The sequence below is a fragment of the Taurulus bubalis genome (genome assembly GCF_910589615.1).
Source record: "Taurulus bubalis genome assembly, chromosome: 17".
Lineage (NCBI taxonomy): Eukaryota > Metazoa > Chordata > Actinopteri > Perciformes > Cottidae > Taurulus > Taurulus bubalis.
In genome coordinates, this window is record NC_136605.1 from 2,633,191 (window position 1) to 2,777,369 (window position 144,179).

General features: G+C 41.2%; 3 protein-coding genes across 5 annotated transcripts; 1 reads left to right on the forward strand and 2 right to left on the reverse strand.

Annotated features, from left to right (window-relative positions):
- Positions 1 to 3,853: 3,853 nt before the first annotated feature.
- On the forward strand, positions 3,854 to 81,130 carry LOC306750043 (voltage-gated potassium channel KCNC1-like; the record flags this gene model as incomplete). 3 transcript variants are annotated; one of them, XM_079233425.1, is made up of 5 exons in its annotated part: positions 3,854 to 4,393; positions 45,755 to 45,886; positions 46,929 to 47,790; positions 51,218 to 51,427; positions 81,066 to 81,130. In XM_079233425.1, the coding sequence occupies 5 exons, from the start codon at positions 3,854 to 3,856 to the stop codon at positions 81,128 to 81,130; spliced, it is 1,809 nt and encodes a 602-aa protein (XP_079089551.1). The 3 variants fall into 3 exon arrangements, with proteins under 3 accessions (XP_079089551.1, XP_079089549.1, XP_079089550.1); XM_079233423.1 differs by lacking the exon at positions 81,066 to 81,130 and adding an exon at positions 76,886 to 77,037 and having other exon boundaries at positions 51,218 to 51,445; XM_079233424.1 differs by lacking the exon at positions 81,066 to 81,130 and adding an exon at positions 76,886 to 77,037.
- A 19,207-nt stretch (positions 81,131 to 100,337) lies between these two features.
- LOC306749332 (pyruvate dehydrogenase (acetyl-transferring) kinase isozyme 2, mitochondrial-like) lies at positions 100,338 to 108,183 on the reverse strand. The gene is made up of 11 exons (XM_079232610.1): positions 108,020 to 108,183; positions 107,066 to 107,207; positions 105,791 to 105,862; positions 105,457 to 105,644; positions 105,251 to 105,340; positions 104,346 to 104,423; positions 104,169 to 104,245; positions 103,578 to 103,676; positions 102,238 to 102,348; positions 102,051 to 102,164; positions 100,338 to 101,915 (listed from the first exon to the last, which is right to left on the reverse strand). Exons 1-11 carry the CDS (start codon positions 108,147 to 108,149, stop codon positions 101,772 to 101,774), a joined length of 1,245 nt encoding a protein of 414 aa, XP_079088736.1. The 5' UTR covers positions 108,150 to 108,183; the 3' UTR covers positions 100,338 to 101,771.
- A 12,296-nt stretch (positions 108,184 to 120,479) lies between these two features.
- prr15la (proline rich 15 like a) lies at positions 120,480 to 120,827 on the reverse strand (the record flags this gene model as incomplete). Its single annotated transcript, XM_079233495.1, has 1 exon — positions 120,480 to 120,827. Exon 1 carries the CDS (start codon positions 120,822 to 120,824, stop codon positions 120,480 to 120,482), a length of 345 nt encoding a protein of 114 aa, XP_079089621.1. The 5' UTR covers positions 120,825 to 120,827.
- Between the last annotated feature and the right edge of the window lie 23,352 nt (positions 120,828 to 144,179).

Sequence of the window (144,179 nt, forward strand, 5' to 3'; positions counted from 1 at the left end):
GTTATTTTTGATCAGGACCTGTCCTTTGGCTCCCATGTGAGAGATCACATTACTCCGGTGTTGGCTGCTTTCCACTGGCTTCCTGTGAGATCAAGAATCAAGTCCTTCTCCTCTCCTACGAAGCCTTAACTGGTGATGCACCATTATATCTTAAGGAGCTTATAGTGCCATATTACCCCACTAGAGAGCTGCGCTCACTAAATTCAGGGCTACTTGTTGTTCCTAGAGTCTTAAAAAGTAGGATGGAGCCAGAACCTTCAGTTATCAAGCTCCTCTTCTGTGGAACCAGCTTCCACTTTCAGTCCGGGGGGCAGACGGTCACCTCATTTAAGTAGACTTATAACTTTCCTCTTTGACAGCGCTTATAGTTTGGGCTGACTCCGTCAGGAGAGGGAGAATCAGTAAACTCCGCTCGCGATTCACAAAGGCAACTCACCCTGTGATTCCGTGCTGCTATAGGCTTAGACTGCCGGGGGACATTTTAGGATACACTGAGCTCCTCTCGCCTCTTCTCTCTCTCTCCTTCTGGATGAATTCATGTCTCTTCAATGCACATTACTAACTTTACTTCTTCCCGGGAGCCTCTGTGCTTCCTCGCCTCAAGTTTCCATGGATCGTGGCTGTCTGGAGCCGGTCCTGTCTCCTACCTCCTGCCATGGCGGCCCCTCCTCTCTATCTCCTTCTGCTGACATGGATCATGGTTATCTGGATCGTGGTCCATGCCTACACTACACATTATATGAATAATTTCTGTAATATACATGTAATGTGCTGTAACTCTGCTACGTTGGTCATTCTGGTCACATGGCATCTATTGCTTCTGTCCATCTGGAGAGAGGGATCCTCCTCTGTTGCTCTCCTGAAGGTTTCTTCCTTTTTTCCCTGTGAAAAGTTTTTTTTCTATTTTTTGGGGGAGTTTTTCCTGATTCAATGTGAGGTCCTGGGACAGGGATGTCGTATGTGTACAGATTGTAAAGCCCTCCGAGGCAAATTTTAATTTGTGATTTTGGGCTATACAAAATAAACTGAATTGAAAAATTTAATAAATTCATGTTTACAATGTTTAGAGTCATTTTCTCATAGACTTCTATACAAACAGAGGAATCGCCTCCTGATGGTCAGTAGCGAGCAGTGGCGGCTGGTGATTTTTTTTTGGGGGGGGGGGGCGCAGTTTGGCGGCGCGGTTTAAATAGCACTCCACAATGAGAAGAAAAGAAAAGTTTTGAGTAGAATATTCTAAAAAACAAAGCTTTATTTCAAGAAAACACAGTACTCAACACTGTCAACAAACTGTAACTTTGGGCATGAGAGGTTCAGAGCAGAATGGTTTAAGAAACATTGGGTTGGGTTTCAGAGGTTTACAGAATAAAAGAGGTGCATGAAAGAGGTTTAGAGCAGAATAGATTCAGAAAGAGAGACATCACATTTTACATTGGGTGTTTGACAGAGTAAGCCTCACTACTTGTAAAGACATTTAAACTGGGGGCCCTGCAGTAAGGTGGCACTGGTGAGGTGGTCTTTGAAGGCAAAGCGTTCCCTGCTGTGTCCAAGTATGGTGTCACAAACCTACAGATAAATAAATAGAGAGAGAAAGACAGATAAGATGTGGGGAAATATCTACTACAAACAGGCTTCATACTACAGACAAAAGCCAACAATCAGAGTTGACAAAAAACTATGTTTTGTGTGTCTTGATGGCTCATCAACAGACAAAAGGCCAGGAGCCACCTTGATGCGCTAGCCTGGAGCGCGCACGTGCACACACACACACACAGTTTTTGACACTCACCTCTGCAGCAATCCTTCCAAGCGCATCTGCCCGGCGCTTCCTCGGCTGCTCAGAGCCACTTCTTTGCTCCACACTTAGCATCCAGCTAACCAGCTCCGGTTAGCATATAGGCTTGAGGAGAAGCTCCGGGTGTACGTCCTGCTGAATTTTTAAATCCGGACGTTCGGGTCCCAACTCTTTCAGCCCCTTCTTGTCAACATCTGACCGTCGGTTGAAAGGTGTTTCGCGTAAAGATACCACAGAGTTTTCAGTCGCCATACTGACATAATCAAAGTCTGCTACACTCTGCTAGTGTTGCTCACGTAGATACGTGGGAGCTATATGGGCTGTGAGGGAATGATAAAGGTCTCTGATTCGACGAATAGTCCATTCACGTTGCAATAAGAAACGATGTCATTGGCTAGGGCGCACTTTTGTGCGCCCGAAGATTCTCGTTTCATCCGCCAATGAGAAGCTGTCCTTGCCGTAACGCCCCTGAAATGTTTGCTCGCTGCCATAGACTCACATTTGGCCGGCGCCCCGACAGGGGGAGGGGCTTTTCTCAGTAATGATGAACGGCGATATATTATATTTGGTCACATTTAACTGGTTTTAAGTGGTTGTTGGCAGGGGCTTACGGTCTCCCACACACATTTAGCGCGTCAACACGGTACATTTCGTATTTAAATTATTTGGTATATAATGTTTTTTGACAGTATATATTATTATTATTTTTTCTTCTTTTTTTTTTAATCGCAAAATTTTAAGAGGGGCAGCGCCCTAGCGCGCTCTATTGACGCACCGCCACTGGTAGCGAGAATACAGCTTTAAGACATTGATGAGTAACATCGACTTCACTCAGAACCCAAGGTTGCCCCCTGCCAACAACTACCTTGTTTTGGGCAGTAACATATTGTACTTTCCCTTAGTATCCCCTAGTAGTGTATCGGAATTTCCAAAACTAAAAAGTATTACAGTTTCAAGTGACGCTGCGATTTGTTGAGTTGAACTATGGAAAACTTTAACGCGAATATGCCCCAGGCTCTTGTGTGACCATGCCCCGAGGCAGAGGAAGAGACAGGCACAGCTCCACCAGGGTGTAAAAGCATGCACTGCAAACTCAGTTTCATAATTTGCCCCTTCAGTTGAAATCTGAAACCAAAATTGCTGCATTTTGTGACTATTTCACAAGCTGCAGTAAAACCGTGTTGGTCTGTTGCTCAAAACTGTGGCGTGCTGACCACCAACAACTGTAGTTACACTGACCCCCTTCAAATCAGCTGACCTTTCCCTTTTAAACCTCTGCCATACAAATATATGTGAGACGGACAATATTCTTCCAACTTAGTGTGAACCGTTTGTGTTTGGCCCTTTCCTGTTGCAACAATGACAATGTCCTGTAAAGATTTTTTTAGTATTCCCCTCAAGGTTGGTGTGGTGGAAGAACTGGACTGGTCTTGCACAGAGGGCGTTCCTCTGTCCCACATACAGATGAACATGTAGTTTTCTTCAACAATGCCATGCAGTTTCCCGTTAATTCTGTTTTTGAGCATTTACTGTGAAAAAACCTCTCTCTCTCTTTGCTTCTCAGTCCACTGACTCTTATTTCTTTTCATTTCAATCCACGGATGCAGCAGATTCATCTGTAGCTACCAGAGAGCCACGACGTGCGGAATGTGAATAGATTTGTTTGGCTGCAACAGCAGTTTTGATCTTATAATAACATCAAATGATCCGGTAATATGAATTCAATCAGTCAGTCAATCGGGCAGTCAGTGATTCAGCGGGCACATCTATTGATTCATAAAATCCGCATCTCACAACACGCGCGCACACACACACACACACACACACACACACACACACACACACACACACACACACACACACACACACAGACTCCTCCTTCCTCTCCTCTCCTCTCCTCTCCTCCTCCTCCTCCTCCCAGTTGGCCCTGTGACTCCTTGCCGGGACGGTATAACAGTAGCATTCCGAGCGAAGGACCAGGCGGTGGATGGGGAAGGGCAGCCGCAGCAGCAGCAGCAGCAGTCGGGCGCGCCGACCGAAGCATGCTCCAGCGCAGTCATGACTTGCTCGGCGTCAGATAGCGAGAAGATCGTGATCAACTGCGGCGGGATCCGACACGAGACCTACCGGAGCACCCTGAAGACGCTGCCGGGCACGCGCTTGTCTTGGCTGACCGAGCCCGACGCCTACAGCAACTTCGACTACGACCCCAAGTCCGACGAGTTCTTCTTCGACCGCCACCCGGCCACATTCGCCTTCATCCTCAACTACTACCGCACTGGCAAGCTCCACTGCCCCAACGATGTGTGCGGGCCGCTCTTCGAGGAGGAGCTCGCCTTCTGGGGCATCGACGAGACGGACGTGGAGGCGTGCTGCTGGATGAACTACCGGCAGCACCGCGACGCCGAGGAAGCCCTGGACAGCTTCGAGACCCCCGAGCCGGACGAGGAGGACGACCCAGCGCTCACCGGCGGGGCGGACGGCGACCAGAAGCGGCTGTGCATGCAGGAGGACGGCCGCAGGAGGACGAGGTGGGAAGTGTGGCGACCCTACATGTGGGCGCTCTTCGAGGACCCGTACTCCTCCAAATACGCGCGGGTGAGTGGCCGGACAAGTGTCCGTTTCCCCCCCCCCCCCCCCCTCACACACACACACACACACACACACACACACACACACACACACACACACACACACACACACACACACACACACACACACACACTTTCCCGTTTCTCTGCATCTTTAATATTAATGGACTTCGCTCCTTCATTCCATGCGCAGCACTCGCATGCGCCGTTTGGCACAGTTTTTGGCCACTGCGCATTGTTGCGCGTAAAGTTACCCTCTCTAAGTGTTTTTGGAGGAGTGGAAGGATGTCAAATTCACTGCAATGTTTTCTCCCTTCCTTTCTCATGTCCCCCTCCACCCCCTACTCTCCTCCGCTGCTCTTTTCTTTTTAATCTCTCCCATTGATGTCATCGTGTTAAGACTTGACCACCGCTGATGCGTCAGTGCGCATCAGTCCAGCCTTCTCTCCGTCTCCCTCTATGTCTCTCTATCCAGTGTCTACGCGTGTGTGTGCCAAATTATTTCTCCTGCAAAATGCTGGCACAGTTTTAACACGATTTAAATAGGCACAACCCTGATTTAGAGTTCAGGTGTGGTCCAGTTATGTACTTAACCACTGAGTAACTGAAGGGGGAAACCCAAAGGTTGGTGGTTAGTGCCGCTCCATACTCTCTTTCACATGCTATAGACCAAACCAAAGCGTGCACCTCACACTGCATCCAATAACATGCTGTGTGTGTGTGCGTGTGTGTGTGTGTGTGTGTGTGTGTGTGTGTGTGTTACTTTTTATTCATGAGTGTGCATATGGTTCTGTGTGCTGGCAGGTTACCTGTGTCTGGATGTGATGCTGCGAACACTGTTGCGCCACGAAACACTGCTCTTCCTCTCTGCATTCGTCAGTTTGCTGCTTCCCTTTGCTGATCGGTGTAGACTGGAGAACGACATGAGTGTCTTCAATCTCATCATCGACTCCATTAGAGTTAACATATGTAGAGCTGGTATCTGGCAGGAACAACACTGCTTTACAGCACAGATGGGCAATCCTTTGGGGCTTAAAAAGAGTGGAAATGCAGGACATAGTGTACCCTTCATGTAGTAAAGCGGAAGGGTAAGAGTCGGGAGATGGGGGGATGGATTGCCGTGTATAGCGAAGACCACTTTACTGCGATAGACCGGTTTAAGGGTGGCCGATGTACACCCTTGGTTTCTGCCAGATTATTTAAAATGTGTGACGCGGAGGGTGAGGGTTGGTGCAGAGTGGGTGAAGTCGCAGTGTGTGATGACGCATGGGGTCAGGGGTCGAACACGGGTGACGGAGGGGTTAGATCCATCATAAGAGGAAGAGTTGTGAAGATCCCGGAACGTTACCAGTTTGAACTTTTGGCCACAATTCCATGTAGTGATGGACTGATTCTATTTCAGTCCCGATACCGATACCTGGGCAGCGTTTAATTAAGTGACTGCTATCATTCCTTACATTCAGCCTTGACTAAAACATTGTTTTCGTAACTTTTAAAAGCTAAAACAAAAAAAAAAACACATACAGTATAAATACTGTATAACTTATTGGTTAAAACTTGTATATACAGGAATGGAGTTGAACTGAGCGACTCCATGGTCACAGATACCCGACCAAGCTATTCGAGTCAGTATCGTCGCGATATTGGTGTCGGTGCATCCCTACTCCCACGATTTTGTGTTGATGATATTAATTGCTTTAGCACCAATATTAATTGGTGCTAAAATAATTAACACCATCAGTCCAGGCAAAATTAAGTCTTGTGCTGAGATTTTATTTCTACACTTATTTTTCCACTCAGTTTCGCCTTCACCCGCAGTCATGGTTTCTCTTAAAAAACTGCTTTTGTTCACGGTTCTGTGGACATAAGCAGACAGCACACCAAAGACATTATTAGCCGACGAACACATATGATTTTGTCACTTAATTGATTAAATCGTCAGATCTGTCACACACACACACACACACACACACGTCTAAGAACTTGCGGATATGGTGAAGCGGGTATGGTTTCAGCCCATTTTCCCCGAGAGATGATGTCCAAATTAGTTGATTTTGCGCCTCACAATTTGTGGCCAATGCCAACGTTAAGTGCAGGAAGTAGTTTGCTTAAGTACCAAGGGAGCTGGATGGTTCCAACAAATAGTGATCTTTCAGCCAGGAGGCCACTGTTCGCTCCCCATGTGAAACGTTTACTTTTTTGTGGCTTAACTTTAGTACTTCACCAACGACACTGCCGTGGTTAAGTTGTCCCAAGCGATGATCTATTCCTAAATGTAAACCTTTTTTATTTTTAAAAGACTGCTATGCATTTAACTAGCCAAAATTCTCGAAAAAATCTCATTGTGTAGGTTACTAGTGAAGGCGCCAAAATCAACCCTACAATAAGGCCGCAATAACGACATGGGGATGTTTGGTCAAACATATTGCGGTACTTGGTGTTCTTCACCAGGGGTAGTAGTCGGTAGTTGTCGCTAGGTCTGTGAGGATTGAGAACCACTGGTTTATAGCACACACCTAAAAGAGGAGAGGGGCTGTCTCACAAGGAGTTTAGATGGAGTGTGAACCTGCAGCATTGATCTGCTTCCCCAAGCAGAATCTTGCTCTGTGCAGCTTTTTCCTTAAATTCGTTGGAAAATTGAAATGGCAGCCAAACAAGCCAACGAAGAACCCCCCCCCCCAAAAAGACAAATTGAAGGCTGGGGTGGTGTCATGGGAGGGGTGGGGATCAGTATGACAGCTGAGGTGACTTTGAAAGTGTTGCAGTCAATAGTTTTTGGTGCCAGCGCGGGTGACATAAAGATAGGTTGGAAAAGGGGGGGCAACCAGCGCAGCAGCAGCGGCGCTCAGGTAGGCTGAGGTCAGGCAGTCGGCTCGGTTTTAGCTGATTAGCTCGTTGGAGAACGACGAGGGCGAACCTTGTGAGCGGTCTCTCGGCTGGGGAGGAAATTAATCGCAGGTTAAATTCCGTGCGTCCGTCCGTCACACACATATGCAACATCCCCGCAATTGCAGCACGGTTTTTCCATCTCTTCTCTTTTCCCCCTCCTGTCCTCTGCTCTTCTGCAGCTCTACCCCTCCTGTCTCTCCCGCCTCCATCGTTACTCTTCTCACCGTCGTCACCATGGACGGCTCGTGCATGCTTTATTACCGCGATTTTAGAGCTGAGTGCTGGATTGCTTATTATCGCTATTGAGGCCCCTCCCCCCTTCCTCCCTCTTCTCTGGTTCTCTCCAGCTCTCCGCTTGTGCTATAGCGTAACACTGCAGTCCCCGTAGTAGCTGACTGCGCTCTAGTCTGCTGCAGAGAAGGAGGGAGAGATAGAGAGGGGAGGGGAGGGGGTGACAGGATGAGAGGTGTTTTTGGTTGTGGTGTGTGTGTGAGTGTGTTGAGATGCATTCAGAGTAGAAAGCGGTCGGGGAAGAAGAGGAAGAAGAAGAACAGTATGGGGGTCACTTTCTGCACCACAACACAGTTTTCGTTCCTGCTGCCCCTATTTTAATACCCCCCCCCCCTCCCCTTTTTTCTGCTGAGCTGGGCACGCTGGGATGCTCGTATCCACTTATCGATCGGGGCCAAGCGTCTCGGCAAGCCTCATTCAGGTGGATCTCTCAGCTGAATGGTGCTCCTTTGTAAGTAAAACCTCCCCCCCACCTCTCTCCATCCCATCACATGGCGATGGCAATTCCCAGCTCCTCAAGGAGGGAAACAAAACACCAACACAGTAGCAACACACACCTCCACACTCACACGCTTTTCTGTGTCTTCCACCACACGCAGCCAATTGCGGCACCGCTAATGTCATTTTGACCTCATTCTCAGCGGCCGTGTTGCACACGCGAGTTATTTTTGTTCCTCATCATTATGCTGTCTGTGCCGTCATGGCCGAAGCGTAGTACTTAATACTGCAGTTAGGCTGGCAGAAAGCTCAGCTATGCCCAATCCTGTCAGCACATACAATACTGACCGCTGATGTGCCCAGTTTTTGGGTAAGGTGATGTGACACCAATTTTTTTTTTAAGATTTCCCCCATTCTAGATGACTATCGACGCACCAGACAGACAGTTCAGCATCATCACGTTTCTTTCAATACACATCAAAGGCGGTTGTGGACACAAGAAGGGACCACTGCTTTAAAGCATTAATGATCGATATTCCTTTGTTAACAATGGAATCGTTAATTAAAGTGAAACGGATTATTTGAACGGTGTATACAGTTACAAGAGGGATTTAAATAAAAACCTTTGCATTTAATTGGACTGCCACAAAAGCAATCGTTTCGCATCAACTGGCAAAGTCTATCTGCATGTACTGCCCACTAGTGGTTTAACGGACCACTGTGGCTCCGTACTGATACCCCTCATGGTTCAGCATGCATGTGAACATGACACAGTTTAAAGTTAACCATCACAGTGTGAAAAGGCTTTACTGACGATCACTATCCTACAATATTCAGAAGAACATGTGATCAGAACATCGTCAATGTTTTTCTAGTTGTTGATCTCTAATCATGTGACATTGTAAACAACGTATCAGTGTTTAAACCAACAGGAGAGCTAGTAACGTTAGCAGCACCGCTAACGGCCAACGAACGAAGGTTCAGTAATATTATGATGCGTTCAGGCTCTGTTCAGTGGAAATTAGTTATTGGGTGAAGGTAAATTCTATATCATGATGTGTTAACATGTAATCTTGTACGATAGTGTTGGTCAGAACCAGCTGCTACAACCAAACAACACAATGATCTGTATTTGACAATATGTGTCACCTTTGATCAATTAGAAAAAAACATGATCAGGGATCTCTAAAAGTTATCTTTGCTCCCTTTTTTCTTTTGTGCTGATCCGATCCGTGACTCCACTCCATGATTCGATCTGTGCCGTGGGTTTTATGATCCGTTGCACCCCTACTGCCTATGCTGCAGCGACACAGTCGATTGAAATACGTTTCCCTTGAGGGGATTACACCTCAGCCACATGGTTTATGAAAGTGAAAACAACGTTTCTTCCCACTGATATTCAAGTACACATCCGGTCTCTCCTTATTGATAATCAGCTATACGATACACAATCAAAGTGTGGTTTAATGTGACCGTTGTAGCTCTAGCTAGTCGCCTATTTTCGAAAACGACCTTGAACGGGTTCGTCAAACATTTGAAACTTGAATAGAAGCTCTAACCTCCGTTTCTCTGGCACAAACGTGTGTTGATTTTTTAAAGATATTTCACTGTGTAACGGGGATTCCAGAATAGTTTCCACAAACTTTATTCCAGGCAGATTGAACAAAACACAAACAGTCCAGAATCTGCTTCCGGGGAAAAAGCCGACAAGAACCAGGGGGACCTTCGGGGACAGAGACAAGGCGGGGAAGTCTAAATGGGCAGGTTCTTCAACGGGAGAGCAGTCCGGGAGTAATTGCTGGAGGGTCTGGCAGTGAGTGTGAGTAAAGCTGGGGCACTAGAGGCAATAGGTGCAGCAGAGTGGACAGATGAGAGTGATGGAGCTGACGAGATGGGTGTGACTAACAGGTGAACAGAATAAGCTGATGGGGTGAGTGTGACTACCAGGTGCACTGAGTGAGCTGATTAGGTGAGTGCAGCAGAGTGGGCAGGTGAGAGTGATGGAGCTGACGAGGTAATACAGAAGGGAGTGAGTGATTGCTGAACTGTGACACACTGACCACAAACTGGTCAAACTGACCTCTTTTCCACCAGCAGCTGGTAGCTGTTTTCATATTTATTTATTTTTAAGTCGTTAAACCCACTGTACACTACCTGCTCTGCACCAAACAGCAGACAGAAACTAGTTGGTGGACAATACTTTGTTTTCTCAGTAGACCATACCAGAGTACCGCAACTAATTTGAAAAAAAAGAACACATTCACATAGTATGGAACATAAACAGGATTCAAATTGTGTTGATATTGTTCTTCAGAAGAAATATATCATCACAATAACCAGCCCAGGCTTTTCCCAATAGTAATAGTACAGTAGGTACAGATACCTGTACCATGTACAGATACAAATGGAGGGCACTATAATGTGTATGGAATCCACATAATCCTGACAGGACAGGGACGTAGTATAAAGAAAGTCCGTGAGAAGGTTGGTGTGGATGGGTGGGTCCAAAAAAACCTGACTTTCCCTCAGGAGACCTCTGTGTCCTGTGTGGAACTAGAAGTCAACGTTCACCATACTTAGATAACTAAGTTGGTAGTAATTTTAACCCAAAACATGATCTTAAACTAAACCTACCCAAATCGTTTTGTTGCCTAAACACCACAGGGGCTTGCACACGTGCACGATTGCTCGTGTTGCTGGACCTTTGGGGGAAAACGGACATCAAAATAACTTTAAGTGAGATGAACCAACGGGTTCCGTGGTGCACACAGTCAGATGTTATGTACAGCCAAACCACCCATTACACAACCTCCGCTTCATGAGTTTTTGTGGCACGATAACGTTAGTTTTAGGTTGTTTTAAGCCTTAAATATCATCCTAACAATCTCTTTAAAGACAATTAGATCTCAGGAACAGTTGCTTTGGCTGGTCAAGATTAGTAAATGTTGACTAGCTACGATATGCTGACCACACATTACACACCTCCCACCAATCTATCCAGTTGGGACACCCCGTGTTGCTGTGCATAGCAAACAAGCTGATAAGTTATAGTTTACTCAAGGCAACGGATAAATAGGGAAAAAAAACTTGATCATATAAGAGGCATTTGCAAAACTATTGAAATAGCTAGCTTAAAGTAATGAATAAACAATTGCAATAGGAGGTTTGAGATAAACAGTTGACATAGTTAGCAAAAACAAATAGATAAATGGATGAATAATACTCTAAATGTAAGGGTAGCCAACAGTAATATATGAGTACCTAAGTTAAGTACCGAATTACTACTCAATTACTCCAAAGTAAGAAGGATAAGATGCTTCCTGTCTTTTATGCTAAGCATAAATAAGCATTCCCTGGTTTGACATATTTGCATCTGACAGGAGGAAAGAAAGAAAGCAAGGTCCAACATGTAGATCTGTTCCTTTAAGAGCTCAGGTGAGACAGGTGGTCAGTGGGTGGAAGCTGGCCCCAGTTCATTAACCGAATCACCCAAAAACAATGACTTTGCCAGTTTTATTTATGGAGCGAGTACAGTGCTTCTGACCTTCAGTGCTGAAGCGCAGCGCTCGACGGTAACCGCAAGATCTCAATCCCCTCTGCAGCAAAAACTATGACAACCAGATGATGATATTTAATGACACACACTAGCGGTTTTCAAAATATCTTTTCCTCACCTGCCATTTTTCAGTGTCTTTCCTCCTGTTTTTATATGTTTTTTTCTTCTTAAACCTTTAGCATTGCTCTTCCTCTCCCCCTCCCTCTCTAGTGGTTTTGTTGCGCTATAGGCAATATATCCACCAGGGTCCCCCTTCCCCCTCTGTGCTTTTCAGGATAATGCTGCGACAGAGCTTTCTTTCTCCGTGTTGCCCTTCGTAGGAGAGAAAGAGAGAGTGAGAGGGGGAGCGTGAATGTAAGAGGAGAGGGTGCAGAGAGAGAAAGACGGACACCATACTATATTTGATGACATGTCAAGAAATAAAGCGTTTAACCTCCGAGTGATCTCCACTGTCCTCTTGCTTCACGGGGGGTCAATAACACATGCATGCGCGCACACTCACACACTAGCTAAATGCAGAGACACAAACACTTGCACAAAAGCAGCTAATTGAGCGTAGAAAATAGCATGTGCAGTAAGCCCCGAGCCTTCGACACATGCAGTACATTCACACATGCAGCAGATTACTGCAGAATGATCTGCTGTGACGCGCTGTGCAGCGTGCGCATGTGTGTGTGTGTGTGTGTGTGTGTGTGTGTGTGTGTGTGTGTGTGTGTGTGTGTGTGTGTGTGTGTGTGTAAGAAATGCAGCTGATCTCCTTCTACCTTACTGGCATAATTTGAGCTCCCTTTCCTCCTCACTATGTTGGTGCCGGTGTTTACGCTCTAAAGCAGGGGTTCTTAAATGTGGGTACGTGAGATTTAAAAAAAATATTTAAAATGAACATTCATATAAAAAAAATCCTTTAAACATTCTTAATTAATAAATATTCAATAAAATGTAAATGAAAGTTCATAAACTGAATTGTATATATTCCTTATTAAAGCAGACACTGATGGCACAGCGCTGTGTATTACATATTTTTTTCAACCAAAAAGTCTTTGCACTGGTCAGGGGGTCCTCGGCTGAAACAAATATTTCACAGGGGGTACATGAAGAAAAAAAGGTTGAGAACCACTGCTCTTAAGATCAGATAGGGCTGCAAGAAAGAAGGAGCTGCTCAAATTGCAAGAAGACAGCTTCCTGACAACAATTCACAAATACTCAGTATGGCATCTCTAAACAAGATAATTTTTTCTTTATATTTAAACGTTGTTTACAAATCCTATGGAAAGACCAAAACCAACAACCCATGCACCCCTGCAATAGTTTCAACACACTACTGACACTCAGGTGTGGGTTCAACTGGATACATGTTTTAGGACTTGTGCCAAAACTTTTTTCATAAAAAAAAGGCTCAGTCATTTCCCAGCACAGCTGTCTGTAGTTTTTAGACAATGATACTCAAACACGAGAAAAACTTGCATTTGTTGGGGACTGAATCCACTATTTAGGTTTTTTGGGGGAGCAGGACGATGAATGTGGGATTACATAAAAAACTACTGTGGAGGAAGATGTCACCCAGTGCAACACGAGTTAGGCTCATTGATGTGATTTTAATAGTTTTAGTAGTAACAATTGAGCTCAATAGCACAGAGGAAGAAGGTCCGATTTCGGATGCCGAAACCAATGTTTAGACGGAACTTGTGTTTTTACATTGGAATCCTTTTCCCGGCAAAACAGTAAACTTATTGTGCTTTCACTATAGCGGTTGGTGTTCCTTCAGACAGATAGTCTGGGTATAGTGGAGGGGAAATTGCTCTCCTTCCAAAAGGGGGAATGATGGTTAAAAGCATGCTGAGTGACATTTGTCCGTTGTAGTTTGAAAACGCAACATTCAAGCAGTCAATGCTATTTGGTTACGGCTCAAGAAAGGTCAAGGTTGTCACTAAAAAGGATGCGAACAGCGCTCCGTGGTGCACAAAGCCAGATTATTTGTACAGCCAACCACTCACTACACAACCTCCGCTTTATGAGTTTTTGGGCACTATAACGTCATTAAAAAAAGTCAGTTTCAGGTTGTTTTAGGCCTTAAATGTTATCCACCAACAATGTCTTTGAAAACAAGGACATCTCAGGAAGAGTTGCTTTCGGCTCAGCAGCTGTTAACGTGCGCTGAGCTGCATCCTCGAAGCCCTGTAACAGCCAATAACACCATATGCTCTGCTTTAGGCTCCCGTTAGTAAAGAACAACAACTCCCAGCAACACAAAGGCTGCATCAGTCACATGCACATGCCTGGAAACACTTTAATTTGCCGTGGCTGAGCAGCTGCCCAAATGAGGTGCAAAAATGAAGACTCCTGTTTCTTTATAAATTCCAAAGGTGTGTTATTGTCACATATTTTTGTGGAGAGAGCCCTTACTGTAAAAATCCCCAAACACATTTGTGAATCCGTCAGTTTGCGTTCATTAATTAAGAACAATGCTGATCTGACCCCCACACTTAAGGCCAGAGTGCTTCAAACAAGGTGGTTCATAGATGTTGTCGTCTAACCGCATCTAAAGAAGCTCCACCTGTTTTGAAGGCCACACTCCTCGCTTTTTCAGTCTGCCCTTGGCTTTGTTCGTGGTTTTGGGCACAACCTCGAAGATGGTCAAACAATTACAGCATCCTTAACTTCGTTTCTTTTTTTGTGTCCGTAAAAGTGAGGAAGAATACAACTTTTATTTTTTTTACTTCATTTTGAAATGCTTTGTAAATTTTGCCAGTGGAATGAAATTCTGTTGTGGATCAGTATTTATGGTCCTATCCTTAGTCTCAAATGTGACGTATGTCGTGTGATGTGCTACTTCAGCACACTTTAGGAACAAGTATTACTGGGACCACAGCAGAAAACTGCAGATAAATGTTAAATATCCGGGGATTTACATTATTGACACCACAGACTGTCTGTGTAACCATTTGGCCACAGTTTAGCACGTTGACCATAAACGATTCGCGTGCATGTGTGTGCATGACATAGATGATGCACCACCTCTGCCTCTCTGAGACAAAAAAAAAAAAACGTTTATAAGCCAAACTAAAGAAAAGACTGCTGCTCTTCAGATTGTGGTCTGTTCTGTGCAAAAGTGTTTGACCCCCCCTTCGGGTGTCGGAGGAATCCGAAGGGTCTGAATCCTGCCAGTGTGCCGAGCCGCTGAGCCGCCCACTGCTGAGCGAGCCGATGCAGGGTGTAGATTTCAGCCGACGGAGCTGTCCGCTGAAGAATGAAAAGCTTCACGCGTGCTGTTTGTTCCCTTGTGGGGCCGTCCGATGCTGAAGTGGCTAATGTGGGCACCTAATGTCCTGGCACCGAGGAGTGACACAGAAACGGAAAGCCGTCGTCGGAAATGAGGGAGGGCTGAATCAACCACAGAATGCAATCTTCACTCGCGGTCTAGGAGCGCTTGTTTTGTGCAGCTTCATTTGTTTGTTGGTACTTTCAGATGGCGAAGCAGCTGCTGGAGCAGACGTTGTCCAGCGCTGAAGGGATGAACTATGTTTGAGTTCTGAGACCCTTTTTTTGAAATATAATGCAGCTGAATTAAAAGAAGTTGGTTTTGTGTAGCTTTCATCATTGCACCTGACTGACTCAAGTCACATCACTTTGACGGAGCTCGTCTTGCTCATGGCAGGATTACACCCAGACCCTCCGGAGCCCCAGAGGCCCCAGTCTCTCTGCATGGCAATTTGTTTGTGATGATATGATATAATCCCACATCAGTTGAAACAATATGCAAGTGAAAAGCACAGCATTGACTGAAATGATGAGAGCCTTAAGGAGCCTCTACATTCATCTGATGGCCCTGTGTCAACCTCTAGACCTTTACACTACAGGTGCATTTTTACTTGCACAATTAACTTACTTACTTTCGCACAGAATGCAAATATTATGTGGCGGAAAAGTGATGTCATTTTTGTGTGGTACATTTAGCGTTAAAATGCTTTGAGTGATCGGAAGACGAGAAAGACACTATACAAGTACATTTACCATTTATTGTAAACAAGTACGATGAGCTGTGAGCAACAGAGAGTCAAATGGCAACCTTCGGTTCTGAAAAGTGAATCCAGTGCCTTCAACTTGCATTCTCTCTACTGACCATCAGGGGGCGACTCCTCTGGTTGTAAAGAAGTCTGAGAAAATTACTCTTTTTCTTTCTTGATTTATTCCCTCAGTAAATATTGTAAACATGAGTTTGTGGTCTCATGATATTCATTTACAGTACATTATGGTCCATTTAGAGTCAAATAGACCATAAAGCAAAGTATGATTTAGGACGGGGCTACTTTGATTGACAGGTCGCCACTATGGCATTGTCTGGGAGTAGTCCGTAATGGTAAATGGATATGTACTTGTATAGCGCTTATTTAGTTTTCCGACCTCTCAAAGCACTTTTAACACTACTTGTCATAATTTACCCATTCAAACTCATTCATACACTGAGGGCAGTGGCTAAGTAGCCACCTGCCCATCAGGAGTAGCTAACATTCATACACTGTAGGCCCAGCTACGGGAGCAATTTGGGGTTAAGTGTCTTGCCCAAGGACACATCGACTTGGGCTATCGGAGCCGGGGATCAAACCACCGATCCTCTGATGAAGGACGACCCAGCTCACCACTGAACCACAGTCCACAAACCGACGGTAGATGAGGCGGTGACTACGTCAACTATTTATATACAGTCTATGCTTGGAATCAGGAACAGTGAGGTCAACCTCTGCTTTAAAGTCACAGAAAAGCCAGAAAAACACAATTTCCCGAGAATCTGCATGTACACATCACAGGCAAAGCTGCGCTTATGTATCCGTTCACACATTGCAGTTAGAGTGACTTTATTGATACGGGACATTTGAAGAGCTTCCTCGGGGGAGTTATTGACCCGAGGAAGCCTTTCATAGTCGTTTGACCAAACCAACAGTATCGCGCTAACACTCACTACAAAAAAGCCGCTGGCCGTACATACCACACCACAAAATTACAAGCCACAGAGAGGACGGTTCCCTCTCCAATCCACAGGATGAGTGCCATTAATTAAAAGCATGATAAATGCATCAATGTTAAATGATGGATTGACACAGAGCCAGTTGGTATTGACTTCTGGAAACACAGACACATTTGTGACTCTGTATTATTTTATTTTACTTTAAGATACAATAGAGTAGTTCAGATATTGTCATATCGTTCCATGAGAAGCTGTATAAGATGCATTTCATTGGTGTAATCTTAGGATTTTCCTAACAATTCCTCCTTAGGGGGATTGGGGAAAGCACTGCTGCCACCGCTTGGGAACAGACATTAAAATAAAGCTTGTACGCACTGGCCACAAGAACGTACAACCTTGAATGCACCAAAATGTTCCCTCTCTGGATCCCCCTCCTCAAGTAGCCAAAAATCCATCAGAGGATTCCTCTCTGCCTCCCATTCCGCCTCCTCCACTCCTTTCTTACCCTCTAAATATAGCCTTCTTTCACTCCGTCCTTTCGACACACACACCTCGTCCCCTTGGTGGGGGTAAGAGGTGTTGCAGCGCCTCTGATGCATGCTCATGGAGACGAGCCCCTGGTGCATTCTCTCTCACTCACACACACACACACACACACACACACACACACACACACACACACACACACACACACACACACACACACACACACGCACACACACCTAACTCTTTCCATGAGGAGGAACACCGTGCAGCAGTGATCACGGTGGTGCTTTGCAGGGGGCAGGCAGGCCACCGTACGGTAGCTGGCAGGGCCTGAGGGTTTTCATAGCTACTGCAAAAAACAACAACTGTATTTCCCTTTATGGAATATGATGGATTTAATTTGACAAGATATTCATCAGAGTTTTTCAAATAAATTTTCATTGGAGCAGCCACACAATCTAGACCAGGGGTGTCAAACTCATTTTCACCCCGGGCCACATCAGCATCATGGTCGTCCTAAAGGGACACTGTATACATTTAACTCCTCCCGAACATAATGTTGACTGTCTTTGTATTTGATTATTGTTTATTCAAGTGTAAAAATATTAAAAAATGCATTTATATAAATGTAAAATATATGGAAGCAAATTTCTTTGTTACTATGACAGAAGTCCATTTAATTTAGGGTTAAGAAACCCACATTGCTAAAGATCAAACTTAAAACAGAAGAAAATAACAAAGATCAAACGCATGTTATTATATTAACTTTCTTCAAAGCTTTTTTGTCACAGTTGAGAAGGACATAACTGGTCCAACAAATAATTGTGAGCAAATAAAGACATGCATGTGGTCTGGGGCAGTAGTTCAACTGGTCTGGGGCAGTGGTTCTGAACTGGTCTGGGGCAGTGGTTCTGAACTGGTCTGGGGCAGTGGTTCAACTGGTCTGGGGCAGTGGTTCTGAACTGATCCGGGGCAGTGGTTCAACTGGTCTGGGGCAGTGGTTCTGAACTGGTCTGGGGCAGTGGTTCAACTGGTCTGGGGCAGTGGTTCTGAACTGGTCTGGGGCAGTGATTCTGAACTGGTCTGGCTGCAGGACCCACCTTGACCCCTTAATGACAAGCTGAGATCCAATGCGAGGAACATTTTCAACTTCTCAAATTGATTTAATGATATGGTGCAGTTTAAACCTGAGAAAGTACACAATATCACAGTATGCCAACACAAAGAAAATTGTTTGAAATATTCCCTTTTACACTCAATTAAAAACCAAAAAGTGCATCTTAAGGACATGAGGTAATACAACACACATTTTTATAACTTCAGCCTTTTTTAAACAGACTCAGTGTTTTCATGCACAAACATGGAATAAAATCGGTAATGAAGCTTAACTATCACAAATAGTCCAACGTGTAAACTCACGCAAGTAAAGCGTGTTGTGAATGCAGCATTGAGGAGTGTGAATAGATGGCACTCCGGTGCATAAAACATCTCCTTCAAAATAAAAGCCCATTAAAAAATCCCCTTCAAAATAAAAGCCCATGCAAAGGTCCGCGATTCACTGAAAACGGGTCCGTGAAGCCGTCGCGTGCCACATAAAATGACGCGGCGGCCCGGATTCGGCCTGCGGGCCTTGAGTTTGACATATGTGATCTAGACTGATAAATACATTTTTACCATGCCCCCCCATGCCAGATTCGCACAAAAAACATATAAAAACATATTTTATAAAAATAAAAAATAACTGAATCAAAATGATATTTAACCCGAAGAAACGTTTCATACACTTATTTTTATTTCAAATACATTGTTAAATTTTTCAAGGTCAACACCAAAACTTGAATTTTCAGGTTCAAATCTTTTTTTCAAATGAACAAAAGTATTGACCTGAATTTGGCTCCATACAGTGTTTACGTTGCTAATTATGATTTTGGGGGTGCGGCTTTGTGTGGAGGCCTGCTTTTCAGCAGCTTTTGGAGCAAATGCTGCTAGCTTATTTAATTGTAAAAGAGTTAGCAACACTGGGCTGGGGTTTTTTTTTTTTAATCGAAAGGTACTCTCCAATGTTTCCAATGTTTTAATATTGTCTGTGTTTAATATGTAATGGCAAATCCACAACGCGTTATGTTAACATACACAAGTATGTTCTCAACTACATGTTATTATGTGTATTGCCATATGCAGGATGTATGGGGTTAATCCAGCAACTGTCTAGATCAGGGGTCGGCAACCTGCGGCTCCGGAGCCGCATGCGGTTCTTTAGCCCGTCTGTTGTGGCTCACTAAGGCTTTGACAAAAAGAGAAAAAAAGAGACAGCTTTTTTTTTCTTTTTTTTTGCCCAGTGGAAAAACTTTTAAAGGGAAGTCCTCTTATCTTGGAGTTTTAGGTGATATTGGGTCACTGAAAATAAAAATAAATGTTTAAATATTTCTTTCACAAAAATGTGCGTCACGTCGCTGTCAAGCCTCCGCCCTGCAGCTGCTACTCGTGATTCAGAGCCCCGCCCTCGCGCGCAGGTGAGTGCAGAAGAGCGATTCCTTAACTGCTGCAGCAAACTGAGTAAAGTAGATATACTTTCAGGAAGTGGATCACGTCTCCAAACTCCACTGTGTCAGCTCATGAGACACTGAGGCGTCCGTTAGTAAAAACGGATCCGTCCTCCGTTTGCGGTGCTCTAGTGAGGAGGACGCTCAGTGTAAACGTAGCAAAAGATATGCGTTTAAAATGTAAAACTCACTGAAGAGGACGGGTATTGAACCTGCTGCCTTGCAGTTGCAGGGTAAACACTCTACCACATGAGCCACAACTATAGATAGTACTAAAGGTCTGTATAGTTGTGTTTTTAGTTAACCTTAATGTAGCTGACACATGACTATTTTTTGTTTGATAGTTATAAACAGGTAAAATAGCAATACAATGTTAAAAAAAGTCTTTATTCTTGTTCTATAATTTCATAAATACAACAAACTATAGTTTTATATATATATATATATATATATATATATATATATATATATAAAATATGACTATATATAAAACTTTAGAAGCTGTGATATCAAATAATTTTTGCGGCTCCAGACAATTTTTTTTGGTGGAAAAAGGTCAAAATGGCTCTTTGGATACGAAAGGTTGCTGACCCCTGGTCTAGATGGACAAGTACAACAGCCAATGAAGCGCTCAAGTTGTCAAGTTGACGTGTGGTAATAAAGTTTTGCTTTTTGAATAAAGGAGTTCCACTGAAACCTAAGTGATGACCCACGTTGTTTTTATTTCTCCGTCAGTATTAGGATTGACTCTGGGTATATATACGCTATAAAAGCACACCTGCTAACACGTTATCATCAGCTCTGCATCTCCCGTGAGCTTTGTGGACCTTTTCCACCATCTTTTAGCTCATTTGTTTTGACCCACAACTTGACTGGTTTTGGTTCACTCCGAGTCTCATCAGCCTGGTTTTCAGCAGTAGGCAGCTGTTCTTTTAGTGAATTAGCTCGGTTAAACCCACTGTACACAGCAGACACAGTTAGCCTCACGTGGGTGAACACAGTAAATGGTAAATGATAGTCTTCAGACCACTCAAAGCGGAAACAAAACGCAACAAAAATACTTGGTTAGGTTTCGTAAAACATCATGGTTTGGCTTAATATATGTATGTTTGTTACATTGTGAAAATTACGGACGTGAAAGTCCAATGTTGATCCAGGACCATCTTCCTACGCCTGCTTCTTGTAATGCATCAAAACCAAAGATAATTTGTGAGAAAATACGTTGCAGTTTTGCTGTATGGGAACGTCATTTTTAAGAGACCAGGTTGGGAAAGGAGGGCTGTCTTTTTGAATTACTGCAGAGTCTGCCGTATCTCTCTCTTGCCCATGCACACGCACACACACACACACACACACCTCTCCGTAAGTCCTCATGCTCCGCTCTGATAATGCGATGATGTCTGTAGTGAAGCCTACCTTGTGTGTTTGATGTGCCACTGTCTCTCGTGCCACAGTCTTGAGTGATTCGATTTGTGTACGTATCCTGCATACTGCGGGGAAGATGTGAGTGGAGAAGATAGTCTAAGAATGACACCAGTGCAATGCCTTAGCACACGGCTCAAAAAGTGGCATAAAGCCGCTGAGGGAGCTAGGTCGATGAGTAGATGAATATAAAGAGGAGTAGGTAATTAGAGAGGGAGGTTAAGGAGGGATTATTTCATGGGAAATTAAGACTTGGGAATTCTGGAATGGAAAAAAAAAAGATATAAAGGAACCTCCACTTCCATTGTCATAGTTTACATTCCCCCTATTCCCGTCTTCCACGTTTCCTTTTGTCTCCTGAAATCGCGATACATTACAGTATTTTGCTAAGATATCTCTGCAGGTTTGTGTGTGTGTGTGTGTGTGTGGGTGTGTGTGTTTTTTGATGATGTAGATGAAATAGGTTGCTGACCGCTGCTTTGCAAACACACGCATAAACAGACTGCGCTCAGCTGCTCTGTGAATCTACCAAGTGTGTGTGGACAGCATGTGTGTTTTACATTAGTGTGGAAAGGAGCTGGTCCTTGAAACGTATGTAAAGAAAAGTTTGAAAGAGGCGTATCGTTTTTCGGACACCACGACCTCTCTTTTTTTTTTTTTCAATGAATGTTGACTTTTGGACTTTAAAACGCTCTGTAGCCATTCGAAACGTGGGTTAGGGTTAAACGCATTTGGAGCATGTTTGACAAAAGTATTGGAGACCTTGAACCTTTCAAAAACCAAGCACCCTGTATAGGGTGTATTTACAAGTTGACAGATCTTTGGACAAACATTGGACACATATGTGAAACAAATATAGTGATGCCTTATACCAAATTAAACAGCAAAGTCTGGGCAACAAGACTACTAAAGCCAATTATACATGCTTTAAACACAACTGAATCACCAAAGATAAACATAACCATAAGTATGATTCAAAGACTTGAAAACCGCAACTCGAGAATTATGGCATTATGAACAATAGCCCTGTGTAGCAACAGCCTACGCGCGAACACTGTGCCTCTCCGTAAAGCTCACAACCTACAGATTCAGATGCTAACTTTCAATCTCTTCTCAGACATAGCATAAGCACAAAGTCATCCAGCGACTGTACAGAAAAATGGCTTACCTCATGAAGAATAGCTCCGGCTTCGTAAATCCCAACGCGCCATTTGTACTTCAAAATGAAGCGCAACTACCTGCGCAGCTCAGTGACGTGTCCACTGGAAGTTAGGATCCCCTCGTGGGGTATGTTCGAGTGTCGGCAAATCAGATCCAACGTGTCAGTAAATTTGGAGACTTGAAGATTGTGGGTGGGTAAAAGTGCTGTCAATGTCATTTGGAACGATGGAAAGACACCATAGGCTCTCATGATTAAAAGGAGGTGTCTTAGACTAAAATCGGAGTTTGGATGGCAAAGATATGATGGAAGTTGTGTAGAGTTATGATCCAAAAGCAAATACTTTGTGATTTGAGGGCACAAAAGCTTATTTGGCTTGATTTAGTGTATGTGGATGTATTGGACACCATAAGTGATATAAAAGTGAAATAAATAGCGTGTTACATGAGAAAATGTAAACATCACACAAATCATAAACGCTCCATTTGGAGATTCGCCTAAACCGTCTGTAGTTTTTTTGTATTCTATTATTTTTATTTTCTTCATTTTTTTCTGTTTCTGTTCATCAACCACTTTTTACCAGTAACACATCTACTGCTATATACACACATGTTAACTAATCTCAGAAGTGTTATTATTGGACCGGAATTTTTCAAATAGCGCTTGTGGTTGAAGAGATACACCAGTTGTAGTATGGGTATGAACATCTTTGCCAAACCTCTACACCGTCTTCGGGGTGGTTGTTTAACACATATTTCTGCGGGTAAGGTGGTGCGAATCGGCTCTCATAACAAGTCGGCTGACAAATATGATTCAAACATTAACATCTATTGGACCATAATTTACAAAATGAACATCATTATATTGAAGAAGACTTTGAACTAGAGAGTGAGATCATAAACTCATATTTACAATGTTTACTGAGGGAATAAATCAAGGGAAAAGTAATTTTCTCATAGACTTCTATGCAACCAGAGTCGTCGCCCCCTGATGGCCAATAAAGAGAATGCAAGTTTAAGGCACCTCCGCATTGGCTTCACTTTTCAGAACAGGAGCTTGCCAGCTGCTGTAGACTCTTGTCCTTGTACGAACAGCCTCTGAATGAAATATTGTCTGTGAGGTTGAAGTACTGACTTTCAGCTTTAAGGGTGTTTGAGGGCGTTCATACATATAGGGTGAACAGTGCAGCACTCGTTGCTCCTTTTTTAGAACATTGCAGCGGGACGACCATCCTAAACCCACCGACAAGGATATTTGGAGATATTTCTGTGCGGACAGTGGAGTGTTCATGCCAGTCACCTTCCCTCAGTCCAACTAAATGTGCTGCGGTACACAATGTGTACACTGCGGTAAACCAGACTGCTGTATCCAATAGTGACTCTCCCCTTAGCTGTAGTTTGGTATAAGTTCCTGTGGAAAAATATCTTTTAAGTTGTGACTGAAAGAAAGATATTTCCGTTTCAGGAGAGGCGGGGGAATCGTGAGGACAATTTCTGCAAGGACAAATGTGAATGGCATTGTGGAGCACTGCAGCCATCAGGGAAAACAGGAGAACTAAGCAGAAAAAGAAAAGGGCACTGCCTTCTGTTTTGCCGGCTTCACCTCAGTGAGCTGTGTTGGGGAAGGTTTACCATTGCTAGGAAGCAGGCCTAAATGTGTCACCAAAATGTTAAGGAGAAAAGTGCAGTCATAAGAGGGTCAGACATTACAAACTGGTGTTTTTGAGAAAATGATATACTCATAATCTGTGTGTAAACGCTGTTCTGTCTTTGGGTTTGTCCCTCTGCATACCATCACATTCCATTATCCTGCTCTCATTCTTGTCATCCCTGAGGTCTTGTGCAGTTCTTACATCACTCTGGGGACATCTAGCATGCACACACACACACACACACACACACCTAATACTATTCCCTATATTTTAGTCTACTATATTCTTTCTATGTTTACAATTTCATCACGGAGCCAACGTGTGGATTTGACCAAAGAATAAATAAATTGAAGAAGGAAAGGATAGAAGGAAAGAAGGCCCAAAGACAGCAAGGAATGAGGACATACAAAAATAACAGAAATAAAATAGGAAGGAAAGAAATTGAAAGGAGGAAGGAAGGAACCAAGAAAAAGGAAGCCAGCTAGTTAATGCACCCTCGGGCATTTCTTTACATCAGTGTACGATGCAGTTGCAATGTGCTGCGTTCGAAAGGCTAAGTGGACCAGAAGAATTGGGAAGAAAAAAAGCCACGCAATCCCTCTTCTCTCCCAGATGCAAATCACCTTCATCCTCCAGAAACCTCGGAGCAGTTCATTTTATGAACACAGACATCTTTCTCCATTTTCAGGAGTCCTTCCTGACCGTGAGGCTATATCAGACCACTAACCTTCCCTCCATTATGTACTTTTTGTGTGCATTTCGGTCTCATGAGAATTTCTTTTTTTATGGGTTTTCTAGAAAGGTTATCTCATTATGTTTTTGGGTGCATCTTCTAAATATCTATGGGGGGAATTTAGCAGATAAGTGCCCATTTGTTTGTTCAGACGTCACTGGTGAAAAAAAGATGCAGCTTACATGGAGGAACATTTTTAGGGAACCCAAGAACCTCTTTAGGAACTAAATTTAGTTCTGGATCCCAAAAAAAAGAAAAGAACACTTTGGTCTTCGCAAAACTACTCTTATTGCTTTTATGTACAACTGAGTGCAACAGCACGAAAGCACCCATTTGAACAACCAATGCGTATTGCACTTCTCCATGACAGCAGGATCTTTCCCCTTCGCCTGCGAGTGTGATTTTTCAGAATAGCTTGCCTCCAAATGTGGTTAGACAACAAATTGTACAAAGTAATGAAATTTGAGCAGACACCAGTCTTTGGTCCACATGGATTAACTAAATCAGTGGCATTCATCTTCTGGGAACTGGGAATATCTATATAATATTTCATGGCAATCTATCAAATAGCTGACAAAGATATTTTAGTCCGGACCAAAGCGTCCGACCAACTGAAATTGACAATTGACATTGGCTAAAAACAGAGTCTAGGTGTCAGCCAAAGTGAACCCTCACAAGACCACACCAAGGACAAAGGATGGTTCACACTGAAGAGAGCAAGAGAATGAAAGACTAAGTTAAAATGTGGGGAGTGAAAGGTGTGAGGGCCCAGATAAACACTTATTCCCTGATGTATCTCAGTGTAGCTGAGGTAATTGTCGTATTGCAGGTGCTGTACGCAGGGTCATACTGGGAACACAAGTTGGCCCATCTGAAGAGCCCATACAAGGATTTGATTGCACCTCATTGTGTGCCTTCCAAAATCAGTAAAACAACAAAAATGCTCACAAGAATTTCCAAAGGTTCTTTAGGATTGGGCAACTAAAAATACTCATGCATAGATCAAAACCACACAATATCCACGTTTTCCTAAATTGGTCGCTACGTCAGAACAGTGTCATTAGTTTCACGAACTGGGCCGCACAGACATGATAAAAGAAGGGGGATACACACAAGCAAGTAGTTTGACAAAAAGGGTTTATTCAACTTCAGGAGTATAAAATACAACCTAGGCTAAAAGTGGCGTGTGGAGTCAGTACTTCCAGTAGTGGAGGTGAGTGCATGAGTGGAAAGTGTGGATGTAATGTTGTATAGTATAGAGACAAACCATAATCTTGAACACAGCGCCAAACGGGTGTCTCAGAACAGAGAGGGAGGCCAGCTCAGACCAGACGGCCTTTTAAGAGAGTGCACTGGCACACGAGGCACATGTGTTCCCAGTGCTGCTAATTAGCACAGGTGTCCCCACTCTCCTGACGACCCTCTGCCATGCCCACCTGCAACCCTGCAGGATAATGGCCAGTGGCAGAGAGGGTCGTCATATTAGACCAGTCATTACTGTGGTACTTGTATCTTACATGAAGATCACAAGGTGGAGAAAGGCAATATTCACATTACCAGTAATGTGTGCTTGCATATATTTATGACAACGGATGCAGGACCTTGCCTGATGACGCTGTGTTGCACTAAAAGGTGAGCCAACTCCAACCCTGTCCTCTGCATCAGAAACCCTGTTCCGAATGAACAGATCTGTCCAGTTAGTTTTTTTTTTTTTTTTTTTACCATTTTCTTTGTATTCAACAATAAGTACACCAATACAAGTCAAAAACATCGACAACCACAATAAAAATTTAAAATGAAAAACCTGCTGTCATATCAAGTCTGTGTCAACTGAGTCCACTTCCTCCATTTACTGTCCACCCGTGATGCTGTCAGCCGTAGTCTGTGTGTCAGTCTTTCCATAATGTTTATTTCCCCCACTGTGTCCACCCAATGGGTCTGAGTGGGTAGATCTTCCGTCCCCCATTTTCTTGTAATGGCCTTTTTACCTGCAACCATGAGTATCTTGAATAGATACAAGTCCCCATCATGTACATCATTCTCTGTGTACATACACAGATACATCAGCTTATGATTCATTTGGAATTCGTATCCCAGAATATCTTGTGTTATCCTATGGACCATTCCCCAAAACCCTATTATTTTGTGACAATTCCAGAAAATATGTGCATGGTTGGCTTCAGAAGACCCACAATTTCTCCAACATGACTTTCTTGTTTCAGAATAATTATTTGATATTTTAGGTGTGATAAAGAACCTGTCCAGTTAGGTTTAAAAGATGGTCAGATAACATTGTAAAAGCGGTCCAAGGGGTCCACTGGTCCGCTGATCTGCGCCGTCTTGCTCGTGAGAAACTCTCCAGCACTGTGGCGAGGTCCCATGAAGGGATCCTCCCACACTGAGCGGCTGTCCCTGACCTGCCGAGTTGAATCCCCTGGGCTGACTGCTTCTGAGAAGTGAAAAATATTTTCTGCTGACCATGAAACTGTCTGACGAAATGGCCACGTCACGTCCTGTCTCTTTCAGCTCTGCTGTGTGCGGCACAAGAAAAGGAGGTTTTTCTGCCAGTTTGACAATCCAATGAAGTTACTAGTCACAAGCTCCTTTTACTACTTTACTACATAGTTTAAATATTTGCAAAAGCCATAGAGAGGTAAAGGGTGACCAATAGCATTAATTTATAATAAAATGCAATCTAGAAAACTGTATATACATGCTCAAATCTGCAGGGATCTGAGGTCAACACACAAAAAGGAGATCAATATATGACCTTAGCGGGGCGCACCCCTCAGCTGATGACCTCATCTAACCGGCCAGTTAAAACATCAATACGGGGAATGCAGGCGGGGCCAAGCTGTCAATTATTCTAGTGGACAGTCGGAGGCTTCATTCAGCTACCCTGGCTTACTCCACTTAGTGAGACAATACATTAATAATAATAAAAAGGAATGTTTTAAATGAATTGCTGGATGAAGACAACAAGTACATATCAGGTTTCCATATCAGGGCAGAAAGTCTCGTGAACGTTTGCCTGAGCTGCTCGACTAAGTTCTCACATATAGTTAGAATTCAGGATGATGCAGCATACAAGGTCAAGGTCTTCACTTAATTTTGTTGTCACTCCGTTGCTTTTTGTCCTGAAGCTGAATCCAAATTGTTGGGAGATGTTTTAGTGATGACCTTTAAGCTTCACTATATATATATATATATATATATATATATATATATATATATATATATATATATATATATATGGCTCTGCTACCAATCTAGTGATGAAGTAAAACAAGAAAAGATGTGTCAACTCATCATCAAAAGTTATTTTTTTTCCATTAAAAAAAAAACAAAAAAAACCTGAATAAAAGATACATTTTGACATTGGCAAGAACCACCCGTATTAACCGATTGTTCTTCAGTGTCCGGTCCCCCTCACCCCCCCCCCCAGGTGCGTGCAGTATTCACTTTCTGACATCAGCTACTTTTGGCCCTCACTCTGAGCTTTGGCAGCCCGGGGCACTATTTGGCAGAGCCCGTCCTCCCTATTTAGCGTATTGGAGCTACCTCTGCACCGAATGAAGCACTGCAGCAATCTGCGGCAGTGCTACAGCAGAGCAGGGTGTTAGGAAGGGGGGGGGGGGGGGATCATTCTCAAACTGGTCTTATTTTTCAGGATTCTTGCTTGGGTTTCCTGCTTCTTTTCCCACCATACTTTTGGTTTAAGCTTCTCTTAATCATGATCTAGTCGTTTGTTGATTCCGGTTCTCAGGATGTACGTACACTTACTCCCAACAAAGCCGTTTTATATTTTTTTGGGGGGCTTATTAAACCAACTAAGGGAACTCAATCTAGATGCACACACACAGACACTTGGATGCAGCAGGTTCCGCAGTGTGGCTCGAGGCTGTTTTACTGCTGTAGCCGGCGTACGGATGGGTGGTTCTCTCAGTGCCAGAGCCCTGTCGCTTTGTGACAGCACCTCTCCTCCTCCTCCTGCCTCCCTTCCACTGTTCTACCTTAGGTATCCGTTGGTGCGTGTCATTATGGCGCAGTATGGAGCTGCAGGCGTTACATTAGCCTGTAACTTGTCTTCTCCACCTGTCTTTACGCACAATCTCTCCAAGCACAAACTGCCTCGCGCAGCATAATTAATATAGCCAAGGAAAATGACGTTAAATAGTTATTCTCCTGGCGTACACCAGGGAAAGAAGATCCAAACTCCGTCCGACTGGCTGTGTTTATGACTTATGGAGATGTGTTGTGATTGATGGGATTTAATCTATTGATTTATAATGAAACAACATCAAGGCTGAGCTCTTTTGTTTTTCATCCAAACGAGTCCCATCGATCCTCTTCCCCCCACCACCACTAACACCACCCCCCCCCCCCCTCCTTGCTGATTCAGTGCAGTCCGGCTTTGCTTACGCATACGTCTAGTGATGGCCGGACGGCAATTACTATCTGAGTGCTTTGGGAGATGTATGCAAGGCTGAGGCTGGTTAGCTAAGGTGGGATGCGGAGGAACCGAGTGTGGGATCATTTCTTTGATGTCAACTTTCTAATATATATTGAAAATACAACTTGGTGCATATTCAGTGTGTATTGACAATTATGTATAAAATATCACTAGGCTTGATTACCAAGGCCATAGTCAAAGCTTCCAAGCATTCGCTTTAATTCAAGGCTCACTAGGGCTGCAACAATGAATCGATAAAATCGATAAAAATCGATTAGCAAAAGTGTTGGCAACGAATTTCATTATCGATTCGTTGTGTCGCGCGATTATTACGGCAGTCATAAAGTTGTGGAGAAAAAAAAGAAGAGCGGAGCAGAGCAACTGGCCGCCAGCGTGTCTGAGATTGGAGTGAGAGACTGAGAAACACTGAGGTCGTGATCTTAGCAAAAATAGAACATCTTGGATGTGACGTGTCGAGTCTTGGCCAATCAGCGTTAAGATGTCTACAGCGGCTTCATTTCCCTCATTTGTTTTTAATGGAAGCTAGTCAGCTTGCTATCACGTTAGCTAACGTGTTTGGGTTGTGTATTGTCGTTAAAGTAACGTGGTTAAACATGCCGTAACCCCCCGGTCTGGTTCAGTTCACGCTGTCACTTGTTTACAAATCGGCGGATCTGGCTGCAGGTTGTTTTTTTACTCAAAGTAGACAATCAAATCACGTAGTTGGGCTTAGCCAACAACATCATTTTATGGTCGTAAGAGGCCCAGAATGAAATAGTTTAAGGAAGAGGACTCTGTATATGCAGCGCAGCTTGATGCAGAGCTGAGATGAGGTGGAGCTGGGCCTGGAGGTTTCGGTCATAACAGACGTGAGAGGAGCAGTAGCTTCCCACTGTCCCAGTGTTTCATACATATTGATAAAGCAGGGCATGCTAAAGCAGCCTCTGCTCCAAGGAGATCAATTACAGTAAAAAAAAAAAGGCAGATGTAAAGCATACATGTGTATGTTTTTAGTGTTAGTCCATTTTAATTTTATTTTTTTAATTAACAGGTCAGGGATGTTCAAGGAGCAACCTGTTGGTGCTTTCTTAACATGTTTTGCACTGTGAATTTGCACTGTCACTTCTGTTTTTGAAAAAAGGGTTGGAAATTAATGCTTTTTTGCTTTTTTATCCGATTCATCGATTAATCGAAAAAATAATCAACCGATTAATCGATTATTAAAATAATCGTTAGTTGCAGCCCTAAGGCTCACCTAAGAATGCTCTGTAGCATCGTCCGTTGTCATGGTAATCAATGTCCAAATCCCCCCTCAAAAGTACCAAATAGCCCATCAAATAAGGAATAATAATACCAAATAAGGCATGCACTTTAATTATTACGAGGTAGCACTGTTTGTTGTGTTTAGAAGGTGTGTGTGTGTGTGTGTGTGTGTGTGTGTGTGTGTGTGTGTGTGTGTGTGTGTGTGTGTGTGTGTGTGTGTTATTGCGGCGCTGTCCCGGGTGCTGAAACAGAGTTTATCAATCGACAGACGGTCTTCAAAAAGCAAATTTATCTTATCATTATAGGCCTACAAATAAGCAAATGTGATTTTACGGGCTGTCACTGTAATTTATTTGACATGATTATTTGTCGTTTTTTGTCGTCGTATCAGACATTAACAGCAAAGTACAATATAAGTAAATAATGACTGCAAGCTTGAGGAAGGTTTTTTTTTCTTTCGTGAAGGAAAGGAAACAAAGACATATGATTGGTTGATGTTTTGCCGCGTCATTTGAGGGCTTTTTGATACGCGTTGACAGCTTTTAACGAAAATGACTTGTAGCCTGCCGCCTTGCCTCTCGTCGTGTGGATACAGCATTAGGAACAGATGAGTAAACCAGATATACAAAGTATGAAATGTTCATGGTTGTCTTAAAGAAATAGTTCAACGTTTAAGGAGACACCTTGTTACCGAGAGCGAGAGAATGTGGATACCGGTCTCATGTTCACGTGTTAAGAATGGCGCTGGAGCTAGCCTGGCTTAGGATGAAGACTGACGAACAATGCTTTATTCATCCGCTCAGCATTTATGCGTAGCACTAGTTGCCAGACTCAGTTGGAAAAGGTATCTTTTGAAGACACCATGGTACCAAACATGACAACCTGACTTTTCCACCAGGCTGTTGAATCAAGAAACAGTGTGAGCATGTGACTCCTAAAATCCCAAACTAGTTATGAAAATCTTTCTATTTTTGTTTGTAAATAGCTGAAACGAACCCAAAAAAATATTTGACAAGATTATTTTTGAACACATCGTGATACCATTATAGTGTATAGCCCAATGCAGTTTTTTACCTAATAGACCGTGAAGGCATCAAAATGTAATTCGATGCAAACCCACTTACGTTAGCTAACAGCTGAGGGACCATTTAATTTGACTTTTGATTTAAAGGTCTTGAATGGATTTTTTAAAATTATTTTCAGCACTGACCTCAATTTAAGACTTTGTTGCTGCCGCCTATCAACACGTTTATAACATAAACATCACATGATTTTACAGTTCTGTTGTGTCTTCGTCACCAGGCAAGCGGTGAGTGACGCTGTGCCGTCTTTGATGTGTGTTGGGTGAAGTCAAGAAAGAGTTGGGTGAAGAGAAGGCAAAAAATTATCCTGGGAGAATTGCCGATTCTGCTTTTGACTTTTGAAGGTCGAAAGAGAAAGCTAACATTTTTGATTTGGAAACCAAACTTCTGTCGCCCTTACACACTTAACAGCTAACATGAACAGTTATAATACCCAATTGGAGCATTGTCAGACCTGTGTTTCTTGTTTGTGTCAACGCTGATCTTTGACACCTCCTGCGTGCCGCCATCTGTCAGTAACAGCGAGAGAGGATGAGACAGCAAACAGGTCGGTGGGGGGAAAGGGGTGCAGACACCATGAGCTGCAATGCAGCGAGGATAAAGGCAGCCAGACAAACAAACTAGATAAAGAGCAAGTGATGAATGGGTATAAAACAAGCAGAAAAGAAGTGGGACAAGAGGGTGAATCCTCAGAGGGAGGTAAGCGGAGACATCCCGGCTACTGTAGCGCACCGGGAGCTAATGCGGCGCACCGGGAGCTACTGTCTGAAACAGCACCCGGCTACAAGACCACATACAGTTTTGTCTGTTGCACCTCAACCTCTACCGCTGCGTCTTTCATTTCTCACTCCCTCACATATACACACATATACACACATGATCACACGGCCTGTCCTGTCAGATTCTTACTGACTTGGCAGAACTCGCACTTGAAATGTGTGTGTGTGCGTGTGCACGTGCGTGTGTGTGTGTGTGTGTGTGTGTGTGTGTGTGCGTGTGTGTGTGTATAGAGGGATCCCAGGCAAGCATACTTCTGTATCCTCCCCCTGGGGAGTAAACAGTATGCAAATCTAGGGCCAGGCTATTTGTAGTGAAGTCACCTTTACAAGGGCACACTGTGTGTGTATCTTTTCTGCAGTGGAAGAGAGGACATCCTGATTGCTGCGTCACTACAAGAGAGAATGTGATGGAAGTATCACTTTATATTCATTTCTCAGCCTGCAGTGGCATTTAGTTGTGGATACACACATGTGAATTCGTTCTACAGTCTACTGGATTTGGAATAATACGTCCCTATTAGTTTTATTACTAGTTATTATTAGTCATTTTATTCTCATCCAACTCAAACAGGACAATGCATCGTTTTGTAACTGCCCTCTAGAATGACACACAGAAGTGTTTTTATGATCAACTTGGTCAGTGCCCTCGGCGTCTAATACCGACCCACGTGGAAAGTGACACGGCGTCCATAACATGTCCAAGCTGTCATGGACGCAGCAGCATTTGACAAGTTGGGAGTGAGTCCACTGTTGTCAAAAATAAATAAAAACGTTTTGGGTTCAAGTTTTTTGGGGGGGTTTAAAGTTTGAGTTTAAGAATAGTCATGATTTAAACAAAAAAACAAGACTGAGTGTCAGGAAACACAACTGTTTCCTGTGTTACAGTCAGATGTTTTGACACAACGTTTTGTCAAAGATAAACCTGGTGATTTTTGGATGGGGTCCCTCGTGAATGAAAATTGGCTCGATGGGTACCCACGTGTCTCCCCTTTACAGACATGCCAACATTATAATAATCCCATGCAGTTGTTTACATGCAGTATAAATGTTTTTTTCTAAAAGTGATGCATTAGTACAAGGGAGGACGGCCTGCTATATTTTAATTGTCTTTGTTGAAGCAGTGAAAACATTGAATTTAGATTCTTGATTTGGGGATTACTTTCATAAATCTTGCAACATTGTCATAAAATGCGAATCCCAGTCTCGATGGTCAAAGCTCAGCGCCTACTGTCCACCCCAACCACCTTCCAATAAATGTCATGTGGTTGATCAAAGGTGCACTTTCAAAGCCGTAAAAAAACTTTGCCACGGAACATAAACAGTCTTTAATTTCAGAACATATTTAGCCATACAAATTGGTAGAATATAAACTTTAAAAATAATTGTAGGAGACTGCGTCAATGAGCCTCACAGTATATCCACCAGCTGGAGGTCACAGGTTATTTTCTCTCATCTATTGTACTACAACTTTCTCTTTCTGTAATTGTAATTGTACCCGTTACTCTTTTCTTTCTCTACCTCTCTCAACTAACATAAATGTCAGTGTAGGGTTAATGTGATGAGCTAAATGGCTTTAATTAGAACCGTTTGATCCTCTGTCCCATGCTCAGAGCACTTGTTTCTGGCCTCATCTTATTGCAATTGTTTCTCCTTATTTCTTTTCTTTTTGGAAAAAAATAAATTCCTTCAATCAGCCCCTCTTTCTTTAAATCCATTTTCTTGCTGATGTACGCACTTCCTTTTTGCTGTTTGACTTTATCCCTTCACTCTCATATTGACATTATTAGCTAAGTAGTTAGGTAATGAGTATTTCTGAGTCACCGGATGATGTTTTAGTGTTCCTTCCTTATATGCTAACACAAGCCAACTGTGTAAGAGCACTTAAATGCTTTTAAAGTGCTTGTATTATTTGTTGCTTTTTGCTCTAATTTTCAAGTTCAGCTAATAGCTGGATATTAAGATGTTTGGAAAATGTTTTCGTCTATAGGTGCATTAATTGACTTATGGCCACTATGGGCCACATAATATCAAAATATAGTTTACTTAAACTGTATAATTACACTAGTAAACACAGTGTAATATCATTAATGATTGTACGATACCTTTTAAAATATGCAGGTGTCAGACTAAATGGCAAACTGCCTCAATAATGTTCAGAGTCTTCAGCATCTCAGGGAAAATCTCATCCAACTGTGATGCCTTGCCATCTATGCCTCCTCCATGGAGGATGTGTTGGTCTGGAGTTCCTCAGTCAGTGCTCAGACATTATCCCCAGTCTGGGTTCACAGTTTTTCTCCCCTGCTGAACACAGCCTGAGCCAAGCCCTGATTTCTGAGTCATCTAGCAGTTTGCCAGAACTTCCTTGAGGCCAACCAAAAGTTCTTCTCCTTAGTTTTCCTGAACTCTGGCCAATCTATGACTAGCACAGAAAAACAAAGCACCCTTGGGATCAGATCAGGAAGACAGTTCCTCCTAATCACCCCCTCTAGGTTTTACCATTGTTACCCGCTTGAGCGTTGAAGTCCCCTAGCAGAACTATTTGGCGCCCTTTCACGGAGATTTCAAGTCCCTCGAGCCTGTCTGCGATGCCGGGGGTCTGCACGCCTAGGTTCCCAGTTTTGCCTGCCGCCTGGCTCACAATGCACCTATGCCCAACTTCAATGCTTATCCCTGCGAGTGGAAGGCCCCTACAGAGACAATCCCAGACAAACCGAGGAATCTGGTCACCGTAATCTAAATGTTCCACTGTGTTCAGCGAATTGCTAACATTGTCTGTTCAGTGTTTGGTGCTATAGACAGCTTTTCTGCTGAAAACAAGGATTAAACGAGGAGAGATCTACCAGTGGCGGCCGGCCAATAGAGGGCCATTCTCAGTTGGCCCTGCGGTGCAGGTTCCCGTCTCGCTATCCCGTCAGGTCTAGTCTCTTGAGGCACTATTTTGACAACATGACAATGGCGAGTGCGACCACGAGACCTGCTCTTCAAAGAAGACCAAACGCTAACTCTCTAAAATCTCTCCTCCAACACCCGTTTGAGAGAAGAACTTTGGCGGAGAAACTACAGGTAAAACAACTGGTCCCAGATCAACCGGACTTCACCATAAGACAACAGACTGGCGTGAAAGGGAAGCAGCTTCTGTAGAGACGGCTACACCAGGACGGTTTGGCTAAGCTAGCGGCTGGATGTAGTCATGCTAACGCCGTATTTTGCTTTCCATGCTTGCTATTTAAATCAACAGGGACCGATCCAGCATGGACAGATACGGGAGTAAGGGACATGAAGCACTTGTCGGAAAAATTAAGAAAACATGAGAACACGACACACATGGGTAACTCCGTCAAGCTAGCATATCTAGCTGCCCCGCTGGATGACGGTCACAGGACTGCGGTGAAGAAACACAATGAGTTGGATAAAAACGGGCACATTTAATCCAAAATAATTGATTGTGTGAAGTTTTGTGGGGCTTTTGAGTTGGCCTTGCATGACAAGACTGACTCCTCGGAGTGCTGACGGAGCACCGTAAGACAGCCAGCATTTTTAAATGCACGTCAAATAAGGCACAAAACGAGCTGTTTGACGGCATGCTGGCGGTTATTATATGATATGTAAGTAACCCAATTCGTATTCTGGCTTTAGAAACTGTTTGTCAATCAATGTTGTTGTTTTTGTTGCAGGTATTTTACCTACATGTGTCAAGCTACATTTATCTGCTTTCATGTTCAAGATGAGATGCTTTTATTTTGAAGGCGGCTCGCAAAGTTAAAAAGGAAGTCACATTGTATGTCAAAAGCTACGGAAAATATGGTCTTTTTTTATACAAATTAGAAACAGTTAGCACTCCGCGGAAGAGGCACACGGTTAGTTAAAGTTGTACTAAATGTAATAACTGTATGTTTTAAGGAAAGTAACGTGAGTGTTGGCTCTGTGTGTGTGTGTGTGTGTGTGTGTGTGTGTGTGTGTGTGTGTGTGTGTGTGTGTGTGTGTGTGTGTTAATGCAAACGAGGAGTAAGCAAACATAATTATCGTTTTTGTGCCTTTGTACACAGCTCTTACGTTGGTTTGGGGAATTTATCAATACATTTGAAATTATCAGTCAAGTGCAGGACTTTCTTTCGGAGGGGTATGCAACATGATATATATATATATATATATATATATATATATATATATACTGTGTGTATATATATATATATATATATATATATATATATATATATATATATATATATATATATATATATATATACTGAATTGTAAGAATAAGATGTCCTTATTATGTCAAAGTGTTGGAATAAAATATTTATATTAAATATTTAACTGCACAGTAGTAATGCGTGATACCTTTTTTTGCATTGAATCACACAGGGATGTTTGCTGAAATTGATTAGATGGCGCTACCAAAAAGAATTGCCACCAGCCGCCACTGGATCTAACGATAGAGACGACAGAAAAGGAAGAACACATATGAAGGAGAAAGGTATAAAAAAGACTGACAGAAATAGAGGAGAAATAGCAGAGACAGGAGGGACAGCAGTAGTCAGTTATGAAGAAGATAAAGAGAGAAAGCTAAAGAAAGAGAGGAGATTGTCCAGAGGAGGAATAAGGAAAGAGATTTAGGTCATTTGGTATGAGTGACAGAAGCAAGGGAATGTGAGAGGACAGAGCAGGGAGGTATCAAGGAAAGTAGGAAGAGGGAAAAAGAGAAAGACTAGAATGAACTATTTTGTCTTGTAGGTTGAACAACGCTTAGAATGTAGATGTAGTGTTTTATTTATTTTTCATTTGACTTTTTTGAATTTTTATACTCCATGTTTCACATTTTTTTAGCCTTCTTTTAAAATCATTCAGTGGTAATTGTGGTTTGGATGATATCAGGAAAATTATATATTTAGTTGCGAAGTTCTTATACACAGCACTTGTCTTTAAAATATAATTATTAAATAGAAGGAAATGTATTCTACATGTATATGTACTATATAGTTGCAACCGATTTCATGCTGCAAACAGTGCAAGTATTTTTCCACGCAACAGCATGTCATGAAGATGGTTAGATTGCTGAGGTGTCTTCACCAAAGAAAAAGGTTTAGCATTTTAGATGAACGCTGGCTGTCAGCACTAACCATGACAACAAATACATTGTGTTTCCTGTAACAATTCACAATTCACAAAGTCAGGCAAGTTGGGCCAATTGAATGTTATAGCTATTGTTGACAAAATGCTGATCATAACTATTATGAGTCATTAAATAACTGATGACTTTAACCAAAAGTGGACGAATGGCTTTGCAAAAAAGCACATCTCAATCACTAGCACCGTGCATGTGCCAGATCCGTTTATCTCAAGAAAGACAGGTTTAATAAGCAGTTTAGCCACTCACTGATTAAAGATATAAATGAGTGACATACAATTTAGTCAATCAGCGCCCTAAAAAAGATTCACCGCAGGTCCATTCTCAGTTGGCCCTGCGGTGCACGTTCCCGTCTCGCGTTCCCGTCAGGTCTAGTCTCTCGCGGCGCCATTTTAACAACATGACAATGGCGAGTGCGACCACGAGACCTGCTCTTCAAAGAAGACCAAACGCTAACTCGGTAAAATCTCTCCTCCAACACCCGTTTGAGAGAAGAACTTTGGCGGACAAACTACAGGTAAAACAACTGGTCCCAGATCAACCGGACCTCACCCTAAGACAACAGACTGGCGTGAAAGGGAAGCAGCTTCTGTAGAGACGGCTACACCAGGACGGTTTGGCTAAGCTAGCGGCTGGATGTAGTCATGCTAACGCCGTATTTTGCTTTCCATGCTTGCTTTTTCAATCGACGGGGACCGATCCAGCATGGACAGATACAGGAGTAAGGGATATGAAGCACTTGTCGGAAAAATTAAGAAAACATGAGAACACGACACACATGGATAACTCCGTCAAGCTAGCATAGCCAGCTGCCCAGCTGGACGACGGTCACAAGACTGCGGTGAAGACACACAATGAGTTGTATAAAAATGGCCACATTTAATCCAAAATAATTGATTGTGTGAACGAAGGGACGAATGGCTCTGCAAAAAAGCACATCTCAATCGTTGGCATGAATATTATAGAAAGCAAAATGATTCTCTTGATCTATGAAAATGTTCCTGCTGCTCTTTATTTTTCATCACGAAGGATAATGACTCAATTCGATAGCTGATTGGTCTTGCTTTGTAATACAGACGTTTGATTGAGATACAAGTGTTTATTTCATTCTGGTTGTAAAATAGTATTAGTGGTGCATCATATTCACTGGGTAAATCCATGTGTCAATCTTCATGTGCAAAACTACTTAGTCTTTTAACCTTCTTCTGGCCACAGTGGTAGCCAAGGCCCACCAGTTAGACAATGACATTATTATGCAAACCGACTATGACCCCAAATGATGGCTTATTAACTCCAAAGTTTTTTCTCGTCAAACATAGCACATCAAAGATGTTAAATAAAACGTAAATGGAACCAAATATACAGTATGTGCAGGAGCTATCAACATTCAAGTCTGATTGTCCAGTGGACATTCTGATTAAGGTTATTTGCCCTCTCTGAATACCCAACAAAGCACATTTAATCCTTAAAGAGATAAGAAGATGTATTTCTAGTCATGTAAACAGCATGGCTCTAGAAATTATAAAATTATTCAGTTTGTTGTTCGATCAGTTCATCACACTGAAATATCTCAAGAACAGATCAGGTGGATTTCCATATCATTCTGTATAGATATCAACTTGATGTTCCTCACCACCTTGCGATGGACAGTTAGGGTATTAAGTGAAGAATCATGAGAACTATTGAATGGATTGCCATACAATCTTTCTTATGGTTTCAGTTTCAGTGTCTATATAATATGTCATAGACATTAACAAATACAACTATTTACTCTTACCTCAACACTGCCTGTTTCCATTTAAAATGAAAAGCACTCTAGCTTTTCTGTGTTGGGAATCCTTTCTTTTTTTAACACTTTTATTGTGAAATATTTGTAAGATCTGTTGAAAAATGCATTGACTTCCATGGCTAATTAGTGGATTGCCAGCTATTTATTGTCAAAATGCGGTATTGAGAATAGCAACCCCAGATAGGGTTTGTAACTTAAAAGAACATCACATGAAGTTTGAATGCACTTATTGTCAGCTAAATAAAATGTGATGTAATGAAGGGCGGTATTTGTCAGAAACACTCTATTTTTCGCAGAGCACATGCTTCTAATCTTTTACACACTAAAATGTATATAAATTACATTTTTAATGAAATTAAATGAAGCCTTCTAGTATTGTCACCCTCCTAAAATAATGGCCTAAGTCATTTTTTGAAAAAAATGATTTTCTTGCCTAAATAATCTCCTGGCCACCTGGTCACCTTTGGTAAAATTTCCTACATCCTCAGTTGAACAGATCATGTGATTCTACCCCTATAGTATAATGGCCTATGTCAAGAGTGTGACTTAGGTCATTTTATTCTGCCTAAGTCAAAAGACAATCTGACTCAGGCAATTTTATAAGCTTTTGAATATGGCATTTTGAAGCTAGCATTTAAATTAGCAATGTAGTTAGCATTTTTGCGAGTATTTTTGTCAATGAAAATCTCACTCGAACATAATATTAGTAATCATAACATAATTTGACCATTATTACAGTATGTCTGTTGTGCAGTGTCTAGAGCAGTGGTTCTGAAACTGTGGGGCGCGGAGGTATTACAGGTGGGGCGTGGGGGGTGATGCAGGTTACGCTGCGTATGGACGACTCGACGATTCTCAACAGCGCCGTCTGCTTGTCTGCATTGAGATTTCTTTTATAATCCAGTATCCAACTAAAGAAATAGCTTGCCAAGGAAATTCATCAAATTAAACGAGGGGTTGTTTATGCTGTGTTTCCATATTTATCTGCTTTTAATAACGTCCAGAACCCTGACAATGCTCAAGAACGTGTGTGTGTGTGTGATGTGTGTTTGTGTGTATCGAGGGCAGCTCTAGATAGCAGTGTTAAATTAGACCATGATAATAAGCTGTGGGACTCGATGAGTTCCCTGAGGATTAGAGAAATACTTCATCTGTCTGTCTTCATCACTGACCTGACACACACACGCACATGCACACACACACAACACACACACACACACACACACCCCCCCCACACACACACACACACACACACACACACACACACACACACACACACACACACACACACACACACACACACAAACTTGAAGGCATATTTACACATGCACACTTTACTGATTTTACATCGTCTTAAGTGGGTTGCTGAGCTTGGGTGTAACTACGGTGTAATTAATAATATCAATAGATATTATTAAGAGCCATCATTAATAATCTTAGTTACATCCATTATTTTTCTTGCTATTACAAAATGTCCAATTTATCATGTCAATTCTCACTGTAAATACTCCCACTTGGTCAAACCTAGTATGACATGTCATAGCTATGCAGACAACACACATTTTTATTTATCTTCATAGATCACAGGTTGAATTAAATAAGGACAATTGCTGTGTCATTGAGACCACTGTTTTTCTATCAAAGTCTAGCGCCAGCTGGCACTTCATTCAGCCGCTATGAGATCAGCTTTTCTGCTGTTGCATCTCTCAAAACAAAATACAGATCTAAACTCAACATTGAGCATGAATTGAGAGTGGCCGTATCAAGCCTGCAACCCCGTTTAAAAACAATTTATAGTGGAAAGCAGGCTCATTGCAGCAACTAATACTGATAAAACTTGATGGCTCAAACATATCTGCACTAATTCTGTTTTGTTTTGCACTTGCACATTAATGTTGTTTTAAAAATATATGCAGTGTAAAACTCTTTATTGCCAAATATTTGAACTTGTTTTGTTTAGTTTTTCACACTTTATTGTTATTATCTTGAAAATATATTCAGTGCAAAACAGGTTAATTGAAGCCACAAAAGCTATTATTTTTCCAAATATTAGTTTTTTTTGCACAAATAGAACTTTATTTGCATTGTTTTAACAAAATGCTTGCACATTTTATTTGTTTTTGTCTGATGATTTTCTTTATTCTATTATTTGAAAAAGCACAGATGGAGGCCACAAATTCTCCTACATGGAGGTCACAAAACGTTGTTATTTCAATAATAATGCACATTTTTTGGGTGTGACAGAAAAAGTTTGAGAGTTAAAGGGATGCACTATCCCTTTAACCCAGGTGGTTGTATCTAGCGCTGTGGTTGCAGTTTGCAACCAACTGAATACCCCTTCGCTCACTCCCTCCCTGTTTACACCAGGTGCTGAGTGCAAAGCCATTCGCCTCGCTCAGAAGCTATCCATGCCATTTAACTGCCTCAGGAGCAATGGAAGTCAGGCGACAGCCAGCGGTAAAACGGTTTTGCACACTTCAACTCACGTTACTGCAGTTTAAAAAGTGTGTCGGCCGAGGTAGGGAAGCATTCAGGTAACATAAAAACTTGAATGTCTATTGCCAGAGCCAATTCAATTAAATTCTGTTTCTTTTGCATAGCCCAGAATCACAAATACAAGTTTGCCTCGGAGGGCTTTACAATCTGTACACATGACATCCCTATCCCGGGACCTCACATCGGATCAGGAAAAACTCCCCCAATAAAGATTGTAAAAACCCTTTCACAGGGAAAAAAAGGGGAAGAAACCTGAGGGAGAGCAACAGAGGAGGATCCCTCTCCCCGGATGGACAGAAGCAATAGATGTCATGTGGCCAGAATAAATAACGTAACGGAGTTACAGCACATTCAATGAATGTGACAGCAATTATTCATATAATGAGTAGTATGCATGGTCCATGATCCAGATAGCCACGATCCATTAAGCAGAAGGAGGTAGAGAGGAGGGGCATCCCAGGGGCAGTGGGAGGAGAAAGCAGGGCCATGGCAGCTGGCAGGACAGGCTCCAGGCCAGTTGCATCAGCAGGGCCAGGTTCCAGGCAGCCACGAATCCATGGAAAAAGAAAGTAGAGTTAGTAATATGCATTGAAGAGACAATAATTTATCCAGAAGGAGAGAAAGAAGAGGTGAAGAGGAGAGGAGGAGAGGAGGAGCGAAAGAGGAAGAGAAGGAGAGGAGGAGCGAAAGAGGAAGAGAAGGAGAGGAGGAGCTCAGTGTATCCTAAGATGTCCCCCAGCAGTCTAGGCCTATAGTAGCATATCTAGGGGCTGGACCAGGGCAAACCTGAGCCTGCCCTAACTATAAGCCTGAAACAGCCCTAACTATAAGCCTGAAACAGCCCTAACTATAAGCGCTATCAATCTGTACACATACAACATCCCTTGATAACTGAATGCTCTGGCTCCCATCCTACTTTTTAAGACTATGAACCACACTTAGCCCCGCATTCAGTGAGTGCAGCTCTCTAGTGGAGTAATTTGGCACTATAATATCCCTAAGATATGATGGTGCATCATTTGACTTAGTAGGTGAGGAGAAGGATTTTATATTTGATTCTTGATCTTACAGGGAGCCAGTGCAGAGCAGCTAATAAAGGAGTAATGTGATCTGTTTTCTTAGTTTTTGTTAGTACACGAGCTGCAGCATTCTGGATCAACTGGAGAGATTTAAGAGACTTATTAGAGCATCCTGATAATAAGGAGTTACAGCAATCTAGTCTAGAAGTAACACATGCGTGAATCAATTTTTCTGCATCGCTTTGAAACAAGATCTGCCTGATATTTTAAATGTTATGTAGGTGAAAAAAGGCAGTCCTTGAGATTTGTTTTACCTGGGAGTTAAAGGACAAGTTCTGATCAAAGATAACTCAGAGATTATTTACAGTGGTGCTGGATGCCAGAGCAATGCCATCAAGATAACACTATATCATTAGATAATGGATTTCTGAGGTGTCCTCGGCTTTGAAAAATAACTTCAACATCAGGAAGTTGCAGTTCATCCAAGTTGTTATGTCTTTAAGACATGCTTGAAGTTTAGCGAGCTGGTTGGTTTCATCTGGCTTGATCAATACATATCATTTAGTATCATCTGCATAACAATTAAAGTTTATGGAGTGTTTTCTGAAAATATTGCCTAAAGGAAACCTATAAGGTGAATAAAATTGGTCCAAGCACAGAACCTTGTGGAACTCTATGACTAATGTTGGTGGTCATTGAGGCTTCATCGTTTACATATACAAACTGAGATTGATCTGATGAATAGGATTTAAACCAGCTTAGTGCAGTACCTTTAATGCCAATCAACTGATCTAGTCTCTGTAATAAGCTGTGATGGTAAATGGTGTTGAATGCAGCACTAAGGTCTAACAAGACAAGAACAGAGACAAGTCCTTTATCTGATGCAATTAGAAGGTCATTAGTAATTGTCACCAGTGCTGTCTCTGTGCAATAATGCTTACTGAAAGTCCTCAAATGAACTATTGTTGTGGAGAAAGTCACACAACTGATTTGCGACTACTTTCTCAAGGACCTTAGAGAGGAAGGGAAGGTTAGATATCGGTCTAATAGTTAGCCAACACCTCTGGATCAAGAGTGGACTTCTAAAGAAGAGGTTTAGTTACAGCTACCCTTTATCAGCCGCATCTACTAAATACAAAATAAAAAAAGTTGTATTTAATCATAAACAAGCCGCAAACAATTCAGTTTGATTTGATTTGATTTAAGTATGCTTAAACGACACTTTTTCACGTCTCGCGGAAAGTTTCCAAACAGGTGTTATTTGGATAAACTAACCAGACATTAGGAATCTAAATGGTCACTTTCTGATCTTAAAACATATTTAAACAAAACTTTAAAAAAACAGAAGTAACTTATTAACAGATTTGATTCAAGCTCAAAAAGACTGACTTAAGGAACTTAAAAAGCAACTCTCACTTCTCTGAAAAACATTGCAGACATTATTATTATTATTATTATTATAAAAAAAGACCACACATTGGCAATGTAAATGGAAACTCTTTCGTCTGTGCCTGGCGCAAAAAATCTCACAAGAATGATGGCTGGTCTCAAGGCGCCTTAAGCAGCCATAGCGTTCGCGCATGGGAGTAAAATGGCAGCTAATGTTATTGTTCCCTCGATGAGCTGGCGGGATCGTACTTAAATAGTTTCAGGCAATTTCAGCAAGCTTAAAATGTCAGCATCGCGGGGAGTTGATGTGCATGCTAGCAAGCGCATACTCAAAAGTTCTTGCTAACGTAGTGTGCATCAGGGCATTTCTTGCATACTCAAAACTCCACAGTCTATGTAGTTTGAACGCACTAATCAATCATGTTTACTTCATACATAGTATTGAAAACTATGGTAGTGTGAGATTTTGAACACAGCCTGTGTCTGCTGGATGTGTAATAGACAACTGAAGACATGTTAGCCACATGGACTTTATAAGGATGTAATGTGTCGCGCTTGTGTTCTACTGCATGTTTTTTCATGAATATGCATCTGTGCTACGATATCACAGATGGCCCTTCTATCGGCTGCTTCTTGTCACATCTGATCAACCTTTCCTCTGAAGTTTCAGAAGATGCTAAATATGTACCAACAGTGAATTATAGATGTGGTCAGTATCCAGGCAGCTCAGCATACTGCAGCTCAGTATCCAGGCAGCTCAGCATCTGCACGGTTGTGAGGTTGGGGAAAACCAACGTCAGGGTTAAAAAAGGAAGGAAAGGGGTTTAGAAAACGAGCCGCAATGATGTTGCGAGTCCTTGACGGACAACCTAGCGTTTATAAAGACGACGGCTGCTCCGCACACACTGGGAGGACCCCACGACACATCCAGGCAGCCCACTGCATAGAGCACAAGGAGAGGGAGAGAGAGAAGGATAGGAAGGTGGAGGGGGGAGAGAGACAGAGAGAGAGAGAGAGAGAGAGAGAGATGGGAGGGCAATGAAGAGTAGGGGGCAGGGGGATGCTGCGGAGAAAAGGAAATCTCATTACACATGCGTGAGCACTGTACAGAAAAAACTACATAATAATAATGATTCGCCAGTTGCACGGTTAACGAAGTGTGTGTTTGTGTGTGTGTCTCTGTATCGTTGGTCTACGACAAATAATCATTGATCATATGCTGATAGAAAAACAAGTGGCGGAGCTACATGCGTTCTACGATACACGTGCGCTTTCATAACGGTGCTCACAGTAATGCATTCATCTCCTTAATCCCCCGTTGTTTATGTATTCACTTATTTTCTCTTAACATATTTACTTCTTCACTTTCTCTCTTTCACAGAATGCACACACACACACACACACACACACACACACACACACACACACACACACACACACACACACACAGCTCTGGGTGTGTGTGGGACCCTGTGTACCTCATTACTTTTACACTCTCCATCCATCATCCCCCCCTCCCCCCTCTATGTCTTGGACTGTGCTGTTATCAATGGGATTGCAGCAGTCAGGGCATTTGCAGTGAATTAACAACATTTCTCCCCTCTCCTCAGTGTGTTGTTGGTGCCCTCTGTCTGCAGCCCATTGGCATAACCACTGCTTTGCACATACCGCAATGGCCCAACCCCTCTCCCCCACACGCAATCACAAGAATACCAAAGTACTAAGCTACTGATGTGACAGCTTCTCATACTGCAACTTGAATAAAAGGAGAGGATGTATGCTTGATGTGCAAACTGTAAACAAAATGTTTACCCCTCCATTCTGTTTCTCTCTCTGCAGTATGTGGCGTTTGGCTCGCTCTTCTTCATCCTTCTCTCCATTTCCACCTTCTGCCTGGAGACCCACGAAGCCTTCAACACCATCTACAACAAAACAGAGAACGTCACTGTCGGCAACGTGACGCATGAGGAGGTACGGTGAAGTTTAAGTGAAGTATTCTCTATAGTGTTAGAGACATTAATGTGACTATAATAGAGACACTGCTTTCCTGTTTTATAATGTTGGGAGATTCGAGAGGCACAGATTCAAGAATGAATTACAAAAAAATTAAGCAGGGTATGAGGTATCAAGATATTTTTTTTTATTTCTTCTGTTTTTCATCACCCTCTCTCTGCTTCGCTTGCCGCCTGGGTTTAGCGCACACTAACTCAAAGTTAGGCTTTGCTCAAAGCAGCAAAACGCCACCGTGGTGCGGAACGAGCCGTTAGAAGTGATGGGTCTCAGAACTCAGTGGCAAGCAGAAAAAATAACTCCCCTTTTGAAGTCTTAAGGTTGGCAAGTATGAGCATCCCTTTCCATGGACTTGTTGTCTACAAGCTCAAACCCTAACGGCAACGCCATTGTTTTGTTTTTTCTCAGACGTGGTTTCACAGGCTGCTCATAATTAGTAAACTGACATTTATCTGTAAAATCGTTAATAAAACATACCTTTGTTGTTAGAAGGTCACTCAGGTGATAGAGAAGGTCACTACCACCAGGTAGTAATGACCTAATCTGGGAAGGGAATTACCCATTGAGTTAATTATTTGGTTTAGCAGTACATGATGAATAACATGAGAATGTCGCTTTTTTATGAACGATATTTAAGGGTTTAAATTGTCTTTTGTTTCTCAGGATTTTGTGGCTGGACTTAATATTGAAATAGGCAAGAACGGAATTGTTGCTGCTTTTAGTGTTATGTAGATATGAAGGTCATTTTACAGGTGATCTGTGCCGGAAGGGGGTTGGCTAGAGGTTAGTCCGGATCACCCTAACATGAGTTATATGTTTCCTCTTTTTCTATACACCCACATGTATAGTTACAGGGAAGATGAATTGCTCGGGAATCTTCAACTTTTGGGGAACATGGCGTCTTGCCTCTGGGTATATACTGTGTAATGAATGAATAAATGAATGAGTAAAGTCTTTATAGAATCAACTAACCCTTGATTTTTTCTTTTCTTCTACCTTGCAGATAGTGTATGAGGTAGTCACAGATGGCTGGCTGACATATGTGGAGGGCGTCTGCGTCATTTGGTTCACCATTGAGGTGATGGCGCGTGTCGTCTTCTGCCCTGACAAAGCAGAATTCTTCCGCTGCACCCTCAACATCATAGACTTTGTGGCCATCGTGCCCTTTTACCTGGAGGTGGCGCTGAGCGGCCTCTCCTCCAAAACAGCCAAAGACGCGCTGAGCTTCCTGCGCGTGGTGCGCTTTGTCCGTATTCTGCGTATATTCAAGCTGACCCGCCACTTTGTCGGTTTACGGGTCCTGGGCCACACTCTGCGGGCAAGCACCAACGAGTTCCTGCTGCTCATCATCTTCCTGGCGCTGGGCGTCCTCATCTTTGCTACCATGATCTATTATGCTGAACGCATCGGTGCCGACCCTGACGATCCAACAGCTGCAAAACACACCAACTTCAAGAATATCCCCATCGGGTTCTGGTGGGCTGTGGTGACCATGACCACGCTGGGCTACGGGGACATGTACCCTGAGACATGGTCAGGAATGCTGGTGGGTGCCCTCTGCGCCTTGGCCGGTGTGCTGACCATCGCCATGCCTGTGCCCGTCATCGTCAACAACTTCGGCATGTACTACTCCCTGGCCATGGCCAAGCAGAAGCTCCCCAAGAAGAGGAACAAGCACATCCCCCGAGCGCCGCAGCCCGGCAGCCCCAACTACTGCAAGCCAGATGCCCTGGCTATGGCAACCGCCTCACCACACAGGCTGATGGGCAATGTGCTTGGGCCGGGCATGGTGGGATCTGGCAGCATGATGGGCACTGGAGACTGCCCACTGGCACAGGAGGAGATCATCGAAATCAACAGGGCAGGTGAGTGATTGACCTGAACTGAGATCATGTTTTCATGTGAGATGTAAGTAAATCCTCAACATTCGAGAAGCTGGAAACCATTAAAGACAGATGCTTTTTGCTATATAATTGACTTAATCAACTTATTGACTATAAATTATCAACATAGTTGCCTCTTTTTAATCAACTAATCTGTTAATTAGATAATTGATTAAACACTTATTTAAAGGCCTTTGAATCATGTATGTAATGTGAACCAATATCACATCTTGCCCCTAAACACTTAGATTTGTGCTACATTTAGAGTGATGGTTTCACTTTCACTGGGAAAGTGATTAAGAAGGCTTGAATTTGATTAGAGAGGGTTGAAACGCTGTGGTTGAGCAATGGAGGACATGGGACGTGTTTGTGTGTTTGCAGCTTGGATGTTGTTTTGCACATGGTGTGCCTTGGAAGAGAAAAGATTTGTTTCTCTATCAGACATGTGTCGTAGTTCCCTCTTCAGTTCACTACTTATAGAGTTCCAAATACTCAAGTTAATCACTCGAGTGGTCTTGAGAAGAAGAATTATATAAAACCGTGTAAAGAGTTTCCGATTTTCTCATCAAACTGATGACCAGAGGTCAGATTTCAAGCACTGAATTGATGGGAGAAGTGCGTATCTAACAGGTTTTGAAGCTGTAAATAACTTGCTGATGTCCTCGTTCTTCCTAGAGAGTAGGACACTAAAATAGATTTTAATTTACGATGGTACGAGAAAGGCGAAGAAAAACGTATGACTTTCACTTGACAAATCCATCTTTTCCCTCTCACGGCCAGATGTTTTTACCATCGAAGCTGACATGTTCAGATTATCCTAGAATGGATATACAGTATTTTCTGCCTGCCGAAAACATTGATCCGGGTCATCTCATCTCTGCTGGGCTGTTTTAATTGACATGTCCATCATCTGAGACAATACACAAACACAGCTGTGTGTGTGTGTGTGTGTGTGTGTGTGTGTGTGTGTGTGTGTGTGTGTGTGTGTGTGTGTGTGTGTGTGTGTGTGATGCAGATTTGCGCCTGTGGTGGAGTTGCAATGTGTCCCTTTACTGGATTTGAGGTTTACAAGTTTGAAAAGCCTTGAGATTGGCTTGCCAAACTGACATGTAATCAGTATCCCATACCAATCAGGCATATCCGACTTTCCTTCTTTTCAGTTTTGCACATCTTTAGAGATTAGCACAAAAAAGTGCAAAATTAAGGCAATTAAGCCCATGAAAGGTCCAGTGTGTAGGATTTTACGGAAGCTAACGGGGAGGTTGCAGATTGCAACCAACTAAACCCTCTCCCCGTGTGCTGAGTGTGTCGGCAACACGTTCTCATTCCAACTCATTATTCTGCTTTGTCAGAACCCTTGAGGTCACTTTCTAATGCAGTAGCCCAGCGCACAGCCCTCGCAGATAATCATAGACTGTATATAAGAAGTGGACAAAGTCATGGTGATGTCACCCCTTGATTTGTGGATTGATGTTCTGAAGCTTCGGGTTTGTCTACTTTGACATCGCCCTCTTGGATTAAGGTAGTCGCCATGTTGTTTTTTTCACAACCGATGAATAGAAGGTACCATATTTGGAGGGGCGATGTAGAGATGGTCAATTTGACTCTAAAAAGACCATAATTTACTAAATGAACATCGTGCTATATTCAAGAAGACTTGAAACCAGAGATTGAGAACATGAACTAATGTTTACAATTTTTACCGAGGGAATGAATCAAGAGAGAAGTAAAGTCAGACTTCTATACCATCTAGTTGGGCTATCATGTATTTATTTTACTTAGTTTGTCCCCCATGAGCACCAAACAGATGGGTGCATCATGGGGGACATGTGGCATGGGAAATAAACTGGGTTTGTTTCTCATGTCACAAACATCACTAACCTAATGTAGAAAATTACTCAACAACACTTTGGGACACGAACGCTGGTCCCCTGGTTAAAAGTCCTGTGTTTCTGTCTTCATGATGGTCACATGACAACCGCAAACGGCGTTTTTTTTTTTAAAGAGGCTCATTCTAAGCTGAGTCAATTCATATTTTCAGGTGATTATGTATTAAAGAAAAACATAGTTATGTTATTTGACATTTCTGACAATAGGTCCCCTCCTCTTGCAGTAAATGCTACACACTTGTCCCTTAAGTCTCTCTGAACAGCATCAGTGGCACAACAAAAAATGTAATAAAAAAATTGTATTTCCTCACTCGTTGCTCAACTTTTGTGAACTCCCACTCTGAATCTGAATCGGTGTCGGGGAATCGGTGCGCAGAGCTGGAGGAGTTCAAAACCAGCCACATATTTATTTTCTCGTCCTAATGACCGGATGCTTTTTCACTGCGTCCGTTCAGAACAAATTAACCAAACCCTCTTCTGTTGTGGACAACACGTCATACGTGCTGGCTCGTTTTGTGTGGAGACATTTGTGTGTCTGTGTGTGTGTCCATTTCTCTGGCTTGTATCTGTAACTGTTGGGCAGGAAATCATATCAAATTAGATTTGACAGCTGTGTTGAAGGCTACAGCATCTCCTCTTTAGTGTGTTTGTGTGTGTGTGTGTGTGTGTGTGTGTGTGTGTGTGTGTGTGTGTGTGTGTGTGTGTGTGTGCGCGCAGTATATATTTTGTCCCACTCCTTTGTTTAGTCTCTCTTATTCAGTGCTGTTAAATGCTGTGAGTGTGTGTGTGTGTCTGCTGCCTGCTCTTGCTGCAGTGTGTTGGTCATGTGATCAGGATAGCTATCACAAGGCACTAATGTTCCTTTACACCCTCCCTCCTCTCTCCCCCTCTCTCCTCTGTCGTCTCTCCATTCTCTCTTCACCCTCTTCCGTTCTCTTTTTGTCTCCTCATCGGGTTTTATTGTTCTCTTTCTTTTTCTCAACACTCCCGCCATTTCCTGTTTTTTACCCGCTTCTGTTACTTATCTCCAAATCCTTCCTCCTCGTCCTCCTTGTCCTCCTTGTCCTCCTCGTCCTCCTCGTCCTCTACGTTATTTATCTCCCTTTTCCATTTGTATTGCTTTTATGCTCTCAACCTTATACCTACCCTGTTTCTCTCAATGGGTTCACCCCCTTCATACTTCTCATCCTCCTCCTCATCCTCTCCGGACCATTAATCTTCTCTTCTGTTCCTATTTCCTATACATCCCCTCCTCCTCCTCACCCCTCCATCCCTCCCTCCCTCCCCCCACCCACACACACACACACACACTTTTCTTCCACATCTCTTTCACACCTCCTCTCCTGTTTTCCCCTCTTTTCCTGCCATCTTTCCTCCTTTCTTGTCCTCTCCATGTTTACTCTCCTCTCACCACGGCTTTCCCTGCACCACACTCAATATCCCTTTCTTTCCTCTTCTGTCACCTCCTCTCTTCTCAACTTTCTACCACTCCCCCCATCTCTCTGCCCCCCTTATCCCAGATTCCAAGCAGAACGGCGACGCCGCAGCCAACGCTGCCCTGGCCAACGAGGACTGCCCCACCATCGACCAGGTCCTCGGGGACGATCGCAGCCCGGCCACGGGGGGCCTTGGCTCCACCACCAGCCGCGAGCGCTACCCGCATGACCGGGCCTGCTTCCTGCTGAGCGCTGGGGAGTTCCAGCGCACGACGGATGGGAACGTCCGGAAAGGTACGAGGGTGGAGGGAGGTAGGCGGAGGATTGGAGGAGGAGGAAGAGGAGGAGGAGGAGGAGGTAGAGGAGGAGTAAGAGGAGGAGGAGGAGGAGTAGGAGGAGGAGGAGGAGGAGGAGCAACGGGACTAGGGTGGTACCTCAGTGACAGCAGTGGGCTGTCGGTCGATGCATGGTCCTGACTGATATATTCTGACAGTGTGTGTGCTGTGCACAAAAAAATTAAAAAGCATTTAAAAAACGCGCACATGTAACAAACAGACACATATTTCCCAAGCACACACATATCCAAGTACACACATACATACAGGCAGTGGACTAAACAATGAGAACAGCTAACAATATAAAGTTCATGATATTTAGTCGCCCCCCCCGTGTAAAGATGCACACACCACCATACAGACAAAATACGAATAGCGTACTGTATTTTCAAAATAATAGTCAGCCCTGAGAGCTAACTGAGACTCAACATACACAAACACATTACTTGTTACATTTCACCATCCATCATTTTGTGTGACGGCTCAGCAATCTCCACAACGCTCGCTCCCTACAGATCGTTCAGCACGAAGAGCACCAATCACAAATATCAATGCCTAATGAATGGCATTGATATTTAATCCAATGATTCCTCTCACTAACACCGTCAAACTACGAGTGGAGGATGTCCCCTCCGGGTACTCGTCCCACTTCTGTACTGCAGAGGTCCTGCAGAGGCTGCTGCAGCACTCCCATGTGCGCTGATGTTGGAATGACTGACTTTACTCGACTGGAACCGTTCTTGACAAGCATTCTCTTCTCTTGTGAATTCTGGTAAGAACAAAAATGCAATTAATCAGATTCTGCAGGTGATTTCTCACTGAGGTGGGTCCACAGTCACTCAACAACGCGGCATGCAGGAGAACGTCGGCCCTCTGCGTACGCTGTGTTCATCATCGCTGATACAGTTCTGTGTGTTTTACTGTGTGCATTTAGCTGAACCGTTTCATTTCAAAACACTGTCTTTTTTCTTTAGATTTTAAGTTTCATAAAAAGGGGTATAACAACACAGATCAAATTGGTGTTATTCTATTTTTGGTAGCACTTTATAATAACTACACACTATTTAGCATTAGTAAAGCATGAGTAAACACTTAATTAATCATTTATAAAGCATTGTTGACACTCATTAGTAATTCATTAGTATGCAATTCATAAACACAGTTATACATGTTTTATCCATCATTTATAAAGTATGACAACCCAATCATGAAACACATAATAGTCAAGTTTATTAATCAAGAATAAAACATGTATAACTGTGTTTATGAATTGGATACTATTGAGTTACTAATGAGTGTTCATATTATTACTATAATTTGGGTCTTTTCATGGGATTAAAAATACGAAACGTCTCCAGCCTCATCGCTCGCTAACATCACACGCTGACTGGAACTTTCTTGCATCAGTTAATGTCACGAAATCTGCTTCGGGATGCCTTGTTTTGAAATGAAACTCTTCAAGTGTCAATGTGCGGTGCTTTGAATCCGATCTGGCAGGGCAGCCAGATCGGATGAGCGTCATTTCTGTTCTCATGTCATAACATCAGGCTCCTTCATTGTTCTGCTCTGTCTGTCTATCTGTCTCAGTCTATCATTCTCTCTGTCCACTCCATAGCTTCTTTTTTCTCACTTTTCCATGCTGTGATTCATTAACTCTTCCTTTCTCGCTCTCTTCTCCTCACACTCATTCTCTCACCCCATTCTCCTCCTGCCTCTTCCTCCCCTCCCCCTTCTGTTTCATTTCTCTGCTCCCTCATCTTCCATTCATTTTTCACCCCCCATTTTCCTGCCATCATCTTGCCTACTACCACCTTGTTTGTTAACACTAAAATATCTCGATGTTTTTTTTTAAATTTGAACCCCCGACCTTTCACCTGAAACACTCTATACACTCCATGTGCTATTCCCCCCGACTTGCACACACAAACACACAATACACACACACACAGACGGCTCAGAGTCCAGCAGTGTGCCGTCCTCCCTGGGAGAGGAGTGGTTCAAGTCGGAGGGGCCTCTGCTCAAGCAGGAGCTCAGTGTTCCACTCAACTCCACCTCCTCCTGGATCAAACCGTAGAAACACCGAGGTAACACCGCCAAACAGGAGTCGGGCATCCTACCTTAACTCACTGGGAAACTTTACTGAACTGAAAAACTGTCTGTGCACATTCAATTTGATTAGAAATGCGTTCAACTAGACTAGCGCAATATTACATTATACTAGTCTAGAATAATTAATAGACTCCATTAGATCATATTGCATTCAACTAGATTAGATCATATTGCATTCAACTAGATTAGAACATATTGCATTCAACTAGACTAGATTGAGTAAAACCAGACTTAACTAAATTATATTAGATACATTTCAATCAGATCTTGATCAGATTAAACTAGATGGGCATTGATTAGATTTAATATGAATACTTTTTTATAGACCTAGACTTGAGTCCATATTCTTCGCCTAGACGGCACTAAAATAGGTCAAATTAAACTAAACTAGATTAGATCTAGGCCAGATAAGATTAAATTAGACTAGAGCAGACTAAACTGGAGTATAGATAAAACTAGACTATACAAGATTAGATCAAAATACATTATAAAAGTCTACATTTAAGGAGATATCAGATTAGATTAGCTCAGACCTTTTTAGATGAGCAGAAGAGCTAGCACTAGACTACACTTGATTTGATCCAACTAAACTGGACTAGACTAGAAAAAAAGATATCATGCAATGCAGCCATTTAATAATTTTGACCTTGGTCCGGGTTAAATTAACCCAACTACATGTGTGAAAGCTCCCTGAGATGTGGCAGTAAAGTGAAGTAGTTTAGAGTATTCAAGAACATCAAGATCGGGACAGACAATATGACAGGCACACACACACACACACACACACACACACACACACACACACACACACACACACACACACACACACACACACACACACACACACAGGTTGAATGTATACAGGTGCATGCAGGTTGCTTGTAAAGCTTCTAAATGCCATAAAACAAAAGAATAATAATGGTGTGTCGGGTGGGTGGATGGTTTGGAAAGAGGGGGGGGGGGCATATGCATGGTGTGTCTGTTTGTCCTTTTTATTTGGTCCCAATAATATCGACTGTATGTAGGATATATTGTCACTACTTATTATCAATGGTATTCCTCGTATTAGCTCACTTGCTGCTGCTGCGTTTCATTAATTACATCTTGTCAAATGAATAAAGCATAAAGCTGATCATAGGAACAATACATACCACAATACAGATGATAAAACGTTACATATCCATACAGCTTTACATGGAGTTGCATTTGTGCTTCATTTTTGGGTATGCAATGGGATATTTCAGAACGTCAGAACAATATTGTTGTTTTTAGTCCAAAAATTATCATCACTTGTTCATCATTATTATTAAATAACAATAATTATTCATACAAACAATTACAGGACTTTCAACCAGCGTTGACTTATTTTACCGTACTTTTGTTACATAGTTACGTAGACTTTCTAACCCCAACCACAATCTTTTCGGAAGCCTAACCAAATGGGTTTTTTGCACAAGTAAACTTAAACTTTTTATTTACCTAGATAGTCGGAACTAGTTGACGAAATGTGAGCGAGAATGTGTTGTGCGGGCTAATATCTAAAAATAATAATAAGAATGCTATCACTTAAGTTTATTGTGCATTTTGTCTTTTTTTTTGGCAAATTAATTATACTCAAAATGCAAGATTAATTACGTCTAGAGATTATTTAAACACTATTATCAATAACACAACATCCATATTTCATTTTGTAGAGATACTACAATACAGGTGTATTGCACCAACCCTAATGTGAATAACAGCCAACATGCAAATGCACACATTAGCATGGAAGGGAGGTTGTTTTGTTGTTGTTCACATTCACTTATTCTTTGCGTGGTGATTTTTCTCAAATATGTGCTTGAGGAAATTCAAATTTCTGTGCTCTTGTCCCATCTCGTGCTCAGAAATGTGACACAAATAAACTGCCATAGGTACACATCGCATTCCATGTAAAGACACAATGTTGCTGAAGTTAATATTCAATAGTGTTTGAGTGTCTGCGAGTGTTCTAGCATGACTGTGATCAAACGCACGGCTCTATGTTCCGTGCATTAGGGCTGCTTGTGTGTGTGAAAGAGATATGCTTTTCCTCCTTAGACCCACAGTGTGTCATAACCACCGGGGAGAGCGGGTCACGGGGTCAGAGCGGGGTGTAAAGGTCAAAGTTCACAGTGTGTGGTCCTGTTGTTGTTATTTCCTTGTTGTTGTTGTTGCCACTGTCTCCTTCCCCAGGTTGTGTCAGGTCATGCGTTTTTACGTTGGCTCTTGTCGGTCTGTGTCACACTATCCATCTGTCTGTTTGTCTGTCTGTGTTTCTCTATTTCTTTTTTTGTCTTTCTTTTGTCTGTCTCTGTCCGTGTGTCTGTCCTTTTTATGTGTGTGTGTGTGTGTGTGTGTGTGTGTGTGTGTCCGTCCGTATCCCGTGTGTAGCTGTCTTCCCCTCCTCCTGCTCCTCCTCCTCCTCCTCCTTCTCCTCCTCTCACCCGGTCTCTTCTCACTCTGGTACTTACAGATAGGGGGGGGTCGTCATGTTTCCTCACACTTGACAGTAAAGTTAGGACTTATTGTCACATTGAGATCAATATTGTATTATTGGAAATCAAAACCAAAATGTAAAAAAAAATGTTTTTCACCCAAAAATATATATAACCAAAGTATAAAAAAAACAGAGGAAGGAAATAATTGGTCAGTCAATGTGACGTGCTTTGGGATGGGTGCCAGAGTGAACGTGGCCGCTGCGCACCGGTTGGCCTCGTTGCCCGGCCTGGCCGGTGAGAGCTGGTTGCTGATTGGTTGGTTGGTTTTCCTCAGTCTTCTTCTCTGGAACTGAGCTCAGGTCAGTTTTTCACAACTCAGCCGGCAGAGAGCACCATTCAGGATTGTCAGCAGACTTTTGGTTCCAAACCATCGTGTCAAGGCTTCTGGCTAATTGGATCTTTTCATAAAACTGATCAACAAAAAAAAAGACTTGAGAAAAGTTCTTCCAAAAAAAGCAAACATGTGTTTTGTGGCTGAGCCGTGTTCGACTCTGCGCCAGGCTGGGTTGGAACGCTGACTAGTAGTGCTGTAGTGCTTCGAAGATCTACATTAGCCAACGAATGTTTGCTAATCCCCCAAAAACACAAGAAATCTAGCAGGCTGTTTGACAGTAAAGCCGATAGAGGGACAGGGAGACAGACAAAACACACACACACACACACACACACACACACACACACACACGCAATCAGGTAAGTTTCGGCACAACTCTAAGGGCTGTGGTGACGAGCATAGCGGTGGCACTTTGCTCTGCTGTGATGGCCTCTTAGCTTTCTCTCTGTGCGCTCTAAAAGCTTCAAAGGCTCTGGGAAAAACTTTTAGCGGACTACCTCAGGGAAACAAAAAAAAGAAAATCGTCATTGAAGTTATCTTCCCTTTTGCGGCTGGTTAAAGATAAATCAAGCACACCTCAAGAACTCGCAACCGTGCACGTTTCGCAACAGCCGGCGGGCTTTTGCTTTAAAAGTGCCCCCACCCCCTTCTGACCCCTCTTTACTTCCTTCCTCTCGCTGACATGATCACAGATTGTACTTCGATGGGATGGGATTAATTACAGACTCTATAGCAAGTCTACGGTGGCGGCGGGCGAGACGAACTAACGAAAGACTTGAGCGCTTTGGAGGCGTTCCGAAAGGGCAAGCATCGCATCGTATCGCTCCTTTCCCACTTAGTTTTTTGCTCCTCTACTTCTTCTGCTGCTTTTATTTGTTTTTATTATCTCAGCTCTTATTCCTTTGAATGAGCAAGCAAATAATCGGGGGGGGGAGGATAAAAGTGAAAGTAAAAAGAAAAATGTAATAAAAAATCCATATCAATGCAAATCTCTCATCTTCGCCACTGCCAGAGGGATTCCTGTGGCGTCATAGTTTTATTCTATGAATCTATCTATCTATCTATCTATCTATCTATCTTAGTATTGGAAATGTGCTGATGTGTTTTGAATTCTTTTTTCACCTCATTGATATCATTGATAGTTATTTTATGTTGTATTTGATCTTTTATGTTTCTCCATCATTATTGTATCAGTCCGTCTTACTTTCCCATGCTTTGATCTTTATCATTTCTCTCTCTCTCTCTCTCTCTCTCTCTCTCTCTCTCTCTCTCTCTCTGTTGCTACGGAAACAGTGGACAGGGGGATTCTGGGACATGGTGCAGCAAAGCATTTTGGGTCAGGGCTTAGTGTTTGATTGCATTATTGATTAATATTGATACAGTTGCCTTCATTTTACTAACCACGCAGCAAGGTCAAGGGAAACCGCTGTTGAGACCTTTTGTGAGGTAAAGGCTGTACTGTGATCCAGATGTAGTGTTGGTGCGAAACTTGAATAAATCCAGTTGTTTTAAGGAGATGTTAGAGATAAATTATGAGCCATTTACGCTAAGGAAATTATAATATATAATTCAAACTACTAATTACAATTTACAATTGTAAAAATAAAATCTTTATTTTCTCATCATCTGAATTGTGTGTTTTTATGAAGAAGAAAAAATCACTGTCGATGACTATTACAAAGTAAAAGGATAACATTTAGAATTTTTTAGGACTTCAGAGCGTTTGAAGTGATTTTCGGGACACACCAGCTCCTATTCTAAAACAACAAAGGGATCTGTATTTGCCCCAATGATTATCAATAAGTATCAGCGGCAAAAACAAAATGTACTTTAAGATTTCATGATCCGCTCAGCCACTAGAAAATGCACCTGATGGTATTCTGATTATTAACTTTTTGTGTAGCCCAAACAAACCGTTGGTTGTACACATTATACTTCTGCTAGATATTTTTTGTGAAACCCAAACCTTAAAGTTTAAAATACGCCTTTGTCTGGCAGTGTGGCCATTTAATAGAAAAAGGCTTTATTTTCTCATCATTTTAATTGTGTGTTTTCATGAAGAAGAAACAAACACTGTCAATGACTATAACAAATAAAATGATAACATCATCCTTTTACTGTTCCCTTTTAGTCACCATACTATCCTGCTAGAACCCAAAAAAGAATCCCATCTGTCTTCTATGACGCTGCAACTTGTTAAGGTTGCAGAGTCACAGTCTTGGTACAAAAATAGGATAAATGATCGGAGAGCAGGGCACCCTGCCAGCTAGAATGCAAAGAGGACAACGCTGCCTGCACTCTTTTAGAAAAAAAAGAGAAAAACCTGCAGAGAGGTAGCTCTGGAGCGAATGTTGATGCAGTGCCGCTAGCACCTCGCAAAGGCCAAGACTGCGTATGGCACTCTCATCCCGACTGCATTACATTGAAGACAGCAGACGCACTCTGCATTAGGATACTGTACACGTCTATCTCCCCCTATCATTGGGAAACTTAATCAGTGAGTGGGTGGAGGTCGAATAGAATAATGAAATGTTGCATTAATATCTCCGTTGCTTTGTATTTCATGCTCCCTCTCCGACTGTCTCTTGTTTTTTTTCTTTTTTTCTTTCTCTGTCTCTTCTCTCCTCGTCTTCCTCCACCTTGTTCTCAGTAGAAAGAAATATTGATCCTCCTCATTGACAGACAGATATCGTTGGCCTGAACTGACTCTTGATTTTTACTTAGAGGCACACTGATGTAAGGAGATATGCCTTCAAGAGAGAGGGATGTTTCTCAATCCCACTCTCTTGAGTTCTTCCGCCAACGTGCAATTTCATATACCAATTTAAATATAATCTCTTTCCACCAGCTTTCATTGTGTTCATTCTCATTAACACGCGGCCTGTTTTTCTTTCACTTTCCTTTCCACAAGCGGTTATCAATGGCCTTCGGGCGAGTATTTAATCACTACTTCTGCTCAGAATCCCCCGAGGCCTCTTGGATTGCATTCACATTATTTTATTTCCTGAGCACAGTTGAGCCACAGTGGTGTCCAGAGAAGAATCATGTTGACCCAGGAAAGTGTGGACTCATTGATTATATTGATTCTGATTGTAGAGCGGCAATTGGGAATTTAAAACCCTGTAAGTAAGAATCTGCATTTCGATGGAACCGGAGAATTGTCCTCAGGAATATTGTGATGGTCTGAATTAGTGTTGGATATATTGCTTAACTTGAACCTATCACAAAGCTGTAATCTAGGAGGTTTATGCAAAAATCCTCACATGTTAGAAGGAGCCTTTTTTACTGTTGCTGTGCGACTTGAGGAAACACGCACAAGTAGACGAATGAGATGGAAAAAAACAAGCAATTAAGGAGCACATTCGTCACTTTGATAAAGCACACTCGCTGGATAATAACACAAGCAAGTACAGAAGCACTGCAATTCGTACAATACACAACGGAGGTTTCTGGCGTACAATTAAAAACTATTAGATAGGGCTGCAACTAACGATTATTTTAATAATCGATTAATCGGTTCATTATTTTTTCGATTAATCGATGAATCGGATAAAAAAATGTTTTTTATCAAAAAAGCGTTCATTTCCAACCCTTTATTCAAAAACAGAAGTGACAGTGCAAAACATCTTCAGAAAGTGCACCAACAGGTTGCTCCTTGAACATCCCTGAGCTGTTAATTAAAACAACAAAATGGACTAACACTAAAAACATACACATCTATGCTTTACATCTGCCAAATGTGAGCCCTTTTTACTGTAATTGATCCCTCCAGAGGCTGCATTTACATACCCTGCTTTATCAATATGTATGAAATACTGGGACAGAGCGAAGCTGTACTGCTCCATATAGAGCGTCCTCTTCCTTAAACTCTTTCATTCTGGGTCTCTTATGACCACGACGTCACGTTGTTGGCTAAGCCCAACTACGTGATTTGCTTCATTCTACTTTGAGTAAAAAAAAAAAAAAAACCTGCAGCCAGATCCGCCGGTGTGCCGGTTTAACGTTAACGAGTGACAGCGTGAACTGAACCAGACCGGGGGGTGACGGCATGTTTCATCACGTTACGTTTTTTTACAAGCAAGACTGAACTGTAACGGAACATAACGGAACTTTAACGACAATACACAACCCAAACACGTTAGCTAACGCGATAGCAAGCTGACTAGCTTCCATTAAAAACAAGTTTGAGGAACATGAAGACGCTGATTGGCCAAGACTCGACTTGTCAAAGATCTTCTATTTTTGAGAACATCACAACCTCAGCTTTTCTCGTGTCTCACTCCAATCTCAGAAACGCTGGCCGGCCAGTTGCTCTGCTCCGCTCTTTTTTTCTTATTGCCCGGCGTAATAATCGAATCGATACACACAACGAATCGATAATGAAATTCGTTGCCAACACTTTTGATCATCGATTTTTATCGATTTTATCGATTCGTTGTTGCAGCCCTACTATTAGACAAGCCCTGGCACAGTCCACACACGTAGTTGGCTAGCTAAGCAAAGTTGGCTTTTTTTTGTTTCCAGCTGTCTCATTTTTTAAAAGACATCGTTGTAAATAGTCTCTAAAATATGCAGTGTTTTTATACATACTCAAGATGAGGTGAAAGCTGTGTCCCAAACATTTTATTCAGTGAAATATTGTTCTGAGACTCACTCAAGTTCTTTGTTTGTGTAAAAAGGACCGTCACTTTTATATCATCCATATAATCTGTTCAAGTTCTACTACCGGCTCCCTCCTTAATAATTATCTGCATGTGCATCTCTCTCTTTATGTGACACAGCATATGTATACTTTCTTTTATTTCCTATGTTCTACTCCTGTGTGTATGTGTTTGTCCTCTTTGTCCTCTTTTTTACCTCAGTCATGAATGAGCTATGTCACATACATACATGATATATGTATGTATGTACTTTCTAACCCTGAGGTTCAATGCATTGGTAATGTCATAATGCATTTTATATATCTGTATTTGATGCATAGTATTATTACTATGCATCAAATACAGTATAGTATTTGCAATCTAAAATCCACATGTGGTTTTGTATGACGAAATGAAATTTCAGGTTCATATTTGTGTGTGACCAGTAAGTAAAAAAAAATCAGTTCCTATTTCCAAAAACCTGAAAGTAATGATCATTTTACTGTAAACTGAAACACATGTTGATACTGTATATATGATTTTGCATGCGGATTGTTGTCAGAATAATATTTGCCCCAGTTGTTCACTTATGTGTACCTTTCCTCACCCCTTCCCCTTTATTCCCCCCACTCTTCCCTTTCCCGCCTTCCTACTTGGCCTCCCCAAACTCCTCTTCCACCACCACCCTTTCATCTTTCTCTCCGTTTCCACATGCTCTCCTTTTCTCCCCCTTTGCTTGGAGGAATAAAGAGATCAGACACAATTCTGCATTATATCAATTAATAATTGGCATTTTTGGAAGTAAAATTATTGTTTACACTGCTGGTAAACATGGCAGTTAGAAAAACCGACAAATATAGACTGTATGTGGTTTGTTTTGTTGTGTTTATAAGTGAGTCTTCCCATAGTCTGAATAATTATCACATTTAAAAAGTTTGTGAAAATTCTATATATTTTTTTATTGTCAACAAATCCCAAACCAACAATGAACTGGTCCTATTAACAAGCAGCGTGTGTGTGAGGCCGGATATACGTCATTCCACGATGCAATAGAGCTGAACTAGCTACTTACAACTTACTTACTTAACTACTACCATGGTAGCAAAACGGTAACTTGTTTTTTCTCAAAACCTTTTTAGTTATGTATTTCATGTAATCTGGTTAAAAGTTACAGTTAGCATATTGTGTAAAATGAAAATACATTACTTTAATATGAATTGCAGCAATTCAAGTTAACATTATTTATATTATAATCATATGCTGAAACCTCAAATCATTTTGACCCCAATATGAAATGACGAAACAGTCATTGAAACTCCAACAGCAATCTTATTTCTCTTTCCGTATGAAAGTAGATGTAGAGACTCTTCTTCCTATTATGGGCACTTTATCAGTCATGTGTATACACTGGTAGAGTGTGATACTGACCCATGGCAAACATGAACAAATAGTTCCATTTCTTAAAGCTGCATAATACCATGATTATACCATGATGATACTTTGGACTGAGGCCCTCCAGGACCCCAATACACACAACAGAGGGATAACACAAATATATGAAGTCATTACTCAAAGTACATTTCTGGGCCCCAGTTGTTAGGATGAGGTTTAATAAAAACACGCCAATGAGCCAGACTTGGTCCTTCATTACCATGCACACATTGTAGTTTCTTCTCACTCAGTCCCACAGACACTGTCCTGCCCCAAATACTCACTAGACTAGAGCAACACATGTGGATTGTTAGTTCCAACTACTATAACAAAATGCTCTATTTCCTCCTGTCTGTGTAATGTTTGCTAGAAACTAGTGTGGCCAGCTGTTTCAGGAAATTACTCTGTGAAACTGTACTTAGGCACGGCAGGGTCCTGCGCTGAATGATATCCATGCATCAGTGTGTCACTGTTATTGTAAACCCTATACTGTACAGTTTTAATACAACAACTAACAATTACTGGTTAGATAGGTTGATATAGCAATTCTATTTGAATTGAATTGCATTTAATTAGAAAGCCCAATATCACAAATCACACCCTCTGTCCTTGGACCCTCTAAAAAATGAACTCATCCCATCCCATTCACTCTCCCCTCTGCTTCTACCTTCTCTCTCACTCCTCTTCCTCTTTTTCTACATCATCCCCCCCTGTGTCTCCCCATCCCATTCTAACACTGGTGTATCCATCCCATCCTCAGGCTATCCTCCTCAGTCTCTCCCCCTGCGTTGTGTTACTAAAGTCTGACTGAGTGGAGGTACGTACAACGAGCCAACCAATCGCAGCACAGCTTACAGATGCACCGCCACTCCGTTTAGCACTTGCATAGCTTCTTGCTTCAGGAATCAAAGCTGGACTTTGTAAAATACAGAACTGTTCAGAAATAATCTCATTGGTTGAGTGAATCAAGCTGTAAGTGTAATAGCTGTAGGGGTTTGAATTTAGCAATTGATACTAGAAGTATCAATTGCACTAGGTATGTACAATAACTCCCTCTTTTATTGCCATTTCCCACTGACCCTCATATTTAATTTCCTTGTATTTAATCCAGCCATCAGGTCTAACAGGGCCACACAGTAAGATCACAGCCGGTGAAAACAGTTGTACAAAGTCCTCCTGAATTAAAAGATAGCCTTAGTTACAAAATAAGAGGGGGGTGGGCGGGCTCTGGTGAAAGATGCAATTAAAATTGCATTATTGGAATTGTACGATCTAGCAGGATCTTATTGCAGCTTGACCAATTTGCCAAACGGAGTAGCCCTTTAACTCAACCAGTGAGGATATTTCTGCTTCCTTAATCGTCACAGCTAGATGTTATAGTCCACATACTATTCTGAATACGTCGGGGCTATACATGTGTATTGATATACTGAAATTCATATTTAGTACTCTTAACCTTAGGGTTAGGAAGTAATAGAGCAAATAGTACAGCTAACACTGTAGTATTTGTGCAGTAAATTACTAAATGAATAGTAAATAGTAAATGAAAGAAGACATTTGAATCAATCGATGCACAAGACGAAGCAGCTTCAAAGGCCCCGAGCACGGCGGATCATAGCTGAGGCTGCATCTGCTGCAGAGCAAACTGCAGTCAAACACTCATTATAGATGCTAAGCACTTTTCAACTCCACCTCGTATACAGTGAGAGCCACAGTGGAAGCAGTCCCTGCACTGAGATGCGTAAATGCTGATCGGTGGTGCCTTTTGCCTTTCTCGATTAGATGTTGATCAGGCAGATCTGCGCTCTATAATCAGAATCATATTCACAAGATCGCTGACAGGGATTACAGGTCTATACGAATTGCTGCCGCTGTGTTAGAAACTGTAGGTTATTGATAATCTGACACTGCTGCTGCTCCGCCAGTGTTTGTGTACGTGTCCCAATCAGTAAAGAGCCGCAGTGCTGCTGATTTATTCCTGTGGTTACAGGACTTGACGTCGCAAACACGGCTATTTAAACAGAGTGTGTGCTGTCACACAGTGAACATGCACAGATACACACGCACAAACACACAGTTTATATGAAGCTGTAGTAGACACAAAAGCATTGGCCAATCATTTCAGAAGGGTATTCTAGAACACATGCATGTGCTGTGCCATACTAATGTATATACCGAGGCCATGGCTGGAGACTGCACCAGTAAATCGGCTCGTGCCTATTATCAAACTGATCATTAAACATATTCAGGGGGATTTTCAGAACTGCCATTTTGCATCCTAAAATTGAACTGAACCAGGTGCTTTGGGGGACAAAAACGACACAGTTGAAAGTCACCCTGAAAATGTTGGCGGCCCACTGTCCTTATAAAATGATGAACATTTTCTGCGGGATTTCTAGGCATGGCACTTTGAATCCTCAAGCAAGCTAGAGCTGGAGCTCGGGGGATTCAAATGGCTTGATTCTCACAGAAAGAAATGCTCACAATCTTTGTTTTTTTAGCAGCTATAGGAGACGAGTCATTTTCATGACTGAATTGTCTTTTCAGAATTGATACTGTTGACGTTCTGCCATCCCGCGGGCGTCCTTTTTTTTATTTATAGTTCGGTACGAGTTCGGTACGAGTGCCATATATTTCCAATAAAAATAAATCCCATACAAGATTTAGTCCAAAACACGTGATTACATCCATAAATATCCACCAACTGGCGTTGCATCATTTCATATCACCTGGAAGATATGAAAGAAAGCAGTTTTGTTTTTAGCAGAAAGGCAAGTTTGCATGAGAGCACAGCTACAAACTCGGTATCAAAATGTCCGCCAAAATCTAAGCTTTCTATTGGATCCCTTGAACCAATAGGAGCTTCATGTCCTAACGGGCAGGCTACATTACCCAACCAGAAGCTACATTGAAGAACAGTCAACCCCTGTCTCCTTACGTGGCTCAAGCCTGGCACGTCGTACGACAGGCGTTTCGTACAATGAAATTGCCTAAAAAACGAGTACCAGGAAGAGGGAGGGGGGCAAATAATCCCAACAGCCTTCAATTTGATGAGAAGAGACAGCTGCTGATAGAGCTCCAGTCTGTCATTGAATTAGCATAAAAATGCATTTATACTTCATTTTCTCTGTGTCAGCAATATTGGTAGTAAATATGAATAGTACCTCTATAAGTTTGCAAGACTATAAGCCTTTTAAATAGGTATATATATATATATATATATATATATATATATATATATATATATATATATATATATATATATATATATATATATCAGGAATATTTTCAGTCTCAAAATGGAAAAAGGCCGAGACATTTCATTAGAAAAACATGTGTAAAATATTCATTTTCTGTGATATTGTTACCTGCTTTTTACTTAGACTAGAAAAGGCTTCAGGCTATGGTCCCATTGTGTTTTCCAGTCCATAAGTCCCATTTATAGTCATCTACAGGCATCTATTTACAAAGAAATGTTCAGGCGGAAATAAAAACCTTATACTTTAGTGTATTCAAACTCATATAAGTCAGTGTCAGCAGCACTTAAAGTGATTCTGACTATTGAGGGGAAAAAGCTTCAGATCGTTACCTTTCAAAAGAAACCAAGACCATGCATTTACTCCAAGTAGTTCAAGCACAGCTTCCAATTTACTTTGGGTATACCTGGATAGGCGTTTTTCGTCAAATTTTACAGGAACTAAGAGGTTAATGAATCAAGCCCATCTCCCATTCTAATTCAACCCGGCAGTTTATTTTCTCTGAAGCAAGGTGTTAAAGGTGGTTAGTTATTCTGTGAGTCAAATTAGTTTAAAGGAGGCGTTGTCAGCGGAAAACACTTTATGGGTGCAGTGCAGAGATTTTAATTTACACTTAAAACCTTAATCTTCCCCCTACAAGAATCACGGTCTGTAGTCCTAGTGTCCTAGAGCCATTTAGGGACCTTCCTTTTCTGCTTTATTGTTTCAGACTAACTGAAAATAAACAATGAAACCAGCTGTGCTTTAAAAAACTCAGGTGTGGCCACATACATACAAAAAAAGTCTTGTTGATTTCCAAATTTTGGTTAACCTCCCAGTCCGAGACAGAACATATACAATAAGGGATACTCCATCCCAAAAATAGTTTTTGTATCAAATCACCACCATCCATAGACTTAATTTCTTCAACCATTACAACTTGACCATCTGGAATTGGCTCATAATCCCGACGACATGCAAGGATCATGTCACAAGACATCAGTAAAATGCTTTTTGGTAATTGGCAGAATGGTCCCACCCCAAGGTCAATTACTAGCTGTTCTGGAACTTTTGGTCTTTGTTGTATTTGCATTACAGCTGTTCAAATTTAAAAGTTGAGATTGAAATTCTTGAATTTACAAAAAGCAAAAACAATCTCACTACAAGGACAACTACAGGCCAGTAGTACAATAACTTTCCAATAGCTTTGCTAACTTTAAAAGCGTGGATTCTTGGGGGTAGACTTGTACACAAAATTCACAGATCGGTATGTATTTTGGTTTTGGGGTCATGGTATGGTTAGTTTTTGGTACAGCAGGGAAAACAAAGACTCTGACCTGTTGATAATACCTAAACTGGGCTGCAGCTTGCACTCATTAATACAGGGCAGGCCCAACAGACTGACTAATATGCACATGTGAAGGCTAGCGGGTCTCAAGCACTTTGATAATATGCATTGATTTGGTATATTCTATGATAGGGTGTGTGGTTGCACATACGTTGTGATAAACACTATTATAGCATGCGGAAAAACCTACAGCTCAATGTCAGCAAAATCAAGAAGCTGATTGTGGACTTTAGAAAAAAGGATGCGAAGACAGACAGCGATGTTTCCATCAATGAAGCCGAGAGGACGTGAACATGTTAGGCTCCTGGGAACCGGCATCACAGAGTACCTGACATGGTCATCAGACATCTCCGACCTGTATAGAAAGCTCAGGAACAGTTGTATAGCTTTTGGAATCATAAAAGGGATTCTGCAGCGGGTGATTAAAAGAACTGCACAGCCTGGCCTTACAGGAGCATATAAGTCCATTGTACATGTTTATAACACAATTCAACCATAAATGTTAACATCAACCATAAATATGACTCGAGAGGACTCAAAAGTGACTCGAGAGAGCTTCCTAAGTTATGAAAATATAAATGTTCATATTCCTAGCCACACATGAATGGCGCACCTTTCGGGAAAGCTTACGGCCTACAAATCCTTTGTCAGATAAAGCCTCAGCAAGATATCAACCACATTACAGCCAAAAAACTGAAATATGACTTACCTATGGATGAAACGATATTCCACATGGCCTTGCTTGGTATGTGTTGATGCATCTGCTTGAGCAGAGCCCCTCTGTTGGGGACCAGAGGCGTCCAAGGTCCAGGAAGAAAGTTAGGGCATTTTAGCTTTCAGCGGATCTAAAACTACGGTTCACGAAATGTGCACTAAATGAATTACTAAAAATATTTAACTTCACTTTATCAAAGTCAAACTTTTTAGAGATGCTGTTAACACATAGTGCTATTTTATAGTAGAAAAAAAGCGACCATATGCATAATTAAAAAGAGGAAATTCTGAATTTTTCTTTTCTTTCCTGTGTTCTATAATCAACCAATAAACCAGTAACACATGTACTGCTATATGAATCTCTTAACTAGTCTCACAAGTATGTTCTGTATATTATACCATTTGAAATTATTCAAATAGCCATTGTGGTTAAGGAGATAATCTGAATTTAGTATGGGTATGCAAACCATTCACACTTCTTTAGAAAACACGGCTCATGTTTAAAAGGTTTTAAAAGACAATACCAACCCCAGTAACAGCCTCTTCACCCTTCTGCCGTCTGGCAAGAGATACAGAAGTATCTGCTGTTGTACAACCAGACTACAAGGTAGCTAAGTAGCAGCCGTTTCTATGCTGATTTTAGAGAATTGTTCATTAATTCAAAATATATTTAGCTGATTTAGCAAATTTGGATAGTGCATACATGATGGTTTCACAGTTAACAGTATTATTAATATGCTGATATTTATACCAAAATAGGCTATATATTTGGGCAACTAATTATTTGTAAAAACAGACATTCAACAACCCCATATTGTCAGAATTGGAAGATCTTTGTTTTATAACCACATTTCTTCACCACTGCGACGATTCGACAGTCCAATCAGGCCCCTCTATCGAATCGTTGAATAGACAGCAACTTTGAATCACCCTTAAAATGTACCTTGAACCTTGAATCCATTGTAACTGATTCTCAAGATAACCACAGACACTGTTCTCCATGAACTGACACCTTCATACAACCATCTTTCAGGCCTAAAGGAGGTGATATTTGATGCCTAAAATATAGATTTTGGGGTAGTACATCAACAAAAAGCACAACAGAAGACCATCTTCTAAACCAGGGGTGCCCATTACATCGATCACGAAGGTAGTGCGGGTAAATGGCATGCCTACCCTTTCAAAAACTTTATCGACAAAACACAGCTCCCGGTGTGCAAATGAATAGGCTCGTTCGAAAGAGCTGTGCCTCGCCTGGAATCCAGACGAGAGCAGGCGGGAGCAGCAAGGGGGAGTCAAAAAACTGCAGTCAAGTCGGACAGTTTTCAGCTGCCTTCAAAATATACACAGGAAGTCACAGAAAAAATGTTTGTTCTGAACTTTAGGCTTGTTGTAGTTTACAGATCACGTTTGGATTTATTCATATGTGTTTATAAATATATATTTATGTATTAATGTGTGTGTAGCTGCATCCTTTGTTCTTTGTATGTCTGCCTGTGAAATACATTACTACTGGTTTTATGTGTGTTATATACATAAACTTTATTATTATCAACCACACAAGATATGTTTTTAGATTAAACCTGAGACCAATAGTCAACAATCCAGCGTTAAGTATTACAACTACACATACAATAAGGATTTTCTACAACACGTGGTGTTTGCTGTCAGATCTAAGAGCCAATCAGCTCTCTGATGTGGTGACAGCCAGGCGTTTCCCATCATGCACTGGGCTACGTAGTCGGGGGAGAGCTACCGCGGCGTCTGACCCTGAAACCTTAGGCCGCCTCGCTCTTGTGAGATTATCATTGACCACGTGTGCATGACGTCAGAGCAAATCGGGATCAAGTCGGACACAAATCCAACCAGCATGCTTTGCGCGCCGATCGCCGGCGATCGATTCTGCGCAGAACTGGCTCATCTCCAACGAGCCTATTATTGTCATCACCACGGACGGTGCGCCCGCAATGGTTGGCAGCTTGAATGGATTTATTGCCAAGTGCAGGGAGGACGATGTTTTCCACGACTTCCTTAATTACCACTGCATAATACACCAACAAGCATTATGTGCTACAATGCTAAACGTGAAAGAGATCATGGATGTGGCAACGAAGATCGTCTGTTATGTTCAAGCGAAAGCTCTTCAAAGACAGCTGTTCCGTGCGCATCTGGAGAAGGTTGACTGTATAATAATATTATAAAAATATTAAGTCCAAACACCATTCCACCATGACTGATGACCATTTGGAAATCGGCTGGCTACCAGCAGCTACTGTCCGGACTATGCAACCCTGCTGGTTCCTTTCAGTGCAAGTCATCAGAGTTAAATGTAATGACTCATATTATATATATAATTTACATATATATAAATAAATAGGTACCAATCCTATTCCAGAAAGGTCTCTAAGCGGGACATTTTACAAAGGCTGAGTTTGTCCTTGCATGCTGGTCTCAGATGAGGGCCTTGCTTCCTCTTTATGCAACATCCAACTGATGTGATCCCAGAAACTGATCCCACATTAACATCACAAGGACAAATCATTCCATAGAGGTGTTGATGAGTAATTACAAATTCTGCTGTATCGCGATTGGTGGGTTATGTAGGTATCGTTTCCCGTATCCCCGTATCAAGGATTCAAGGATTAAACACTAAAGATTCTTCTAAATAAATAGATCAATTTTCCCACTCTCCTGTGGGAGCCTAAACTCTGCATTTTTTGTATTGGTATTTGCTCTGATTTGTCCTAGATAGCAAACTGACTCCGTTCCGTATCCGCCCAGGAGGTATCATAGGCTCCGGAACGGATCCGCAAAACGGGTCCGGATCGGAGGCTTCGGCACAGATCCGGAACATCTACGGGTCAAAGATCCGGCCCGTATCCGGAACGGCTCCGGGTCAAAGATTCAGACCAGATACGGCCCGTATCCGCTCATATTCAATTTGGACCCGTTCATAAAGCGGCTCATTTGGCCCGGATCCTCCATTACTCAAAATAACTACAGAAAAATCTCATAGCTAACCAACATATATTTAAAATGCATCAATGGAAAAAAGAAATGCAACCATAAATGATATCAAAAACAGTTTTTTATTAAAGGACAAACAATTATTTTTCGACGTACAGTTATCAACTAATAATGATTATGAGACAACTAGTTCTTGAAAGGTTTCATGTTTTATGTACAGATATTACCCATATAGAACAATTTGTACCTTTAATATAACCTAATAGAACTAACCTAACAGAACTTAATAGAACCCAGTGGACATGGTTACATGGTTAACAGCAATCGCTATTGGAGAACCAACACGTCTCTGTGTAACTGGTTGAAGATTATTATTCCATTCACAACAGTGAAAAAAAACAAGATTGGCGTCTGCAACTCGAAGAGCAGCAAGAATTAGCTGAAAATAATATGGGGTTTAGTTTAAACTTCACACGATTAATTTTCAGCCCAAAATGTGCATATCTTTCATTCTGAAAATATTCAACCTGACTGCACATACACATTAGGTTTGTTCAGTGGGGGGGATATTTCCAGCACGCCGGAGTCTTTGACACCATCTGGCTGAAGGACTTTTTCCCATTCACCCCTTTCCAATTGATGGTCTTCCCAACGTCATCGCTGAACATGCGGGCGAGGATGTTCCATGTCACCGTTTTGTATCATGTCCAATGGTTGCCAGGGAGGAAATCTAAAATGGATCAAAAAAGTGCTATTAATATCTGATACTTTACAGAATGTTTTCGAAAGCGAAAGGGTAATGACATACAATAGTTCAAATAAAAGATACATTTTAATCAGATTTGCTTGAGATGCTTAAAACAAAAAAAAAACACCATACTCTTCTTTAGCTGAAAGTTGGAGTGATCTTTGAAAAGGTCCACTTCCTCCACTGAGGTAAACAAACCGGGTCTCCAGTCACTTCGACTTCTTGGCCAGTTCAGTGTATGTTACTGGCGAGATTGTCAACTTTGACCATCAATTGGTCAAGCTGCTGCTTCATGTCATGATAAACTCATCATATGAACTTGAGCAGCTGTTAAAAAACACTAGAATAAGGTTAAAAAATTATTTGGACAACCGATTTCACTTAAAATATGGAAACATCAAGCTTTATACAATTACAGTAATGCAATCCTAATAATCATATTCGCTTGGATTCAATGTGGCACTGTGTATTGTAATATACGTGGTTTACAATTAACAATTGTTATTGTTTTAAAAAGTGAAATGATTAAATGTTCAATTTGAATCCCATAGCTGTTATTGCTCACCACAACAGGCAACGGTGTCTGATCCACACCTTCCCCCTCGCCAAGTTGGTCTGTACCCCTGGCTTGTAGGTGTTTGCTGTCCTGCTGGTGATGGCGTCTGTGGAAGAGGGGGAGGAGGGGCAACAGTTGGAGGGGCAACTGTGCTGCTCGTCGTTTGACCTCTGGATCTTTTTTTTTGAGGATTTTCCTCACTATCGTCATCCGAGTCCCCATAGAAATGGCTATAAAGGGGGTTAGAAAAATACTCATTCGTCATACTAACACTAAATGACACATGTATTTGTAATTTTTTTATTAAAAGGTAAAAAAACAATTTAGTTCATTTGAGCTATTGACAGATACAGTGTTAAAATATACTATTCTCAGAATATGTCTACTGCACTTCTTTGTACAAAAAAAAAAACTACAGCAACCTGAAAAATATAAGCACCAACATTTTTAGGTCAACTAACAACTAACATTAAATCTAGGGCTGCAACTAACGATTATTTTCGATTAATCGATGAATCGGATAGAAAAATCAAAAAAGCATTAATTTCATTCACATTATCTGATCAATATCTGGGCCTCTCATGACCACGACATCACGTTGTTGGCTAAGCCCAACTCCGTGATTTGATTCTACTTTGAGTAAAAAACAACAACCTGCAGCCAGGGCCCTATTTCTCGTAGCTGGCTTACTGAGTTAGCGGGCTAATTGTCAGGATAAGATGACGTAGGTCAGGCTTTCTCGGTTTCTCGAAGCAAGCTTAAATAAATCACCATAGCAACACATCCAAAAATTTAAACCTGCTCCCGGGCAGGCTTACTGAAATTTACTGGATAAGCTGGACACTCCCACTGACAAAAAAGGCAGCTCCCTTCCTCATTGATGAAGGAGCGATATTAGTTATATTAGTTTTATAGGGAGAGAGTTCTTTCAGATCGCCAGGATCCATCCTTTACATCATCATGACTTCCTGTACGCGGCGCTATAGATTTTGCCGGCAAGAAATAATTTATTTACGAGAGCTTCTCGAGCCGCGGACATTGATCACCACAGGCGCAGCTGATCGTCTCAGACAGAGACTATCACCCGCTGCATGCCGCTGTTCTTAAGTTTATTTAGCTCTTAAGAAACTTATGGATGTGTTGAAAGCACTCATAATTATATGACAGTGCAATTAGTACACCATACATATCATTATTGTAGAACATGATTAAGGTGATCGTGATGAGAATACAGAGAATCACACACAATTTATTTTCACTGCTTCAATTGATTGAATTTCTGATTATGAATAATACATATATACTGATCCGCCCATACACATATTCAAACTCATATACACATATATAGTACATGATTCATACGTGCATTCAGTACATATAGCCTCATAAGTATATATTTATTCGTATATATAATCTGATTGATTTGGGTGATGAAGCACTTCAAATTAGCCGATACATTTTCTCAACACTGACGCATTTAACTTGTCTGATATATTTGCGACGCTTATGTCTCGCAGCGGGGCCGCTGTTCAAGTTGCGTTCACGGCAACAATGTTGTAAAAACGTTGGAATATTCGCAACGCGTTTGCTGTGAATGACTACGGTCTTGACTTCCTCATATGCCTTCATGATTATCTCCTGCTTCTCAGTAGAGAAATAAAAAGAGGTTCCTCTGAGTCGATTTGCCATTGTACTGTTAGAACATCGTGGTGTCAGTGCTCCATTATTATCCCTTCTGAGGAGGAGCGGGCGCGCGCATTTATCCAGATGACTGACGTCTGGCTAGAATTAACGAGACCGTTTCAGCACGGATCAGCCGTGAAGAAACCCAGATAGCCTGATGTCAATCATCTCGCTAATTTAAGATGGAGATTAGGACATTTGCTTGACTTTGTTTAGCCAGGTACGAGAAACAGGGACCAGACTAGCTTCCATTCAAAACAAGTTTGAGGGAAATGAAGACGCTGGATACATCTTTACGCTGATTGGCCAAGACTCAACACAGTGTCCTGCTTCATCCTCCACAGCTGGTCAAAAAGCTTAGACACACCTTTATTGCTCCATGACATAAATTAAAGCTTGTGCAACGTGACGCTGAATCTGACGTCCTGCCGATTGAAAGCAGCTGCATCAGACGCAGCTCATGTCATGGAGAGGCTGAGCGGGCTACGGATATTATGAACCCAGATCCAGGGTGTTTGATGTTACGTTTGTGGGACTTCCACAACAGAAATAGCACTAACCACGCCCCCTATCCGGCACGTCTACAATAACCACAAATAGTCCAGCATAATCGACAGTTGCAACCAATATAATATCGAACACTTACCTAAAACGTTATAAAAACGTGTGGTGCAGCTGGCGTCAGATCAGAAAAGACAGGTGTGAAATGAGACACGAACGTCAGTTGGAAGTAGGGCGTAGACATACTTCATGATCATGATTGGTTGTTTGAGTTGTCATCTATCCTTTCTCCTTTTATGAATATATATTTAAATAAAAAATAAAATAGTTTGTTTGCTTCTAAATTATATATAAGTCTGTGTAATATATATATATATATATATATATATATATATATATATATATATATATATATATATATATATTACACAGACTTGTGCAATATAAATACACCAGCAGCTATTCTGCTTGTACTCAGTGAGAGGCGGCATCCGCCTGTTGTCCGCAGTTAATCCGCGGTCTGAAGGTGCGCGATCCGGAGGCGGGGTGTATCCGGTGCACATGGACAACTGAGTCTGACAGCAAGGCGGATCTGCCGACCTGAAGGCGGATCCGCCCCGGAGTCGATTGCTATCTGGGGTATAATTGGCTGGACAGATAATCATTCAAGATGAGGAAAGTCCTTTTTATTTTCTGAAGTATTTCTGTTGCTGTTTCAAAAATCAGGCTAAATACATTGATTAACTGAATTGTTATTTATTAAAATAAAATAATAACTTTGTAAAATATCTTTAAAACAAACTGGAATTACAAGTGTGCACCTTTTTAATGCAGCAACAAATTGGTAAAAAACTAAAACAGGAATTAAGATTCCAGAATATAATATACATAATCAATTCAATTCAACTCTCTTTTAATATACTGTCATTAGCATCGATACCCAGTTCAGGCGTTGGAGTTTGAACGAAGGGCATTCAAGCATGCATTATGGGAAATGTAGTGTTTCCGCCCATCGTAGGGACTTCAAGTCAGAATCTTTTGGTCTCTACTGCTTCAGTTTTGACCATTCATTTTGTTGAATCATTCTTGTATAAGTCTCTTAACTTCTATACAAAATACCTGGAATGCTCTTTTAACGGAACCTTTTCGAAAGTGTTTGTTATTGATATGAAATAATGTAAAAAAATAAATAAAAAAAAGATATTCACTAATATATATGGGATTTGTTTTAAACTTTCAATTATATTATATAGTTCTAAAACACCTATCAGGCTATATAAAAAGACGAATGTGTACTTTGCAGTTCTTCAAAAGTTAAGGAATAAATGTTGTGATCAGAACTAGGAAAGGTAGAAAGTTTCACCACATTCTAAAGGAAGAAGATCCACCCAACATGTTGAAACGTCACCTAAATCTGCAGCTTCCTGCTACTTCCGTCAAGTTGACCGTCGAAAAAAGCTCATCAGCCACAGCTTTACTTTGGGTTTAGTGCTAATTCGCAAACGTTAGCATGCCAACGCGCTACACAAAGATGGCGAACATGGTATATGCCTGCTAAGCATGCTGATGTTAGCATTTAGCTCAAAGCACCGCTGTGGCCAAATACAGACTTACATTGCTGCTAGCATGTTGAATTTGATCACCTAAATGAAGACAAACACATACCTGACTTTGGAGAAGGGTTTTTTTCTTCGCTCAGTCTGTCTGTCTGTCTTTCTGTCTAACGTGACTGTTTCCTTGTTAACAGCAACCTGTTGTTCTTGCCGGTAGACTGGCTAAAACACCTGGACTCTGAGATCAAAATGTGAAGCGATTGGAGTGTTAACGTGGAGTGATTGTGTGTACTGCTAACTGTGCTCAGCTCCAGATGATTTACCCACCCGAGTTGCTCTGAGTTTCCCACAAAAAAAAAATAGATGTATCAAACCGCCGAGCCGGCTGTGTTTCATGTTCATGAACAAAGTGTACCACCACCGATTTGGTTTTGGGAATCCCAGAGCAGGTAGTCCAGTGGATGTACAAGTATGAAAATCTCATGAGATGTATTCAGATCAAAGGGGTTTGTGTCCGTCCACTGGACTCGTGCATCCTCCCTCCCCTAGACAGTTAGTGTTGGTGCCGCAGTGCGCCACCTCTTGGTGTCTGAGGGATATTGTGGAAACTGATTGCTGATTTTCGTAACCAATATTCCCTGTTTTGTCCTGTCTCTGTCCTGTCTGTCCATCTGTTTGTCCCTCCGTCCATCCGTCTGTCTATCTATCTGTCTTTTTCTAACTTCCTCCTTTGGTCGAAACTATTTTACTTGGTTTGGGCTGGTTTTGTTTGGAGTTATTTATCGCTCTTCTATTTTTTTTCCCCCGACTTTGTTTCATTTACAAATGCTTGTAACTGTAACAAATGTTTTATATTTGCAATTTCTGATGTGTGATGCTGTCATAACACCAATGGACATATCATAACATTACTTTGTGTCATAAAAAATGCATCTCCATACACATTCCATTTTTTTCATTTTTTTTACCATATGAAAACATTCATACTGACTGTTTCATTTGCTACTCTGAATGACCCTTCATAACTCCGCTCTGACCTTTGCCCTCTTACCTGTGCCTTTGATACCTTCACGTATAGCCACGGGTTATGAGAAGTCGCGCAGCCTCAATAATATCTCCGGGATGACGGGTGCCCCGCTGCGCCTAACCCCCATCATCAACTCCAACTTCGAGCCCTTCGAGCCGCCTGGCCTCAGGCGCTGCCGCTCCCCTATACCCTCCATCTTGTAGCATAGCCAATACAAACAGCAACATGTCAACAACAACAATACAATATCGAATGTTTTCTTTCTTTCTTTTTTTTTCTGAGGAACATGCAAGGAAAGCATCAACATGGAAGGAGTGTCTCATCGACATTTGATTCATCCTAGCAGCTCTGTCATTACCATTACTCACATTTCCCTCTTGATAGAACCAACAATGAACTACAACTTCTCTTCTAGGCACCAGACGGTCCTATTTTAAAACCACAGCGTATCTAAACCTTGCAGACAAAGCTGAGATAGACGCTTCAGCAATTGTATTTTAAAATACACCAACACACTCTGACACGCCTGCCTTACTAACATGGATAGAGTCTAGGTTAGTTTAGACGGATATGATAGTTGAGTTAGTTTTCCTCTCGCTTTCCCTATGCTACTTCTTGCCTGTATCTCAACACTGCACTCGCACTTCAACGCTTTAAGACTGACACTTAAGAGTAGCTATAAATAAGGACTTTTCTACTATTAAGCCTCAGAATGCACACACACACACACACACACACACACACACACACACACACACACACACACACACACACACACACACACTGACACTAACATTATGTGCAGCATGCTTAGTAAAAACAAAAACATTTTTGTAAACTAAGTCAGATTCATATAAAAAAAATCAAAATACCCCAAACTGTACCGCCTCCACAATAAAAAAAAGGCCTGTTGTGTTTCATTGAGACAGAACGACCTCTGTTACACATACACACTTAGTTAGTTTGTTCTCTGTGTATCCCTTTAGTACATGGAGAGAGAGGTCTATTAGATTATACATCACCTCCATAACTAACTAAAGAACGCTGCAGCCTCACCTCCGTATTTTGTTCCTGCTCCCTCCTCCGGCCTCAAACACTGCTTAGACCCTAAACACAACACAGGACTGTGGGAGGACTTGATGAACAATTATTTTGAATACCGTAGACAGCTGGGGAGCAGGTGTCTCTGTCAGAGTTGGTCGCAGGTCATAGGACAGTGGTTTCCAACCTGGAACTCCTTAGGGGTTGCACAAAAAACAGTTGAGAGTTGATTTTATAAAAAGGTAGCAAATTAGATCAAATGTAACATGACATTTTATCTGTTTTCAAATCTTTGCGTTGTCCTTGTGAATTACTGGATACTTGCTACATGTATTGGCCTAAAAGTAGAGCAATTTCAATATACATATATTTAGAAGCAGACTACATTATCAGCCTGATTATCCACGTTTTGATCTGCAAAATAATAAAAAAAATTACCCGCATTGCCAAATATCCCCAAAAGGTTGGGAATCACGTTTGAAAGGGAATTATGGGAGTGCTAGGGGAGCAGAGGGGCTAGATACATATTTTGTAAAATAAATAGACAAAAAACAGCTATCGGAAAATAGAAAAAAAAACTTTCTGTGAACATACGTAAACTTTGACTTCTCTTTACTTAGCTAAGGTTAAAGGAACAGTAACAATATAGGGGATTTGATTTCTTTCAGAGAGTGAGATGAGAAGATCGATACCAGTCTCAGAGTCTGCGAGTAAAGTACTGAACTGGAGTCGGGATGCTGTTTGCCTCGCTTAGCATATAGACTGGTAGCATCTTCATCTTCTCCCAACATTATCGGAAAGAAAAGCAAATGAGCATATTTCCAGAATTGTTGAACTATTCCTTGAAGGTGGCAGGGTAATTTACGTAATCTTCATCTGGAAAAGGTTATGGGACATTGCAGCTTAGCCTGAGTGTGAGAAGAGTGGTTTTCCTCAAGTCTGAGTTCATCCCACAACCATCACCACCACCACTACCACCAACAGCGTTACTACTTGACTTGCGCTGACTCCAGTGTGACTCAGCAGCCAGTGGCAATATTTTTAGTTTTTGGCTTCTCTTTCTTTCCCTGTTTTTGCCCCTCCTGAACCCCCCAAATCCCCTCCCCCATCCTCTTCTGTCCGTCCACCTCTTCTATGTTTTTCGGCTACGGCTGCTCAGTAGGAGGCACTGTGAACGGCTACTGGAGCGACAGCCCGTGGTAGAGGAAGAGGGGACGACAAACACCACAAGAGAAGAAGCGAGAGAACATGACAACAGAGACAGCATACAAACATAGACATATGCAATGTAGATAAATGAGACTGCGGCGGTTGGACCTTCGTGTTTCTGTTCACTTATGTTGTATCTGCAGCACACACGTGTGTGCATGTGGATGTTTGTGTGTGCATGAGTGTGTGTGTGTCCCTGGACCTGCATCTACCTCTCTACTAAGATGCACAACTTGGAAAAATACTTTTCGCTCCTACAAGACATTTTAGTTTTGATATATTTTTTTTATTAACAAGCTTTGTGTGAGCACATGATGATGTCATCTTTCTGTCAGTTAGTGTAATTTTGTTTCTATTAATCTAAGGTTTTTTTTTTCTCCAAAATATCAGTGTTGTTTCCTTTTTGTTTTAAACTGTAATTTTCTGATGTTGCAGAAATGTTATTGATTCTTTTGAAAAAACAACAATGTCAGACTTGTTCATTGTTTTAGATAGTACTTGTGCCTGTTGGTTAAATGTTTAAATCCCTTGCACTCATCTCGAGCTCTCACCTTCCTGCTCCCCAGACAGAAAGTAACAGAGAGCTGTCAGTTGGATGGAAATCATTCCCTTTCATTTTCAAACTATTCCCATAAGAGCACCATAGACTCCTTTTTCAGAGGAACGTTCTGTACTCTGACGTATTTCCTTCCTTTTACTGTTTTTTTGCATTCAAGCTGGGAGTAGTGGGAGGTGAGAGTTCCAAATGAGGAGACTTTGTCTTAAGAGCATACTACTGGTAATTTAAAGAATTACGCTATGTTATGAGCTGAAGCTAGGAAGCGATTGGCCTAGTTTAGATTAAAAACTTGAAGCAAGGGAGAAATAGCTGGTCTGGCTCTGTCCAAGTGGATAAAAATGCACATTATATAATTCCAAATAACATGCATAGAACTAAAAATATCTTTTTTGGCTGCTCACCCAAAAAATTGTAACAGAAAGTTTTTTTGTCCAGAATAAATAAGAGAGAGCTTGTTAATTAAATTAGAGAGGTAGCAATACACATTTTTGTTCCAGGCTAGCTGTTTCCCCCCTGCCTCCAGTTGTAATGCTAAGCTAATGTAATTGCCTCCTTAGCTCCATCTCCCTCTCAAAAGATGTTTGTTTGTTTTTTATGTCGAGCTATCACTTTAACATCATGTCACGCGGGGTTTTTCTGTTTCCTGTTTATCCTCATGCTCAAGCCAGGCTTCACTATCTAGTTATATACTATGCTAGTTGGAGAATCATTTTAAGCCCCATTCCTGTTAGACACACCACACCCACATGCACACCCACCCACACACAAACAAACATAGATGTAAACACACACTATCGTTTCTGAACATTTCATTCTCTCCTCATCCTCCTCTCCCTTCCCAACGTCCACTTGTCGCGAGTGCGTCTGCCGCTTCCCCAAAGGCCACTGCTGATTGGTCGCTTTTGTCACGGTGATTGTACATATGTAAAGTTTGCGTTGTATATGAATCTGCATGGGTTTCCATTGCAAGCAATAAGGATACTGATATGACTAATAATGTGAGGAGGTTTGATAGGGTTTTAGTCTCGAGCTTAATGAATGTGTATATATCGTTTAGACTACTAAGAGTGTGTATGGGTGTGTGTTAAGATGCATACATATGCACTAACAAACAAAGCATGCAGGACAAAAAAATGTTTCCCTCTTTGAATGCAAGAAGAGGGAGGACAGGCTGACATTATGCATGCCGAAATGCTATGACGCTATTGGTCGGAAGAGACCAAGTTAGGTACTGTAACGGGGCCGGGTGGGGGTGGGAAAGTTTATTTTTGCAGGACGGGGCGGGGTTACATTTCTAGTAGGTCTTGTATAGCTGCTTTCTTATCGAAACTTGAGAGACTTATGATAAGAGAGACATATTAACAATCGTAGCTTATGATACTTTTTTTTTCCTTCTTTATTTTTTTGCTTCTCTTTTCACAGAGAACTGTTCTGAAAGCCCCGCGCTTATCAGATATATGCAAAAAGAAGCAGTAACTGTGAACTAACGCTAAGACATGAAAAACAAATCCAGCTTCTTCCATCGTTGTCTCGACTCCTCTTCTGCAAGAGAGAGGAGAGAGAGACCGTTCTCTTCCCCCAAGATACCTCCTCACCAAAACTCCCCTCTCCATTGGCCTCATTCTACCGCTTCTTCGTTATCCGTCTGTGACTTCATCCTACTCACGTCATGTTTCATTTCAAGTGCAGTGGTTCAAAAGAAGGATTCCTCTGCAATGGTAGAATGCAATGATTCAACATAAGCACTCAGGACGAGGATCAGGGCCAGATTAACCTGCGAGGGTTCCTTCAGGCACCTCTGAGCCCAGTTTTAAGTGAAGGGGGGCTTGAGTTGCTATTTAAGTTTGATTTAAATGGATTGAATCCAGATTTAATGAAGAATACTCACTATGTAAGCATAATACAGTATCGCACCGATGACCTTGATTATAAGACACCATTTTGAAGACACAAACCCCTTTCTGCAGCACTCAATACCCTCCATTATAAATTAAATACAATTGATGTTATGAATGCATATATGTCTAATTCTCAAACTCCCACTTTTTGAGGCGTAATGTCTTGTTTAATATTCTGGCCAAACCAGTATCAAATGCAACATCAGGTCAAAAAACTAGAAGACCCCATTTAATGGTAACATTACATTGTGTTATGCAATTCCTGCTGAAACAAGTTTTCCGAACAGTCAAATAATCATTGAAACCTTTTTTCATGACTTACCATTACAGTTTATATTGTGCTCAAAACGCTATCTCTAAAAGTGTGTTCACGTTGGACAATTTGCACACAAGTGCCAATGTTCAGTACCGTGCAGGAAGCAACGTGTCCCTTGTAGCAAGATGTAAAAGTAAGGGTGTCTGATTCGGGGGTGGTTGATGGGCGTGTAGCATCTCAAGACTTTCATGCAGGAGACCAGAGTTCACAGACATTATCTTTAACCACACCAACCAATATCTACCCAGCTTTAAGCAAGTGCTGTAGTGGCCAAGGCCTAACCAAGGTCGTTATTTGACATACATTTTTCTTACATTAGCATAAACTATTTGCTTTATATTCTAAAAGGGGGAAACAATACAATATTTAAAATAAAAATGTGTCTATGTAGCCTAGGGTTTTTCAGGATGAAAGTTCTCGTCGAGTCTGCTTTCTTGGTTCATATTACCAAACACATTTGCTGATTTATTTAAAAAAAAAAAAGTGCCCCAAAAGATCTTTGAAGAAGTTGCATTGACTACCAACTGATAAACCACACTGCAGAGGCACCCTTCAAAATTCAAACCTTTTTTTCTTCTTAAATTTCTGAAGCTTCTGCCCTCGTTGCCAATGTCCCTCCCCATCCATTCACAACTCAGGTATCTCTTTCTCAATCTTCCCCTCCTTGCCCCCATGTTTCTGTCCACCCACGATTTCTTTAAGATGTAATGTATGTATGAAAAAGAGCGAGAGATAAGAAACAAAAAAAGTCAAGTTTTCCTCTCTTCTGTTCTTGTGAATTCCATGTGCTCTGTTTTGTGGCGCTTGCCCCCCTGTCCTCCTTTAAAAAAGATGTTATTTTGCTTTCCTTGTCCAACTGTGCTTCCTGTCTTCTCCTTGTGTGGTTTCTGCCCCGTCTCTCCGCCCTTTCCCGATAACCTTGTCCCTCTTTCTGAGAGACTTCATCCCACCCAAAACGCCATCCTTCCCCCCGCCCCACCCTGAAGTCTCTCACAGCAAAAACCAAAAAGGGAGTAAAATTGGAGCACCTTCGCGTCAAAAAGAAAAAAAAAGTTTGGACAGACGCTGGATATCACCAAGGAGGAAGACAGGAATGGACATTTAGATGAATGAAAATAAAGAGACTCGGGAGAACGGGAAAAAAAAGGTGCTGTGAAACGATGTGTTCTGAATGGATTGACAGCCAAGCAACGTCAGAGGGAGGAGATGGAGGAAGGAAAAAGTTTGGGGAAGACATAAAAGTATGGTGATGATGAGGAGGAAAGAAAGAAGCAAAAATCGCTTCTCCATGTAAGAATGTGTACCTCACCGTTTTTGCTCCTTGTTGTTGTGTTTCCTCACCTGTGCGTGATTCAGTGTCGGTGCGACATTTTCGTTTTCTGTGTGTTCAGTGTTGTGTGCCGCACTCTTGTTTCCTTCCCTTTTTTCTTTTCTTTTGTGTGTACCACACCTGGGTCAAACAGCCTTCGCAAACACCGGCTCATTTTATCCCACACAGGTGCAGAGGAATTGTCAACCGGGGCAAACAGAAACTGCACCGCAGTGAAATTAATTAGAAAGGAGCTGACCTGAGGCAGCTAAACCCTGACGGTCAAAGTGGGATGAAACAAAATAAAACGTTATTTGGCCTAGGTCTGGTCTATACATGTGCAGGACACACCAACTGAGATGTTCCACTCTCAGCTCTTGGTCTGGATTTCATGCCTAGTCCTGGTTGGCTGCAGTCCTCTGGTTTGAGCTTTGAAATCTCTTTGTTTTTATTTCGCCAAGTCTGTGACCTCAATGTCCTTCGGGCTCATCAGGCTTAATTAGTGTCCAAAGATTTGTTATATCAGAGGACTGAGCAGCCCCCCAAGGACTCTGCCGATTGTATGTGTGTGTGTGTGTGTGTGTGTGTGTGTGTGTGTGAGTGAGTGAGTGAGTGAGTTACAGAGACGGCAAGAGAGACGTGTGTGTGTGTGTCACGTTCAAGCTCTGTGTTCTTGGTGTTCTTGCATGTTGGCCGGGCTAGGTGAGCCTTGCAATGGTGTCTTTTCTTTGCTTTAGTGGTGTGTTTGGCCCTTTTCATTTCCTTGCCTTGGTGTGCAGTATCATGCTGCTGGTGTTACAACTATTTTCATACTGAGCACCACTGGAAACTAGAGTTTAAGACTAGGAACACACGGTCTGCCATCGTAGAAGTCTTTCAATTTCTACATTCTTCCTACGACCTGAGAGGATTCTGTTTGGAAAGCAGTATTAAAGAACGATGGGTTTCTACAATGGCTAACACTGTCACTGTCACACATCTCATTTACGATGAAAGAGCCTCTTTCCCAACAGCATCTTTTGGATTAAATCTGTTGATGTTAAAGACAATTGTTTGCTGCAACGCAAAAGGTAAATCATCAGTGATTTGCAGTTACAGCACTAGGCTCTGTATTCAGTGTCATAGGTCATGATTAGCTTAGTTCATCGAGGAAAAGAAAATCTCAACTCAAGGTCCACTTATTAGCTTTTCCTGTAGCTTTTGACCACATCTCACCGTCTTCATCTGCAGATGTCGTCATCTGTCATTATCACCTGTCAGTGATAAAAGAAGCACTTGAATACCATCACAACAAATACTTTGTTTCAAGTAAAGGTCCTGCAACGGAAAAGTGTACATAAAGTATTAAAAGTAAACGTACAAATTCTGTCGAGAAATTGTCCTTGACAGCCATATTAATAAATACATTATTTTACACTCGCGGTTTGTTTTTTAGTAATGCATCACAGTTAGTAGCTGGTCATGGTGGAGCTAGATAAGTAGTTTAACCCAGGGGTCAGTCAATCTAAGGGGTTATGAGATGATTAAATGTGATGAGATATACATCATCGATCTTACACAGCTTGTTATTTAAATAAACCATCTGAACTGTTTAAAGGGGAAATCTCTTTTTGATGGAACTTCTAACAACTCATATGAAATATGTGACGAGTAGACCCCGACTACATAAAGCTTCTCCTGTAATGGGCCACAAACCAAAACTAACAGATTGTGAATCACTGGCTTAATCCTGACCTGTGGTTGAAAGCTCCAGAAAAAGACACTTCTGCATAAAAGCCTCAAATGTAAGATGTACACCAACAAACAAGTGATTTTTCCCCTTCCTGATGCTTTTGAGAAACAGGCCTATTGCGGTTCCACACTGGACCTCAGAAAGATATCAAGTAGTTTTTTAAGAAATGGAAATCAAAACAAGCAGAAAATGTATTGGATGGTGGGTAAAATAATTGTCGGTTTTTCTCATTTTGTGTACTTAAATCTCCTGGCCAACACAAATAGATCTGTGTTGAGTTGCACCAGCTGCCTAAATTCGTAAATAACTAGTTCCAAACTGTTTTATTACATCAAATTGCACCATTTAAAGTGAAAGAAAAAAAGAATTAACGAGTAAAGACTTTAGTGAGCTTGGAAACGTCTATAATAAAAACAGGAAGTCGTCATAGCATCACAAGCTAGAATAACTATAATAACAGTTTTAGAGGCGCATATCTTTTTAATAAATGTAGGTATTTTGGTTTCTGTATGCCCGCATAAATGGATAATAGTGTGTTACAGAGTATTCGGACAGTTTAGAGTGAGTGAGAAATATCTCACGACGCTAACTTAAACGACGCTATTCGCTCACTTAGTCAAACGTTATTGGTATCGCGTTTCGTAATTTGAGATAGGTTGTGCTATTTTTGTGAACTTTAATTCAAAATTGTCAAGGTTTAAGTCATTTTTATGTTGATAAAAATGACTTAAACCTTGACAATTTTGGTATGTTGACCAGTACTTTGTGTTGCCTTTCATTCCCCACTCTAAATGGGTCATATAGTAGTGTAGCTCAGCATAACGTTAGCTTTGTTTGTTGGTCCAGATATTGTAGCTAGACAACAAAAACACCCAACAGTAAGTAGGTGTACATGTATAGGAACAACTTATCGCTAGGTAAGAACTATAGTTAATGAGAAACCAGTTTTAATATAGTGACGCATTAAACTCCATTTCATTAAACATGTTAGAACTCTGCTACGTTGGAATTTACCAACAGCTGGTGCAACTGGCTCCGCAGATGCCATTATGAATGATTACAAAATCAGAGACAACAATACTTTACCCACCAGGATCTTTCCAACACTATGTGTGAAATGGGCTTTCACCTTGAACTGCACCAGACCTGGATGTTATTAAGTTAGCCTACACTTAAAATCTGAAAAAAACAACTGTTTGGAAATCATTACAAAATGCTTCATCTGAAATATCTAAACCCTTACTCATGGTGTTTTTGTGAGCTGTAGACTCGCAAAAAACCCATCTTTAATTATTAAATCGGCTTTCATCAAACATTATGCCATGGTCTGGTGTATGAGGGTCAGGAGTCATGACTTATTTACTGCAAATCCTCAGTAAATTCTCTTCTCTTTCTTCCCTTTCAGTGCTGAGTTTCTAACCCTCCACCCCTCCCCCCCTTTCCTCTACGAGAAGAGGAAAAACAATACAACGTTGAGAGTGCTGCTCCTCCATCTCCCCTGACGAGATTCACTGTAGAAACGGAAAAAGGAGAGAGGTAGAGAGAAAGAGAAAGAAAGAAGACGAGTGGTGGAAATCATCACTGACGCGCTCTGACCTGAACATTTTCATCATCCGTGTGACACATTCATATGCAACCTCGCCCGTGATCCTAATGAATTTGAACGGGTCACGATCACATATAAGCTATTTTTAAAGATGGGAGCAAACAAAAAACAAAAAAAACAATCCCGCCTCTTTTGAACTATTTTCCAGAGCAAACCACAGCATGGATGCACCCCTACAACAGACATGGATTTGGAGACCATGCGACGAGGATGCCCTCTATTTTACTTGTGTTGTTGCTTCACTCTTTTTATTTCAAGAAGCTTCATCTGCAGCTGTTGATTCCCAGTTGGATGCCTCATTATGTTGGCACTCAAAGCACTATGCAAAGTGACGGGTGGTCCATCGTGATGTCTAACAGCTCCCAGCGGAGTCCGATCCGGTGTCGGCGCAAATCTCTACTGAGCTACAGGACCTCTAGCAAGCGGGCTGAAATCTACTCATACATATCAGAAAGCATCGACCACATCTCACGTACATTTGAAATGATCCTGTATTTGATATCATCCGAATCTTCCCGGAGACAGTTGACATCTTGGGGTCTTAATGTTCAACAGATCGGTTTGAATACTGAGATCTTGGCAAACGTCAAATAGACGGGTTTCATCCACTGGTGATGGAATTAACCCAAAGACACATACGGATGAACAAACCCGGACAAGGCAACCGGCCGTGACATCTGCCGGCTGAAAAGCGAAGATGTGACTGACCCTCTTTCTCACTCTCTCTTTCCCTCTTGAGTGTTTACAGTATCTTGACCCTCTCCAACCCCCTGCATATCAGCATCGCTGCTGCTCCTCCTCTTTAGCAAAACTGCATGGCATGAACGAAACCAATTAAAACCAGAAGAAAGACAGCCAAAAACATAATGGATGGATTTAAAAATGGGGGTTGGGGGTAGAGAGAACGTACGGAGTATATGAGAGAAACCATCTTTTTTTTTCTTCTTTTTTTTCCACACAGCAATGTCAATGCAATCACCCACTTTTGACCCCCCTCCCAAACTGGCTGCTAATATTTGCAAAACAGCATCTCATGCAGCAAACTGCTTTCTCAGAAGGCATGATGGATGAGGAGGAGCCCCCTCCCCCTCTGAGGGAAAGAGGGAGGGGGGGGAGGAGATTTCTGCAGACCATACACTCTATACCTCTGGGAATGTGGGGCGAGAAGATTGAGGCTTTTTAAAGAAAGCAGATATTCAGCAGGAGCGGGAGAACATCTTTGAGAAACTATTCTAGGGACAAAAAAAAAATAATGGTAACGACTGAAAATTAGAAATGCATTTTTATGACATTGTTTACCAGCATGAATATTCTGCATGACTTCTGCAAGCCATTCTGATCTCCCCCATGAATAACAGGGCTAGAAATTGAGAATTTTAATGTGAAAACTTAACAAAATTATGTTATATGCAACAAATTAAAACAAATGTAGGATTATGTTTAAAAAAAAAAAAAAAAAAGGATTTTCTCAATTTTTCTTTATATGATAAAACACAAATGATTAAGAAAAAAAGGGTTGCAAAATCTATCCTGTTTTATTTTCTTCACAAGAAAATCTTAGGAGCCCTACCCCACCCTAACCCCTCTAAAATCCAAGAAGACTCCTCCCAACTACCGCAAGTATTTATTCTGCTACAACAAGTTTGTCTACTACTTCAACTTCTCACCCGACTGCTACTCTGCTTCTTCTTCCTCCTCCTCTTCTCTTTCTTCTTCCTCTTGTAGCCTTTTACCAGAACCCTTATCAGAAACTCTCTCCAATGGCAGCTGTGTGTGTCCGTCTCACAATGTGGACCCAGGATTATCAAACTGAGCTTGTACTGGACTGTGCCGTCCACTCAGAGATGTCATTGATCAGCGCATTTCAATTTAAAATGTCTGTTGTCCCATTCTTTTGGATATCTTTCTTGACCTTGATATCCAAGACAACGCCACACTCTCAAGGTAAGAAGGGTCATCAGAAGTCTCGGGTCAATATGTGTATTGTAAGGAAAAGTTTAAGTTTGTGACAATGAACCTTGCATCTGAAAACCTACAAGATGGCTGCCTCATCATCCAGGGCTGAGATTAGAATTACTTTATGATGTATGGGGTAATGGTTGAAATTATTAAAAATATTTCGTATCTACCACTGAAGTAGAAACAAACAGAGGGCCATAGCCAGGCTGTCAGAAGAGCCAAAGTCAAAATCCCCTCTGCTCAACTATATCCACATATTTATGTAATCATACAATTTTGATCAATCAAATTAAGTCCAAACATGTCAGAATCAGCCTTAAAACCTTAAAAATGACTTTAAACTCATTCCCTAATGTAATGTCAAATACATATGAAATTACCTCGAACCTGACCGAACACAAGGAGAGATAATGTATAGTTCATGAGATTCAAACTAGCGTCATCTGCAATGTTTTCTCCTGTAGCTTTTTAATGGTGTAGCTTTACCAAATCTGCCCTTTGACTCTTTAACTTTTGTGTTAATACTCTTGTATTGAAGGGGATTGATGATTAACCCTTGATTTACAGGATGTAGCCACAATATTGTTCAAGTAAAGCTCCCATTTCAATCCCAATTTGTTGAAATTTGTATAGTATTACAATCTTCTTGGCTGATAATACTTACTTCATTGATGAACTGAACTTAAATGCTGTGAGCCTACAATCACACCATATCTTATCAGGGTCAGAACTGAAATTGTAACACACAGACATCATATACATGCTGCTGGTATGAGCAAAGACAGACCAAGGTTAAACCTAGAATATCCTTGATCGTGACCCGATTTGAAAAATGTAAGTTATTGGTTTGTGAGAATGTACGCAAAGAAGACGTGGAGATGTTTATCATTCAGCCCAGCAGTATTGTGTGAACAACAGCTCCTGTTCATGGGGGTTCCCCATTGGCGAGAGGCAGCCATCTTGGCTCAATGTGTTCAAATGGGTTTGGCCAAGTACCCGTGTCATCAGGAGTAAGGATGCTCTGCTCAGCTGTGGGAGAAAAAAGTAATTTCTGGAAATCTCTGGACAGTTTTAGAAAATGTAGATAAAGCGAGAGAAAAATATACAGAATTGAAATGACTTGGTGGCAGAAGCATTTTGAGTGGAGGCTCTGTTATCACACAAAAAACTTAGATTGTGCTGGTAATTGTTATTTTATTGTCTTCTAATGTCTTTATTTTGAAACTCATGTGAGAATTAATGGTTATTTTTTATGCTGTTTCATTCATGACATTTGTTCTATATTGATACACCACAAAATTGTTTTGAAACTTTGTAAGTATGGCTCGATTACTGAACAGGCCTTACTGGCACAGGGTAAAGGGCCCCTTGGGCAAGAACCTCTGTTTAATGTGGCTGAAACCATTAATTTCTTGAAAAGTCAAATCAAATTACTGCAAATGAACACAAAACGACCACAATGTGACTCAAAATAACTACAAAGAGAAGAAAAATAACTACAAAGGCACTCAAAACTACTTCAAAGAAACACAAAAGCCCTACAAAGAGAAACAAAAGGTCTACAACTACAAAGAGACAACAAACTAAAACATGCAGAATGACTGCAAAGAGATGCAAAACAACTTAAAAAACAAAAATGACGATAAGGAGACTCAAAACTACCACAAAGCAACCAAAAAGACATTCAACCATAGATCATTGTTCAGTCTCTGGGCTTTTAACATGCTTGTGCCCCAGGTCCGTTGTCTCCATGTGTGTAGATTTTCTTTTTGTGGCCGACACACAGTAGGGCTCGAACATTTAGGACTTGTCCCCTATTTAATCTGTGATGCTATTTAATAACAGAAAACAGACATTTGACGAGCAGACATATCTGCACTCTCCTGTTGTCACTGCTTTTGCCAAACTCATCAGCCAGAGAAGTTCATCAGCTGTACTTTACACTTTTCAATAAGGGCTATCGAGCTAAAATAGGCTACCCTTGGGGTTTGTGGACACACAACATATGTTTCTATGTATGTTCAACGTCATATTACTGGGCTCTTAGGGGACAACTTTTTCTGCAAGACAGAAGCTACATTCTTTGTATTGAAATTAATTCTTGGAATTGGCAAGTAATCCCCTATCTGGTTACAAATTTGGTTTGCACTATGTTGTGGATTATGTACTGTTTGGTACCATACTCTGTTAAAAATGACTATGTCGTCACACTCCACAGCAGAAAAAGTTTTTGGGACATAGACACTGTTCTCTGTATCATTCTAGGGTCTAAAGTCTTGATAAATTTCATGGGGCCAAAACTCGAATAGAAAACAGGGCCTATCTCAGGTATACACTGTATCAGAAATCTGAGAGGTGGAATGTTGAGATATTATGATGCTGCAGTATGTACTTTCAGGAAAGTTTCAAGTTTCAAATAATAGTTTCGAATGAACATTGTGATCCTTTAGTAGAGGTATATCTTTCTGTATTTTGGTCCATACTGTGTCCAACTGTCCTTCCACACTGCACTAGATCTCATTGCTTCCAGGGTGTTCTTTTTTATGTGGCACTGTGTGTGACAGGCATCAGTCCGAATGTTTCATATCACTTGTCTTTTTAAAGGTTTAAAGTACAGCTTCATAAAATGTCAAAAATAGTAATAGCCTACCATGTGCAGTACTGTAGCTATACGAAGGTGAACGCAACTTCTTTCGGTGTCCTTAATTGTTTTGGTTTTATATTGCTTTCACCATTCGTTTACATGTCATATTTTGACCTGTTTTGTAAAACATGCAATTATGAAGAATTATGATCATGAAGATTATGAAAATGATAAATGCTTTCGTAGTCAAGCATGCAGTGAACATAACGATAGCTTCAGCTTCGTGGCATTGGGCTGATGGACTGAAACACAAACAGTTTTTCTGTTTATGTATTTCAGATGGGGTTTAGTCAGGAGGGCAAATGTGGCCATTATAGATAACCGAGAAAGAAGACGTTTAACCAGTCATACACCTGTCTCTGTGGAGTGAATGCCTACAAGGTAACTTCTATCATGGCCCTGACCCCTCGCTGTAGATGTAAAACTTAAACGTTTTCTAGCAATAAAACAGTACGTAAATGAACCAACAATGTTATTACAAAATTATACAAAATTGCCCATAATATTGTGTCGCTACTTGCATGCTGTGAAAGTGATGTAGCATTAAAGGGATACTGCATAAGTGTATTCATCGTCCATAAAGTTGGGAGTCTTATGAGAGGCAGATTAAGAAAGCCAGGGCTGGCTCATACCATTCACATAATGCAACATACTAGTGTTGCTGCCAGGTGAACTCAGTAGTTTGCAACGTAGGCTCGGTTAAAAGTAGTCATTCCCAAACAATTTGGTGTAATGCAAGTGTAATGAAAATGAATTCTATTAAGACAAAGCTGATTGGCTAAGACCTCAGGGAAACTGTGATGGTCCAACCAGAAACTCCCCACGCAGCACAAGCTGCGAGCGGCAAGCACAAACATTGGAAAATGATGTATTGACATTGAAAGGTTGAGAAATCTACAAATCCTCTGGTGCCCCGCAGCAATTATCTTTGTTGCACATTTTGTGAACACACACAGAGCAAAGGTAGTCAATGTCTCCAATGTCTTGTTTGAGATGCTTCAATGGTTCATGGGATATGGGTACATTGGATCCACCCCTCTCCCACCATACATTTCCTTTGCTTTAGAAACCAACCTAAATTATTCATAAAAGAGACCTGTACGGCTGTAGGAGAAGAAGGAGTGATGGCTGCGCAGTTTTAGACAGTCAAATATAAACCTTGATTATTCCACTGCAGTGCAGTGGGGACAGAGCAATAATGGTATAGGGTCTTTTTTTAAGGTTTTGGTTCTGTGTGTGTACGAGTGTGTCCAAGAATGTGTATCTTTGTCTCTATAAATGACTTGTGTGCAAGAAAAGAAGCATGCTGTGCAAACTGAGCTAAGCCACACCCCTGTGAGAAGACTGACATCTGAGCTACCAATAGTGCAACTTTACTTGAAACCCAAACGACGACCAAACATATCAGGACAAGATGCTTAGAAGCGTCTCTGCCCACTGTCACCCTACCCCCACCCCACCTTCATTCAATGCTGATTGGAGTTTTAGAGGCCAACCTACACGTGTTTCAATAAGCCTGGAGCAATCTGATTGGTGGGTAGTGCATAAAAATGAGGCAGAAATAGTTTCTGCAAACTAAAATGGTCTCGGCTAGCTGATTTTGGCCCAGCTCTGCCAGCCTATGCTGTGTGGATAAACTAAACTCATACATTTGAGACTAAATACTTGCTTGGAGTTCAGAATATTTTGTCACTCTTTCCAAGTTGAAGAATGCACTTTAATGCGCAACTTCCATAGTGATCTGTTTCAGTTTGAAGCTAGCAAGTTGGGCTCTGCAACTCCAGTCTGCATTTCTTGCAGCAACCTCTCCTTCTCTCCATCCCATGCTCCTCACCCTTCTCTCTCTCTCTCTTTCTGTGTCCTTCCCTCCTCTTCCTCCTCCCCTCCTCCTCCTCCAGTTATTTTGAGGAAGAAGCTTCTTTTTGCATCCCTTGTTCTTGTATTTTTATATCCTATTTTTTTTGTTTTGTTGGAGATGAATTCTAAATGCATGCGTGGGGAACTTTAAAACGATGACTTAACCTAACTACTAATGGCCATGTGAAGGGAAGCCTCTCCTCCGTCGTGGGGGAAAAAAAGTTTGTTCCCTCTTCCTTTCTCTGTCAAGATAGAAGATGCTGTGACAGCAGAGAAGCTTTTTTTATTTATTCTCATGCAGGCAGGGGCATTCTTCATCTAGCCACTTTTCACAGGGCAGCAGACTGTGATTTGATCACTTTCTGGAGGCAAACAGGCTCAGTTTCATGAGTCCAATCATGGTTTTCCAGAGGATTCACAGCATCGACGTCGAGACTTTGGTGCTTCTTTTGTTTTGTATAACTTCTTCACCATTTCAGAATATATATATATGCATATTTTTGTGTCATCTTTCTCTTCATTTATTTTTTTACAACTTCATGGATGTTGAGGTCATGGAAAACATACCTCACTTCAGTTCAAGTCAAATTAATCCGTTATCAACTCATTTCAGGGTTTTCGTTCCTATCTTGTGCTCATTTTGCTGTGCCTTCTCTTTGCCATTTTCCTTCTTTTTTTTAAACAGGAAAACACATGCTGAAAGCAGCTGTTTGAACAGTCGTTAGATAGACAAGGTGGGGTCCATTTCACTCTTGGCCAATTGATTGATTAGTCCGTTGATCAATTGATTGGTTGATGGTCAACGGGGATCAATGTTTGTTGTGTGTCGACTGGAAAGGGGCAGAGAAAAGAAGAAGGGTCTCAGAGACAAGAGGCTTCCCTCCATTAATGAATGGGGTTTGTGCTATAAATACTGATGCTGGATATTATTTTATTGTCACTACACTGGAGAGAGAAAAATAAAATAAAAAGAATAAAGAACTGTATAAAATATATTTCAATGGAATGTTTATTATTTACCTTTTCTATTTTTGAAACATGTAAAGAACAAAAAAGGTGAAACTGTAACAATTCAACAGCATTTGTGAAAAAGAGACTTATAAAAACAGTTCTGTTGTTAAAATGTATGAAGGTTTGACTGTGAATGCTGATTTACCTGAGCAACTCTTCTCCTTTACTGATAGGATACATAAAAACCAGATGAATACTAAAAAATAAATTAAAAAAAAAACTACTGGGGAAAAAGCAAACAAATTCAGTTTAAAGAGAAAACATAGAAAACTTAATAAAAACATTAAAAGCTTATGCCAAAACTTTCCATTTGTGTCCTCGGTTTTTTTGTGTCACTTGTTTCTTTAGCTTTGATCAATGCACAGTGATTTCATTTATACTACTTCAACTCACTACATTTCACAAGTGGATATTGTACTTTTTACTGCACCACATTTATTTTATAGCTTAATACTTTGCTGATAAAGATTGTAAAATAACGGTGGGTATATGAAATACAAAGCATGTTTTAGCTTACAGTAAATTAAAACACCCAACAGTACTAAACTGAGAGTTTTGCAGCCAAAACCAAATGAAACGCACCAGGCTGTTTGAGCCTCAGCTTCGTCACAACTAATGGGCTGTATATCGCCGTCAAACACACAATCCTTTCAAACTAAGGTCGAAGAGTTTGCCGGCGAATAGCACGATCCTCCTGGCGGAGATTAATAATTAATACTCGGCCTTAAACTCAGCCTTGCATGCCAAATCCTTCCATGTTTAATGCTTCTGAAATATTAATACTCACTCAACGTATATGCATATTAGCGACAGGTATTTTGCAATGAAAGATTTGTATGCGTCACTCTAGAGTTGCAGAGTTAGTTTTTTTATACTCGTGAAGCCATATGGGAAAACCTGGAAGAAGAATATAGGCCACCACCGAGCAGGGAAAGCTGGAAAGGAATTGTGTCTGATTGCAAGGCGATGAGGAATCCCCCACCTGCATTGAGCTATGGACTGCAAGCATATGGCGATCAAGGCAGGGGCCTCCAGCGGATCCCTCTTTGTTAATTATAAGGGATCTTTCTCAACACTGTTTCTTGCTGTGTATACATGCTCAATATCGCTTCTTCAGTTGATGCCGAGGCTTATGGGTGCTCACTTTTTTTGTTCTGAATGGTGTGTTTAAATAACCGCTAACGAAACTACCAGTACATACACAAAACTACCAGTACACACACAAAACTACAAGTACACACACTGCTGTGCCTTTATAACCTGCTAGACGGCTTGGCCATTTTAAATGATTGATTCAGATAAAAGGATGATCTCCTTCTTCAATGTATGTAGGTAGGAGCAGTGTATGCTGCACAATTACAATCATCAACCATTATACTTTATCCAGAGCAGACGTGATGTTATCTGACCACATTTAACAGCTAACCACACATAGAACCATTTGTACACTGCAGATGAATTATTATATAAATATGACACTTTGGATGTGAACAAAACAACTATCTCATGACATGATTATGAATGGCACATTCTTTTTTTGTGTTCACTGTTTATGAAAAAGTCACATTTAATGAAGTGCTTTTAGAGAGCATTTATTTTTGACAAAATGAAAATGGAAAGAATTTTTTTTTATCCATCGTCCTTATCATCTGTATGAAAACAAAAACAACACAAATTAACTGATTCATCCTGAAAATCCCAGTTTGCTCCTGGTGTTAGCTTGTCGCCCAGATATTTATTGTACTAGTTCTAAATTCAGTGTCACAGTGTTGGCTTCATAAATAATATTGTGAACTTGAAACTCCAAATATTTTCTCTGCTTCAAAGGCAAACTGATCCTTCAAGGGGTGTGTGTGGGCTTGTTTTTGAGTTTGAATGAAGTGTGGTTTGCGATGCTTTACAGCCCATTAGTTGTACTATTATTGTTTTCTTTAGATGTGTTTGGCTAATAAGTGCTAACGGACGTACCTGTACGCTTTGAGAGTTTAATTTAGTTTTTTGGCAAGATTGTATGAAATGCCTCATGACGGCTTTGAGCCGATTGCCGACATACATCTCAGGCAAAGACTGCAATAAGACAACAACTGGAAAGTGTTGTAAGAAGTCTCTTAGGGGCCGTTCACACCAGACGCGACTCTCAAAAACGCGTCGCTAGCAAAACCATTGTTTCCCTATGGTACAGTGCGTCTTTCATGCTCATCAATGTCACACTCGGCCAAGGCAGCCAATCGGATGAAGCAAGAGGCGGGCTTTACTACTTTACCACTGTTTTCGTGTGGTATGAACTCCGACGAGGTATTAATATTAGCGATCTTTAACTACCGCCCGGCAGAAAGATCCAGGCGGTAACTGGGCAAAAATCACCCGGCTACCGCCCGGCAGTTATTTATCGCACGCAGACCCGCTCCACAGGCTGTTTTTTGTTTTTTGGCCGGTGCGTTTTTACCAAGGCGTTTCTGGTGTGAACGGCCCCTTAGACAGGTGAACTTTTTTTTTCCGCAATATAAAAATATGATAATTAGAACAACAAAAAAGTGTCATACAAAATGTGGATGTGTCTGTCACCTGTTACATAGAAACCAACTTACTCAAAGTTTTCCAGAATCTAGCTACCTCAGTTAATTCATTCTGGCATATTTGGGGCCTGGGGCATGTTTGATGGAGTCAGCCTCTTGTAACAAAATGTTCCAGGAGACCAAGAGCATTCATGAATTTTTCATTTCCTTTTAATTCAACTCTTTTTCTCCCTGTCCGATTTCCTTGTGTTAATGTATTTGTCTCTCAGGTATTTCCATTTCCTTCGAGCCTTGTCCTTTGTAAATGCAGTGAATGATTTGTATGATGCAGTGAAGAGCTAACGGTAGTTGTGCATGTTGTACATTGTTGCACATAATACAGACAAGGAGGATGTTACAGTTGATCGTCTTGCTACTTATTGTTTGAATATTTTTGGTTGTTACTATTAATGAGGGAAAACAAATGTTTAGGCTTGTAAATGATTGTATATGTATTTAGATATTAGCTTTGTGTATAAAAGAATCTTTGCATTAATAGTTTTGAATATGCATCATAAGCTGCTTGGTGCTCGTGTGAGGAAGGGATCTAGAATACTGGATTTAAGTTTCAACAAAAACAGAATTTTACAAGAATACATTTGACATCGTGCTATATAATTTGCCTTTGCCCACTATACTCATTTCTACTGAGTAGTGCTTGAACTCATTATAATGTAAATCAGTGCAACCTCCGTTAGCGTTAGCTGTTAGCTCCGTTATGTGTTAGGGAGATTACTCTGAGCAGCATGATGGGAACAAACTACAATGTAATTAGTGACTATTATGTAAGTAAAATGGTTGTAAAATTAATCACAGTACCTATGGAATATTGTAGTCATTTTTACAGTAGTAATTTACAGTACCGTCATTGTTATTACAGTAGTTATCAAAATACTGTACTTGTCATCACAGTAACTGTGTACAGTTTATCGCAAATCCTAGACTACTGTAACATGCATCACTGTACACACTTTGAATGTTCCTCTTTCTTTAAGTTATTATGAGCAATACAATATTCAGGTCAAGGGGGAAATGTATAAAAACAATTTGAACTGAAAAAAGTAATTGTAGTATTTTTACAAATGATTGTGTAATTCTGAATGAAGAGTTTCATTTTGCAAAAGATCTGAGGGGTTCCACTACTTGTGCGCTCTGGCTTTGACAAGTGAGCCCTGTTTACAAAATTGTGCTTCAGCAATTGTAAAAACCTGGAACAAGGAAAGGGTTGTTCTTGGTCACAAAGTCACATTGTTTAGATGTGTATTCACCTTGAGAGGATTTAATCGTAAAATTATGCAAGTTTTATAAAGTAAAGGAAATTAATTAGTTTAGTTAAACAGGAAAAGTAAAAATAGAACAAAGATCATTTCTAAACCTCACCACACGGAGTCGCTGTTTGGTCTTTCATTGCAGACCAATCCCTTTTTCATGCCTTCCTCTCAGAAGATTCATTATGACATTTGAATGCCACTATTTGCTATCCTCTGAAAATCATCGAGGCCAACATGGACGCTTCAACACCCCACTAAAACTGAAACATCCTGCAGGTGGGTAAATCGGAGTGACTGGGTTTAAACATTACCGCATATAAAATATTAAATTGTATTGGCTATGAATGAACACTTTTATATAATACTTGTATATAATAATGTTGCATTACATTGTATACGTAATTGTAAATGTAATGCAACACACACACAGACACATACACACACACACACACACACACACACAACGGTTTTAACATATCAAGGTGATAAAGCAATGTTATGTTTAACGTTTGAGGCGTTAACTATTAGAGAAAAGAGCAGCTCAACAGCATGTTTAGCATTTAAAGAAATGGTGAAAGTATAAACGGTCTTAGAACATTGTGTTAGAAATAGATGAGGGTCACCGCCATGTTCTTTTATGTCACATAAGTCGTTGCAACAATTTTGGGGTATATATCATTTGTTGCACAGATTGGTGCTACATTTTAACAAAAATTGACCAAAGAAGTTACCCAAAAAAGTCCTGCCGTGATTTGATTTAAACAACTTTTGACATTCTGAGATTTCTGCAAGACATTCTTCTCGGCGAGCACTTCTGTTCTGGAGACTTCTCAGAGTCCCCAAGACCACAGTCTTTATTAAAGTGTCATGAGGCTGGGATCATCCTATAGGATCACAACAGGTAATTCTATACAGTGACATCAAGTTTTAAAGAAATGGTCTCGTAATGTGAAATGACTGCTATGTGTTGACTGATGCAAACCCAAGACATGTATGCAGAAATACAAAAAAACAGAATTTTTAGAATAGCCGTGCTTTTCCCTGCCCAACATTTGGAGAATCATTCAGTCCCCCTTCCCAAACAAGCCAGGCCAAGTGCGGCCCGCGGCAAGTTCTAGAAATATAATGAAGTGAAAGTCAATTTTATAAACAAGACAGCATTTAAACAAGACAGCGCAGGATAAAACCTACTTGTTGTTGTAAGCGCCACAAAATTGTAAAATTATCGTACATATGGCATTTTGGCATTATTGGGCGTACTTCGTACAGAGGGACACATTATTGTTTTTTTTTTTATATGTATTCCTTAACCTATACCAGTTCCGACGGCCCACCTGCAGATAAAGCAGACTGTACCAACTGCTGACGCCCACCCTTTTCTATTTACCTTCTTCTATGAATTCATGCACCATTGATGCACATTACAAACTTTGCTCCTTTCCCAGAGTCTTTGTGCTATCTCGACTCACATATTACATGGATCCTACTACTGGATCCATGCACCTACTACTATTATCATTAGTTGCATTGCAATTAGCATTGCAATACCATTATTCTACTATATCCATTGAATGTGTTGTAATTATGTTATGTTGTTCATTCTGTACACATGACATATATTGAATACTTCCAGTGTTTCCCCTAGGTTTAGAGCTTTAAGTGACACAAACACTTAAAGCAGTGGTTCTCAAACTTTTTCTATCACGCCCCACTTTGGAGGAAGAAAAATGTTCATGCCCCAACAGAGTGGTAACAAAATGGTCCATGCTGAAATTGTATTGCAATAACACCCTGGGAACGTTTCAAAAAATCGGGGCGGAAATCCGCCGTACGCTATATAGAGGAAAGTTGTAGAATCGCGACCATGTAGAGACAGAAATGGCATGCCGTTGTGTAGATAAGAACAATAACATAAGGCCCCTTAAATAGTTAATCCATCTTTCCTTTACAAGCAGGACAATTATTTCTCTCTCTTTATTTGAGAAAAGTTAATATTTGTGTTGTCAAATTTGACTATGACCCTGAAATTCTGTCTCTTATGTTATCATATACTGAATGCAAGCAAAACTACAGAGCAACATCACACTCTTTCTGATTGAACCGATCTATGAACTGTCTGAAACGATGGATATCCATAGCCCCAAATGGGGCCCAAAATAAATTGCGTGCAAACATGAGGAAACACTGACTTCTGTCCATCCGGATAGAGGGATCCTCCTCTGTGGCTCTCCCTAAGGTTTCTTCCCTTTTTCTCTGTAAAAGGGTTTTTGGGGGGAGTTGGATGTCATTTGTGTTCAGATGGTAAAGCCCTCTGAGGGAAATTTGTGATTTTGGGCTATACAAAATAAATTGAATCTACACAAAGAAATATACACACTGTACATCTTGTTATATAACTTGACTGGGTCCAGACCTTTGAAACCGCCCACTGCACTGAGTTCCAATTTAACGAGTTCACAATTCTGTTTGTGAACAGTCTGATAGTGGGCAAATAAAACTCAGTGCCTAAATGGACACACACACACACACACACACACACATATAAAAAAAGATATCCCCTTTATTGTGAACAGTTCACTTCAAATATACAATAGAATAGAGACACTTTTCAGTTGTCTGGGTCACACATATCTGCAAACACACACACACACAGTGAATCACTATATCAGTGATATAGGTGATTATCCATATATTATATTTTCATAGAGAGCTCATTGCAGTTTGGACCCGTTACAGGTCTTCAATAACAAACTGATTAAGGGGCATTCCACACTTTTATCAAAGCCGATTAATGGATAACCAATACTGTCTACAGAAGACAAGTTTACACAACTCTTTGACATTGTGACAGTTCTTGCTGAACTCTAACCAGATGATCCTTAATCATTGTTTGTCAGTAACTGTGCAGCGATTCAAGCAAAGACTTACTTAGTCATTTGTACACGACACGCAAAAGTAAAACCATACAAATTTGCTTTGTATTTCCCTGACTGATTCACTCTAACAGCCAACACATTCTCTGCCAACTTGTCAAATACCGCCCTTTACTCTTTAAACTATAGTACCCCTCAAGCGTCCGTTTTGAACTGTCATGAAAGGCTCGTCAGTTCCTGTTTGCTACATGCATACGTTCTCTTTTCAAAATAAACTTCCAATGTAGCTTTACTTAGTTTTTTAGGTTTACTTGCGCTACACAAGTACTTGGTCTGGCTTGTGATTTGGGTTCAAATACGTATTTTGACTACTTAACTTTTGTTACGTAACGACTAAGAACAGAGAGTCACAGACCAAGGCCTTGATATTTGACTAGCTGGATGTGAGAACGGCTGGAATATCAGGCACACAAAAGGAAGACGAAATGTTCCGTTGCTTGAAGCAAAAAGATGAAAGAAAACACACTTCTCCGTCAAGGTGGACAGGCACTTACTGTCTGAGGAAAAGCATGCCGCTGGCACTTTTAAACCTAAAGACCTGATTGGCTAAGAAAAGCCCCATAAAATAACTTCATTAGAAGGAATCAGAAAAACAGGTCGCTAATATTTGGGTTAAATATTTTCACAAGTTCCAATCCCAATGTTGGTCAGATGTCCACAATATCCATGATATTGTCTTCAAATTGTTCAGCCCTATTATTAGCTAATTTCACCGCTCAATCTCGCTCCATCTTTCTGAATTTCCACCACTGCGTGTTTGACTATTCGTTAAATGTTAACCGTGTTCTTCTCTTCCTCTATCTAAACCACACATGTACAGAAAAAGGGAGGCCCAGGAAGAACACACTCCAGGAATCCAGGGAGTTCCCAGACAATCAGGGAGCAGGTGCTCTGTCTTGTTTTTGGATCTCATCAGAAACCTTTGGTCACCTGGGTAATAGTTCTGGTCCCACAACGCCCGTGTTTTGACGGACATTTTTTCCATGGTCAGCTTGTGAGGGTTTGTGGCAGAAGTCGTGTCACAGGTCATGACCGAATCACTTGGAAGCGCGGTACACTGCAAGATCCAGAGGCTCCTTGGAGGGAACGCACCAATCGTCCGCCTCCAAACTCAACTTGTAGTGACGCAAAGCAGTCTTGTTGAAAATTGGCAACCTCTCCACCGAGTCCGTAGACAACGCCTAGAGACAGACACAGAGACTAGACGGTCAATGCACAGATGCTACAGCAATAACAAGCAAATTAAGCTAACAGGGTTAACTATTTGACTCAAACTTGAATGTGACCAAAGAATGTGTGTGGTAGCAGTATATTACCTTCAGGTATATGACCGCGTCAGTGCCGTGACCCTCCATGGAGTAGAGCTGCAAGTCTCCCTGGAAGTAGCGAGTGTAGAGGCGAGAGATGGGCAGACCATAGCCAAACCCCGCCTGCACACAAACACACACGTTAGCTTTTCTCATGTATTAATATTGCGGTTGATTGTGTGTGTGTGCGGCTCACCAGTGGAGCGCTGTGCTTGTCTCCTATGGAGGGTCTGGGAGCCGTGGAGTACATGTAGCTGAACAGACGCTCCGTCTTCCTGAAGGGGACGCCGCCTCCTCTGTCACTCATCTAGGGAAGGACGGAGATGTTAAAGGGATAGTTCTGGTATTTTGAGGTTTGGTTGTACTGTATACCGCATTCAGTGTATTATCTAGAGCGGACGGCGGTTGGCATGTACCAGCATGGAGCTAAGCACTGCACCGTCGCGGACAGGGACAGCAGCAAAATGCATTTTAGCCACCTCACTTTAAGTCTACGCAATATTTAGAATATTTTCCGCTTTATCTTGTTGGCAGTCTCACCTTCAGTTTGGTTCCCCGTCAGACAGTATTCTAAATAATAGATTTTTTAGGTGTTTAAAATACTTTTTCTGCTGCTGTCCACGTCCAGTGCAGTTCAATGATTTGCTCCCGTGTCTACTCTGTTTACAACATTACAAAAGGGTGGAGATCTCAGTTTGGACACAAAACTCTTCTTATCTTATTCGCATAAAACAGAGCTGGATAACCTGATACCTGTCTGTGTGTGTGTGTTTTTGTAACTCCACCCTTAACAACCACATCCAGTTCTTCCACAGCATGCCATTATGGCAGTAGGTATCAAACAATAGTGCGTAGAGGTAATCCTGTCTAAATATGGATGGATGATGTGCCAGGTGCCAATGATGTCAATAAATATGCTTGCTATCTGGACGGATGATGATGATCTTTGATGATAATGAGGGTTTATGGGGTTTATGTAAGCTGAACAGAGATCAGTCAGAGTGAAAAGAACATTGGGGCAAAGGTTGAGAACACTTTAAGAATGGGGAGAGAGAAAAAACATACATTTTACTGAAATAGCTTTTCATAGCTATTTCAACAACAATCATCAAATAATCACTTTAGGCATACTTACGATTAGTGTGGCTGTAGTACAGGGAGGATTACTGTGTTTTTTTTTAGTTAAGAAGTTTTAGTTAAGCCAACTCTATTTCTATTCTTGGTTTGAGAATTTGGGGCATTCAAGTAACACCTTTCTTGTTCTTTCAACCTGTGACGTTCCAGAAAGCTTAGTAAATGTTGCATTCATGCATGCTGATGCATTCTGGGGTTTTATGAATGGCGTCTGCTCTCAGTAGGGCTTAGGTCCATGCAGTGAACCAGAAGTACAGTACAAAAGTAAGATTCAAAGAAATGAAGATACATCGCTAGCACATCGCGGAAGCTGCAATTGATCTGCTCACTTCACGTTTTTGATGTGTATTAAAGGCTCATGACGACTTAAGAGTTACATCTGTATTTAGTAGAGTAACTCACCTGGATTGACAGGTCCTCTCCACCAAGAGCGACCATGACTTTGATGGGTGGGAGGGCTCTACTGGCCTCGTGGTTCTCAATGGTCGCCCTCATGGCATTCTACAAAGAGGAAACATTAAGGCGTATCAGCTGTTAGGACCAAAGCATCACGCATTTAGGTAGATTGTTTTGTTTTTGGGACTGGATTTATATATCTTGTATATCTCTATATATTTTGTTTCATATTCATTCACATTATTATCTAACTAAGATCTTCCTCGTTGCAAGTATTTTGGTACATTTTGTAAAAAGAAAAAGGCACAAAAATAAATCTGATTTGTTGTCTTGGACAAAAACAACATCACACGTTTAACTCAAATGTGTTACAATATGTGGGCATGAAGCTGCATGATGGGAAATGTAGGATCCAGTGGATGGAGTTTGACTCATGCTGTGGACTAAAAGTCACTGTATCTCTGCCTGTGCTGCAAAAATGTTATACAATAAATGAAAAAGAAAAAATATGTCCCTCCCAAGTCCTCCAACTTTATGGAACTGCAATACTAGTTACGAGTATAACATATATCATGCAGATGCAGTCTAATGTGTTACCTTGAAGAGTTCAAAGAGCATGTGGTACAGGTGAGATGGGACGTACGAGATGTGGATGGGCTCTCTGTTGTTGTTGGCTAGGAGAGGAAAACAACAGTCAACGCCTAAACGCACACGATGGATCAAAAAACTGTGAGTGTTTTAGTCAGTGTTTTTGTGTATGTGTGAGTGTCTCACCATTCATGTGCCTCAGCTCCAGCTCTGGTGCTCCCAGGTAATACTGTTCACACAGCAACTTAGCGCTCTCATAGGCATCTAGATTAGGGAAGAAAAAGAAAGAAGAAAAAAAACGTTATGTTTTGCACCCGCATGGACACAATAAAACCTACATGAAGATAAGGAGATGTGATAAATACAAGGTCATCATCACTACACATCCTGGCTGATAAGTGTGTTGGGTCACAACCTGCTGAGAACCCACTCTGCCACGGGGAGAACACGCAAACTCCGCACAGAAGGCCCGTCTAGCCCGAGAGAGTGACATTGTTCCGTTGATGAAATAATTGGCGATGAAAATACATTCTGCCCTTCTGAAATGTAAAATGTCCTAAAAGCAAAGCTGACCCAAAGGGAAAAAAAAAAAAGTTTTGAAATGCACGGTGTTACCATTTTGACTATGGATCGTGGTTACATCTGGACCGTTGTTGTGCCTGTCGCCGTACCCTACACTGCTACTATTATCAGTCCTATTTCTATTATTATTACAGTTGTTGTGCATCTTTGTCTCTCTCTCTCCCTCCCTCCCTCTTTCCCTCAGCCCAACCAGTCGAAGTAACTGGCCGTCCACCTCAAGCCCGGTTCTGTTAAAGGTTTCTACTCCTTAAAAAAGGAAGTTTTTTTCCTTGCCAGTGCCACTCATGGGGGAATGCAAGGTCTCTCCAAATTATAGAGTGGGGTCTAGAACTGCTCTATAGGTAAAGTGTCTGAAGTGAGATAAGATCTGTTATGATATGATGCCACATGAATATAACTGACTTGACTTGTAATGAGAACATCATGGAATTAGGGGCAGCTGATATAAAACTAATTACCGCGGTTCAAAACCACCCGTGACTCCATCTCTCTCCCCTTCTTCCTCTTACCTTGCACAACTTCTTTCACGTTACATATGGAGTCGATACAGCCAATGGTGTTGGGGTGGGCGGGGTTTGCGTTGCCATTGAAGACAAGAGCTGCAAGAAGGAGTAAATAGTTGTAATTCGAGCATGACTACCGTAACTAGTTGTAGTTAGTTATAAGTGTGGTTATAACAGGTTGACACAAAGTGTGCGTGTGTGTGTCCGCTCACTGTGCTGGTTGATGAGCATGCGGATGGAGATACGGCTGGTGTAGAAGCGGTCCAGGAAGTACTGGATGTTCTGGTCAGTAATGGCGTCCTGCTGGCCGAAAGCGTCTTTGTACTCGATGATCCCCTGAGCCATGGTGGCGACCACCTCGTTGTGCCGGTTCCTGATGGACTCCAAGACCTCCACAAACCTGGGATCGGCAAGCGACGGGAGAGAAGAGGGGAGGAAAGAGGACGAGGACCGAACGGAGGGGAGAGGAAAAAGGCAGAGATTAGGTTAAAGTTGAGAGTTAAACATTAAACTGTCCAGATTTGTCGACAGGTGTGCTACACTCACATGTCAAGGACTCTGTGGTCATTGGGGCTCTTGTCCAGAAACTCCAGGATCTCCATCAGGCTCTGTGTGTACCTGAGAGAACAGCAGAGAGTTACTGATCACATTAACCAACGCTGCAGCCTGGAGGTATTAGCTGTACATTCCTCTGGGCGAGCGAGACAGAAAAGCAGAGGGAGAGGGAGGGAGCGGGGGGGGGGGACTGTGTGTTGACGTGATTCAAATAAAATAACTCCAACGTGACTATGATTCTCGGAGACCCCCCGATAATAATGGTCTCCTGATTTATCTTTTTAACACACAGCCCGCAGAGCATATCATAAGCAGCAAACTGCAGAGAGGTGGCTCGTCTAAGTCACTTCACCGGTTGGACGAGTCTGTGAGGCTTCTAGTCTCAAGCTAGTGCCCGTTATGGTTTCCCATCAAAAGAAAAGGAAGAAAAGTGAGCTATTCCTATTTCTCACAGGAAGTTCCCAGGTGACACCACAGCATCTGTCAAGATTGTGGGAATCACAGCGCGAGCCGGCAAAAACAATAGTCTAAAGATGAAATCGTACAACTCGACACTGCAAGATCGTGTCGGTTTTTAAAAAAACCTCGCTTTGCGTAGTTGTGAGCGTGAAACTTCCCAAGAACGGCAACTTTACGAGCCCAGAGCAACGAGGTCAAAGGTCAGACGTCCACAACAAAAGATGGAACAAGTCTTGGATTAGCCTCAAACCTTCGAGAGTAAATACAACCAGAGTGTCAAATGCTGCTTTGCTGAATGACAGCTCGCGCTCGAACCGCTGCTAGAAAACAACTTAAACATCCGTTTAAAAGTGTCTCCTTTGATTGACGGGAATAGAATCTTTCTGCATCCTTCACAGTTGCTGAAAGCGTGACCCTGTATGCCTCGAAAGTGAGGCTCTCAGCTTCAACAACAAGTGGGCGGAGACAGAAGAAGACGAAGAAAGGCGGGGGTTAGAGGGGGAACTGGGACAAAGTTCATCCACCCCTTCCTCCTCCTCCTCCTCCTCCTCCTCCTCCTCCTCTCTGTGCTCTGTAATATAAGAGCTGATAATATCCTGGCCTGTCGTCAACAACGTCGCAGCTCTCAACAGAGAAGACCGACTGCAGAAAAAGCGGTTATGAAAGTGTGTTGGAAGCGTTTCACAGCTCTGTGTGCCTGAAGTCAAAACATGGAAACATTCTTCACATGTATTTTTATGTTTTTTGTCATCTTCTCGATAAATCAATGAGTCAACCCTTCAGTGACAGCCCATGTCTGTGCCTCACCAGCTGTGCAGCATCTGGACTGAGGGCGTGGCCAGCAGCCGGACAGGCAGCACCTCGATCTCCTTCATGATGTTGGACAAACGAACAGGAAGCTCCTGTCGCAGGAAGACGAAGGAAGTGCGCTCACAGGCATTGGTGGAACCTGGAGCACAAATCATTACAAATCAGCATACAATTACTTGACTTTGATGACTACAAGTTAGCACTGGTTGACTAAATAGTCTTAACTCACAGTCCACTTTCAACCGCATCATCGTCTTGGTGAGAATTTTTTTTTTTTTTTAATGTGACCTACAGAAACTATTGGATTTCGGCCATGAAGAAGGTCGTGGGAGGGTTTGAGTGTACAGTGTATCTCAACCTGACGTTCAATATATCTAATTAAGAGAACTTCTAATCTGCCACTGAAGTAAACATGAATACAGCCCTGATCCAGAAACAGAATGGTTGTCCATGAACCACTCCTTCCAGCTGGGACACGTCTTTTTAATTCAGCTTTTTAGTCAACTACTAATGATATTGCAGGGGACAGCTGAGATAACATTTTAATTTATAACATGAAAAAAATAAAATAAAAAGCAACTCCTCTGCTCTTACAGTCTCTCTGTCAGACTGCTATACCTTCAGTCTAAAGAAAAAGCATTTTGTGTTATTATGTTTTTTACTCATTTGTTTACAGTCCCTAGCGGAAGTCATCATCATCACCACCACCACCACCAGTATGAACTGCATGAACATGAACATAATAATCAACACTGCGGATCCCCCCCAAGGTCTAACTAGACACACACACACACACACACACACACACACACACACACACACACACACACACACACACACACACACACACGCACACACACAGTCAAACAAACACGCGTGTGCAAGGTGATGTCCGAGACAGAGCGCATCTCTTCTCCACAAACATAAACACGGTGAGGCGGGAGAACTCACCGAAATCCAGGAACTGCTTCATGGACAGGGGAGAGGGGGAGAACTTGGAGAAGTGATCGACGTGTTTGGGCACGTTGATCTGCACCGCCGTCTTCACCAGGGACTGGACGAACCTCATTTTACCCGTCATCCTCAAAACAAAACAAAGCACCAAATACACTTATAGGATATGAAAACGAGATTTAAAAAAAGTAAACATAAAATTCCTTGAGTGACAGTTGATGGGCGAAGTCGAGGATGCTGGCGTTTACAGTCTGCAGTGCAGCGCGTGGAACTCTTACTTAATAGATGGACTCAACCAATGGAAGAGCGCGCATGGAGGAGTAGGACTCGCCCACTTGTACTCTGAAGCTAGTAAATAAGGGGGCGGCGCGTGCTGTTTCTTTTTCTAGCGATAAAAACAGCCGTGGGTGGAAAAGGACAACGGTGTGTCCTGAAGTCACGTTCACACACTGCCAGCTGCTCAACGGCAGCCTGTTTACCCGCAGCTCAGTTTCAGGAACTGCTTCAGTTTTGTATGACCCTGTGTGTGTTTGTGTGACGTATTCACTGCAATTCATTGTTTGTTACAACAACATACAGTTAAACATTAAACCATTCTTTAAGTTAGACTATTTCCACATGTACAACTTAATTATATCATTGGCTCCATGGTGTTGATAAGACATGCTGAAAACAGTTTTATATTCAATTATTTTCATTTATTTTATTTGTTCAAGTTTCAAACCAAGGGATGCAAAATATTTCCTCTTTGCGGTGCATAAATACAATATGAAATATATGTGTTTATTCCCTACTAGACTGCAATTTATTGAAGAAAACCAAATATGTCAACTCAGTTGTAAATGTTGACATTTGACACGAAATGCTAATACATAATTTATTATTTTCCGTGGAAGCTTGCGCAGAGCTGCTGCGGAAAGACATAAGTTTGATGATAATAAATAAAAACTGCCTGATGGGCAAAACTAATTTAAACCGAGGGTCCGAATACCTTTTTTTTTTAAATGATACTAGCATAAGTATTATATGCCTGGTGCCAGAGGTATACCAGAGGTGCACACAACGTAAACTTTCTTTTCACAACAATTTTTTTTTGGAGAGAGATGTAAAAATGGACCATTTCAATAGGGCCTCAGCCAGAACCGGAGGTGGGGTCCCTCATACATACAGTGTAAATTGTCTACTATATATAATCGGATCAGGAAAAACTCCCCCAAAAAACAGAAACAAACTTTCACAGGGAAAAAAAGGGAAGAAGCCTTCAGGAGAGCAACAGAGGAGGATCCCTCTCGGACAAATTGCAGTAGATGTCCATCCATCCATCCATCCATTATCAGCCGCTTATCCGGGGTCGGGTCGCGGTGGCAGCAGGTTCAGCAGGCCGACCCAGGCTTCCCTCTCACCCGCAACACTTTCCAGCTCATTCTGGGGGATCCCGAGGCGTTCCAAGGCCAGCCGGGAGATATAATCCCTCCAGCGTGTCCTCGGTCTTCCCCGGGGTCTCCTACCAGTTGGACCAGCTCTTTACCCTTGCAAGACTACTGGAGGGGTCCTGGGAGTTTGCCCAACCAGTCTACATGTGCTTTGTGGACTTGGAGAAGGCTTTCGACCGGATCCCTCGGGGGTTTTTGTGGGGGGTGCTGCGGGAGTATGGGGTGCCGGACCCGTTGGCACGGGCTATCCGGTCTTTGTACGCCTGCAGTAGGAGCTGTGTTCGTATCCTCGGTAGTAAGTCAGACACGTTCCCGGTGGGTGTTGGCCTCCGCCAGGGCTGCCCTTTATCACCGGTCCTGTTCGTGACTTTCATGGACAGGATATCTAGGCGCAGCCAGGGGGCGGAGAGGATCCGGTTCGGGAGTCTCGGGATCACCTCTCTGCTGTTCGCGGATGATGTGGTCCTGTTTGCCTCCTCGGATTGTGACCTCCAGCATTCACTGGGGCGTTTTGCAGCCGAGTGTGAAGCGGCAGGGATGAGAGTTAGCGCCTCCAAATCTGAGGCCATGGTGCTCTGCCGGAAACCGGTGGATTGCTCCCTCCAGGTGGGGACAAACTGCCTACCCCAAGCGAAGGAGTTCAAGTATCTCGGGGTCTTGTTCACGAGTGAGGGTAAGGTGGAGCGGGAGATCGACAGACGGATCGGTGCGGCTGCAGCAATAAAACAGGCGCTGTACCGGTCCGTCCTGGTGAAGAGGGAGCTGAGCCGGAAGGCGAAGCTCTCCATTTACTGGTCGGTCTATGTTCCAACCCTCACCTATGGTCACGAACTCTGGGTCGTGACCGAAAGAACGAGATCTCGAATACAAGCGGCCGAAATGAGCTTCCTCCGCAGGGTGGCCGGGCTCACCCTTAGAGATAGGGTAAGGAGCTCGGACATCAGGAGGGAGCTTGGAGTCGAGTCGCTGCTCCTTCGTGTCGAAAGGAGTCAGCTGAGGTGGTTCGGGCATCTAGTCAGGATGCCTCCTGGACGCCTCCCATTAGAGGTTTTCCAGGCACGTCCAACTGGTAGGAGACCCCGGGCAGTAGATGTCATGTGTACATAATGAACAACGTAACAGAGTTACAGCACATTACATGAATATGACAATGTATGTTACGTTGTACATAATTGAAGAGACATGAGTTCATCCAGAAGGAGAGAGAGAAGAGGAACTCAGTGTATCCTAAGTGTATTTATGATGAAGATACATCAACAACTTTTTTTAAACTTTATTCCAACAGCCAAAGGGTCAAGAAAACATTCAAGGATGACAAATTATAGTGTGAAGTTCGACATGTTATTACATGATATCCAGTATTTTATATCTAAATATATATATATACATATATATATATACATATATATATACATACATATATATATATATATATATATATATATATATATATATATATATATATATATATATATATATATATATATATATATATATATACATACATACATATATATATATACATATATATATATATACATATATATACATACATACATATATATATATACATATATATATATATATATATACATACATACATATATATATATACATATATATATATATATATACACATACATACATACATACATATATATATATATATATATATATATATATATATATATATATATATATATATATATATATATATATATATATAGTATAGATCAGCAGTTCCCAAATTTTTTAGGCCACGCACCCCCTTCTACATCCCGACCGGGTTCATGCACCCCCAACCCCCCACACCTTAAAAAAAACGCAACAGAGCCTATTTATAGCCGCATAAAATCGGACCAATGCGAGAACTGTTTGCTCGTGCGTGGCGTTTGTTACAAGATTTAGTCCGCTGTATAAATTTCAGTAAGTGAGAGACGTGAGTATTCCCAGTAACCTGTAGCGATAATAACAATAACATTTGGCCACATACTTACATCTATTAATGCGACGGATGGGCCTGCATCTTTGCACAAAGCTCTCCGATGTTTGGCGCAATTGAAGACAGTTTAAGCGTAAAACTCACTCTTCTTCAAGCGACCGACTAACGTTGCCAGGATGTCTTCGGACAAAGCATACTGCGGTCAAGTGAGCCCACATCCGCCGAGTGAGCCGCAGTTGCAATTCTAAATGCACCTCTATTCAAGTTGTTACGGTACGGGGGCCAGCTCCACGTCACAATATTCAAACAGCTATAAAAACAGATCCATAGACTTGTATATACATATCCCACTGCAGTCTTGTTCAGGTGGACCTCTGCTATGCCCATGTGCATGGCCTCAAAATATTACTGTACAGATTTTGAGAAAATTGAATTCAAAGTCTGCTTGAATTTCATAATGATATTCAAAGTTTCACAATATCACAATATTCAAACAGCTATAAAAACAGATCCATAGACTTGTACATAAATATTCCACTGCAGGCTTGTTCAGGGGGACCTCTGCTATACTACATGTGCATGGCCTCAAAATATTACTGTACAGTTTTGGAGAAAATTGCATTCAAAGTCAGCTTAAATTTCATAATGATATTCATAATTCCCCAATATTCAAACAGCTATAGAAACTGATCCTTAGATTGTATATTGAAATTCCACTGCAGTACTGTTCAGGGGGACCTCTGCTATGCCCATTAAGACGTCATATAATATTACGTAGACATTATCGAATTGATCGTCGAAATTGAGAATCAACACTTAATGGAAGCGTTTGTCTTTTTAGACATTTTGTATAAAGATACATTAATAGTTATATTGTTAGGGTTCGGCTTTGGCTGGGCCCAAGCGCAGACACAGGGACGTCAAGGTAGGGTGACGGAATGGACTTTATTTACTAAACACAGGTGATTTGGAGTTGAATGCATGTTGAGCGGTGAAGTGACGGGGCGGCTGGGCAGGAATGCAGGCACGGAATCCTGGGCACAGGGAACAGGAGTTAGTAACAGTCAAAAACAATGTAAAGCATAAGAGTAGTCTAAATCGTTGAGAGTACTAAAAGAGGCCCAGAGTCAACATACTAATTGAAATGGTGAAATAATCTGGCAACTGGCGAGATGGAAGCCATTGGTATTCAACAGGAAGGATTTGATGAGATGACAGGTGCTGAAGATGATGTGCAGGTGTGGAGATGAGCCCAGGTGCTGTAAGCCACGCCCACGGCATGCACAAACACACACGTAACAGAGACCAACAGGAGACACGAGACACATGGAAAACCCCCAAAAGGACCGGACTATATCTAAAAAGAGCCCCAAAACCACAAGAAACAATGTTTGTTGATTTATTTGCACAAAATGCATTTCCAATAAAAAATTTTGATCAGTTCTAGTTTTGTTTTGTTTATCTGCAGGCAGTCGGCATGAAACCACCTGTTACATGCATCACACTGAATCTGAAAAAGAAAAAATGAAAAAGTTGAATTTGAGAATTTCATTAAAACATGAATTCACCCCAAACGCAAATAGCATCTATTTGCAATTTTTCATTTTCTAAACAAATATTTAATTTTATTGTCATGTTCATTGCTTGTAAAATGTTATTTTGATTGACTGACAATCAACTATAGCACAGGTACTATTTTAATTTTACAGCTGCCATGGTACAAATGCAAATAAAATAGCAAGGCAGAGTACATGGACATATCCGAGTGGCTCGGACGGACAATAAAGTCTATTTGTCCAATGTTTTTTTTATTTTTTTAATACACACATTCCTTGAATTTTTTAACAAAATAAACCATTTTGTTTGCATTTCCAAGATTAAAACAAGGGGTGTCCCAATGGCGGAGGGGTGAACCGCGATTATTTATATAGCTCTGGATGGTGACTTTTGTTACATAACGCTCCAATTCTCTCTCTACCCCCTCATTTCCTGTCCACTGTCAATTAAATCTTCAAAATGCCAAAACTAAAACTTTGGTCCACAAATCAAATGAATTAAAACAACACATTACCCATTCAGTGACTGGAGGCCTCGGAGTGGGTGGCTTTTTTGCCGAACACATGGCACACTGTGTTTCGATGTCAAAAACTAATGAAAAGAATTATAGAAATGTTACATCTTTTGTAGTACAATATCACAATATAAATTAATATGAAGAAAAGCTGTCACACACCTGATGCGCGGAGTAATTCAAGTGCCATGTTTTGTCGTTCCTCAACAATGTTGTCCAATTGTGTCGCAAAGGCCATGCACATGGACATAGCAGAGGTCCCTCTGAACAAGACTGCAGTAGAATTTCAATATACAAATCTAAGGATCTGTTTCTCTAGCTGTTTGAATATTGTGAAATTTCGAATATCATTATGGAATTCAAGCAGACTTTGAATTCACCTTTCTCCAAAACTGTACAGTAATATCTAAAGGCCATGCACATGGACATAGCAGAGGTCCCTCTGAACAAGACTGGAGTGGAATATCGATATACAAACCTTAGGATCTGTTTTTATCGCTGTTTGAATATTGTGAAATTATGAATATCATTATGAAATTTAGGCAGACTTTGAATTCACTTTTCTCAAAAACTGCACAGTAATATGTTGAGGCCATGTACATGGACATAGCAGAGGTCCCCCTGAACAAGCCTGCAGTGGAATATTTATGTACAAGTCTATGGATCTGTTTTTAGAGCTGTTTGAATATTGTGACATTGAGCTGGCCCCCATACCGTAACACCTTGAATAGAGGTGCATTTAGAATTGCAACTGCGGCTCACTCGGCGGATGTGGGCTCACTTGACCGCAGTACAAAGCATCGACGCGAGACAGTGCTGTTGGACACCGGGATCATGTCCAACTTTTTATAATTAAGAAATCCTACTTATTTTTTTTTTAAATTATGTTTAATTAAGCAATAAGGTACGAGAGGCAGTACTGTGTCGTGCAATAATGTACTGTTCAAGGGAGTTGTTAAGCCCGACGCGCAGCGGAGGGCCGGCAAACCCTTGAACTGTACATTATTTACAATACGGGTACCTGCGACTTTATAAATAGTAATAGTCAGCTCCCTTTCAGCACAAAATAGTTGTAGCCACCAAACGTTGTGTATCACATTTCAGCGACAGAGAAAATAGTCCCGGCCAGTGGCGTCCCTAGGCTAAAACGTGTGCTAAAAAAATGTTTTTTAATTAGCCCCGAATATTAATTTAAAAAAATTAAAAATTGTTTTTTTTATTTTATTTTTATTTTGGTGATGTCATTAAATTAAACTATTGTTTCTCACATGGACACCTTATATAATTTATAATTCTAACATGCTACAAATGTGCGTGTGTTCCCCTTAAAATTACAATCCAATAGCCTATCATCATACTTAACCTTAGGGCACTAGGACCTTGGGGAGGCTGCTGCGCTGGCTTTCTCACACTGTATTGTCTCTCATCAACCACAGCAGGATTACACCAAGGAGTTTATCTCATAGTAAACTATACCAAGGAGTTTATCTCATAGTAAACTATACCAAGGAGTTTATCTCATAGTAAACTACACCAAGGAGTTTATCTCATAGTAAACTATACCAAGGAAATTGAAATGTTTTTATTTTTTATTTTTGTTATTCATGTTTTTTTTTACTATTGAATGGTATATTTGACACTGAACAAGTTCATCTTTATCTCAGTGATAGTGTCCAAATTAGCATAAAAAATCATTGGTTTGTAAAAACTAGACAAAATAGATCAAAATCTTATTCCCTTCTGCTCAAAATAAAACAAGTAAACAACTCAAAAGTTGACACTGTCAGGTCCTTTCTCCATCCATTGGATTTGGGAGTGACGTGGATATGAAAGCTAGTTTATCCGTCTTTCCTTTACAAGCAAGAAAAGTATTTCTCTCTCGTTATTTGAGAAGAGTTCATATTTGTGTTCACTATGACCCTGAAATTCTGTCTCTTCTGTTATCATATACTGAATGAATGCAAGCAAAACTACAGAGCAAAATCACACTTTTTCTGATTGAACCAATCTATGAACTGTCTGAAACAATGGATAAATTAAATACAATGAAAAAAAATTGCCGCGCGCGCACACATGCCAGTTCTCCAGGGGCTAAGCCCCCCCTTTCCTTGAATCCTAAAAACGCCCCTGGTCCCGACACGCACGGGACGCACATACGGGACTATAACACTGACTGCCTGGTCAGTAAATCTGAGATTTACTGACCAGGCCGGTTGAAAGCAGGGTGGAGGATGACACGCAGCCACCGATGTAAAGAAGTGCTCTCGCTGCTTCTGTCCGTCTTTTCTCCGTCATTTTTCTCCTCCATGATGTTTAGAGAACTTGCCTCGCGTCGGGAAATTACCGACGTAATTATCTCTCACTGGAAATTATCACAATTTTGTGATCAAACCCTTTTCATTCCTCATCTCATTTTAGGGAGGAAGTGACGTGTGTGTTGTCGTTCGTAACTTGTTGCAAGTTAAGGAAACTAACGTCTGCGAGTCGTTACTGCGGACATTACAATATCAAAGTTTACACGAACATGTTTGGTAACTGTCAAGCTTGAAATGACAACTAACGGTCGCGCAATTTAAATCTAGCTGTTATTTTAAGTGCGCACTGATATGGAACGCTCTAAATGTAAACAGGCTGTACAGTACTTTATGGCTGAATAAACTACACCTCATGACTCACTCTCAACCAATCAGAATGCTTGATTTGATCTACCCGTATTATAATATTAATTACTACACCATTAGACCACCATTACATTTTTCCTCTCGCGCACCCCCTAGAGGCAGCTCGCGCACCACACTTTGGGAATCCCTGTTATAGATTATAGAATATAGTTTTATATCTTGTGTTTATCTGTTATCCAATGTTTTGTATTTTATTTTCATTTGTATAATATTTGTTTATTATATAATAATGTTTTAATTTAAAACTAAAGGTCTACAGACATCTGTTGAAGATATTATCAAAGTCAGATTGCTTTGTGGGACTTACTTCATACAATGCACCCAAAAACTAGATTAATCCCACCAAGCTGTCTGCCCGCTAAAGTGAGCCGCAGAGCAGTGGCCGAGAATTCAATTCAAGTCAATTTATTTTGTATAGCCCCCAAATCACAAATTACTAATTTGCCTCATAGGGCTTTACAATATGTACACATATGACATCCTCTGTCCTGGGACCTCACATCAGAACTGGAAAAACTCCCTCAAAAAAACTGATGGGGAGAAAAAGGGATAGTGGGTAGTAAGCAGACAGTCAACGGCAGTATAAAACCGGCAATAAGAGGTGTTGTATTTCGAGTAGTATTAAGAATGACTTCAAAGGTTGTGCAAACATTTGATTTAATTTTCTTCATTGTATCATATTATATATATTGAGTATATACAACAGTGGTGATATTGTTTGCGTGTCATTATAAGGGCATATTTATATCATAGTTGAAGTGGTCTTCAGGCAACTTAAACAAGATACGCTCATATTGTTCCAAACATAAACTGGAAAGAAAAATGCTGGAACATGAAGTGTTTCTTACTTTTGAAAGCGTGTGTCTGGTTGTCATAAACAGAGCAGTCCAACTGCACAATGTCGGCGTTCAAACAGAATGATGATGTTACGCTAAATGAAGTATCTTGTTAATTCACAGAGGTATTTATATTTCCTGCTTTTATCATTGGTGTAATCAATGCCACTACATCACTATCTAAGGGTACATGATGTTCCACCCTCTGCTGGATGTGTGAATGTTTGATTCAAAATTATCGTAATCCCCCACCTTGGATATCGTTTGAAAACGGAAGTTTGAAAGGTGAACACAGTTTATTTATCTATTTAAGTTTAGTTACGGTGAACTTGGCTGCCATTATGATTAGGAGGACCCACAATGAGGTTCAAGGACCCCTTGATTGACACTTGAGACCCCCTGGAAGCCTCAACAAAAAATGCAATTAGAAGTCTTTTAAGAGCTTCTTAAAAGACTTTTAACTGCAAATAATATTTTGTTGTGATCATTGAATTCAATTCAATATTCAACAACATTTACTCACAAATATGAATACAGAAAAATATCGCTGTGGTGTTTCCTCTTAGGCTGAGTGTGAATATAGAGGTGTTTTCTTTTTTGAGAAAAAATACTTACTTAGGTAGTCTCTGACCTTTTTCTGAAAGGCCCTGTCAGCGCTTTTACGCCAGAGAAAATGCTCTGCGGACACTCGGACTCGGTACATGTTACCATTACCCGGTTGTTGCTGGTAAGGCCTTCTTGCTTGGGTGGCACTGTTGTGGTTGTGTGCTTACGCTATTAGCTTTGGTGATGTGTATGCAAAGAGTGTATAGCCTGTAGTTGGTTGCCTTGGATTGCGTCAAGGACATCTTGAGGCCTGTATTGAGTCTGGGTAAGACTTCAGCACAACAACACTGGAGCACCAGGTGGTCCATACAATATTTTCCTAACCTAACGTGATTTACTCCTGGCAAAAGAAAACATTGCAGGTTGGCCAACAAAACTATGTCATCCCTGCGGCATTCAGGTGAAGGATTCTTCACGAGGTTTTTAGATGAAGTCAGGACGCCCCCTTGTGGTTTGAAGTGACCACAGCCGCTCTGAACAGACAACCCTGATTAACATGCAAATCTTTTTCGTGATTATTGGAGTGGATAGTACTAAGAATAAAATGCAATTATAAGAACAAGGCATTTATCTTTAGAATCAGACATTGTATTTAAACAACATGGCATTGTTAAAAAAAAAGAAGTAGAAGTACATACATATCCCAGCTTTTGGAGCATTGAAGCTGAAATGGTTAGATAAACTGTGGAAAGTTAACAATAGATAAAAACATGTTTCAAAACTTGTATTGTTAAGTGGTATTTAAAAAATGAGTGGATGTTAATTATATTGCAGATGCTGTCAAAGCTTCTGAGGCAAACTGTCAAAGAATAACCAGAGAAGAGGAGGGTTTGAAGGAACAATCTAAATCTGTTGACAACTACGTTTCTGGTAAGAGCAATGCTGCCCTCTGCTGGGTTTTATTGGCAACAATAACAACAACATGTGTGATGTGGTTTCAAAGGCATGGAGTGTGTTTGTATTCTAGTGAAGGCTGGAGGGTGTGTTTGTAGCTGGACATACTACTGCTGATATGCTGATATGCTGATCTCAGCCAAACCAGGCTACAAGTTCAGTGAACACTCATTGATTGTTTTCTACATCCCAAAAAATAGTGTTTCAGTTGGTTTTAAAAGGCCTATAGATACACGAGGCACGTACACTTGCTATGTGGTCTTGGTGTATACATACAATTCTAGGTCTCTGTCAGCCCCCCTTTCATCCCGCTCATGGTGAACTCTGTACAGTTTTCTTTGCAAGAACAGCATATTCTAGCATGGCCCTACAGCAAACAGCATGACATGTAATATATATATATATATATATATATATATATATATATATATATATATGTATATATATATATATATATATATATATATATATATATATGTTAGCTGTATGGCCATATGGGCCAGTTGCCTACTTTAATTGACACTACCTAGGTAGTGTCAATTAGCTGAGTAGTGAGCTTAAGGACAACACGCTAGTTAGCCGGAACATGCTAGTAGTCAGTCAGTCAAAATATCTCCCCGAGCTTCTTTCTGCCTTTCATGTAGGCCCGTTTGCTCCCCTCTGACATTGTGCAATTGGGATTGTACATTATTTTATTTAATAAATACTTGTATTGAGGAGGGGGAAAGCTCTTTGACCTAGCACGCTTTGTTAGCTGCCAGTTAGCCAGTCGCTAATAAGACATTGAGTTCACCATGTTCACCATGTGCTCATCTCTCATAACTCTCTGCAAAAGTGGCTTCCATCCCAACCTTTTTAATGTGCTCCCAGTAAACCCTGGAACTTTCTCACCTAAATGGAATGCAGCCATCAATAATTCATTCTACCTGGGCCGTGCCTGCTTTTCATTTGTGAACTCTTTACCGTCAAACGTGTGCCCGGGGTTTCTGGAGAACTTTGCATTTGAGTTGCAGGAGAGGTTTCAGTGGGAGATATCTAAAGCTGTCAGCAGATGAGAGGAACAATACACCACAAGGGGTCGTGAGAAAATATCTTGTTGTGGGATCTGGGTGATTGGATTTCAAGAAATACATCAAGGAACTGCTACTTCCAACTAGTGCTGAAATTATGAATGTAGAGACTGGCAAAGTGCTTGTACGTAAGAGTGACTTCTACTCATCAACTTCATCACAAAGAGACTGATTTACATTAATTGTAAAAGAAAACATATAGTACCACAAATACCATCAACGAACCAATCTAATTGGTAAAGTTATATGCAAAAATGTATGCTCTGAATCTTATTATTTATCTCTAATCCAATCAAGTAATTTTGACATCTTCAGGTTATTGTTTGTGTTGTTTTCCTAAAACCTTTGGTCTTCCAAAGTTAGAAACATCGCCTTCCAGTCGCAGACTCACATGAGGTCCACAGGGCCAGTTATAGTTTCATCATCCGTACACAGCTCTACTACTAGATAACCCATCTAGTCCAACGGAAAAGGTCACAGGTTTGAAACCGGAGCATTTAAACTCAGACAGTGGACTAAATGAGAGCTGGAGATTGTGTACTGTAAAGGTTGTTGGATCAATCCCTACAATCACTACTGTTTTATTATCAAGCGGATGAAACCACCGATAGTGCCTCACAACGCAGTTCCTCGAGTGGCCTCTGGATGTTTCTTGTATCAAAGTGAATGGGAAACTTCTCTATAGAAATATAAACTAGGCACATGTTGTTTCAGTCAGAAGTTACAGTCTCAATTTCACTTATTCTGATGAGTCTCTTTTCGGCCATTTTGACATCAGTGTTCTCTCAAGAAGGCGTTAAGATTTAAAGTTCCCCCAGATTTAGTCTCCATCAACTGACAACAAGGGAAGAGAGCTGTAAACCACAGCACCCCACTTGAACCTCTACCCATGAACGCATCGCTGTTGGTTTTTAGAATGCTCCTTTACTTCCCAGCCCGCTGGTTCTCATCTCTCGCAGGGTCACCAACGGGAAGCATCTCCGGGTTCTCCGCCAGCGTGGCTCGCACTTTCTTCTTCTCCTTAAACCTCCCGGAGTGAGACACCTTGACGTGGCGCCCTTTGCTCGCCGCCGTTTTATCCACGATCCTCTCCAGCCGGGCGTCCACGTCCTCCGGGTGGGCGGCAGCTCCCGCGGCTGTGATGGAGCCGTGTTGAGCCGCGGCGGCGTTGGAAACAAACTCTGCGGGGATTTCATACAGGACCCTGGGCTGGGATTTTTTCCTCCTCAGGAAAGTCAGCTTCCACCAACTTGGAGACGGCTCTGCCATGATGGATGAATGGATGGAGGGAGGGCTGAAGAGAGGGTTAAAATATGGAAGGTTTAGGCTGCAGCCTATTTCTTTTGTAGTTAAACCAGAAAGAAATGTTAAGAAAGAGAAATAAAACAGAATAATCTGCAACACAAAAACACTGCATGTGTGTTGGTGCACATGTCTCTGTCTTAATATGAGTTTGGGTTACCTATATATATATATATATATATATATATATATATATATATATATATATATATATATATATATATATATATATATATGTGTGTGTGTGTGTGTGTGTGTGTGTGTGTGTGTGTGTGTGTGTGTGTGTGTGTGTGTGAGTGTCTGTCAGAGCATCTATCTATCCATCCATGACACTGTTAATATTTCAGTGTAATTCAATAGCCTCCATATGCTGTGGATGCACACATGCTCAGGTTACACTGGTGTGTTGGTGTGTGTTTTTTTATTTATTTATTTAACCTTTATTTAACCAGGAAGTCCCATTGAGATTAAAAATCTCTTTTTCGAGGGAGACCTGGCCAAGACAGTGTATCACATCAATCAGAGAGTGTATGTGTGTTATAGAGAAAGAGAAACATATATGAGGCCAGGCTAATAGATATGTAGAATATGTATGTATGTATGTATGTATGTATGTATGTATTCACAGAGCTGATCTCTCCTGCTGTTCATTCAGCTCCCGAGAGATGATCAGCCAATGGGAATCATGCATTTCATGCAAAGAATCCCAGAATTTTGCTTAGAACCTTTACATTATTATGCAAACAATTATACACACTGTATAAATATGTGTGTGTGTGTGTGTGTGTGTGTGTGTGTGTGTGTGTGTGTGTGTGTGTGTGTGTGTGTGTGTGTGTGTGTGTGTTTTGTGCTGATTACCAAATGGTAGCATGCTACAATGCTAAACTAAGATGGTAAACATGGCAAACATTTGAACTTTGTTACTTTGAGAGTGTTGCGTTCATCTCAAAGTGCCACTGTGGCTAAATGCAACATAGCATTACTCTAGTCTCTTTTAACTTTGAACCACCAGATTCTCCTTGCTCCGTCGTTCTATACTAAACTAATCTCCTGCTTTAGCTTCATGTTTAGTTTGCAGATCTTCCAGTCTTAAGACTGGAAGATCTGCAAACTAAAAAAGAAAGGGGCAGTGTGGAGCATTTGGCGACATCTAGCAGTGAAGTTGCAGATTACGACCAACTGAAATGACTGTAAACGTCATTAATATAAACGGTTCATTCTGAGGTAACAAAAACAGGATTCTTATTTTCCGGTGATTATACACTGGAGATAACATACTTATAAATATCATGTCGTTAATGACAATTTAAAGGTCATCTATCTTTAAGTTCAGCCAAGAAAACAAAGAGAATTTCCCTTATGTCAACGTTACTTGGAATAAATGGGTTGAGACCAAGATATGAAAAGCAACCGCAGACCAAAATTACCTCAAAGTGTACACACACTATACAGTGTTTAAGTCCCTTACATTGATATTTGTTTATATAATGCCAAGCAACCAACAACGAAAGAAAAAAAAATACAAAATATATTAAAGAAATGATCTACCAACTCTAAGATGTGACCTCTTGTAGAGATCAACTTGGTTAACTGTTCCATTATTCAGACTTTAAAAAAGATCGCCTTCAGCTCACTGTCCCAGCCGGCTGCAGGCCGGCTCCTGGTTGCCTTCTGGCCCCTTTTCTACCAGCTGAGCAAACAGAAACTAACCCACATTGTTTTATTGTTTCTTTTCTTCTCTCCCTCTCTCTCTTTCTCTATTTCATGAAGACGTGATATGCTCAGCTTGCTGATTATTGTTTGGCTCCCTTTGTCCCTTTTGATGTAGATTCTATACAACTTTGAAGTGACGGCGAGTATCGACTGCCTAGCCGCTTTTGACTGCCTGCCAGTGGGGTGGGGTGGGGGGAGCGGCCTGTAGTGCAGAAAATGTATTGACGACGGAAAATAAAACATGTACGATTCAGTGTCCCTGTTGTGGTGTTGTGTAGGCTTATTGCACCTGCAGAGTCGGATGGCTGCATAATGATTAGTGTAATCATGAGCAGTTAGCATTGCAAAATTTGAACTTTTGACGTCACTAGTTTTTTTTTATCATGGCCAAAGTTCTAAGGAATAACTTCATCACAACATCACGGTCTGACAAAAAGACATTTGTGGTCCTCAGAGGATGTGTCCTGTTGACTGTTGGTGGTCCCCTGACTTTTAATCTAGCGCCACCAGCAAGCCAGTTAACACTTCTCCGGGGGAATTTCAACTGGATGGACTGGCAAAATCCACAGTGTCGAGAGGGCAAATTCTAATGACTTTGGTTATTTTATGAGAAAATTACTTTACTTCTCTCTTGATTTATTCCCTCAGTAAACATTGTAAACATGAGTTTATGTCTCAATCTCTAGTTTCAATCCTTCTTCAATACAGCATGATGTTCATTTAGTAAATTATGGTCATTTTGAGTAATATAGACCATAAAGCATGGGATGCTTTAGCTCGGGGCTACAAGGTGACAACATACACGCAACATTTAAATTTCAAAACACAGTCTGTGTACAATTGTCTGGGTGTTGTCACTGTGTTACCAACCACCTGGTTAATAACACAGTGACAACACCTGTGTGTGTGTGTGTGTGTGTGTGTGTGTGTGTGTGTGTGTGTGTGTGTGTGTGTGTGTGTGTGTGTGTGAGAGAAAGAGAGACAGAGAGAGATAAAACATTGGAGGGAGTGCTCAAAGGTTGACATGCCTATAGCAGGTAAATGACTACTCGACCAAACGTGTTACTTATTTCTTCATCTATCTACTGAAATAAAATGTCAAAGGGACAAATGTGACCACTCACATGTTGTGTAACAGCACTTACACAGAAAAGCTCAATACAAGTCCATTTACCGTTTACCATTTACTAACTGGTCAATAAGTTAAGTTAATTCAAAATAAGTACTTTGTTGCTGACGGAATCCTTGTACGTCCAAAACCTGTTAATTTTCTGTAAAAAACTAAATGTGTTTATAAAATAATTGAACAGTGCGGCGTCGTAAAACTTGCGATATAGCACCTCAACCCATGCTGAGGAACTAACATATGACATTATTACCACTAGTGAACCAGTAGAAAGAGAAAATCTCCACCTTTATGGTCCCAGTGCATCACAAAACAATCTACCTGCTGAAGATTAAGACCACCGTAGAGGCAAGTCTGATCATCGGAGTTGCCTCGCAACCTCTTGAAAGTTCCAAATCACCAATATTTATTCAAATCAAGGATTCTATGTGTACAATTGAGCACAATTAATGATTAACTATGAGTAACTGTTTGGTCACACCTCTTTCCTCGAATTCAGCCATTAACTTCGTGTTGACAAGTGAAGAAGAATTGCGTGATATATTTGTGAAATTGAAAGCCACAGTTTTCCCCCCTCTTTCTGGGAAAATGCTTCCTGAAATATGACTTGCTTTATAAAGTTTTTGAGGTTGTGCCAACTGCGGAAACTGTCAACTCATGTGTGGTTGATCTACACAGTGGTGGCAGAGGTACTCAAATATTTTATGTTTTAGTAAAAGTTCAAATACAACAATGTATTCCTAATTTACAAGTAAAGTTCCCAAACTAAAAATCCAACGTAAGCACAGAAGTGCAAGCAGCAATGCATTTCTGCAGTCAAAGCGTATGGCCAAATGTGATTAAATAATTATTATGTTTAACACTTTTAGATTTCTAATACTGATGCATCAATGTGTAGTGGTCCAACAATGTTTTGGGTCAAAATGTTTGTCTAATCTTAGCTTTTTAAGAAATATTTGTAACTTGACCACTTTAAATGACACCAACTTGGGAAATACATTTGTCAGTCAAAATAGGACCTTGATACAAAAAATGAAAATGTACTGTATGAAAAGTTTTGGTTAAATCTGCTAATCGTGGCTATTTCCTCGGAATTGACTGATTTGGCCCTTTGAAATCCTCCAGTGATCAGTGGTGGGGATTTCCAAATGGAAACTGTTCTCCCTGTGGAAATTTGCCTTGTAAATTTCATGGGAACATGCTGCTTTGATAAAGCACTGTATGAAATATTTGGCTACGTGACCACTTGACACGCACATTTATTCACTGATATTTTTGCGTGACATTAGAGAAACTAGTTCAGCTGTCGGATAAATGTAGACGTATAAAGTAGCATGAAAGGGTAATGCTGTACCTGTATTTAAAAACAGTACATTGTTACTTTCCACCACTGGTTTGTAATGCTGGAGACTCACCTGTTTGACATGTCTCTTTCCAGCTGTGGTTGACTTCAGCAGGGTTCAGGAACAACGTCCAGCCTCTTCACGCCAAAACTTGTTGAACTTCTGAATTCAGCCTTTAAGCGCCCACAAAAAAACGCTTTGTGAAACAGCATTCGACTTCCACCGTCCTGCTGACCTCTGTTATACTAGTAGCTCTTGGAGAGGTCTGTGCTTCTATGGGGCCAGTTAATGATACACTGTCTCTCCTTTGTATCCCTGTTTCTTCCATAATCCATTCTTGACCCAGCCCTGCACTATACCGGAAATGCTAAATTGCCTGGTGTTCTCATCCTGCTTCAGCGTTTAGAAGTTACACTTCAACTGAGAGCTAAAGTTCCTTGTTGGCAGTCCACACCACTGCATGCTCACCGTCTCTGGGCCAGTTTGTCATTTATTCTAGTGCTCTCTAGTTTCCTGTCCACGTTCACTCCTGTCCTCTCCTAGGTGCTGAGTTACAGGTGGAGTTGTTGGCCCCTCCCTCTGACACACACAGACACACACACACACACACACACACACACACACACACACACACACACACACACACACACATACACACATGCAAACCTTACTATAGAGAGGCTTTGGCTGAACCCACAATGTTCACTACAATATAACCAACCTTCACCTCAGCACATGACTCCAAACACTGGTTTGTGGACTGAGTTTGACGATTTGGCCGTCGGTATTTTGGATTACGGCCTCACCATGTTGGCTTTTTGCAACCAGTAAAAAGAAGTTATCATATCTGGACTGAGGAAGAGTGACCTAGAGACACTGTATACGGCTCTGGTAGTGTCAGCGACCTGTAAATCCCAGTAGCCCCGCCGTAAAGCATACTCTGCTTTATGGTCTGTTTGACTCTAAATGACCATAATTAACTAAATGGACATCATGCTGTTTTGAAGAAGACTTGAAACTAGAGATTGAGACATAAACTCATGTTTACAATGTTTACTGATTTTTATCAAGAATGTCTCGGTACTTTTTCCCATTCATCCTTCCTTCAATTATATTACGTTTGCCAGAGCCTTATGCGGAACAACAACCCCACACATGATGCTCCCACCTCCAGCTTCACTGCTGGCATGGTGTTCTTGGGGTGGCGTGCAGTGCCATTTGACCTCCTAACATGAAGTAGTATGGCACCCAAAGAGTTCCATTGTGATCTCTTCTGACCAGACTATTTTCTCCCAGTATTCCACAGACTTGTCTAAATGTTGTGTAGCAAACTTTAAACAAGCGTCAACATGCTTTTTCTTCAGCAATGGAGTCTTGGTGGTGAGCGTGTATACAGGCCAGGAAATTATATTCTTTTTACATCTGGATTATGGCCCCAACAATGCTCGCTGGAACATTCAGAAGTTTTGAAATCCTTCTGTAGCCAATGCATCAGTATGTTTGCAACAATAAGGTTGAATCCAATAAAAATATATGGAAGGAACTTAAGATCAGAGTTCATAGAAGAGGCCCATGGAAGCTTAAAGATTTGTTTGTGTGGAAGAATGGGTCAAAATCACACCTGAGCAATGCATGAGACTATTTTCTTATACAGGAGGCGTCTTGAACCAACAAAGGCTTTTGTACCAAGTATTAAATACATTTCAGTCAGCGTGTATATATATATATATATATGCATATATATATATATACACACACAAACTACTTTGACCATGTTGCTGTAGCTTGGCTTGCTGCATTTCTCCGGGGTATCTTCAGTGCTGTGGAGCTTCATCTAATGCAGTGTAACTTGTAGTTCAGCTTGCTACACTTTCCATGTAGCTTGTACACGTTGCACTGGAAAAAGGCAAAATCTTCTGAGAGAAAGCTTTGTTTTATTTCTGACTGAGGTGTCTCATAAAGTCAAAGTCAATATGGATTTTTACTTCTGCTTTTATTGGTTTTCAAGTAGCCGGGTCGGTTTGCACAACAAGTTGACGGTCGCACGTTGCACAACAGGACGTGTATCTCCCTGGATTTTTCATTTTAGGAGCTCTGGTTTCACACGGATCACCTGTTGCTGAATGGATGATGGTGCTCTGAACAAGCGGCCCTCTTGGTACAGTATGTATTCATATCTGTGACTGCTTTAGGAAGTAGGACAGAAGCTAATAAGCAACTAGGTTATCATCTTTAGCACGCGCATGACAGCCACACACACAAAGCCACAAAACACACACACACACACACACACACACACACACACACACACACACACACACACACACACACACACACACACACACACACACACACACGATTGATATCCTAATTTTTAGGGCTGCCTCGAAAAGAGAGATTTGACATAGATCAATCAGTGGTATTTCATTCGGTGCTCACACTGAACATCCACAGAAGGTGAAGCTGATGACAGTGTCAGCAGTGCGTCATGCAAATCAGGAACAATTGCGCTTCTTGTGATCCTAATCTACCTTGTCCCCATCCCTGTATAGTAGATCCCGGTGGTGGCCATGAAACTGTATTTTTATGACAGCGAATGAGCTGCTCTTTGCTCCCTTGTCTTTGATTTCCTGTATTAAAACAGGGCTGGTGAAGGATTCACAAATGGACACGAGATATAAAGGGACACTGATAACAGCTGGCGCGTTTCAGTAGTAGGAAGTAGAGCTACTATTATGTGTGTCAGTTTACAGTTCGGTAACCTCCATCTTAGCTGCTATTTACAACAACCACAATATTCAAATAGATATTCAAATCAAACCAACTCCCTCGGAAAAATGCTGATGCGTGAAAACATCTTGAACCTGATTGAAAACAACAGCTTTACTGATGATGAGAGAGAAAGACAGAAAGAAAGAAGGAAGGAAGAGAGAGAGAAGTTCATCAAGGCAGTGGGTGCACGCGCCTCGGTCAAGTGTCGCCATCTTGTGGTGAATTTGGTGAAGTGCACCTACACCACCTGCTGGACTGATAGGATAAAAAGCACAAAACAATAACTTTGCACTACCCCTCAGCTCTATGCAGTGTCAAGGTGTTCACAGTCTTTTCACAGCAGACAGAAGTGCAATAGACGACATGTGTACATGAACAACATAACAGAATTACGACATCGTCAACCCATATGACTAAATATAAATATATAAATGATACACATGTGCGGAGTAATAGCAGTAGTATCACTAATAATAGCAGAATAATGGTAGAACAATGTAGACTACTAATAATAACATTATTATTATTATTATTGCTCTATTATATCCACTGCTGCGGCTATTATTAGTCGTAATCATTTTTCTATTACTAATTGTGCTAATATTAGTGCTACTGCTGCTATTAGTACTCTCAACTTTTTTTATGACATGGATTGCTATGTTGTAGTTTTATTATGTTGTCTGTTGTTCTGTACACACAACATATTTTGCTCTCCTGCCTCTGAGGTTTCTTCTTGTATGCCCTGTCAAAGGATTTGTGGGGAATTTTTCCTTTGCCTTCCTCTACAAAACTCTGGTAATATTGGGCTTTACAAATACAATTGAACTGAATTGAATGTCATTTTTCAGATAAAAATAAACAAATGTCTTAACGTTAAAATACCACTGCCAAATTTGCTGTGCGACAGCTTTCCCAGTTAGACAAAGCTGCACTCATCTTTAATCTGCAAATACACCCAATGAGCATTTTTCTGTTGAAAAGGCATTTAATAAACAACTATGGTCACCGGTAAAGAAGGCGTTCATTAGAGCCTTTAAGAAACCACATCCACATTTCTCAGTTGAAAGACAATATCGCAAATCCCAGGAAACATGATCTACACGGGAAACAGTCATTTTGTATGTTGCTGTATGTCAAAAAACGATATGTTTTGATCCTCATCTTGTTTGCACATGACTTTTGGATTTTACTTACTTCCTCTCCAATTAAACTGTGTACAGCCCCAGTCGCTTTCTGTCATGTATTTTATGTGGAATGGCCTAAAAGCTACATTTTATAACGTCGGGCTACAGCGACAGCCCACAAAGACAGTCGCCAACATTAACTTACACATATGTTTATGTTTCCATGTGTCCTTGCTGCAGTACGCTACAAGCTTACAAGCTAACATGCATTAGCTACAAGCTAGCCGCATGAGCAGCATCAAAGTATGCTCTGACCTCAAGGTTCTATGCTTGACCCCTGGGTTCTCTGACCACAGAGATCTCAGGGTTCTCTGATCCCAGGCTATATGCTCTGACTTCAAGGTTCTATGCTCTGACCTCAAGGTTCTATGCTCTGACCTAAAGGTTCTATGCTCTGACCTCAAGGTTCTATGCTCTGACCTAAAGGTTCTATGCTCTGACCTCAAGGTTCTATGCTCTGACCTAAAGGTTCTATGCTCTGACCTCAAGGTTCTATGCTCTGACCTAAAGGTTCTATGCTCTGACCTCAAGGTTCTATGCTCTGACATTAGGGTTTTCTGATACGAGGGTTCTATGCGCTGACAAGGTTATATGTGCTGACGGTTCTATGCCAGGGGTCACTAACAGGCGGACCGCGGTCCGGGTCTGGACCCAGACACCATTGTCACTGGACCCTGGACTGAAATCCAATTACTGAATTATTAACTGTTGATGGATCAGCAATATTAAAAGAAGCGATGTGAAGCGCCACCACGAGACAAAGCACAGATATTTAGAGCAAACGTACCGACTCACATCCGAAATTAAGGCACAGAAAAAATAAACCGAAGAGCCCAATATGATCAGATAAAGCAGTAATTAACTGACCAACAATGATAACAGAGAGGAGAAATGAAAGCGGTTTAATAACACATTTCTTACATTTCTCTTTTTAGATGACAAGAATATAATATCTTGACTCTTTTGATTGACGTCACTTGGCGCTCAAATAAACTGAATTTGAAGCTGCATGACAATTCAGTTAAATATTTTTTTCAAAAATGTATTTAATTAATTAATTTAATATATAGTCAATTTTTTTTAAAGCTTTCTGTTTTAAATCCAGCCTTCATTTTTACTTGAAATAACCTATGAAAATGACCTAAAGGTTCTATGCTCTGATCTCAAGGTTCTATGCTCTGATTTCAGGATTCTATGCTCTGATTTCAAGGTTCTATGCTCTGATTTCAGGGTTCTATGCTTACGGAAAAACAAGTCTGAACTGCTACAGTTGTACAAAGTACAGGTCTGTCAACTTTTGAAATTTTTTTCAAGTGTGTGTATCCGATGTGTCAAAGAAAGGGCAAGAAGGTGGTTATCATGAGTACACTACACAGGGATGGAAGAATATGTGGCCAGGAGCATCACTCATATATTGATTATTATTGATTTTCTTTTCTCTTTAAAAACGAGTAGCACATTATTTCATGTGATCTAACATAGGTAAAGGACAAATATGAACCATGTACAGTATGCTGTCTATTGCTTGTAATTGGAAGGAAGTACACATCTGTTGAGTATTTTAACATACAATTGCGCGATTGTGTTGCATTAAAAACCCATAAAAGGATTTTATCAATACTAGTACCCTGATCAATTCGGTTATTTTTGTGAGAAATAAAGACAATTAATTAAGAATATAATCAGCCTTGCTTTATTATTCTTATGCGTAAACAAATTCATATTGAGCAGCAATACAAGACGTTCCAAAATCTTTCAAATACATTCGCAGCTTAACAATTAGCTTAGCTTCCATTTATTAATAGTGTAACGGACTGAGTGTTATACGTGTTATTGTGTTTACAGGAAGAAGTTGTTCTAGATAAGAAGATTAGTTATTGCAATGACAGGGTTCAGGAGGTCAGTGACGGTCTCATAAGCTGTGTAGCTGTGAAACCTGTCAATCATCGTAGCTACCTGTGAGGGTCGGTGGTACACATGAGCGTACCTGTATTGGCAGAGCGAGTGAGGTGGGATGTTGTTGTTTGTGTTACTAGCCTGTTGAGTTAGTCTATGACCGGGAGCAGAGTGTGAAGCATGTTAAGTGGTTTTAGCGGTGTTGACTGTTGTTTGGCGTAGGCAACGGCCCACAGTAGCCTGTCCCATAATCAGCAAGATAACGTGTTTTAGCTTTCCTGACCAAGGGTCGCTACAATATGTTCTTATGATCAGACTCCATATATCATCGCTATGGACGGCGGGTCGACAAACTCTGCATTCCCGCAGATTGATGTTCTGCTTATTGGCCAAAGATTTTTACTTTTTATTTATTTGAGCAAAATACTGCTCAAGTACCTAATCAATACTCTGTTTTTACTCATTTAGAGACGGTTTTCGGGGGGCCCTGATCCCTATTGTGCAATCCGTTAGGTCGAGACTACAGTAGAGTGTAGAGTTCTTGGAGAGACACCAGTGTGATGTTAACCAGGAGGAAAGCATATAAGACATATATTTGATTCAAGAACACAGGTCATCCACCTCTACCTTTGCTTTTACAATCTTCTCTTGTACCTTCATCCCTTTCTCCTCTCACCACTCCTCTCCTTTGCGGCATCTGTCCTCATAGTTCTCTCTCTCTTTCTCTCTCTCTCTCTCTCTCTTTCTCTCTCTCTCTCTCTCTCTTTCTCTTTCTCCGTCATATTTCTCCATTAGGCAGAATTTTTAACCACCTCTTGTATCTTCTATTAAAGAAAGTTCTGCATCGTTTAGCACGGCCGGCTATCAATCACTGTCACAGAGCTACAGCCCTCACACACAAAGACCATACATGCCTAGATAGATATAGATACACAAACAACAGGATACCACACATGTACCCACAATGCTTAGCTAGACATCTACACCTTTCAATGAAGCACACACACAAACCACACTGCGGTATGCCACAATTCATTTGTCACTGTATGTAACGCCTGGCTGTGTCAGAGGAGAGAAGGGAAGAAGGAATGCTAATGGGGAAGTGGAGAAAAGAGAGAGCACCAGGGTAAAGAATGGAAGGAAGCGTGGAGTGATGAGGGGAAGAGAGAGCGGAGAGGCAGTAAGGAAAGGAGGGTCAGGGGGTTAAGGATGGAGGTGTGAAAATAGGGAGGGAGAAAAGGGATGGAGGGAGGCATGGGAGGAGGAGAGAGAAGGTATCATTAGTCCTCTTTAGCTTCCATTATGAAGATTAAAGTGAAGACTGCCTGTTCGTCTTAACCCTTTCTACGCCCTCTGTGTTGGACGAGGAGATTCTGAGCTAGCCTTAAGCATGTTGGAAACCTACAAAGCCTAACTTAACCTTAACCATCATATCTTTAGGATCTTATAGTGCCATATTACCCCACTATAGAGCTGTGCTCACTAAATGCGGGGCTACCTTTGATTCCAAGAGTCTTACAAAGTAGTATGGGAGCCAGAACCATCAGTTATCAATCTCCTCTTCTGTGGAACCAGCTTCCACTCTCAGTCCGGGAGGCAGACAGTCATCTCATTTAAGAGTAGACTTCAGGCTTTCCTTTTTGATAGTGCTTATAGTTAGGGCTGGCTCAAGTTTGCCCTGGTCCAGCCCCTAGATATGCTGCTGTAGGCCTAGACTGCTGGGGGACATCTTTGGATACACTGAGCTCCTCGCTCTTCTTGTGTCTCTCCTTCTGTATGAATTCATTTCCCATCACTGCACATAACTCTACTTCTTCCCCAGAGTCTTTGTGCTTTCTCACCTCACAGGTTTCCATGGATCGTGATTGTGTCTGGAGCTGGTCCTGCCTCCTGGTGCTGCCTCCTGTCATTAACCGGACCTTAGACTGTGTATTGTTCATTTGAGCCCATGTGAATAGAGCCTCTCATTGTCTGGAGAATTCATGGCGAGCGAATAGTTGTGATGAAGACGATGCTAGCATGCCGCTGGTGCAAAACTGTAAGAAGACAAACATCTGAGTGTGGAGAAGAAGGATCGTTTACACAGAGACTCCAACAACAATTTAGAACTTGAGAAGCGAAGGGTTTCAGGAACATCGGCCGGTAAGGAAAGATGCCGGAAGACAAGTATTCCATCAATATAGGCAACAAACATGGCATAATCTTTCTACCATAATCTGGACATTGTAATTACTGTATATATGAGAGCTCTCACAAAAGGCATCTCGGGGTGGAAAGAATCATTTCTATATAAAATACATTTACTGAAACACGTTTCTCTAGTTTTCACAGTAATAAAATGATAGTAGTATTAATATAATATACTGGCCATATTCTTACTGTAGAACTTATACAGCATGTTACTGTAGATCTGCAATGCATCATGGTCAAAATTCATTCCCGGGTAAATCTCATTGAAATAAATGTTGCTGTGAATAACAATACTGTAATTTGGAGCGGGTTTTCCTTTTTCAGCAATACACCATAATCAGTTTTAGCATTATTTTCAACACAGGTGTTAATTTTTGCTATCACGCAGACAGAGGGGGAAACAACATGGTTAAACCCTCCATTGCGTTACACAAACGATGACAGTAACTATAACGTTGTATGCCAATGGACACTTGCTTCTCTCAACACAATTTTGGAGTAAGAGCTACAACATTTCTGACCAGTCCACTTCAGCACAGCAAGGTAACGAAGCTCATTATTATTCCTACATATTTCCTTTTTGCCAGGCATTTTGCAATTGTACATTAATTACAGACAGCACAGTCTCATGTAAAGTTACCGTGTAACGCTACGTGACTTTAAGAGGGAAGTAGGGACACACTTTCCTGCACTAGTAAGCTAATGCTAGTGTTACTAATATTACCAAAATATAGGATTTGCACTTTAAATTGTGATATAAATTACTTGGCTTCATATAGTTGATAAATGGCATGCGTTCAGTGTAACTTGTAAATTAATTGGAATCGTTCATGTGTGACGCCGTCGCTCGCTTCATTTGGAGAAGTTTTGACTCTTTTCTCTCTTGCTAGCTACCGTGCGGCACCACGTGACATGGGTAACGTTACCGAGCACCACTGAAGCAGGCCAAGGCGAACCAGAACGACTCAACAGACTTTTACACAGCATAACATGGCGTGTGTTTTCTGAGCTATGGCAGGGCAGACTCTGCAACAGCTGGTAAAAAATGTGATACATTGTAGCTAGCTTAACCCTCCTAACGTGTTCGGGTCTAATCTGACCAAATTTACAATTTGAATCAATCATAAATATTGTGTTTTACATCAGATTGCCTCAAGACCTTATGATATCCTCCACACAAGGCATTTTAACACACACACACACACACACACACACACACACACACACACACACACTAGTGTGAACACCTGTTCGCAGCCCCATATATAAAGTTGTACACATTTCAAACTTCAAACCACAAACTTAAAAAAAATCAGGTGTTTGTTGTGGGAACCATCTCTATCCTGCTTCATGAGCCATCATGAACCACACCTTCCAGACTAAACAATGCTTCTTATCTTCTCACTTTCCCCCTAAATACACCTTTATTTGACCGGGGACACCAAAGTAAGGGTTTCTTTCATGTCTCTCCTAATAAATAGGGTACTCTGTTTATTTTGTGTCGCAGGAAACCTCCACCCAGGCTGATGTTGAGGCCCAGGTGTCCCTGCTGAGCACTCCAAGGCTCATCATGCTTAGAAAAATCCCAGTACCAGACAAAACACAACATAGGGTGACATTGTCAGTAGTAGAAACATATGGGGGTTCAGTGTCAGGACACTTCGACATACAAACTATGGGGAGACCAGCGATCGAACCGTGAACCTTTCGGTCGCAGAACGGTCACTCTACCCATGAGCCACAGCCGCCCCCAAAAAAGGGAAACTGAATATACTGTGATGTATACCGTTAACATCTGTGCGTCAAAATTATCCTGTAATATACATTTTAGGCCCATCCGTATCCTTTCGAAAACATCCACATCTGAGTTAACCCTACCAAACTCCCACCAATATTGTTCATTCACCATTAAACTTAAGGAGGCAACGAGTACTAGCCAATGAGAGATAGAGTCGGTCTCCAGTAGATATGTTGGAAACAATCACCAAAAGAACAACCATAAATAACAGGCAACCCAACTGCCAATGGCTGTGAAAGAGGTAATTTATGCAGATGAGAGAGCACTTCCGCATTTCCGAAAAAAAGTGTTGGCTGACATAACCATCATCCAAGAAACCCATGAACATCCTCCCTTTGAAGAATAATAAAGATCAAGGACAGCACAAACTCCTCATGAAGAACATGCGAAGAGAGAGGCGTTCTTTGCTCACACTGAAGTGACAACTGTTCATTCTCCCAACTGTATCTGACTCTAATGTGATGAATTGTTCCTGTTATCAGTCTTTGAGCTTCCCATTCATTCTCATCAAGTCACCATCCGAAGCATCCTCTTTGATTTTTTTTTTCAGACTGAGGCTCTTTTGTTTTGGAGTCCCTCGTTAGTTAGATTAATGTTATCATGTGAACATCAGAGGGCAAATTATCAAAGCCCCAGAGCTTCATTCTGATGTGTTTTTTTTATTGAATTTTTCTATTCTGTACTGAAACATTGCACCAGCTCCTTTAATGTGGGGTGATGGTAGAAGGTGCAGTGGCAGACATATCAGCTTAAGATAAAGCCGCTTGATTCATGGTTCAGAATGACTTTGTTGCTCTGGCTAACAAGTGCTAACTGGCTAAATCTGGTTGTTGTTGAGCTTGTTATAACTTAAGAGGGGCATGTGATTGGCTAAAGTGGCATTATAAAATATAATGTGACATGAAATATAAAACAGACTTTTGAAATAAATTGGTCTAATATGAAATAAATAAAAAACTGAAATCAAATAACATGTGTTATATGTTAGTTGTGTATTTCACAAAGTTGATTATTTTTGACATTTTTTATTTATTTTATATTGAACAATTTGGGAATCCACAGTTGTTGCAACATTTCTTGTTTTGTAACTGCCACAATGCACACATCAACATTGTAACTTTTTTGTGTTTTTTGTTCTTTTTCAATTAATATTTTGCTTTAAATCATGCAATTAAAAAAACAATTATTTCCAATGCTTATCAATACAATGTTAAATGGACTTGGTAGACACCTTTGTAGTCTTCCGACCACTCACAGCGTTTTAACACTACATGTTCATTCACCCATTCATACACTGATTACAGGGGCTACCATGCAAGGTGCCACCTTCCCATCAGGATTCTCTCACTCATTCACAATCACAATCATTCATACACCGCAGGCACAGCCTTATGGAGCAATTTGGGGTTTATTGTCTTTCCGAGGACACATCGATATGGCGAAGCGGAGCTTGAGATCAAACCGCCGATCTTCTGAACCTTTTGAGCCCAGAGTCTCCCCCTAGGGGGTGAGACGCCCTTCTAGAGGCCTTTGTGAGGTCTGTTCAAGTAGTCATATGAACCCCAAATGAGTTCTAATAACTGTTATTTTATATCATTTCTTTCAGAATTTATTTGTGAAAAAACTTTTATAACATATTTTGATCATAACTATGAACATCCAGCATGATATGAGCAAGATGCATGCTTCAATGCCTAAACAACAACCTACAGAGTGTAAGACCCCTCTTATTGACCTAAATAATCGGAATATGCAAATCACAATAAAACAAAGCCTTGGAAGCTTACGAAGGAGTTTAAAAAACAACATTTTAACAGTGCGTTTACTGTATGATAATTACATGAAGTAATATCGATATATACAAAATATAGAAAAATATACTGTTGAGAATAAAAGGCTTTAAAAAAAAGAATCTGTATATGAGGTGAGGTGCAGGCCATTGTTATGCCTCACTCGACTTGAACACCAAACATTCTGCTTCATGTAAGTGTTCACATAACTCATTAGTCCAGCCACACCTACCTCTGTGAGCACATACACATACACACATAGTTGACAGGCTCATCTACATACAAGGAAAAACAGCAGAAGCACACACACACACACACACACACACACACACACACACACACACACACACACACACACACACACACACCACATTATAAGGATGTGCAACAGATTGAGATTTAGATCTCTCGCTCTTCCTTGGACCCTTTCCTGATTTCTCTTCCCTCTGTTGCTCATGCATGCACACACAAGCACCAGCATGCATGCATGCGTAAAATCACACGCTCACACATTCATGTAAATCAAATCTCTGTTGGCTTCCCAGCTTTGTCTTTGTAGCCTCATGCAAATGACCGGTTAATGAAAGCTGGCTAATGAATTCATTACATGCTATCTGACACACACAAACACACACGCTCACCTGATGTGATTTGCATAACAATAGACCAGCTTTGGCTCGATGTTCCTCCTCATTTAAGGACATGGCTGATATAATAATAAAATATAATATTGTCTAAAAGACAGACAAACTATAAGTTGTATTGCTACAAATGATAATATACTTTACGACATTGAACGGGGATGTGTATCAGGCATTTATTTTGTTTGTTTTATCTTTTTTTACTTTTACGTTTTCTATAGATAATAAAGAAAGGGTCCATAAATGGCCGCATGTAGAGCTTTACGCTATTACAGGAGTAGAAGCTATCAGAATACATGGTGTAGGTGTAGGATATACAAAAGGAGTTCAATTAATAAAAACGATGGCACAGAAGTGAGAGACCTTGTCCACAATGAAAAGAATAGGCTCATTCATCTAGTCTTTAAGATCTGGAACCTTTGCGATATTCTAATGCTTTGAAATATTTCTGGAGGCAGCAATCATACTAATCATAATAATTGAGAAGGCACGTTTTGATAATGTTTCATATTTTACATTTGTCCACTAATACACCACCTCGGTCACTGGGAAAACATGCTGACATTGTACATTTCTGCAAGCCGAGGATGCGTTGAAAGATGACATTTTTGCATTGTCAGAGCAAATTACGCAATACAGCTAGCAATGCACAGAGTAGAAGGGCTGGTGGAGGACCAAACATACACAGGACTTTCACCCAGGAGACTACTGTTTGTTTTCTCGGTGAAACCAAAAGTAATCTTAGACTTGTTGTGGAAAGTTGTTATTACGTTGTAACGTTACGTTGTTACGTTACGTTGTTACGTTACGTTGTTACGTTACGTTGTTACGTTACGTTGTTATGTAGTTATTATATGTAACACAAACTGTTTTTTTCTAATCGTAAACTAATTTTGAAGCTTGAACCTAACTTTTACAACATTAACAACGTGGGCTTATGCGGTATTTGAAATGTATTTATGAAATATAGTTTTGGTTCAAAATGTCGACATTCAACTTTTAAAGAAATGCATAATTCCAACATTGTTTTCTGGTGACTGGGTTAAATAAACACAAATCAGGAGTCTGAGGGATTGTTAAAACAAACCAACGGTTGATGACTTCCACAACTTACAGAAGTATAATGTCTCTGTGATATCTTATATTCTGTAAACGTACCCCGTTTGCATCCTTAAACTGAGCGTATTCCTGTGTTCAAATTATTTTCACAGATCTCTTTGACATAACTTCACAGTAGATGAGTCATCAGTAATAACTATATTGGTTTATTTATAAAAGTGTGAAGCTGTGTGACAGCAAATCAAATTAATACATAATGTAAAGATGTGCTTAACCTTTATGATTTGTTTATGTTTGATTAAATCTCTGGATATAAACTTGTCTTTATGATCTCTAATCACTATGTCGTTAGAAAACCACAGCTTCTTTCCCAATACAGCAGGAATGTGCCACAATAACTCAGGTGACAGCTTACGCACATGATGGATAATGGTCCACACCTCTCCACAATTAATAAGAATGGGATTTGTTGCGTTACCTGACTTTTGTTTGCAGAGAAAGGTAAAGCACTGCAGGTTTATCAAACACTGTAATGACCTTCACAATGTCAAAGCCAAAGACCCACATTTTGTTTACTTTGCAAAGCAGATGGATTCTCACGATGGCGCCAGATCACGTGAGAAGCACGGTTCCACATACCACACGATTTTTTAAATTTCAATTCTGTTTATTTCATATAGCCCAAAATCACAAATTACAAATGTGCCTCGGATGGCTTTACAATCTGTACACATACGACATCCCTGTCCCGGGACCTCACATCGGATCAGGAAAAAACTCCCCGGATGGATAGAAGCAATAGATGGCATGGGACCAGAATGAAGAACGTAACAGAGTTACAGCACATTAAATGAATTTGACAGAAATTATTCATATAATGAGTAGTAGGCATGGACCACGATCCAGATAACGACGATCAATGTCAGCCGATGGAGGTAGAGAGGAGGGGCATCAGCAGGGCTGCCATGGCAGGAGGCAGGAGACAGGAGACAAGAGATAGGAGACAGGAGACAGGAGACAGGACCGGCTCCAGACAGCCACGATCCATGGATACTTGAGGCGAGGAAGCACACAGGCTCCCAGGAAGAAGTAGAGTTAGTGATGTGCATTGAAGAGACATGAATTCAACCAGAAGGAGAGAGAGGAGATGAGCTCAGTGTATCCTAAGATGTCCCCCAGCAGTCGAGGCCTATAGCAGCATATCAAAGAGGACAGTATTTAGTCTACTCTTAAATGAGGTGACCGTCTGCCCCCAAGACTGAAAGTGGAAGCTGCTTCCACAGAAGAGGAGCTTGATAACTGAAGGCTCTGGCTCCCATCCTACTTTTTAAGACTCTAGGAACCACCACCAGCCCTGCATTTAGTGAGCGCAGCTCTTTAGTGGGGTAATATGGAACTATAAGCTCCTTAACCATATTACCCCACTAGAGAGCGTCTGGTCAGGCTTCAAGTAATGCGTTGGTGTGCCGTCATCCAGAAGAGTGAAGACGTTGGCGTAGATGCTGCAATAGCATCGGTTATATCATAACTAAAGGCAAGGCAAGTGTATTTCTATAGTACATTTCAACAACAAGACAATTCAAAGTGCTTTACATGAAACCATTAAAAGCATCAAAACATTAGTTTACATGCAGACAGTAGTGACATGCAGAAATGTATTAATATCTTGAATCTGGTTCAATTAAAGAGAACAGCAAACAGAAAAGTCTTCAATCTGGATTTTAAGGAGCTGATGGTCTCAGCAGACTTGCAGCTTTCATGGACTTTGTTCCAGATATGTGGACCAGAAAAACTGAATGTTGCTTCTCAGAGAGAGAGATTCTCTTAATTCAAAGACTTCAAATATGTTTTCGCTCTCTTCCCAACTGGCTTATATAAGAGTTTGATTGACAGATGGTTTATCTAATAATTTTTAAAGTACCTGCTCTTTTTCTAAACAGTTTCCCAATGACCGTCTGGTGGGTCCGGTTATACATCTTTACCTTCAAATAGCTCATTTCTGAATATTTAAGGTGTTTTAACTATGTTGAATAGTTGTTTGCTGCTGTATTATTGCTCTTAATATCTTAGATTAAGATTAAGAACAACAGTTCATCTCCCGTCCAAGATGAAATAATGCGACCAGAACACTTGATTCAGAGGAGCAACTCTTGTCCCAGAAAGCTGGCGACACAGTGGCAGAGGAATAGACATAGCATTCAGATTTAAGTCATATCATTTTGTGTTATGTTTTTAACATTTTGAATGTTGTGTGTGAGAGAGTGAGAAAAACTGTTTTGAAAGATGTCATTGAATGCATTTTTGTGTCAACAGACTTTCGAGAGAGATTCATACTGTACAATGCATGCTGGGAAGTCTCAATATGTCTTAACAAACATAATTTGATGGGTTTATTAGTCAGTCATTTTAGATCATGATCATAAATTACTAACCTAAAATTGTAGGTTGATTTACCATCAAACCGATCTTTGATAATAATTCAAAAAAGAGGTTTCAAAATATCAGCACGTGACAAGGAGATTGACATTACCTATAACAACTAAATAAAGGTTTTCAGGGAAAAGAATAAGAAAGTTATTCTGTGTTCTTACTGATTAAAATGCGTCAAATTGAAAATGAAATGCATAAAACTCTGGGCACGAAGGAGTTAATTGTGTTTAACCATACACACAAACAAAGTGACTTACGAGACAAATGTGAAAGCATGAAAAATCACATTCATTAGGAACAAGAACACACACACACACACACACACACACACACACACACACACACACACACACACACACACACACACTGACCTGAACCACATTGTTGCCTGGACAAACTACATCAATGTATTTCTGTATGATACAGCCTGAAGCATTCCCCATTACCATAATACATCATGGAAGTAATTTTCTGTGTTTTGCTTCTGCAAGACAGACCCAGAGAGAGACGCCTCCTCTGCACTCATCCCGAGTCTCTCCTGCCCTCTCTCTGCTCTATGATCATTCTTTGTGTCAGCCACTGTGACCTTTGACATTTAACGTCCATATAAAGCCGAAAGGTGATTCATTACTTCATTTGCCCTGATATCTGTATGAATTAATTTCATGAAAGGATTGTTGTTATTAAAACCAAAACAGACGGTTCCAAAAGACGTTAAAACACCGGGGGGTTGAAATCCCTGTTTCCGATCAAAGACAGCTTTATGAAGGGGTTTAAAATATGCTAATTTCGTGCCGTTCTGGGTTCAATGGGGTGTTCCACAGACTGGGGGCTCGGTTCCATTTGAATCCACCGATCTAAAAGAAGACCCAGGAACATACGGCGTCAATACATCCTAGATATAATTTGGTGCAAGGCCATTTAATTCTCTTAAAGTGATCAGTAAAATGGTTAAATCAATACGGTTCATAACAGGCAGCCAGTGTAAGCCCAGGAGTCATATGGAGTCAGTGAAGGGAGCTTTGGCTGAGACCAGCAAGACGTGCATTACAGTAGTTCAGGTGAGAGAGAAAAAGAAGCATGTACAACTGTGTGTAAATCAGGAGGACAGAAAAGATGTATTTGAGCTGATGGAAGCATGATTGTACGTCTTCACTTGAGCAGAACAATATACAAATTATTGTAACCAATTTCTAGCAGCCTGATTCATATTTTCCATGAGGTATCCAAGCCTGCTGTGAACCAGGCAGGTAGAGTCTGTGGGGCCGATGACTATGACCCCGTTTTAACGTTGTTGCATTCGTAGCAGGTGCAGAGCTCTTCCCTTTCAGACCAAATTCTAGACGATGTCGAACGTGTCCGAAGCAGCTCTCAAATCTAAAGCTCTCAAATCTAAAGGTTTCTCCTCGTTTTCTTGCATAGTATCTTTCTTTTTTTTAATATTTACCTAATTTTTATGATTGAGTTGGTTTTGGTTTAGGGAACATCACTGCTTAGGAAAGGATTATGGTTTTGGGTGAAATATGCTTGTGTGTAACTTGTGTAGCTACATTTTCTGAATCCACAGGATGGGAGGAGAGAATGAAGAACTTTGAGCTTTGAGAACGTCGTTTGCTCTCGCATGAAAGATTCAAACGTTTCCTCGTCACGATTCTGCGTCAGCTCATGTCCGTCGATGTAGAAAGGCAAACCGAGGGTAAAGAAGAAAGTATACAGTAAGACCTCAAACTAAATGAAATCACCAAAGTAAATGAGCACTTACAACATTTACATTTTTTTGGGAGGAAAAACAAAATTCTGTTCTTTCCTTGGCGACTTCTATCACAGTCTTGTACCAGTCGAGGAAAGGAGACATTTTGTAATCTTATGGGATGAAGTCACGTTTCAAAGCCCATCCCAGGACGAAGTCACGGTTACCTCCTCCTTACAGTCCACTGAAGAAAAAAGTAAAATCCAGCAGGTATCATCTCACATGTTGTTATTTCCCAGCTGGTAACTGTTTGACCTCGAAGAGCTCGATTGCCGAGAAAACCAATGTCGTTGTAGCAGTTTTGAAAGCTGTTTTCATAAGTTGTGTTTAATTATGTCTGCTTGCGATTTTTTCTTTTTTTTTTGCCTCACCATTTAACCATTTAACCTCGGTGTGTGCTGCTCGCCTACAGGGACTGGCCGATCAGGAAGTAGGAGGACCACGGGCACTTCCTGTCAGCAATCAGTACCATTCAGGTGTGATGGATGGATACGCCAGTTTTTTGTAAATTTTCAAACACACACAAATACACACCTGCAAAGCACATTTTAAACACACACACACACACACACACACACACACACACACACACACACACACACACACACACACACACACACACACACACACACAGCACAGTGGTTGAAGTTAAACAGTGCTTAGTGTGTGACACAGCCATCCATTACACTAAAACAGGAGTGTGTGTGCCAAAACCTGACACTGCACAGACCCTCTGTGTGTGTGTTAGTGTGTGTGTGTGTGTGTGTGTGTGTGTGTGTGTGTGTGTGTGTGTGTGTGTGTGTGTGTGTGTGTGTGTGTGTGTGCTTGTGTCATACGTGTATTAAATCTTTTGTCGATTCACTTTACTTGCTCTCCACCTCACTCTTACTCCTTCAGTCCACCTTTCTCTGTCTGATCCTTGGTTCCACTCTGTCACACTCCTCCATCTCTTTCTTGATTATTGATTCTCTCCTGTCCATGTTTCTTTTTTCCATTCTTCTATCTGAGATTGTAAGACATATTCTGCTTTGATTGAGCTGACAAGAATCAAGAACCAAGCGATTGTTAATCTATAAACTGTGGGAGGAAAAAACAACAACACTCATGTTCATGCCTGTACGATAAATATGAAGCCACCGCCAGCAGCTGGTTAGATTATCTTAGTTTAGCATAAAGACCGGAAACAATAAATTGTAAAACAGCTATGGTTCTGTCTAAAGGTAAGACAATGTGCCTGTAAGCACTTCTAAATCTAGCTGTTTAACACGTTATAGCTTTTGTGTTTAATGAGAAGAACTGCCGTTTAACAGAATGTTGTGTGCTGGAACAGAGACCAGAGGAAGATTCTGTGTAAAACATGAACTTTCCCTTCCACACCTGTAGTTCAATCGTGAGCCAGGACATGTGACATGTGAAGAGCGACAAAGTCCATGACCAAGAGGTAGGGGTGGATGGGTATAAAACACTGGACTTTAACCCAATACACCGCTTGAACCAAACGTCAACATTGACTTATTTGCCACTTAACTTCCATACTAAAGTAACGCCAATTATGTAGTTATTTTACACCAAATCTAACCAAGTAGCTTTTTGTCTAATCCATAGACTGTGTATAAGACGTGGACGTAGT

Excerpts from the sequence above, each read along its gene's own strand:
- LOC306749332 (XM_079232610.1), bottom strand. The coding sequence starts at position 108,149 with ATGACGGGTAAAATGAGGTTCGTCCAGTCCCTGGTGAAGACGGCGGTG. Across the intron at positions 103,677-104,168 it reads TGCTCTTTGAACTCTTCAAG|AATGCCATGAGGGCGACCAT; the intron begins GTAACACATTAG and ends TCCTCTTTGTAG. Across the intron at positions 102,349-103,577 it reads GAGAGGACCTGTCAATCCAG|ATGAGTGACAGAGGAGGCGG; the intron begins GTGAGTTACTCT and ends GTCCTTCCCTAG.